We start from the raw sequence: 121,896 nt of genomic DNA, 5'->3' as shown, positions 1-121,896 counted from the left end.
CTTTCCAACCTGGTCGTTCCAGGCTTATTTTTGTCAGCTTCTCCGCCCACTTGGGCAACGCAGGGGAGCCGCACACTGCGCAGCCCCTACGAGCCCCTATCCCAGCCAGGAGCCCACAAGGGCTGCAGAGGCCCGGGTCTCCGGAGGGGGGGGGGGACAGGCGTCCGGCTGCCAGGGGGCGGGGTGAGGACAGGCTGGTTGTCACCAGTCTCGTCTGTCTGGGACAGGGTGCCGTTTGCAGGGGCCGCTTCTCCAGGGTTTCCAGACCCCGGGGCTGGGACCTTGGCGAGGAGCGAAGGTGCGGTTTCCGGGGGCGTGGGGCCCAGGTGCGGCCGCTGGCCGGGCGGCGGGGCGGGGCCGGGCGGGGCGGGCACATCCGTGTTAGCCTAGGCCGAGGGGCGGGCCGGGGCGGGCCTTGGCGCCCCCGGAGCTGCCCGAAGACTTTTCTCTGCGCTTGGCTGGGCGGGGAGCCCAGCCCTCCAGACGGCCTCTGGCGAGCGGAGCGGTTCTCGGGTCCCTCTGCTGTCCCCGAGCAGTTACAACTCCCCAGCAGGCGCAGAATGGGGCCGGGAGCCGTAGGGACCCCGCTGCGGCGGCTGGTGCTGCTGTTCGTTCAAGGTAAGCCGGGCTGCGCTCCGCAGGGGCGGCCGGAGGGTCGGGGACCGGGGCCGGGGCGCAAGCAGCGCGCGTCTCCGCTGCAGCTGCACGTGGAACCCGGCTCCCAGCCTCAGAGGCGAGGCGGGATGTGGAGACTTTCATCCACACCGCCCGGCCTGGTGTCCCCACCAAGGAGGGATTCACCGTCTGTTAAGCACCCTTCAGAGTCAAGTCCGTGCGAGCTCTGATTTTAGACACGCGCGCAGGCACACGCCTGTGCACAGACAGTGGGCGTGAGTGGGTGTCCGGAGGGCGAATCCGGCAGCCCGGTTGAGACAGGTGCCGCGCCCGGGGTTCCGTGTGGGTCCGGGACTCAGGTCCCAGCGGCAGCCTGCGGCTCCTGTGTCTTTTAGGAAACCCGGCGCCGCAGGTGCTGATTTTGCACCCCAAGTGCGTGCTGGGACCCCCACTTCTTCAGGACGCAGGCTGGTGTTTCTTGACACAGGGGGCAGAAAAACCAAGCGCCTCTTAGGTACTTGGCAGAGGGGACTTCTTCCTTCCCTCCTGCCTTCCTCTTATTGTTCTAACGTCGCCTGTTCAACGAATGTAAACCCGGGCCAGGAAAAGTTCTTTCCACTTTCTTGATCTTGGCGCCACAGCAGGAGAACTGAGGTCGCGCAACTGCAGGGCGGGGAGCGGGGCCTACGCCTCGCCGAACTCCTTTCCTCCTTTCGCCCTGTGCACGGGGAGTTGAGGCTGGGGGAGCCGGGCCGCGGCCCCACCGGTGCGCACCGGAGTGCTTTCCCCAGACCTTCTGCAGAGCCCAGGAGGAACCTGAATGATTTTACTTTACTTGCGGGGGAGGGTGGGGGGTCACATTTGTATTTTGGAGTTTAATCAGCCCTCAAGACAAATATATGGTCTCTGATTTTCAAATGTTTTTACAAAGAAGTTAACGTGAATATTTCCTGAACTGCCCTTCCCTGAGGCTCCTACGTAGTGGCTGTTCCTCACCGCGCAAGAAACCTAATGCCCGTGACCCTGGAACAGGTTCTGGGGCCGCAGAGAGAGGGCAGCATCGTTCCCACGGGCAGCAGACAGGCTCCGTCGGATTTCCCGTTTAACCCGAGTCTGGTGCGAGGGCTGTCGCTCCTGCCCCCACTCCCGGGGAGTGTTCGGAGGGGCCGGCAACCATGACCCGGGGGTCTGGGGGAAAGTCGGCTTCACGTGGGAAACCAGGCCCTGCAACAGGACAACCTTCCCAAGGGCTAATAGACACTTAATTCCAAGCTTTTCGTCCTCTCTAATTACCCATTATTAACCGGAGCTATGGAAACATAACATCGTTTTCTCATCTCCCGGAGGAGTCGAGGCTTGTCTCTGACAGAGCAGTGGAGAGAGGAATGTGTTGCTTCCAGGCGTGAAGGCAGGCACAGAGGTTTAACCCGGAGTTTGTTTGTTCCTTCGTGAGGACAGCTCCGTGCAAGCGAGCGGGAGAGGTGCACAGTGGCACCAGTAACACCTGGTGTGCCTGCCTCTTCCCTCGGCCCCAAGGAACAGGTGTGCTCCTCGTCCAGGATGGACGCGACAAAACTTCACCATCGTGACACCAGTGGAGGTTCCTGGGGAAGCAGCAACATTTTAGGGTCCCCCGGGCCCCCCGGGTATCTAAGATGAACGCAGATAACCAAAATCTCTAGGTCAGTGGTGGCCGAAATTGCGTGTGGCATTCTCCAATCTGCAAAAAATTGTTGAGGGTGCATCACTGCTGCACACGCCTGTGGTTGTTTACAAACTGCGTGTACAATCGTGTAACCTAAATACATCCCAGAGAGTGAAATGTTAATGACATATGTGTCTAAGTGTTCATGTATCTTGCCTTCTCTCCAGCATAGGTGCTAATCACTGGAGAAACATAAGACCCCAAAGTGTCATTTTTTAGCCCGGATTCAGGTTCACTTTCCATAACCCTTCTCCTCAGTATTTAGGAAAAGCAGTGCTCGTAGTTTGGTTTCCAAGTTCTCACCCTCTGCCGATCTGGCCCCCTCTAAGTGCTTGTACGGAGAGGGCAGTCGGCTGGTCAGGATGGACGAAAGACCGCAGAGGCCTAGACAGTCCCCAGTAGTAATGGGTGCAGAGGGACCAGGGAGCTGTCACTGTGAAACGAGAGGTCGTCCCCACCCTGTCTCCTCTGGGTCCCGGGTCTCTGGTGCCCACCGCAGACTCTTCTCCAACCCGCGCCCTCCCTTCTGCTCCAGCTACTCCCAGTGCTCTCCCCGTGAGCAAGGCCTTTCGATGCCTGGTTTGGCAGCGCTTTGCTCCTGAAAGCGCCCCCACCGCTGGCTCCTGTCCCCCCAGTTTTTCTCTGACCTTCCTGGCTGTTCCTTCTTAGTCTCCTCCGCTGGCCCTTGCGTTTGGCCCAGCCCTGGGTGCTGTTTGCAAGGCTCCGTCCTCGATCTTTCTCTCATCCGCTCACTCTCCCCTGGCCAGTCACAGTGCAAGCCAGCGTCCCGCCCAGGCTCCTGCGCTGACCTGCCCTCCACCCCCCCAGCAGCGTCTCTCTCTGCCCCAGCATCTCCCCCCGGAGGTTCTGTGAGAGGGTCAGACTCAACCTGCCCCCCTGCAGAAGTCAGCACCTGTCCTCTGGACCCCGCTCGTCTGTGTCTGCTGCTGCTTAGGGCAGCCTTCTGTGCAAACACTGAAGAGGGGCCTTTGCCTTGTTCTTGGCCTCGTGGCCCATCTCCAGCCTCCAAGTTCTGTCCCCTCTCCCCAGCCCGGGCGACCTGTGCTGTAGCATCCACGTCAGGCCCTGGGTGACTGTGCATGCGTGTGTGTGTGTGTGTGTGTGTGTGTGAACTACTGTAGTTTTACACTGGTTTTCCTGTTTGTCTCTTATCCCTCCGGCCCAGTCTCCTCACGGCCCAATGTTATCTTTCTAACATTGGTCTGTATCCAGTTGCTCTCTTGCTTCAGATGTTCGGTGGCGCCCCGTCTTGCGCAGGGTAAAGTCCGAATTTCTTGGCGACTTCAGAGAAAGCTCTCTGCCTTCTGGCCACAGTGAACCTGTTCCACCTCTCCTCTACCACACCCGCCCTGCTCACACACAGAGGCAGCCACACTACACGTGTGCACACACAGCACCCCCAAGGCCATAGGCGCACCCCTCATCTGCCGTCTGCAACCTGCCTGCAGCCGATCCTACCGTACTTAGTGTGAGCTCACTTTCCAGACTGTTCCCCGCCTTCCCTGCCTGGCGCCTCCTCCCTCTCCTCTCAGCCCTTTGCAACTCACCTTCCTCCTGTGTTAAAAGAAAGAGCCCCAAGCAAAATGATCAAATGCGGAAGTTTTTCTTTTATAACAAAAAGGAAAGTCTGAGGCCATCTCTCATTTCTGGGACTTGCCCCAAACCCCAGACCACCCTCTGATAAAGTCACCCCCTCCCCCATGGCCCCCCAGCTACCACTGCCCAAACCTGCTAAGCTTTGCTCTCTTAAACACTGGTTCACAAGCCTGTTTGATTTAAATTAATGGATTGGGGTGCAGGATTTAGTATTTAAAAACGATTACTCATATGTTTCTGATGTACAGCCAGGTGTGGAGGTAACTGCTGAAATATTAGCACTGTACCGCCTAGGTCCTAACCGACCGGAGTTCAGTGTTGCCTGTACCACCTCGTGTGAGGTGCCCACCGTGACAGGTAGATTTCAACACCAAGAGGCCGTGGGTGAGTCACCCTGAGCGAATTCCCTCCAAAGTGGGTGCTGACTGCCGCCGTCTCCCTGAGCTAGCTGCCCTGAGCAGGTCCAAAGGGGGACGTCAGTTACTGTAAAGAAATGAGCTTCTCACAACAGATTGGTAGACATTCCGCAAAATAAAGACACATTCTGTCAGTGTGTCAAAAATAAAGACTGTCAGCCCTGGCCGGGTAGCTCAGTTGGTTAGAGCACCGTCCCCACAGGCCAAGGTTGTGGGTTTGATCCCTGGTCAGGGCACATACAAGAAACAACCAATGAAGTGGAACCACCAATCGATGTCTCTCTCTGTGTCTCAAATCAATAAAAATAATTTTAAAAGAAAATTTTTCAAAAAATATTCAGTCCCCAAAGTGTCATCCTGACATTAGGTCAATGTCACCACTAAAGTTACCAGCTGCGGTCCTGGCCCTCAGCCCCGCTGGAGATACTGCTGGAAGGTTCAGCGCCAAAGAGGAAGAAGCACTGTGATCGTCACAGCGAAGATGTACAGGGTTCTGTGGTTTGCGTGTTTGTTCCTCTGCTATGGTGACTGATGGCTTACCCTGAGGAACGCACGGAAGAGCAACTCTCTGGAGAGCAGAACCTTAATGCCACACACCCCAGAGAACTGGAGGTGCTGGGGCGGAAGGGAGTCCTCCAGATGGTCCTCAGCCACTCCTCTGACCTGGCCACGTGGAACCCCAGCACCTGGGGTCGGAGCAGAATTTTACGCGGCGACTGCTTTCTGTCGGGCAGCGTGCTGGCCCAGAGTGGAACCGAAGCGACGTGGAACCCGGTCGCAGAGGCTTTAGTCCGCCGGAGAACAAGTGCAGACCTGGAGGGTGGGTCGGGTGGGGGGGTAGGGAGGACGCTGGCTCAGTCCCGATGGCACAGCATCCAGCCTGCGCAGCATCAAATCTCCTCCTTCCGGGAGTCCGGTTGTTGGGTTAGCCCCGCCCCCTCAGCCGGGTAATCAGGGGACGCTGCCCAGTGATTGGACAAGGCAGTCCTGGAGTCAGACCGTATAGGGTCTGATTTAGACAGGGCCTGGGCCTGTAATGCAGTTTGGGCCAATGAGACGTGGAGGGCGATCTGCGCCAGGACTTTGGGGGAAACTTTTCCGTTGCTAAGAGGCGCTTTTAGGAACCATATTGTCAGATCCAGACACGAAGCTCCCAGCAGCTACAGCGACCCTGCAGCCGTGGTGTCGGAGGGCCTGAGGACGAAGCCAGTCCACTGTCCTCGGGGAAGACAGAACGAATGCGGGTCTTTGGCCGTCTTTCCTGTTTCAGAATTCTTGAAATTTACAGCCATCTTCTCTCGTGGTGTCTTAAAAATCTTCTAATTTAAATTTTAGGTTTTTATTACGTTGTATTGTTTATGCGTAGCATAGAGGTATGTAAAGAGTTTGCATATCATAATAGGTGCCATAGGGTCACCTATAATTAATTGCCAGTGAGTGTTTCAAAACTAAACGTCAATTCGGAGGACGGAGAAAACTACTGGGATGCATCTGAGTGTGAAGTGTCCAGAGACGCCTTCATGGAGTGGAGAAAGAATCATTACACGTCCCGCCTGCTGCAAAGGACCTCGGGGGTCGCAGGGCCCGGCACCCCCTTTGGCCGGGGCTGGCGATGCTGGTGTGGTGCTGTCAGGTACAGAGCCTGTGAGCGCAAGCAGGACGCCTGTGTCCCAGTCCCTCAGCCAGGGGTTTGAGATGCTTGCCTAGGAAAGGGGAAGGTCCTTCCACCCAGGACACATGCCCGAGGTGTTCACGGAGGGTGGAGATAGAGAGGTGAGCAGGCACCGCCTCCACGGGCCTGTGGACCCCGCTAAGGAGCCTTGGCTTTATCCCGAGGATGGTGGCAAGGTTCTGAAGGGACACTATCAGATCGGCTCCTAAGGCAGATCCCCCTGCAGCAGGGAGGGTGGTGGGTTGCATGGAGAGGCCACGCTGAAGGCCCCAAGGCCACTGAGAGAAGAGTGGGTTCTCGTTTTAGTTTTGGTTGAGTGCACCCATTGAGGGGTGACGGTTACGGACATGCGGGTAATGGCCACAGCTGCAGCCGAGCCTTTGACGGGAGGCAGCGGAGGGCCGGGCTGTGAAGCAGAGAGGACGGCAGGGATGGCGAGAGGGTGGGCTCGGCCCAGGCCTGGGAGAGGGGACAGTGTGGGCAGCGCGGGCCAGGCACCTCCTGCTGTCCAGGGTGGCATCCGGTTGGGGCAGAGGCGCTGCTGCACACAGCATGTTTCCCAACACACCCACCCCCTGAAGCAGTTGTGATGAGTAAGTTCGGTGCTGCCAATGGGGTGTGTGACCTGTAAGTGTGTTCCGGTTCTGGCGGTGCAGTTCATGTCAGCGCTTTGATCACATTTCCCCAAAACCAAACGGTCTAGAGCTGTGCACTGACGTTTCTCCAGTTCATGTTTGATTCTTCACTTCTGTCTGGGACAGGAAAGATCCTCAGGATGTCGTGTTTAGAAATCATAGTCCCGCATGGCCCAGAGAATCGGTGCAGGCTTTGAAAGTTTCCACTAGTAAAAGAGTGAAGCCTTGTGTTCTGGGTGTAACTCGGTGGTGTTTTGAGATGTTTTCAACCACTTTCATTGATCATATACATTAGAAGAGAAATGAACATCTATTCGTGGTTTTGTTGAAGTTCTAACGAGTCCAAAGCACTTATCCTCGAGTGTTGTATCCACACCACGCCCCCTGACTCTTGCACGTGTGAATGGCGTTTACCAAGCAGCACGAACTGGAACTGCAGAGTTCGCTCATCTCTTCCAGCCGGTGGAATACTGGGGCTGTGAGTCAGGTTCAGGTGTGTTTTTCTTTGTTGGAGAGTCGTCTGTGCTGGTGCCCAACAGCTCGTAGGAACCACGCAGTTTTGCTCGTGGAAATGCCGGTGCCGTGGCCGACTCCACACCGCTTTCCCTGCAGAAGCCGCATGTCAGCCTGGTTGCCAGAAGGCTTCCCCGGTGCAGTCAGCGTTGGCACCGGGCAGCGGGGAGGACAGAGTGGCAGGCACTGTGTTGTCTGCGGGAGAGATTGCTCTGTGTCCTGCTTTGAAGAGCAGAGCAGAGTCACTGCGCCTGCCGGTGGCTTGGACCTGGGCGTCTGCCATCCCCTGATTCATTTGATGGTGGCCTTTGTCTGTCTCTGTGCAGGCGCGACCCCATTTCCATGGATACCATGGGGAAAAGCAGGCCAACACAGGCTGGCTTCTGGGCCGCTGATTCCAACGACTCTGTCCCCAGTTGTTTACGGTCCCCTCAGGTCCGCGTCCACGTAGCTTCCAGAACACTTGTTAGAACACTGTCAGGGCACTGAACTGAGCCTGCTGGATTGTATAACCTCTTCAGAACGACATTCTGAGTGCTGGTGCACAGAATTTCAGGATGATTGACACACTGCTCGGGTCTTTATTAGTGCTGTCCCCCGGTGGGGGGGGGGGACAGTATTAGAACTTAGCCCTGGAAATTGGGATCCTTGTATGTGAGCTTTGTGGGTTTCCTGTCATTGCAAAACTGATATACACAGCCCGGATAAAAAGGCAACTAAATAAGTAATTCATGCGGATGTTACAGTGTTTTAGTCCATTTGGACTGTTATAACAAATTACCGTAACTGGGTAGCTTATAAACACAGAAATTGGCTTCTCACAATTTGGGGTGCTGGGAAGTCCAAGATCAGGCTGCCTGTGTGGTCGTCTCCTGGTGAGAGCCCTCTTTCCCGGGGCATGGTCACTGGCACCCTTTTTCTCTGTCCTCACAGGGTGGAAGGGGCTGCGGGACCCTATGGACCCTCGTGTATAAGGCGCTAATAATCCCTTCCACGAGGGCAAAGCCGAAGCCCCGCCCACAGGCCCACTTCCTAATACCGTCATCCGTGGGGGCCACCACTTCCACGTAGGAAGTCTGGGCGGACACCAACATTCAGACCACAGCGTGTGGCAGCTAAGAAATCCCTGTATTATTGCAGTATTTAACTTTTGCCCCAAATAATCAGACTTCAGTATATTAGTGTCATTTTATCCTTGTTGTTCTGTTAATAACACTTCAAGAGTGGTACGACCCTCACCCCCTTTCAGGGTCCAGCACCACTGTCCCTCCCCTTGGCCCAAGTTCTCTCTGAAACACAGTCCAGCCCCCGCCCCCTACTCTGTCCTCACTCGGGTCCCAGTCTCATGGAGGCTCACACATCCAGCAAGGCTTCCCATCCCCGATCCCAGTTTAGGTGACCTGCTCACGTGGACTCTTTGGTGGCTCTTGTCCCCTTTGGTGTCAGCCGCCTGTGCCCCGGCTCTAACTCTTTCTGACGGCAGACTCAGAGACGACAGGGCCCAGGTCTCCTTCGCTTGTGCGGTGGCGCTTTTTGACTGAATGGGACTGTCCCCAGGCCACCGCTGCAGGGCAGGCTCTGTGCGTGAACGCCCAGCTGCAGTGAGCCCCACTTCCTCCAGGGGGGTGTGCAGACGCCGTTGGCAGGTTTACCTGAATTTGCTAAAACATTCTTCTAGTTGATTTTTTTCCACTTGACAGAGTTTGTTTGCTTTTGAAAAGTTTCTCCTTCGCCATGACATGTCTAACTCCGAGAGCAGGACGGACAGCTGACGAGGCCAGTGGAAGCGCAGGACAGGGCAGACCAGTTTCCCCTTTCCCGTTCGAAGCCTTTCCTGTTCTCAGAAAGAAGCGCCGTGACTCACCTGCAGCCTCTCTGTCCCACCGAGTCCTCTCTGCTGCTCCCCTGCTCTTCCCAGGACCTAGCGTACAGTAAGGCCCAGAGAATGACCGCTGAAAATATATTCAAATAAGAATCAACTAGCATTCAAATTTGAATTCTACCCCACAAAAACACTAAACTGGATGACTAATTTCAGTGTATAGGAACATTTCTTTGCAAAGCAGGGTATTTTAATATTTCATAGAAAAGAAATGGCACAGGCTAAATAGTCATCGTAACTGAAGAAATGTTTATATTTCTTTTCTTTGATACGCCAGTGTGTAAGTCATTTCTTCACATACTCACCATTTACATGAAAATACGTGCTTTGCTTGTCCCCACTTGCTGCCTTTGTGTGTGCTTTTCTTCAGGGGCTTCGGATTTGTGACTTTATATTTGCGCATCCTGCTATGTGTGGTCACTATTGTGTCCTGGTTTCCCCTGGGTCTTTTCCCCCTACTGTAAATAAGGCGGCTATAAATATCCCTGTACAAGAAGCCTTTTCTTTTCCTTCCTTTCTTTTCCTTTCCTTTCCTTTTGGGTGATTTCCAGAAGAGGCATTAGTGGGTCAGAGCTATGGGGTCCTTTTTGTTCCTGGAGCGTATTGAACGATGCGGTCATCAGTGGTATGCGGATTTACCAATTTCTCCAACATTAGACTTTAATTTACTGTTGGTAGCTCTAAAACACTTTTTATAGTTTGTTGGTTGTAAAGTGGTGCTTCATGTTTATTTTAAGTCTCCTTCCTATTCATCAGGGTACACGTTCTGTTACCATTTGAAAATGCCAATGTTTTGAAAACTCTTTGTAAATTAGGATGCTTTAGAATTTGAGCCTAGATGAATCCTCAGCAGATCACCTGGCGCAGGCCTCATTTTTGTAGTAACTGGCTCAGGAAATGACTCAAGGCCAGGGCTCCGCCTCACTGTCTGCGTCCTTGCAGGCCACCCTTGGGCACTTCTAACACTGTCTTTGACCGAAGTGGCCTGTCCCTTCTTCCCCATGCACTGCTCACAGTGAGTGCATAAGCCATGTTATTTTTTTAAAATCCCTGAACTGGGTACTCATTTGTTTCATCATCCTTCATTTCAGAGGGGCCTCCGGGGTGCCCAGCATATGGGGGGAGGAGAGTGTGAGACGCAGCTCAGGGTTCAGGGCGGCCCCTCGGAGCTCTGCTTCCTGTCCCTCACGTCACCTGTGGAGGAGAGGGGTGGCACCTTGGTCCTTCCTGACACTCAACAGAAAGACTTTAAAGACAAAGGGCATTTTCCTTTCTCAGTGAAAGCAAAGGGAAAGCCACCCCACTGCGTTCCTGCAGCATCGACAGCTGCGAGGGCCCTTCTGGGCTGTGGGGTTGCCCTGTTCTGTTAAGTACTGCAGCCAGCCTCCCAGAGCTCAGGTCTGGGCCCACCAGGTGGGTGGTCCTTCCCCAGGAGCCTGTTATTTCAAGGTCAGTGGCCTTTTTGTTTCTTCAGAGCAGCTTCCCTGCAGGAGGTCAGCAGGGCCGTCCTTCCGGCAGAGACAGTGCTCTGGGACAGGAGTTCCTGCGACCCCATGTGTGTCCCTGCGATGTGAGGCGGCCCGTGACTGGTTTCCGTGGCCATGCACATTCTGGGTAATGATTAGCTGCGCTGTGGAGTTTCAGGACTATTTTCTTAGTTTCCAAGTCGGGTTCTGAGTGACCCAGCTTCCTGCCGCTGTGGCTTCCTGGGGGGGTCTGTGGGCTGATAAAGTTTCCTTGCCTCCGTTGGTGTGCTGTGCGCAGGCGTGGCCAGGGCAGCAGCCCCTCTCTGCGGGCTCAGGGCTCTTGGACACCCGTGGAAATGGACGCTTGTCACGTGAGAGCTGAGGGCGCTGTGCCCTTCACTGTTTCCCAAGAAGCAGGCTGTCCTCGGAGCACGGTGACTGAGAGTGAGGGACAGAACAAAGAGTTTTCATGAGTGCCCATTGTTCGCTAGGCACTGGGCGGAGGCTTTTCCAGGCTTTGTCTGACCGCAGTGGGGTCGGCGACCCCACGGAGAGGTGTCCTGTGCGCAGAGCCGCCACAGGGGAAACGCTGACTGCAGTCCGCCTGTCGTTTCACACGGGTCTCGGGCGTGTGAGTCAGGTCTCGCTATTACTCAGCAAGGCAAGCAGCAGGCGCAGCCTCCTTCGGTGCCCAAATGCTGCTTTCTGCTCCGGGGGGCAGAACTGGGGAAGGAAGTGATACATGCAGGAGCTGCCGTCCCTTCGGGTCCTCCCAGGCCTCTGGGGCATGGGGACACCCTGCGTCTGCCAGGGAACTGCTCCCCGTCCAGCGTCCTGATCAAAAAGGAACCTGCAGAGTGGCCACGAGGTGCGGCGTTATGTAGCAGACGGGCTTCAGAAGCGGCTGCCGCGGCCTCCTGCCCTGGCCGTCGGTGGTGGCCTCAGATTGCTTGCCCTCGTGCCTTGGCCTCCGTGCCCTGGCCCTGCAGCCTGGATGCACTTGCTTCGTCACCAAAAAACCATTGCACACAGAACATACGCCTTCAGTGATGTGACTGGCGTTAGCCCACAGCTCTACCTTGTTCCACGTGCCGGCAGAATCCTCTCTGAAACTCAGAGCGGTGCGTTGAAATTCTCTGCCGTGATCTGATTGCTCCCCGTGTCATCTGCTGGAGCTGCCTGAACGAGACACCACGCAGCGCGTGGCGGCTTTGCCCACTGAAATCCATTTCTCACGGCCCTGGAAATGACAGTTCCGGAAAGGGGCCACTGGGTGGGTTCCTGGTGAGGTCTCTCATCCCGGCCTCTAGGCTGTGACCTCTTACTGTGCTCACGTGTCCTGTCCTGCTGTTACAGAACAAAAGGGGCCAAGGTTCATTCTATAGGAAAGATGTCTCTCAAGGCCAGAGATTTGGGAAAAGGAAAGGAAATGTTTATTTGATGCTATACAGACTTAAAGTAGGGACCCACCGTCTTCATTTAAAATAACAAAGTCCTTTAGGATATCCACAGATGCCCACAGCACTTCCTTCTCCCCCCGTTCTAATTCAGGGTAGGTGTCTCAGGAAGAGAAGCACACGTCTGTGTTTCAGGTCACTGTCACCGTCAGCTGTGTCACCATCCAGGCAGGATCTCTAATTACTCCAAAGTCATGTGGCACCTTCTCATGGTCCACTGGCAAGAGTTCTTTTACCTTCTTCCAGGCAAAGTCTCTCCTGCTTCCCAGGCCATGCGGCCAAAGGGGGCACCCCAAAGCCACGTGGTCCTCTTCTACCAGAGCTGCGGGGGTCTGCACTCTGGCCAAAACCACATGGTTCTTTCCTCCACCAGAGCTGTGGGGACAGGGGGGTCTCCACTCTGACAAAGCCGAGTGGCAATTCTCTGCTAAAGCCACATGGTGGTTCCCCCTACTAAAGCTGCAGGGGTCCCTGCTCTACCAGAAGCGTGGCTCTCTCTCACGTGGCGGGGGTCCGCACTTCAGTGAAACCACATGGACTCTCTCTCTCACGTGGCTGTGGGGGTCTACACTGCCAGAAGCACGTGTCTCTCTCCTCACTGCCACAGCCACATGGTCCTCTCTCACATGGCTGCCATGTCTGTGTTCAAATCCCCAAGCCATCTTCCTCTGCAGCCCCATTTCCAACTCCCCCCACAGTCGACTACACCTGCCAGGACTCCCGTATCCTCCCAGCTGTACTGGGCTGCCATAGCGACTCTGGGCAGGTGGGGCCCCATGGCACGGAGCCAATCTTCTCCAACCTCTCACACAGGCACTGTAACCTGGGACACCTGCCCCCAGTTACCTCTTGGGTGGAAGTCACTTCCATCCCCCTGGCTCCCAGCATGGCCACAGCTATTTAACATATCCATGCAGCCAGGTAAAGGCTATAGATGTGTTAAATGACCATGCCAGAGGTTAGCTGCAAAGCTGTTGCTGTACAAAACAGCTCTCAATGGCCCTGCTCCATGTGTCCCTCCCCCCAGCTCACATCTGTTGGGGGGCAGTGAGGACACCTTGTATGTCTTTCTAATATTTCCTGGACACCTCGAGTTCTGGACCCCATTCCAAACCCTGTCTGGGCCCCCCTCTCGGCTGCACCCCGTTACACTGCACTGCATTGCCGCTCCCGCTTCGCACTCAGACGCCCACGCTCTCAGGTGAGGGGCCCACCTGATGACCTTTTTTAACCTCCTTAAAGGTCCTGTCTTCAAACAGAGTCACATTAGGAGGTAGGGTCCCAACGTGTGCGTTTGGGAGGGATGCAATGTACCCCTAACACCCCCTCGGGCGTGATAATGTATAAATGGGTTTGTTTCTGGGCGTAGAAAGGGCGCACATATTTCTCAATATGAACACGGAGATTGTCGAGGCAATGGCACATGCAGGTGAAGAAAACAGTGGCAACAAATCCTCGAGCAGGAAATTATTACCTAGATGTCAGCTGGAGTCTCTCTGCTTCTTAAAACTGGGACGAGATTTGTTCAAGTCCCTATGCCAGCCTGGCAGGAGAATATAACGCCCTCCCGAGATTCCTCCAAGCTCCCAGGAAGTGTCCATGTTCACTGTCACCCAGTCCCCGGTGTGCAGACTGCAGAGAGTTTTGCTGTCCACCATCAGGTTTAGCCTTGGGTGTCCCCTGTGCACGAGCTCACACACGAGCCTGTCACCGCTTCGTGGATGTGAACAGACACGAGGCCCCTGAGTCAGTGACGAAGGGCTTTATGACTCAGATCGCAGTGGTCTGTCTGTTCCCTTTGTGCCCTCACAAGGGGGCTACGTACAGGGGTCCGTGTGGACGGGGGCCGGTTGCAGGAGAGGGGCATTGCACTTGGGGGGCCTGCTATTTCTGTCCCAGCAAGAAGTTGCAGCCTGTGCTTTGTCCTGGAGGGCGGGGCTGTCGTCCCCGGAGGCCACGGGCTGCAAACACACTCTGAGGAGTGCGGGTCGGATGGCGCTTCCCCTGAAAGATAGCTCTATGTCCTGGCCCCCCAAATCTGTGAATGTTGCCTCTTTGGAGAGAGGGTCTCTGGAGCTCTCCCCTGGAGACTGTCGGGAGACACGTGGATGCTGAAGGTGCCTCCGGGCAGGTTCAGAGCTGCGTGCAGACTGCGTTGTTGGAAACTGGAGGAGAGGGGTCCTCCCTGCAACATGGCAGAACCTGTGGCCTCACTGCGTCCCCCAGACGCGTGGGAAGGGGAGCTTTCAAGCAATGAACTTAGATATTTGGCAGATTTCCAAGCAAAATATTCACATTTTTTCTTGCCGAATGTAGTAAAACGCAGGAGGAGATAAAAGATGGTAGTTAATGACTAGAGAAATGTCAACCTATCCGAATTACAAAAAAATTCTCAAAGCACATATAAAAAGACTCGCGTTGGGCAGCTGTGTGCCAAGGAGGCCGGGTGTGCGTGGACAGCGTTTTGCTGCTCAGCCTGGGCCTGGCGTTCCTGGGGTGCGAGGCCCCGTCTCAGCGAAGCCAGAAGGGGATGTGGCATCACGTCCAGGGGAAGCCTGGGGAGACCTTTCCAGTCTAGCGGCACAGACCCCACCACACACCCAGCAGACCCACAGGGTGTCCAGGATTGTGTTCTCCACAAAAATGCGGCCGCCTTGGGCTGAAGGGTCAGGCCTTGACTCCTCAAGGCATCTGACCGCAGAGTTTATACTATACGTGTGTTAGATTATATACATACACGGGTACATATGTATATAGACATATATATACACACACTATATGCACACTTACATCATAACATAAAATTTAACCGCCAGACAGTACAATGAACTCCATCATGATTTCGTGTTACTACCGAGTCCACCAGGGTCTAATTAACGGGGGGGAATGATGTCGTCATACAGTCACGTGGTCTATCAGCACTAGACATTACGAAGTGGGGGAGCGGTTCGACATCATCTCCCCAAGCTTTACCAGTGCTAGATGACTGGGTAGCACATTTCAGTAGCACTTTTGAGTCTGCAAAATGGGGGGATGTCCAACTGCTCATTGGAAATGCCAGTTTTCTGAATGTGTGGTTTAGTTCTTTGCTTAACTGGCTACTGTATTTGCTTATTTTATTCTTTGCATTTTCTTTCCTCAAAAGTAAAAATGATCACTCTGGGTTGGTAGTTGGTGAGAGTGTCGTCCTGATACACCAAGGTTGTGGGTTCCATCTCCAGTCACGGAGATGTATACAGGAAGCAACCCATAAATGCACGAGTAATGGAACGGCCAGTCGGTGTCTGTCTCAGAAACCTCAGAGTGAGCAGTGGTGCGTCGGAGCAGCGGGTGGCGGGGAGAGAGTTTGCAAATGGAGCCCCGTGTGGGTTTTGCCACTGGGTATTTCAGAAGTGTCTTTTGTTCTCCTCCCGGGAGCTTCTAAACACAAATGGGCTGTGCCCTCTGGAGGGAACAGATCCCGGGTAGAATGAATGACTTGGGCACCTAGAGAGGGAACTCCTCTGCACCCCCAAAGCGTCTTCAGTGGCACCGGTGCCCGCGCTGCTTCTTCAGAGCCCTGGACAGCGCTGGCTCCAGAGGGCAGCACAGCGGAGGGCGGCCCTGTGCCCTGTGCTTTCTGTGCCCGACTCATGGACTCAGGGCCCAGCGTGCTCGCCTGGTGCTGGCCAGAGAGCGGGCTGCTCCCTTGTGAAAACACATGCGGATGTGACTTTGATGTTAGGTTTTAAGGAGTTCACTCTGCCTTCGGTGTCTACAAAGCTAAACAATGACCCCAGTGGCAGGAAGCAGAGTCCTGTCTTGACAGAACATCAAGATCCAGGCACCCTTCTTTTTCCTGATGAAGGACAAGGTGAAGGGCAGGGTGGAGGGCAGCCAGCATTAATGGTCTTGGTACAGAGGGAGCCAGAATCACTGGACTCTCTCTCCCCTCCTTCTTTTTCCATAGAAACACGTTTTTTTCAAGAACGTCTATCAAGGCTGTACCCTTCTTGGTCTTTGTTTTTCAAAATGATCATGTCTAGAACGTTCAGAAAGAAGCGTCCAAAACACAACCACTTCCGACAGTTCCCACTGGTGCCGAAGGGCAGTGTCCACTCTCCCTGCACTGTCCCCTCCAACAATGATCCCTGCTGCAAGGAAGTCACGCGGCCGTCCAGGCAAGGGGACTCCGCTCCCTTCTCTGACAGGGTCAGCTGCACTCATTCAACAGACATTTCACAGTGGCCACGCCAGGGTCTTCCAAAGACTCAGCAGAGATAGAAGTCGCCCCCAGATCCTCCCCTCCGGAGGCTCACAGTCTTTTCCTGTCAGAAAGGACCAATAGGACTGAAGCTGCTTAAAAATCCCTTGAAGTGATAAGGGGGTTGAAAAGTTCAAGCTCTTGAAAACCAGACAGCCTGTGCTCAAATCCTCTTGTCGCTCTTATCACTCTCTCTCCGCTTTTGAGGCCTGCTTTCCCCAGGGACCTCAGGCTTCTCTGGGAGGCAGTTGAGACATTAGCAGGCACTTCTTAGAGCTGCTCCTGAGGGTGATGAGACCATGAGTCACACATGTCAAGTAGGAAGAGACTGGAGCAGGAGGAAGCATGGTGCCGGCCCCAAATAAGTGCCCCAAAGCCGTAGTTACTATTTCTTGGTAAACTGATAAGAACGGTGGTGTCAGATAAAAGTGGGCATTGAGAATTATATTCAGAATGTACATTCCCACATTGTAAATATGGGCTGTGTTTTAATTTTTCTTACCAGGCATTTTAAACTGCTGTACAGCCTACAACGTCGGTCTCCCGGGAGCGAAGATATTCTCCGGTCCTTCGAGCGAACAGTTCGGTTACACGGTGCAGCAGTTTATCAACCCGACGGGCAGCTGGTAAGGGTGTTCTCTTCTCCGTTGTTGCAATGAAAACACTACGTGTGTTTAATATTGGACTGCAATCGCTTGTTGAAATGGGAACATGAATATATTATTGATGAGTAGGCCACAGATATTTTTAAATGGAGGATTTTTCTTTGAGAGTTGATAGATGGATAATTCATGGGATGGCGTAGTCCTACTTTCTAAAAACCTGAATAGAAAAGTTTCTCTAAATAGTCCATAGCCAACTTCATAACCCCAGTTCTGACCATGCAATAGATGGTAGATGTATCTCTATTTCCTTGTCTGTGAACTGGCAACTTCTGAGCTTCACGAGTGTTCAGCTGGCCGGTGGTGCCACTGGGCCATGTCTAAGTGACAGAATTGCTCTCTAAGTTTTCTCCTCCCACACGGCTCCGTCTGCTGGTTTCATTCTAAGTCAGCCTTCCCTGCCTCCCGCGGTGAAGGTCCTCCCAGACACGTATGCAGAGGTCGCAGGGTACCTCTCTCCGTGTATTCGACATCTTTCAGTTTTTTCCCAGAAGTGCCCTATGTTTTTCAGGGCTGAGTAGTGGCCACATTTATAAACCATGGTTACAGCGCATTTATAGGGGCTGGGCAACTGAGGTGTATAGTTGTGCGTGTGCAAAACAGTTTACTCTTGCATTATTATTTATTAGTTGTTGTGTTACTTCCCATGTGAAAAATCTAAACCTCCTCCTGCGTTGCCCCATACACAACCGGCTTCATGGGTATGGAAATACACGCTCCCATTGCTGGTTTATTTCGCATGAATTATGACAATAAACCCAGATTGCTCTGAAAGGTGTCAGTGGGCAGGAAGGCTACAGGTCCTCTTCTGCCAGAGCGGGTGCCCCCTGGTGGACAGGACCCTGCCAGTGCAGCCTCACCCCCTGTAGCAGGGGCAGCTCCAGACTTACCTGGACCTTCAAATCCTGGGTCCTCTACCGCTCTTGGCAGTGACTGAGTGGGCTTGTCAAGTAAGGGCTGTAATGTATAGCCTGTGTTTCCCTAGGTGAACTTATGTTTGATGTTCTAACAAAATAAATTCAAAGAAACAGAATACAGATTATCCCCATTTCAGAGCATGGCTGTCTGTGATGGGGGACCAAAGGCACACTGTTACCCTTGGAGAGGGCAGTGTGTGTGAAGGGCATTTGTCAGTCGTCCCGAAGGACGAGAGCAGTTGGGATGTGATCATTTGGGATGTGAGACAAAGAGAAAGAGAATCTCACCAGCTGATGAGACTGAAGACCCTTGACTCCCCCCTTCCTCTCCTCTCCCCCGTGTCCCATCCAGGAGCCAGTCCCGTCGACCCGACCACCAAAATAAATAGGATAGCAGCAGGTTTGTCACTGAGAGCCTTGCAAGTACCGTGGTGGCAGCTTCTCAACCCCCTCCTGCCACCCTTCTAACCCCTCTTTACTCTCTTCTCCGTAGCCAGGGCAAACTCTTTAAGGCGATCCCAATATTGTTGCTCCCTAGATTAAACCCCTCCCGGTGGCTGTCCACAGCAAGTGGAATGAGCTCACATTCCTTAAAGGACGCTTCTCGGGCTGGTCTCCATTGGCCACTCCTGTCTCCTGTTTGACACCTTCGCCCTTGTTCCTGGAGCTCCCAGAATGCTGGCTCTTGTCCTGAGCACACCAAGGTCATTCCTGCTCGAAGCTTCTGCACGTGTTTCTGTCCTGGAAGGAAGGGTCTGCCCAAGGCATCCCCGAGGCTGGCCGGTTCGTGTCTTGGTCTCAGCCCCGGGGTCTCCTGTCCATGTGAACAAGCGCTCACCACCCCCCTCGTCACTCTGCAGCGCTTTACGCCGATGGAATTTCTGTAGAGCCGTCGCCACTCCCTGAAACAGTCTTTACGTCCTTAGCTGCTCCTGATGTCTCTTCTTCCCAGCCTCTGGGTAGAGGGACACTGTCTTGTTCACTCTTGTGTCCTCCAAACCGCACCCACAGTGCCATCTGGCGTAGAGTGGGGGACCAATAATCATTTGTTGAGTGACCGAGGGGAAGTCCCATTTCCAAATGATTCACCTGAGGAACACTACCAAGTGCGCTCCGGAGAGAGGCAGGTGCAGGAGCTGAACTAGACCTTCAGACGCACCGTGATGGTCTGCTCGCTGGGCGCGGCCTGGCCGGGGACAGCCTGCCACTGCTCGAGGCTATTCTTCGTAAGAAACGGTTTTCCCGGGACAGGCTCGGATTAGAGGTGGTGAGCCTGTCAAGGATGCCAGGAAGCAACCGCGGGCCACATTGCACGTGGGAAGTTAGGTGAGACCAGAAGGGACGACAAGGTGACGGGGAGCCAGCAGGCAGAGGCCTGGGAAGAGTGAGAGGCACCCCACCCCCTTGCTGTCTTCGGGGTTCCCTCAATCATGCAGAACTTTGTTCAAAGGCCATTGCATTAGTGGTTTGTGGCGAGATTCCGGTGTGCGTGAGGTCAAGTCCAGGGACACTAGACATTCCTAAGTCGCACGTTGGCCTCGTCAGGACATCCCTGAGAGTCGTGTAAATATAAGACAGTGGCGGTCAGGAACCGAGGCACCACGGTTAAGTGACTGGCGGGCTCCTGCTTGCACCCCCAGGGCAGAGCTTTCTGGCAGGGTGCAGAGTGGGGCTTGCCATGACCTTCCTCCCTAAAGCCTGGGCTCGGCCACCAGCCGGGGTGAGCTCCCCCACCCCACGAGAGGGAGGGGAAGGCGAGTCCCTGTCTGACCCGAGGGCGAGGCCCTTTGGGGGTGTCAGCGGGCAGGAAAGAACAAGCGCTGTTCCTCTCTGACCACTCATTTGGGAGCTGCTGTTTCGGTGGCATTTCCCTCCACGCGCTCTGACCGGCCTCACACTGTGTTCTTTGGGGCGCAGCTCCATCTCCCGGCCCTTGTGTCTCCCAACAGCTGGCCTCCCGCTCCGGTCTGCGTTCTCTAAAATTCACACTTCGCTCTCTTTCAAGTGCCACTGTAGCTGTTTCACACGGCCCCTGTTTCCGAGAATGTATAGGCACATTCGACGTTGGTACCCACAACACGTTAGCAAAATGTGTTACTGGTTTTGTGTACTGTACTTTTTTTACCCGGAGGAATTTGCTCTGAAAATAGTGGCAGTGAGGCTCTGAGAATTCTGGGGCCTTCTGAAGGGTCCCCGACAAGTTCCAAAGCAGGTTCCCTCCCAAGCAGAGCGCCAGTGCACCCCTTGGTCCGTAGGTGCCGCTGTGGTCTGCTCCCCCCGGCCGTGTGGCCTAAGGGTCGTGGGGCCATCTGCCCGGGAGTCGCCCCTCATTTCACACACAGACTGTTCCAGGCAGACGATGCAATCCTCATCACACACACGGCACAGGGGGTGGGCGTGTGTGCAGCCCTTGCCCGGAAGCTGGTGGGGCGCACGCTGGGTCTGTTCGTCTTACCCGGAGGCCTGTCCCAGGGCCACGCCAAGCTCATCTCATGACTCAAGTACACGAGAACGTCATAGTCACTTGTGTGACGAGGGTTGTCTGGGAACAAGGGGGGTATTTCCAGTGGCAGAATTGTGGGTTTTTGTTCCAGTGACAACCATAAGGTCTATATTTAGAGCTTATTCACAGAGCTAAATTCATAGATTGTCTGTAAGAGAATTGTGGGTAGATGATAAAGAAGAAACATTCATTTCCATTCCAGACCTTAGAGATTGTCCTGCAGTGTGCTGGTAAAAACAATACCTGGAATTTATCGAGTATTTATTCTTCACCAAACACGTAATACTCATAGTCCTTCTGAGAGCTTCGTAAAGTCATTACCCTGTTTGCAAACAAGGGGACTGAGACTTAAACAGTTTGTCTAAGATTACAGAGCTAGTAAACAATAAATCTAGGGCAGCTTAATGCAAAACAGATAAAATGTGCTAAGTGTACACTGTTTTTATTAGTATCCAAGGAGGAGAGTGACTGGATGTAATTGGCATGTATAAATAATGTTTAAATATAGTTTTCATATCGACTTCATGAAGTCAGATCGATGTCAGTATTTTGAATTGAAAGTTCTGTCGCAGAAAGCGTGACCCGGCCTGGGCACAGGTGAGAGTTAGCATCTGTCTTCTCGTTCTCTCCTGGAGAGAGGTTTGTCCTCTAAGTCTCAGGCCGGAGCATGAGGGTTTACCCTCAGCTTCACCAGGAAGAGCCAAGGGACTCCGGCAAAGTCACAGCACCTCCCTGGGGCACAGCGTCCCCCCTACCAAACCGGAGAGTTTGGGGTGCCTTGGGAGAGGATAAAAGCAAAGCACTCCGGAGGTGGTGCCCAGGCGAGGTGTTCTCTGAGAGCCAGGCACTAGCAACGCGGGAGAACGCCAGGATTCCCCGTAACTGGCTCTGCCCTGCATGTCCCCGCTCCGCTCCCCCAGTCTCTCATCTGACCTGGATGAGCTTCGGTTCGCTTCTTCTTGTCCTTGGCCATGAACTCTATTCCAGTCCCTTTTCTGCAGCAGCCATGCCGTTGTCTTTGAAATATCAGCCAGAATCCTCTGTTATGTTTCTTTGTAAATGTGACATCTTCTTGACATTCGGTTGTCAGGCGGGGCCACATTTCACATGCTTGCTGCGCTTATTACAGGGTTTGCATGCATTTTAAATCCTGGACATATGAATTCCATTTTGCTCTTTCATTTCACTTTAGCTGTTGTCCCTAACTTTTAACTTAGTCCAATGTTTTTATCATGTAAAAGTATTAGAAATCTGGCTGCAAGATATTGCCATGGAATGAATAGGTGTGTCTTCCACCAACAGCAACTTTCCCTGGTCCAGCAGCAGGGGCAGGATAAGTGGAACCAGGAGCCTTCCTGCCCCCGCGGACCACCGCGGTGTTGACTCAGCTACATCCGTCACATCGTAGTTGTCTTTTTTCCCACTAAGTGAAAATAGTCTTTGTGGTTACATTGTTTCCAGGGCTTGTGTTGTTCCTCATCACTAAAAGTCCGCAGTAGAAAGGGCACGTTACACGTTCCCTGCTCTGCCCCGCTTCTCCGGGCCCCCACCTGGGCACAAATTTGTGAGGCACCTGGGAACACACACGCGCCTTCTCCTGTGACCCGTGTGGGAGAGAGCTGCTGCCCTGCAGGTCTGAGGGGAGACCTTCATCGACCTTCAGGCTCCTCCTTGCCTCACTCACTTGTCTTACCACACTGAGCTTCACTCCCTGTTAACACCTGGATGTCCGTCTCTGGAATAAAATTCATGTACAAAGTGAAACGGGTCCCCCCATCTTCCTGGTGGCCAAGTGTCTGAGCTGTTTCCATCCTACCTGGGGACTGCCGTGTGGCCCCCCTGGAACCATCGGCCCCTTTGTTCCTGGTCCACGTGGTGGGAAGACTGAGCCCCCCTCCCTGGGAGAGGCCTGAGTGCAGCCAGTGCAAAAGGCAGACTCGGGGATTCGGAGCAGAAGCGCTCAGGTTCAGGGCTCGGCTCTATTGCCAGTCGGACCAGTTGATGCAGCTTCGTTGTGGGAGGACCGGGCTAGGGACAGCTCCTGACCTCGCAGAGCGTCTGCGCGGGTCTGAGGAGCTAATGCCCATGAACCGTGTTGATGAACAGGTAGCAGTTTGTAAACCCTGTGGCTCCCCCAGTTCGTGTCCTTGATAAAACAACCATCTGCCAAAGCACCTGGTTGAAAGGTACTGCTCATGGGCTTTGATTTATAAAAACATGGTCCCTTCAAAGTCATTTCTTCTCTCCCCACCGGGGCCCAAGAATGTTGAATTGATACCGCCACAGGCTTTAAACTGAGTATTTCGGCTTTTGGCTTTCACTCCAGGAAAACTGCCTGTAACAGAGTCTGCTTTTATCGATTCCTTTGCTTCCAGCACAAAAGCTCATCCCGAGAGACAGCAGCGAGCCTCCCAGGAGCAGCTGCAATGGGGCTCAGGCTCCGCAGCTGGGAGGGGGGCCGGGGGTGGGCAGCTGTCCCGCTGCTGAGGGAGGGAGCCAGCCGGGCACCAGAGAGGCCTCGGGCGGTGCCACGAGGCTGAGATACGCAAAGTGCCCTGCAGGGAGCACCAAGGACCTTAGGTATCACATCTGTGACAGCGATGTTTCCCAACCCAGCGCTGGAAATGACCTCGCTGTACCTGCCTCCCTCCTTCCCGGGGACTCGGAGTCCTCCCTGGTGAACTCTGCTCCGAAAGTCCCTTTCAGGTGACAGTCGGGAGGCCGGTCACCCTGGGGAACCCGCCAGTCCTTCCTGTTGTCAAGGGCTTGGAACTCCGCTGTCCGAGAAACGATGCCCATGTGCTATAGGCTCTGATATCCGTGTGGGTGTTGTGAACAACAGGGCTCTAACCCCGCGTAAATACCCCCTGGGCGGCTGACCGCCCCTCCCCCGAGGCCCTCTGACTTCGATGCTGCACCTCAGGTGGCTGGCTCCCTCCTTACCTGATGTCCGCTACTTTCCTTGGCTCATTGTTTTTTTCTTAAAATTCAAACCCTAAGCTCCTGGTGGCCTTACCTTCAAAATACACCTAAAATAAGGACAGTCTCCCCTTATTTTAAGGAGCCACCCCACCTCCCACCACCCCCCCGCCCAGGTTATTGAGTGTCTGACCTGTGCTCCGATGTAGTCATCCTCAGGAGAGCAGCCTTCACGTCCTTCTAGAATGAGTCCGATCCCATCGCCACTGTGCCCCAACCCCTCCTAGGGCCTTCTCGTCCCTCAGAGGGAAGCGGAGTCCTCGCCCCACCTCCCACCTGACTTCATCCCCCGCCCCCGCGTCCCCCAGCCCACATGCCGGCCCAGCCACAGCCTGGTCCGCTCTTCCTCCAGCACCTGTGGGTTAGTCCTCGAGCTCCTCCGAATCTTTGCCTGAATGTCACCTTCTCCGTGAGACCGTCCTTGACCATTCTCATAGGAATTCCAGTGCCCCGCACTCCTAACTCCATCCTGCTCAGTTTTCCACGGAGCGCCGATCACCATCACCCCGTGCGTCACTCACACATTAAATTTGTTCTCTCTCTCCCCCCCGCTGGAACGTAATTAGCTCCACGAGGCTGGAGAGCTCTGACCCACTCGTTACCCCCAGGGCTTTGACTCCGGTCTGGAACCCTCCCAGGCTGTACCCTGCCCACGGCCAGGACTTGCCATTTTTGTGGGAAGGGTGCCCCCTGGAGTTGTGCAGAACGCCAGCCCGTAGGATCTCTGCAAGCGTTTGCTGAATCAAAGAAGACGTGTTTTGCCCTACTCTTGATGTCTGTCAGTAATCAATCCTCAGAAAAATCGCCAATATTGAAGGAATGCTTGCCGAGCTCGGAGGCTCACAGACCGAAGGCAGGCATTTGTAACCGCCCCTGCATGGTGGGTTGGAAGCAGCCTGGGCCACCATAAGTACTGTTTACCAACCGAAGAAGGAATTTTGGATTCCAGTGGAGGTGGGCAAATTGGCTCTGTTTGGGAACTCTACCTAACCACTATTTTGCCACGGGATAATTGGATGGTGAGTTATTTAAATCGGTCTTGGAGGAGCTCCCACTTTCACTGTGGGAGGAGAGGCGTTCATACCTCGGGATCCTGTGTCGTCAGAGACTTGGCACACACAGTTACAAGGTGGGGTCCGTGGCTCAGGAGAGACCCTGACTCATTTCGCAGGGTTTGCCCACTCCCTCGCCACCTTCGTCACCTCCTCCCCGAACGTGGCTTCTCCTGCTACAGTTGACCACAATATTTGTGGAAAGTATACCAGCCTCCCTGCTCCACCTGTCTGATTAGTTTAAGAATGTCACAGTTCCGTCGGACTGGTCACTGCTGATGTCAGGCCCCCTCGTGGAAGTGACGAGGGGAGGCTGCTGGGGACAGCGCCAGTGAAGGAGGGGGCGGTGGTTCGGGGGACTTCCTCTGTGGTCGCTGGCTTGACCCGCAGGCTGCTGACCGGTGTGGGTCCCGATATTTGAAGGCTGTGCCCCACGTGACGAGGACCCCTTGTTGTTCTTCGCTGGCCACCAAAGTGGTCTGGTTGTCCACTGTTTCCTAGTGTCCGTGTTGAGAGTTTAAATGGCATAATACAGCCCTGACCGGTGTGGCTCAGTGGGTTGGCTGTCGTCCCGCAAATCAAAAGGTCACGGGTTCCATTCCTGGTCAGGGCATGTGCCTGGGTTGCAGGTTTGGTCCCCAGTGAGCACACGTATGAGAGGGAGCCAGTCGATGTTTCCGGCTCACATCAGTGTTTCCCTCTGTCCCCTCCCTCTCCTCCCCTCTCTCTAAAACAATGAAAATAATAAAAGTAAAAGCAAATGGCATACTGCTGGCAGATCTACATGGTTCTTTGAGAGAATGTTGAGGCCTTTCGAATCTCGCCATGATGTGGCACACGCTGAGCGGTGCCTGGGGGCCACGCCCTCAGGGCCTGCAGAGAGGTCGGCAGCCCGACTCCCCCACAAGGTGCAGGGGACGGGGGTGCCCAGGAGATGCCTAGTCGGCGGGAAGCAGCAGGTGGCCTTGGAGCGTAGTCGGCGAGAGAACAGGTAGCCAGTGGTGTGGCTTCCCTGCCGAAAGCTCTGAGGGGCACGTGGGTAAGTTTTAGATGAGAAACGCAACCTTCGCCCCTGGGTGGCTCCTCTGGGCTGTGGGAGGTGGAAGGGGAACAGCCCGACCGCACCGGTCTGTCGGACATCGCCTGCTCTTCCGTGCGTGTGGCCAGCACAGCCTGCCCCCACCCAGGGTGGACGGGGCCCGCAGGATAAACTGGGCCGCTGTGTCTCCCGGAGCACGCGGCCGCGGCTCTGTGGTTCAACTCCTAGAAGGTTCTGGAACGCTGCCCAGCCGTTCACATAGTTTTCGCAGTCTGGGCCCAGGCCAGGCCCCGTAGCCCCGGGGAGGAAGGGGGAATGACAGAGGGCGAAGAGTTTGGGCTTTGGAAGCGGTTCCACGTGGCTCTCACCAGCTGCGTGCACATGAAATCGGATCCTGCTAGGAAGGCCTCACGCCCGGTGCCCGGTTTCCTAAGACTTGCTGGAGTTGACACCCACTCCTGGCAGGCCCGGGGCGGGGCAGCCCTTCCCCCTGCTGCTTCTTGCTGGGATGGGCCATTTGTCCCCTGCAGACTCCCCCCCAGCCCCGCGCTGCAGAGCCGACACGTGGAGCTCGTGGGGGGCAGCCAGCGGGGCAGCCACTGGGGGGCGCACTTTCCTGTCAGCTCGGTTGGGTTTACCTCTAATTTCTTTTAACTTTAACTTCAACGGTGAGAAGAGAATGAAAGTTTTCATTTAAAACAAAAATTTTTTTAAAGCTAAAAGCCCTGGCTGGTATGGCTTGGCTGCTTGGAGTATTCTTCCACAACCGAGAAGTTGCAGGTTCGATTGCTGGTCAGGGCACTTCTGATTCCAGGTCCGGTGTATACAGGAGGCGGCTAATCAGTGTTTCTCTCTCATCCTTGCCCTCTCTATCAAAGCAATGAAGAAGTGTTCTCAGGTGAGGATAAATACATACATAATGCCAAAAATATTTTTTTCTACTAAACGTTTCCTCAGCCAGCAGAGTCCTTTTAAATACCAGCGTAGCGGCGTCCGCTCCTTTCCGCATTCATTTGCTTGGTCGTTCATTTGTCCACTGGCAGCTCCTCGACGTCACTGCCCAGGCCCGGTCTCGCCCCCACCCTCCCTCACCCGAACAGGGTCGGCAGGCAGGCAGGGACCACAGGGCCAGCGGTGCACGTGGGGACACTGCCCCCGTGTGGAAGCCCCCGCGAGGCCCCCTTGCCCACAGGCAGAAGAGCCGGGGGGGCGTCCTGGAGGCCGTGGTGCCTAATGGCAGACTTAACAAAACTGTCGGATCTCACCAGGCAGGACGCGGGCTGCGTGGAGGTTTGGAAGCCAGAGAGCTTCTGAGTGGGCGGAGGAGCTGCGTTGAACGTGCCTGAGTTGAAGGCGGCATTTCGGGGAGGTGCGTGGGAGGCGAGTGTTGGGGGGGCGCTTCTATCTCCCTGTGTCTTTCTCGTGCTTGAGATGTGTCCAACCCTCAAAAATCACAGAGGTCGTGGTGGCAGGTCCCCCTGTGGGAAGAAGGCCAAGTGCTTGAGCAGACGACGCTGAAGGATGGTTTCACAGCACAGAGGTCTCCTCCGAAGTTCCCTCCCCTCCGAGGCCTGGTGCGTGGGAGGGACATGCGCTGGCGTGAATCGCACTTCCGGGCCAGCCGCTCCCTTCACGCCAGCAAATGCTGAGTCCCACCGACAGCCAGCATTTAGATTTCTTTGTCAAAACCTCACCCATGTGCCTGGTGTCATTGTGATCCTGTCTACAGTTAACGTTTCAACAGGTAAGTCGTGCTAAGTGCTATGCTCATGAGAAGAAAGCTCTTCCAACTCTAACCTTAATCAGCGTAAATCGAATTAAAGTATTCAAGTGCGCTCTATGAAATAGTAGAGAATAATTCTATAAGATGAAAAAGCAGAGAAAGGTATTCCTGAGCCATGAGCTGTCTCTCAGAATGATCTGTGTCCCCCGTCCCCTTGGCTAAGAATGCTGACACCCACCCTTATCCTGTGACCATTTTCACATCTTTTCATTCGCTTGTATAATTACTGTTTGCGTTGCCGAGTGTTTTAAACAGAATCACTATGTTTCCTAAACAGAAGTGTGCCTGCGCGCTCTCCGATCCACTCCAACACGTAGCCTGGGGCTCTTGTTTCACTGATAAGGACAGAGTATTTATACACAGGGAGCCTGAAGGAATGTAAGCATCATGGCTACACAATCTAATCCTTCCCAACTGTGACAGAGGAAAAAATGCTGAATTAAAGGCTCTTCTTGGCAACTGGAGCTGCCAAGTAACTCCCCTGCTCTAGTTTCTAGAAATTAGATGGTCACCTGGACTCTTCCGGTCCTTGCTGCTGTGGGGGGTGCTCGGTGCGCGGTCCAGCAGGGAAGCTGTGGGCTCTGGTTGGTGACGCTCGGAGGGAAGTGAAACCAGCCCGAGGGCGAGTGTGAGCGCCAGCTGCAGACCCCGTATCCTGTGTTCTGGCTGTAAACATGGCTGTTCTGTTTTTTGTTTTGTTTTTTTGCTAAGGATCCACTTACAGAAACAATCCACACAAAGCCATTTCCATAACTCATCTCCATAAATACCATGAAAGTTCTTAGGGCGCAGAGAGCACCTGACAAACAGGAGTTTTTGCTTTTGGATTTAACACCGATTCCTTCTTTAGGGTGGGACTGTCTGCAAGACAGCCACTAGCTACTAGCACCCAAAATGTTCCCTGTCTCTACGGATGCGTGCGCTGAGTACGAAGTGCACCGTGAATTTCGGAGACTTTCTGTGGAACAACTCAAATGTCAAGTAACTCGTCAATAATGCTAGTTTGGGTATACTGGGTTAAAGTATATTATTTGATGTCATGTGTGGCTTTTTAGTTTATTAACGTAGCTACTAGACAACTCACAAATGACATTCTTGGCTGACGTAGGTGGCGTGCGCCGGGCTTCCCTTGGTCAGCTCCATGTTGGAGAGACCTCCCAGGAGGCTGGGGCCAGACAGCCTCGAGGTCAGCCAAGAGGTTGGGGTTGGGGTTAGGGAAACGGGTCCAGTTATAGCTGAACACAGAAGAGCTGTCCACTAAGCACACACGGAAATTGCGGTGAATGTGTTTTCCCACGGTTTTGTGGTCAGTTTTCCCCTGAAGAAACATTAGCTACCATTTCAGCTCTAATGAAAAAAAAATCCTGTGTTTAGGTTGCTGGTCGGGTCCCCTTGGGGCGGCTTCCCTGAGAACCGGATGGGAGACGTGTACCGATGTCCTGTCGGTCAGCCCGCTGCGACCTGTGAAAAGCTCAATTTGCAAAGTAAGTTCTCATGAGCAACGCGATTTTTTTACAGATAACAAAAGCTGTCTTGTGACAGACACGATTGAAAAATAATAGATCCAATCGTAGTTCTGTCTGAAAGAAATACAGGTGGCTTTTTTTGGCCTGTATTTCTTTTTTTTTTTTTTTAAGGATTTTATATATTTATTTATTTTTAGAGAGAGGGGAAGGGAGAGAGAAACATGGATATGTAAGGGAACATGGATCGGTTGCCTCTGTGCGCACCCCAGCCAGGGACCTGGTCTGTAACCCAGGCCTGTGCCCGGACTGGGAAATGAAACTAGGGACCTTTTGGTTTGGGGGACAACGCCCAACCCACTGAGTGGCACCAGGCAGGACCGCCTGTATTTCTCTTTTTCCAGTTATATGGGGCCCGGTTGCATCCAAATTTCCAACATGCTTTGAAGTCCTGATCTGATACAATGTGTGGGAGACCCACAGCCCCCGGACCCTCCATCTCCCCCCCCCCCAGAGTGCGAACCAATTCCCCCCGATATTTAGGGTTATTTTGCTGATTATTGACAGACATCTGAGGCTGCGCACACCTCTCTCTCCTCAAACAAACCTCAAAGTGTAGCGATGTCAGTCCTAGGACTGACCTCGGAGGGGCTGTGTCCACATGATGTCATTCTAGTCAAAATGTTCACGGCTGGGAATTACCTGTAACCTTTGGGATTACCGTTTACCGCTCACATCTCAGATGCTTTCTATTAATGCAAAAAGTTCCCCAAAGTGACTGAAAACCTACATGAGTCACGCTTCTACCCTGCACTTCCTGATGCAAGTGAAAATTACTCAGTTTGGTCATTTTCACCGATCAGAAGACTCGGCAGAGGGGAGTTGGAGCCGTGCAGAACCGAGGTGCGGGTCAGGGAGACGCAGCGCTGTGGGGATCTTTTAGGGGAAGGAGAGATTCGAAGCCAGGAGAGACCGGGACTTGGGCACAGGCAGGGGAGCTCTGACACCCCTCTGTCTACGCAGTGCCCTGCACAGTGTCTGGCAGGCCGCGGGGACTCAGTAAGCCCATTTTCAGTGAAGTGGATAAGTGTCACTGGTGTCAAACGCTGGAGGTGGAGGGCACGACCACCGAATGCAGATGGTCATCTTATTTAAGCCGCGTGTTGGGGATCATGGCCAGGGCTCTGCGGGCATTTTCAACACTCACCGTGGTGAAAACACATATGACGTGTGTAGGTACTAAAAACATGTACCAGACATGGGTGCTCAAGGGTCTTATTCTCTTACCCCTCATGTTGCATGTTACCTCTAACTTTTGAACACTTTGTATATAATTGTTTTTAATTATATACATGTCCTGGCACATTATCTTCCTAAATAAAAGTGCTGAATTTAAAAGAATAAAAATGTACACATAGAAGCTGTATTATTTCTCCTCCTGCATTCCATATCGTCATATTTTGCATCTTGTCTGGAGGACAAGCTGACAGGGTTGACGGGGAACGCAGGTGAGGAAGTGTGGAGGGGCAGGTATGTGGCGAACAGGGGTGAGGAGTGAGGGTGGACTTCGGTTTGCACAAGCTGAGTGGTGAGGAGAGTTAGGAAAACAGTCCGATGGGGTTAAGCGGGGTTAAGAAAAGATCTTTTTAATGAAAAGATGATCCTGTTTGTCAGGACAGGGGAAGGAGGCGGGAAGAAGGGGGTGACCATGAGTGGAGAGCAGAGTAACTGGGCGGAGCTAAGGCGCTGGGTAGTGAACCCTAGACAGACCGCTCCCCTCTCCAGAAACCAAGCAAAGTGGGGCCCTGGAGCGACCCTTCAGTGAACAGGGAGGAGTTTGCAGTTCAAGTGTGATCATCTTTTCTGCAGGGGACACGTGCACAGACAGGGATGGGACTTGGGCTGAGTTCGGAGGCTTGAGCAGGACAGTCGAGTTTTAAATCAGTCGCCCTGGGGCGTGAGGGCTGAGGGACCGTGGCACGCATCAGGGATGATGGGGAGGAGAGCTGCAGGGTCCCATAAGAGCAGATGAGCCCAGGGAGGGGGCCGGCACTGGTTGGATGTCAGGGCGGGGCTTGGAGAGACGTGTTTATTATTCGACAGGGCCGGCCTCAGGGTTTCCTTTTCAGAATCTCACGCTGTTGCTGTGAGCCAGAGTCTCCTGCAGAGCAGGATCTCACAGCACTTCACGGGTGTTTTTCCTGATCCAGGATGAAGCATTAGATAGAGTCATCGTGACCTTGAAAAGAGTAGGGGTGGCAAACTGGAGGCCAAACCGTGTCCTGGGCCGTGTTTTGTTTGGCCGGCACTTCACCAACGTTAAATTTAAACGCCAATCCATTTTGCCCGCTCCAGCCCCCACCCCTGGTAACAGACACCTGTACACACCTCCTGTGGGCAGGTGAGCAGCGGTCTCCAAAGGCCTCTGGTTTCTCCGCCCTTGACCTTCTACCTGAGCGTCTGGCTCTGTGACCCTAAATTCAACCCTACAAATACACCTGAGTGGGCTTGGATGTTTTTAAAAAATAACTTTCAATAAGTACGGAAATAGTCACTATTTACTTTTTTCCCCTTCGATAGCTTCCATAAGCATCCCCAATGTCACCGAGATGAAAACCAACATGAGCCTCGGCCTGACGCTCACCAGGAACGTGGGCACCGGAGGATTTCTCGTGAGTGTTTCCTGTGCAGATGCACTGCTTCTCTGGGAGGGACAAAGTCGGCGTCTCTCACCGCCCCGCCGGTCACAGAGAGCTTGGGGTTCAGGAGCGTGCTTGCCGATCGGTCATGCCACCCGGCTGTCCTCTGTGAAGTGGCAGCCTGTGGATGGGGAGTCTCCTCAACACACTCAGCAAAGTTCCAGCCACAGAACGTCGTGGAAAGGGGGAGCGGGAGGAACCCGGATTCTTTGCCCTTGGAAAGGGCGTCCGGCCTTTGTCGATAGCATCGGAGCTCTAGGCTGCAGGCAGACCTCCCTCCCAGGAGCACTCGAGCTGGTGCTGATTCCAGTGGGAGGGCTCGAAGCTAAGGGCACTATTGTGTTTAAGCATTGCCTGTAAGCTTTGGCTGATCTGATATTAATGAAGGCTCGCCTCATTTTATCTCATGTTAGTGTTTACTCTCATGTGCTTTCCAGAATGTTGAGAAAAGACATCGCAGATCAGTGAGACAGAATGCCTTACTTAGCAGGTGGCCTGGGCCAGTCAGGTGGTTAATGACCTGCACCTCCAAATCCACCTCCACATGAATTAAAGAGTGGATGTGTACCAGTAGAAGAAAGTGGGGATTTTCTGAAAGAGAGGAGAATTTCTGGGCTTAGAACTAACAAAGAAACGATACAGAAAATTGTTGAAAAGATTTGACTGTATAAAAAAAAAAAAACCATTGTACACTGGTGAAAGAAAGTTTAAGGGCAAGTAAAAGTCCGGTTGTGCTTCCTGTTCCCATCAGCTCTTACAGGCCCAGTTGTACCGTGGTGTTAATGCAGCCTGAGAAAGCTTGACTTTACGTTCACTGTATCTGTGACAGGCTAACCTGAAAGCCTATGTGTATAACTGCACTCTCCTGAAAATAGCTTCGGTTTTGAGCGATGTCCTTCTACTTTCTCCAGCAGATGTTAGCATTCAGACAGACTTTGTACCACCAGGTGAATCAGGTGTGGCTTACATCACGCGCGTCGCATCAGTTCGTAGATGAAGGTAGTGATGAATCTTCATGCTCTGCTCTCCCAGGGTCCGTATCATAGGGTGGCCTTCATCTTTTTTTTGGTTTGTTTGTTTATCTTTAAAATTGAATACATTCAGGAGGAGAAATATATGGAGACATAAGGATTTCACATAGAATGTGCTTCAAAACTTTTAACCTGTAACTTCAGATAAAGTAAAATTGCAAGAGAATTAGAGAGATTAATTTAATCATGCAGCAAGCAGAGAGGAAGGGAGGGCGGGCAGGAGAGACAGGTGTGTGGGAGAGAAAGAAAAAAAGGAGAAAGAAAAAATCCAGTTTTCTTTATATACCTAAGAAATCAAAAATCTTAAGATACTCTTAAGAATTATGTGGAAAACACCGACAATCATCACATTTTTTTTGAACCTGCTTAAATTCTGGGCTTACGGCAGGAATGTCGTTCTGGCATTAACAATTGGCACAGTCTGATTTCAACTTCTTAATGCTGTTTTCCATTGCTTTAAAAAAATTTTTTTTTGAATACTTCATGAGTTATTTTTTTCAAGGTGATTAGAACCATCAGCTCGGGGGCGAGGGTATAGGAATCAATAATCGGTATCTGTGACTTGGTGAACAGCCAAACACATCAGTTATGACCTTCCCCTAATTGGCAGGATGAGCCAGTTCTGCAGGGAAAGCCTGGCCTTCTTTGCTCCCTGAGCATGAAAAATGACTGCAGCTGTTGCCTTCTCTTTCACGCTACCAGCAATTAAACCGGGCCCAGTAAATTTCCTTTTGCTCTTCCAATTGCCTTTTGCAAGCCCACACTCTGCTGTTCAGTTTTCATAATTAGTCCACAGCTCAACAGTGAACTTTGTAGCTGCTTTTTAAGATCCTGACTGAACTTCTCTTACTGGTTTTTTCCTTTTCCATCTAATGACTTTCATATTAACCTGATATTTCCCGTGGGACGGCACCAGGAGTCCTTGGCATGGGAGGAGCGCGGAGCAGGGCTGGCTGGGGACCGGGCGGGTGGACACACTCAGCATCGGAGTCTCTCCACGCGGTCCACGGGGTCCTCGGAGAAATACTCTCTAGCAGAGTTTCAAACTGGCCGTTCACGAACCCCATCTGTGTTTGCTTAGCACGGAGTGTTGTTTTTTTTTTAAACAGTGAACTTTCAGACACAATTTGTCCCCTCGGACTCTCCTTGAGGATTCAGGGGATCTGGCGGCCCCTGAGCGGGGCCAGGGGCCTGATTCCTCACTCCCCTTGCCGTCCATACCTGCCCCCCAGTGCTCTTCCAGGTCTCCTGCCTGGCCCTTGGGATGTAGGAGTTTATGGCTTCTGCTGAATAGACCCCATGGAAGGGTGTTCATGAATAACATCGACAGTGGTGCTGGCTGACAGTTCCGTGTGACTTGCTGTTTACCCAGCACCGTTTTGGGTGTTTTATACCTACAGACCCATTTACTCTTCACAGCCTCCTTAAACAAATGGGAGGCATACTGATGTTCATTTTTCACGGGAAGCACCCGAGACACAGTCAACCAAGTGACAGAAAGTGAATGTTGCTCTTCCTCTCCTCCTGGGTGTCCCCTGGAACAGAAGCACCCCTTTTCCCCAGCGTGCTGGGTGACCTGTGGGCTCCCCCTACGCTGACCCCCATCCCTGAGGTCCCAGAGCCCCGCTTCCCCAAGCCTGCCATCCGGCCCAGCACACCCGTCACCCGCCCTCACTTCCGTCTGCCGGGCGCGCTGTCACTCAGAGGCGTTGGTGACCTGTTCATTTCAAGGGATGACGGCCCCTAGGGTGCAGAAGAACGGAGGCGATGGCTGGGTTTCTGGGGCGGAGCCGTCTCCCACGCTCTGTCCTTGCTCCCCTTCTTTTGAAGACGTGCGGCCCCCTGTTTGCGCAGCAGTGCGGGAGCCAGTATTACACAACAGGCGTGTGCTCCGACATCAGCCCCGACTTCCAGCACTTGGCCAGCTTCTCCCCGGCCGTGCAGAGTAAGTGAAGGAGGTGCAGAGGGTCTGGGCAATGCCTTGCGCCAAAGTGGGTGGGGGGCGTTTATCAGCGTGTCGCTCGGGTGTCTCTCACCTCCGTGTTGCTCGGTCGCGTGTGCACATGGTGCGGATTCTGACTCGGTTCCCTCCATCTCTCCTGGCAGCCTGCACATCCTACATAGATGTCGTGGTGGTGTGTGACGAGTCGAACAGCATCTACCCCTGGGAGGCGGTGAAGAACTTCCTGGAAAAGTTCGTGCAGGGCCTGGACATAGGTCCCACAAAGACGCAGGTGTGGACACAGCGCAAATGCATAGATTAACCCAGCCTTACCCCGAGGTAACGGGTCGGAGATGAGACCTTAGCATTTGCATTTGCCACCTCCCCGTGATTGAATGGTGATCCTGAGAGTTAAACAGAGCCTGTCCTCGGGTTATTCTGTCTGTGACTTTGGCCAGTACTGGTCTTTGAACTTGGACTTCTAGTTCTGGCACAGGCATCAGATAAGGGATAGAACATTTTAATCCTCTTTAATCCTCTTCTGTGGTTTGTTTTTTCATCCCCTAACTCATGAATTTATACTATGTTTTAAAATCCAATATGATTTTTTTATACCCGCTGGACTAATAATAAATTTCTTTCCTTTATTCCTTGCTGCTAAACAGTTTTCCTTGAGTTCTGGTATTTTTACAAATCAGTCTGTGCACAGCATAATTCTGCTATTTATTTTGTAGTCTTTTACTCTAGTCTACCCTCCTTTTTATACAGTCAGGTCTCTTCAGTAATGTTGAGCGTTTCTCCATGTTGTAAGGAGTCTTTGCTTTTCTGTCCTTTGAGATGGACAGCCGGAACTCGAGAACAGAAGCTTCACGCTTCTATTAAACTGAGTCACGTTTGGTTTTGGGGTTTTTTGTAGCCTCGCCGGCTCTGCCACTCCAGGGGTCGTCCTCCTTGTGGCAGCGCATTGACCCGCTCTCCACAGGAGCCAGTTCCCAGTGTCACCGTGCGTGTCCTTGGGCTGCCACCAATGCTCTGGTGTCCCGCAGTGACTGACAAGTATTGGGATGTTTTCCAATAAATGCCTTTCAGTCGTCTGTATTGAAGTTTGTTTTTCAGCCTTTTTATGCAGTGTTATAAAAAGTTGTGCCCTGGCTGGTGTGGTTCAGTGGATTGAGCGCAGGCTGTGAACCAAAGGGTCCCTGGTTCAATTCCCAGTCAGGGCACATGCCTGGGTTGCAGGCCAGGTCCCCAGTAGGGGGCGTGCAAGAGGCAACCACACATTGATGTTTCTCTCCCTCTCTTTTTCCCACCCTCCCCCCTCTCTAAAAGTAAACAAATAAAGTTTTTCAAAAAATTGTTAGACTTTTCCCCATTGACCTTGCTTCTCCATGCCAGGAAGAGATTATACCCCCAAAACGGTGAGGGTTTCACTGTGGGCTTTTAGCAGAAACTCCTGTGAAGTAAGACGATGCGTGGCCCTGGTTTCTGGGGAGCGGTTCCGTTCACGCCCTTGAAAGGGAAGCTTCCCCACGCATCTGCTGTCTTCTCCGTCTCTGAGTGGATGACCCCGTAACGCGGCCTGTTTGATGTACAAGTCACTCGAATGGAGTCCATGGCCTTTCTCGTCTTCCCGCCCCGATGCCTCTTCTCCTCTCCAGAGATGGTTTTACCCTTCTTATCACCCAAATGTGACTCTTCTGCAAGTCCTGCTGCACGGCCTCTCCTCACATCCTGTGTCGGCCTTCCCTGTTCCCACACGACGTTCTGGGGCCATTCATGGGACATGCCACCATCTACTCCCCCGTTAGACTTCGAAAGCCTCAGCGTTCTTTTCGGTCTTTCCCTCCCTCTTAAGCCTTACAACGTCCCCTGCAGAGAGGGGTCCGGTAGTATCATGTTTTCGCCATCGTTTGGGAGGAGCCGATGGGCCTCGGAGATCCCGGCTCTGCCCTCCACCTTCCTTCACCCTGTGACCCTGACCCGTCACTGCCACTCCCAGCACTGGGAGCCCCACTCCTCGGCATAGGGGTGCTGCCAGGGCTGAGAGCAGGACAGCAGCGGGAGGGTTTGGCCCTCTTGAGGTAAAGGGTCAGGGTTATGTGCCCGGGCGTCGGGTCCAGACGTTCTTCCACCTCTCCGCCCTCTCCGATCAGACTCTCTCAAACGGCATTCGTCCCGGGTGCAAAGGCAGCGTCTTTGCTTCTCGCGTGTGTGATGAGAGGAAATCCAGTAAATGCATCCAGATTGAGCGTATTGCTTATTAGCCATAACCGATTGTCTTGAACTCTCATTCTCTGCTTGCCATATATTCTCCTGAATTGGTGTATCATCTTCCATATATGGATGCTCGTGTTTACACCCATTGTTAATTAGAAAATTTATATCACTTTTTCCTGTTATTCACTTTATTGTAACATTTATCTATATTGTAATATTATAGGGCAGTGCTTAAAATTTTACAACTGTCGCTCTCGAGAACCAGATCACACACAGCAGCACCTCAGCCCACTCGTCCGCGAGCGCTGCTCGCCACTCACAGCCTCTAACAAAGAACTTACTTCACTGGAAGAAAAATGACTGTTCTTACAAACAGGGCTGAAAATAATTCCCTTAAGCCATCAGCTTTGTCTAAATGCACTTTCTATTTTTTCTAATTTTATTTATTTATTTTAGATAGAGGAAGGGAGGGAGAGAAACATCAATGTGTGGTTACCTCTCACGTGCCCCCCACACACACACTGGGGGACTTGGCCTGCAACCCAGGCATGTGTCCTGACTGGGAATCAAACTGGCGACCCTTTGGTTCACAGCCCACACTTAATCCACTGAGCTACACCAGCCAGGGCTCAATTTTTATGATATTGATCAAATAGGAATGATTTATAACTTAGTTCGCAACCTTTAATGAACTTCTGCTCCCTTGCAGGTGGCGCTAATTCAGTATGCCAACAAGCCAAGAGTCGTGTTTAACCTGAACACTTTTAAATCCAAAGCCAAAATGATAGCAGCAACATCGCAGACGTTCCAGAATGGTGGGGACCTCACAAATACCTTCAAAGCAATTAAATATGCAAGGTGAGTCATGAGGCCGGCAGGCCAGGATTCTGATGAAGTAGAAGTGTTTGTGCCTGAGGAAAAGAAAAGGCAAAAGTAGAATACCTGGGACCCACACCTAAATCAGAAATAGTGAAGAAGAAAGTTTAAATATCCTGTAACTGAAACGCTTTGAAAAGACAGTAGGAAATGATGTTTAAAAATCCTGATTTCTAGGACTTTTTTAGAAGGTAGTTCACATGGCATAATGTAATGAAACGAAAAGACCTTATGTTAAAGCAGTAGGTAGCGGAGCAATCTCAAATTATCAAAGCCACAGGCAACCGGAGCCCAGGGAGGGCTTGATGCAGATGAAGGGGGGCCCAGGGTCTTCAGCGTTAACCACCTAAGACGCGGACCCAGTGGAAGGGACTCGGACGCTCCTCACCCTCCGGGCTGTGTGGCTTCACCTCTGGGCAGCATCCTCACTCTCAGCTCAGAGTCTGTTTTCTCAGCACCACGGAGCTTCGTCGTCACTCTGTTTCGATCAGACACCTTTACAAAAATGCCAGATGCTGCCCTACTGTTAAAAAATAAATGAGAACAATGCACTCACCTTCCTTTAAACCCACTTTCCACCCTGTGCCTCTTATGCATTCTTTCCTCCATCACTATTCATTTCTCAAGTGTCTGGACTTCCTCCCTCGACCTCCGTGAAGCACATGGCTCTGCCCCCAGGCAGGGAGATGGAAGGTGCCCTTCGCCACCCGTCCACACACCGGCCCTGCCTCGAACCTCGTCCTTTCACTTCCCCGGACATTTGACAACAATGAGAACCCACTGCTTCCTGTCCTGTTGCCAGGTCCCCACAAATGTCTAGAATCCCCGCCAACTTTTTGTCGACGGTTTTGCCTCTACACTGTGGCTCCTTGTCCTGTGTTTCCTGCACTTGACAGAGCCCTCTGTTTCCCCAGCGCTTTTCTCTGAGGCACTGTGTCCATTCCCGTGACCCGGCCCTGTGTGGGTCACCGCGTGGCTGCGCGGTCAGCTCAGCACCCTCCCGGAGCGCACAAAGCAGCCAGCTGATGCTGCTTCACTTTATCCACAGTGTAGGGTGCTTTTCAAATCCGGGCCTCCTGAACTACTGGCCTGATTCTGTCTCTGACCCCTGCTCATAGCTTCTGTCATTGGCATTCTTGGCCACGCCCCTTCCTCCAGGCCTGGAGACGGAGAATTCAATGATGCGTCTGTCCCTTCTGTGCCGCTGTAGGCCACGCATCCCGTCAGTCACTGCATCCCCGCGTTTCTGTTCCGATTTTCTCATCTCCGCTCCTTCTTTTTCCTGCGTGTTCACTACACTGTAGTTACTGCTTCTGTCAACTGGTGACTCTCCATGGGCCTCAAAGGCCTGCAGAAGACCGTGGGTGACTTGAAAAGGGGCCAAGAGTTAAGAAGTTCTTTTGAAATACTGTGTCAGACATAAAAAAGCCACTAAAAAGTTAATGGCCTTGATTATATCAAAATATAAGATTTCTGTGCAGAATTCAAAAGATCAATAAGTTGAAATTACTTACAATATATATGACAAAGAATAATTTTCTTTATTAACAAAATATCTTACTAGTCACTAAGAAACTGATGAACACACCAAAAAATGTGGACAGATATAAAAAATATAGAGTTCCTAGAGAAAAATACAAATGGATAATAAACATATAAAATTCTCATTATTTCTTCATAAAAATACGTATTAAAACTATAACTATGAATTATTTGTCACTTCTCAGAATGCCCCAAATTTAAAGGTTTAACAGTCTTCATTGTTCCAGTCGGGGCACATGCCTGGGTTGCAGGCCAGCTCCCAGCAGGGGACTCATGAGAGGCAACCATACGTTGATGTTTCTCTCCCTCTCTCCTTCCCTTCCCCTCTAAAGATAAATAAATAAAATCTTTAAAAAATAAAAGTAAATAAACAATCTTCATTTTTAAGGAAAGGAGGCAGGGAAATGTATTGTCATACGTTCATGATAATATAAATCACTTGAAAGTTTTGAAGGTCCATTTGGAACTACCTGTCAAAATTGGAAATGTATATACGCCTTGTTCCAGTTATTTAATTGTACATGTACGTTTGAAAAAGCAAACCCAGATACACAAGGGCGTTTATTACAGCGTTAGTGGAGAAGTTCAAAGTGGCCTAAACGCCCGGAAACCGGGAATCGGCTCCACAGCTGGAACACCTCCCAACGCTGCAACGTCCGGCAGGCGAAGGAGAAGGAGTGAGGGTGTCCCTCCTGCTGACGGAGGGAAAGGACTCTGTCACCAAGGCTCCCCTCCCGACCACGCCCTGTGCAGGGGAGTCCCACCTGCGGCCTGTGGGCCACAGGCAGCCCAACACAAAACCGTCAATTTATGTAAAACACAATGAGACTTTGTGTGACTGTGTGTCCCACTGTATTAAATGTGGCCCGGGACACCCCTTCCTCCTCCAGCGCAGCACAGAGACACCAGGAGGTTGGACAACCCTGGTTTCGGGGGTGGACAGCCCATATCCATGGAGACAGAACATTTTCTGGGACACACGACAGGAAACTAGCGAGCACTTTCAGGATGGGAGCTCCGTGTCAGGTCTTCATTGTATGTCTTTCCAAATGCTTTTTTACTGCATACACCTGCTTTAGAAAAAATCGCATTGAAAAAGTAAATTCCGATTCGATGAGTAAAATTTGACAACTTCGAGTATTTTTGATGTTGATTAGTATTAATGAATTTAATTTTATCAGAAGGTAATTCTAAGGGTTCCTGATGTAAGTACACGTGTGCACACACGTAACACACACCATGGAACCCATGGAAATTCCTTCTGTGGCCTAGCAAGAGTTCCATGTTTATGTTCCTCTACAAGCTGCCAGCCCTCAGCAGGTCTCCAGGCTGACGTGGAGGGAAGACCTCAGTCACGATGGGCTGGGCTCAGAGTGGTTTTGTGTGTCTGTTCCCAAGAAGAGGCCCCCGTTTTAACGTCTTGTGCTGGTGGTGAGTCTTTAATTCTGTCTGCCCCAGGGACTTCGCTTACACGCCGGAGGCAGGGGGACGGCCAGGCGCGACCAGGGTCATGGTGGTCGTGACCGACGGGGAGTCGCATGACGGCTCCATGTTGAAAGACGTCATCGAGCAGTGTAACGAGTACAACATCCTGAGGTTCGGCATAGCAGTAAGTGCCTTTCTGTGCCTCCTCCCCGGGGGGGCATGCTCACTGACTTTAGAGAGAGGGGGAGGGAGCGGGAGAGAGAAACCTGTTGAGGTGAGAGACAAACACCGATTGGGTGCCCCCCGTGTATACCCTGACTGGGGATTGAACCCGCATCCCAGGCCTGTTCCCCGACTGGGAATTGAACTGGCGACCTTTTGGTTTGTGGGACAACGTCCAGCCAACTGAGCCACACCAGCCAGGGCTAAGTGCTTTCTTTTAGTTATCCTTCCATGGATGGGTACATGTTCCTTTGTAACATCACTTCCCAAGACTGCCTTTCTCATCGGTTCGCAAAGCTTGATGTAAAAGAATTTTTTTACCCTGTTTCTGCTTCTTGCTGGTGGCAGTCCTGTCAATCAGGGGGGTGGGGTTCCCTCGTCCAGAGGGTCGGTGATGGTCAGGAATTGCCCAGAGACCGCTGCGGGTCACACTGAAGCACGGTGACAATGGCCATTCCCCCTTCTCCCTCTCTTTTCAAGGTTCTAGGGTACCTAAACAGAAATGCCCTTGATACGAAAAACTTAATAAAAGAAATTAAAGCCATTGCCAGCATTCCAACTGAAAGATACTTCTTCAATGTGTCCGACGAGGCAGGCCTACTGGAGAAGGCCGCAACGATAGGAGAGCACATTTTCAGCATCGAAGGTAAAAGGAGTCCTCGCAGCTGCCTGCTTCCAAACACCCCTTCCAAGAACTCGCAGTTCTGGCCGCATGCTTGCTCTGTGAGTGGTCACGTGTGTGCCTCGTACGAGAAGAACTCTTACAAGTCAGTAAGCAAAGTAGGCAGATATTGTGAATAAGCGTCTTACACAAGATGAGATACAAATGGCCAAGAAACATAAGAACATCTTCCCAATTATTTAAAAGCATAAATTAAATCCCTGTGACTTGGTGTGTAAAAGATAACAGAGATTAGTCATGTTTAATTTTGGACTGACTATGGGGAAGCAAGAAGCTCAGACTTGATGACGTTATAAATTCTATAACATTTGGGAAGAACTTACCTTTTGGCGCTGGTGTTTTTATAATTGTAAGAAGTTTTACTTTTTAACACTGTGTTACCTAATTTCACAAATTTTGGGATTTGTTTATAAACATGTATCCTTTTAAAATTAGAAAAATGCGGTGAAAATTGTCAGTAGTTAGGGCTTCAAGGAGGCATCTGTCCAATCGACAACAGCACACTGACGGCCCCAGAAGGTCCAGCCAGTGCAGAGATGGCCCGTGTTCCAGATGTCACTTGTAGACACGACTGGGACACAAACTCCAGTTGGGAAAAAGGCCCATATGACCCCAGACCTGGCTCCTTACGGTGAACCCAAATAACTACTGGCAGTAAATAGCATATTTTATTGAGCACCTACTATATAATGAGTACTGCTTCTGAAACCAGGTCCAAGGGAGTTGGATCAACTCAGTATTCATTCCTAAGTCACATCTTAGTCTCCTAATTGTCCACTGGAAAGTCCTATCCAAAAAGTCATATTGCTTCTTAAATGTCCCATGGGGCTCCAGAATTGTTTAGATCATTGTCAAAATCTCACATGCCCTGGAATGAAGTTATTTGGCTGCCTATTGTCATAATTTTGTTCTTCTGTGGTGGCATGAGTGTGAACAACCTTGATGCCGTCTGAAAGCTCCCTACAAATGAGCGTGTGTGTTACCTGCCAGGACGAGGTTGGGGGCAGCTCTGCGGCACTGTAGTGAGAATGATCCCTACTCATGCCGCGTCAATGATCACATCCTCTAAACAAGCTACTGAGTCGCGGGGTACAGTTGGTCTCCTCGCTGTAAAAATGGCGCTCCAAGAATTCAGCTCTATGTTTGCCAGGATTAATGAGACCCATTGTGACCACGATGTGTGGAAACGATGCTAATTGAGTCTCCTGGGGCTGAGTTGGAGGCACCGCATGTGCTGAACTGGGTCAAACTCCCCGGGGAAGGGGGCTCATTCCTGCTCAGCCTTGACTGCTGGTCCCTGCAGGCTGACCCCCGCACCTGTCAGTATCGTGGGCACCGCACATCACCTGCCACCTGAGATGGGCGCACACTTATTAGTTCCGACATTTAAAAGCTAAATGTTAGTACCAATATTTAAAGCTGAAAGTGCAGAGAATTTCTTAGCTAGTAATGATAGGCTATTTTCGAAAAGGCCATCGGCTCAGTTTTCATCTCCCCCATCCCCTAAATTGAGTGTCCTTTGCCATCTGAAACTTCATGTCAATAAGCGTGTTCCTACGTAATCAAGAGTAATGACAACGTGAAGCTCTGCTGAGGAAATAGTGAGGATTTCCACGTCTGCTGGGATACTTCCTTAGTGATCTCTCCGACCTGCCAGCTCTGTATTTGTGAGCAAACCTCAGAACCTCAGGAGTGTGTGTGTGTGAGTGTGTGTGTGTGTGTGTGTGTGTGTGTGTGATTGAAGAATCGACTCAGAATTGATGACTGCCATCTAATTCTGGAAACTGCCACTTCCCAGGCACTGTTCAAGGAGGAGATAAGTTCCAGATGGAAATGTCACAAGTGGGATTCAGCGCAGACTACGCTCCTGAAAACGTGTGTATATCATGTGTGACTTCCTGCTGTGGTGTCATTAGACCCAACCCTTGTGGGCGTGGTAGCTGTGCCCCTCCCCTGGGAAACACAGCCACCTGGTGACCTACAGTTATGACTCCCAGTCAGAGTCATAACTACTTGTGCTGCTGACTTGCCACCTAAACACGAAGGGTTAATCATGCCTTCCCTTCCCGATTTCACAGGGATTTTGTATGCAAAAAAAAAGATGATCATGTACAAGGAAGCCTTTGAGTGCTCAGAATGGGCACGACGTTAATTCGGGGTATTATCATTGCAGGAATTTCCTTTGGACTAACTAACTAGCCACTGATCAAAGCCACTGATCTTTGTCCCCAGCGTCCTTGCTGAGTCGTCACGTCTCCCTCTGAGAGTGGAGACAGGAAACAGTTGAAAAGGGAAGGAGTTAGGAAAGCGTGATGAGGCGGGACGTCTTCTTAGCTCAGGGAAGGCTGTTCTCCGGAACAGCCGTCTCCCAGGCCTCCGAGTCCAGGTCTGCCCGGGGTTGTGAGGGAGCCGCAGCAGGAGGAGGGGACACCTCGAAATACTCAGGGGCAGCGTGCACTCAGCAGAGTGCATCAGAAACACGGACCATTTTCTCCCTGGAGGTAAAGGTGCTGACGCTTCCTGGGTTACCAGTCTTCAGAGATACTTGTACAAGTCATGGGTCTTCCCCCGACAGAACTCTTAACACAAGCTTCTGAAGGCTTTGGAGTCTCCCTGAGGCCCCTTGCCATTCCCTAGATTCTGAATCCTGGATTTACGATGGTCACTCACATGGTTACATGGTCTCCTGCTCTCAAATCCAGCATTGCCCAATTTGCTATTTTTTAATGGCTCATATTTTTCAGTTCAAAATTTTTCCTGATGTGTAAGATCAAAAATTTAGAAATAATAAATCCCATCTCCATCACCCCTGTGTTCTTCAAAAACTCGCAGGTTTGACTATTCAGGTCAGGGTACAGTCCGGCCACACTAGCTGGCGTCCTCCGCCCGCCCCCACCGGGGCTGGCCCGTGGCAGTTCCCTGACATTAGATGGGCTATCACACCCATCTAATGGGCACCCTGTTTAAAAAAGATTTTATTTGTTAGTTTTTAGAGAGAGAGGAAGTGAGGGGGAAAGAAAGGGAGGGAAACGTTGATGTGAGAGAGAAATGCTGATGAGTCACCTCTTGTACGAGGCCAGACCGAAGAGCAAACCCACAGCCCGGGCATGCGCCCTGACCAGGAGTCCCAGCGGCCACTTTTCGGTTTATGGGATGATGCTGCAACCAACTGAACCACACTGGTCAGGACCAATGTAGCAGGACCAATGTGGCTTGTGTAGCTGTGCTGTTTTCAAGTAGAGGGGACAGGAGAGAGATGATGGGGGCGCATTTCCTGTTTCTCGAGCTGCCTTGCACCCCACTGGGCGCTTCTCTGCGAGTCCCTGAGACTGGAGGCTCCTGGTGACTCCTCCCCAAAGGCTCGCAACTTCGGACTTCGCCAACGGGCGGCTTCCAGTGGAGGTCTGAGTTTGGCCGTACGCCCCTCTGATTATCGCTCATTATAGAGCTTTGTCTATGTGGTGCATGATAGCAAATAAAGCCACGGGAGTGTGACTGCGGGAAGGCTCATTTCCCAGCACAACAGCAATTCTGTAATAGATCACAGACATTTGTGTGATATCACCTCATCGTGCTTAGGTTTTTCTTAGACAAGGCAGCTGATTTCAGCGTTCTGCCTGTGCTGAGTTCTTATGTTTAAAGGAGATTTGTTGCCCTCTTCGTTTTTCCATTGTTCCAGGATGTTCTGATGCTGGGTGCCGTCGGCGCCTACGACTGGAGCGGAACCGTGGTTCAGCAGATGCCTCACAGGCGTCTGATCTTCCCCAAGGAAGCCTTCGAGGAGATTCTGCAGGATAGAAACCACAGCTCCTACCTAGGTGAGGCACGCAGCACCGGGCTCCGAAACCTGACGCCCCTTCCTGTCAACGAGCCGCTGCCGGGTCTCAGGGTCAACTCAGCAGGGCCTTAACTGTCATCTACTTATTCGTTTATTATACAGTCTTTGTGTCTCCAACCAGACCTCAGCCCATAACCCCTTAACGAAACCTGTGTTACACTCGCTGATCTCCTCTGGCTCTCTGGGTGGTGATGGTCCTGGGTTTCTCCAAAGTGGAAATGGTTTCTAAAAGCCAACACAGCGAGCGATGGTCGTGCATAAATTCAGAGTCCTCGGTCTTCTGTTCCCAGGACAGGCCGCCTCTGGTTTTGCACACTTACTCTGGGGCAGCGCCTGAGCTGTCAACAGACATTTACATGAACATTGAGACCCTTCCAGTGGCCCTTGGAGGGGGGCCCTGAGAGGGGGGATCTCATCGTCCCCATTGTGCCTCTGAGAGCCAGCGAGCCTAATAATTGCCTCGAGGTGAGAGATCCAGCGTCGGGGGGCGGGGGGGACTGTCCGACTCCCAGGCCTGTGTTCTCCCCACTCTGCACCTCTCCCTTTTTACCCATTTGGTGACTCGTTAGAGAAACAGTCGTGGCAGGCCGGGTACATGAGTGGCTGGTGGGAGGGACAACCCAGAACCTGGAGTCCGATGTGCTGCCTGCGCAGGGCAGGGCCGTGGGTCAAAGTGCAGGTGCAGCTCATCCCAGAAACAGCTGGATGTGCCCTGGGTGGCAGGCTCGGGACACGGAGCTGCGCCTCGCAGCTCTTGCGAGGGGCCTCTGGCCGCCTCTGCCAGGGGAGCCCGTCCGGGCCACCTACTAGTCCGTGACCCCGTCTCTCCTAGGTTACTCTGTGGCCGCCATCTCTACTGGAAAGGGGGTCCGCTTTGTCGCGGGTGCTCCTCGGGCAAATTACACCGGCCAGATAGTGCTGTACCGTGTCAGCGAGAGCGGCAACGTCACCGTTGTTCAGGCTCACAGAGGCGACCAGGTAAAGAGCCCGTCATTTAGCAGGTGACACTGACTGCAGGCAGAGCTGGGGCAGGCGGGCAGGCGGGGGGAGACCGGCGCTCCCTCAGGGCCTGCCCTGTGACTCAGCCATCTGCGTTTGCTCCAATGTCCCCGAAGTCTTCCCAGCAGCGAGGGGACCTGCCGCTTCCTCCTGCCAGGCTCCGCAGAGGTCGACTAGCGTCCCAGGTCACGTCGCTTTCACGGGTGGACCTGCCGTCCAAACCCAGTCCCAGCTGGCCTCATAGCCTGTGACGTTTGTCCACTCGCTACTCCACACTTTCAACTCCCGGGTTGAGAACTCGGGGCATCATTTAGCCGCAACGATGAACACCCAGCCACTGGTCAGTGGGCAAGCCCCTGCCAGGAGCCGAGGGTTTGGAGGAGAAATAATGAGAAGGGAGTGGGGTCCCGTCGCTCAGAAAGGGACTCTCCTCTCGGCCACTTTCCCCTGAGGTGTGACAGTTTCATAGTAAATGGCTCCAACTGTCTTGGGCGCGGCCCTTGGGAGCAAAGGTGAGCAGACAGATAGACTCTATCTGAGCAGCTTGGACCCGTGGCCCAGGCACCTATGAGTGATGAGCATTATGGGTCTCCAACGGCCCCCCAAAATTTTCTCCCCGTGTTGGAGAAAGCGACCTGCGCAGATTTCTCTTCTGTGGGAGTGACTCCAATCCCACGGTCTCTGGGTTTTCCAGGACTAGGAAGACCTGAGTCTTCAACTTTCTTCACCACAGACCAGTTGTGGTCACATACTTTTCCCTCCTCTTTAATATTTTGTAAAAGGGTGCTTTGATTTTGAAGGAAAAAAAAACAATGAAAGTGTTGCAGAAGAAATCATTTCTTACTCGTTTCCAAACGCTTCAGAGGTATTCCCGGGGCGTGCGCCGAACACGCCCGAATGGGACGAGCATTCGGATTCCTCGCTTGTCTCCTTTCACTTCCTTTCCCTCTAACTGCCCCACCCCAACCTGTCCAGGGATGACCCTCCTGTCCCCGATCAGGCCAGGGACACCGACCTCACCCACGTTGTCTGCCCCTCTCCACTCGGAACACTCCTTGGCGTCTTTAAGGATGCCATGCCTGCAATACTCGATCTTCCGAAGCCTTCCTGACTCCCTGCGACCCGGCCACACGATACTTGGTCCTCTCCTCTATTAGAACACCTTTTTCCACGGAAACACGGCATTTCTTCCCCCTTTCTCTCCTCTTCCCCCTTTTCTCTGGAACACACCTGCTGTGGCTGCCAAGTGTGGCCTTTGACCCACCAGCATCAGAAACACCCAGAGGGTTTATAAAAATACTGCTTTCGGGACCTTATCCCAGGCATTGCCTCAGAATCCCTAGAAGTGGGTCTCAGGAATCAGTATTTTTACAGGTATTTTCTTGGTGGTCTGTGTGTACCCTGCGGTTTAAGAGCTGAGTATGTGACGATGATGCAGCCTGAGAGAAGGGGATGTTTTCCATCTGTAGGTTTCTAGCACCTTCCCAGGAGTAAGCACCCACTTTGCTTTTGTCGAATGAGGAAGCACAAGGTCAGTGTGATAGCAGGACGGTGCGGGTCCCAGGAATCCTGAGGTGGCTGTGCTGTCTCGCTCCAGATCGGCTCCTACTTCGGCAGCGTGCTGTGTGCGGTCGACGTGGATGGAGACGGCGTGACGGATGTGCTCCTGGTGGGGGCGCCCACGTACATGAACGACCTGAAGAAGGAGGAAGGGCGGGTCTACCTGTTTACCATCACGAAGGTAACAAAACCGCTGCGCCAGCTTTATCAGTGTTAGTTTTGGTAAATAAGAGTTAATCTGCACTTTTGCATTTACTTAAAGAGAATCTATTATCACTGAATAATGATTTTCATGTATAGTATGGATCGTATGTCTTCATTTTAAGGATGTCACCATTTAGTTGTAATTTTTAAAATTACATGAATCTAGAACTTAATGTATTACGCACGAACATTTTCCACAAGAGGTCTTTAATATGTATTCTCTTACACAAATAAAGTCGTTGTGAGTGCATATCATTTTTAAGTACACGCACATGCACGCACACAAACATCTGTGTACTCTCCAAGTACCTTACCCAATTATTCTTCTTTGCTGTAAAGAAATAATGATAACAGCTCAAAGTAATCTTACTAACCTGTCACCTGAAATGGGCAGATTGTGCCAGGCACTTTGGAAACCTCCGTATAATCCTAGACGCTTTCTGTATTCATTTAGTCAGGAAATTCCATTGCTTAGTGTAACATTTAGGTACATGTTCAACTGTTGAACTTTCCAGTCCTTGCACATAGAACTCAGCATTCTCTAACACAGAAGAACAGTTTTTCCAACTCAAAGACAAAGCTCTCTACATCCATCCACATAAGGACCGTGATGTGGAAATTTGATGACCACAGAGAAGAGGGAGGGAGAAGAGGAGCTGCTGTTGATACAGTAAATACTGTGTTATTGATGTGGTGTTTTGCCCTGACTTACTTATTTAAATTAATGTGAAATTACCTTGAGCAGAAGCAATTAAAACCATTCTAAAGACTATAGAGAATGTATAGTTGAGCATCTAATAAGGAAAGGGCGTACCTATTTGGTTGAAAAGGTACCAGATCTCAGTTTCTTAAATAGTTCTTGCTTGTCAGCTGTTCTGAATTATCACTAACTGCAGAAGGTGAGAAGATCCAGTACCTTCTCAAACTTGGCAGCAAACCAATTCCAGAGGGTGATTGTGGAGGAGAAAGGATCAGCACTGATCCAGTTCCATGGTGACCAGTGTTGCTTTTCTTGTGAAGTCATGACGTATTTCCATTCGTCATTTCAAAACCTGTCGCAACATCTGTGTCTTTCACAAGGAAATGGATTTCCTTTGGGTGGGATTATTTAGTGTTTCTTATAATGTATATTAACAGTCTCTTTGTTCACTTCCTATACCATTATAATGATGCCATTGTATAGTAAGTTTTATATAAAGGTCTAAAATTAAGGTATTATATTTTATTTTGCCTGTACATTAATTGTATCCAGAACATTCAATTTTCACCAGAAAAATTTTAAATCGAGAGGTTTAGAAACAGTTAAAGATGTTCATCCTGAGGGGGAAAGGAAATAAAGGAATGGATATTTTAGGTAGTTTGTGTCACTAAGGAGAATTCCCTCCTTTCACCTTGACTTATGACCCCACGTCCTATGACCTCACTTACAAAAGTTATTACTTGAAATTCTTATCAGGTTTGGAGAATTTTGAGTTCGAGGTTTACAGCTCTAGGCACATTTACCAGTTTGCAAATCGGCTCGGCCATCATTTGCTGTAAATTTTCATTGCAAACACGGTCAGGTTGGCTCTAATCCTGCCCTTTTCCCTTTGCAAGGGTGTTTTGAATTGGCACCAGCTTCTGGAAGGCCCCGAGGGCGTTGAAAATGCTCGGTTCGGCTCGGCCATCGCGGCTCTCTCGGATGTCAACATGGACGGCCTTAACGATGTGATTGTCGGGGCGCCCCTGGAAAACCACAACTCCGGGGCCGTGTACATCTACAATGGCCACGAGGGCACCATCCGCACGAAGTGCTCCCAGGTGAGGCGTGGGTTTCATGGCGGCGTGTTCACGCTTTGGTATCATGTGCCAGAGCAACAGGCAATTACCCGGACCCTCCGCTCCACGCTTCTCATCTTACAGCTGTATCCCCTCATTCCACGTATTCCCTCATTCCACGTATCCCCTCTCATCATATCTCATCTCCACGTATCCCCTCATTCGGTCACTGCTCAGCGAGCTCCTACCAACGGCCAGGACTGTCCTAGGCTTTGCGGACGCTGCAGAGACCCGGGCGAACGTCTGCTCTTCTCGGATCTTACTGATCCGCTCTTGTGGACCAGACAGAGGAAAAATAAGATAAATAAGATAAAGAGTTCCAGATAGTAATAAATGAGAAGGAATACTTTCAATGAAACAGGGAATAAGCTTTTGGGGATGGGAGGTATCAGGTGTTTCAGAGGGGGAGGGGAAGCACCTTGGAGTAGAGACCTAAAGGAAGGGAAGCCAGATTGGACTCGGACTTGAACTTGATCAGCTCCTTCCCAAGCTGCTGCTCCTCCACTGCAACTGCTGGTTTGTGATTTTATGTTAAAAGATTCGTGCTGTTTCTCTGATGAAAACGTGGCTTCAAGAATGAAAAAAAGATCAGATAAGGAGAGCCTGAAAAATCAGTGGGGTTTTACGGAGACCGAGGCCCCCTGGGCGTGGCCGTGTAGAGAAGGTGAGGGGCTGTCCGTCTCAGTTGCTGCGCCCCGTAATTTCATGTCACGCGTGTCCTTTCAGAAAATCCTGGGATCCGACAGAGCCTTCCGGAGCCCTCTGCAGTTCTTCGGCAGGTCCTTGGACGGCCACGGAGATCTCAATGGGGACTCCATCACCGACGTGTCCGTGGGCGCCTTCGGGCGCGTGGTTCAGCTCTGGTGAGTCGGGGAGAGCCAGGCACGGGGCAGCGGGAGACGCCAGGCCTGAGAAGCAGGTAGACCGCTGTGCCGGTCACGCAGGAACACCACATGCTCTGCGCTGTCGGAGACGCTGGGACACCAAGGTGTCTTGGTCGGCATAGAAGGAGCGCATTTCCCCCGGTAGGGGATAGAAACCACTTGCTCCACATCAGCTTCCGGGGCCTCTTCTCTCTGTGCACGTGGAGGCGAGCAGGGCACAGACAAAGCCCAGGAAGCGGTACCCAGGGACCTGAGATCCCCAAGCAGCCTGACCTCACTCCGCCCAGGGCCTCCGGGCAGCCTGTGGGGAGTGGCCTAGACACTCCGAGCGCTCAGACCACGCGAGGGGGGTGCTGCTCCTCGTGTGGTTAACAGGCACCTTTCAGAATTATTAGTCACCAGCAAGAAGCTGTTATGTAGGTCTAGTGACCTCCCCGTGAACCCCGGAGGAGCTGAGGAGCAGGGACCGTTAGGGATTCGGGGGCCATGTGGTTCAAGGACGAAAATAAGCACGCAGGGCCGGTGCGGAAAGGGAATCAGAGAGAAACCGAGAGCTCGATCAGGAGTCCCCGGGGGTCGCTCACTGTTGCTGTTGAAAAACGTGCTTTCGGTGTCCAAGTGCCTGAGGAACAAAAAGCCCACAGGATGTCGTTTCTCAGTGCGGTGATTCTGTTTAGAGGGTCTCACTTGTGGTTTTAAAGCACAAAATGCATTGTTTTAATGAAATCTTTGTGTGGAAAAATGAAACCCGAGGGTCAGGTTTAAGACTTTAAAAACAAGGAAGCGTTTACTGAATAAAATCAGTTAAATCAGTGAAGAGTCGCACCCCATTGGAAAGTGCAGGGTGTAATGACGTGACATGTGACTGACGTCAAGCAATAGGACTCCCACCTCCAGTGGACGTCACCGTGGCCACCAGGGTGGGCTCCCGTCCCGCTGCTCCTGTAGCCAGCGGTGGCCGAGCCTTTCTCCTGGAAGGCGACTTTGATACTTTAAAACAGTCAAGACACATGAAGTCAGTTTATTGAAGTTCAGTCAAGCTGGGTCAAGGGCATGTTGTGGTCTCATTCTTAGAAGGTGCCGAGACAGGTTTTTCTGGGTGACTTCCTGAGAATAATGTTTACTTTTTTAAAGATTTTATTTATTTATCTTTAGAGGGGAAGGGAAGGAGAGAGGGAGAGAAATATCAATGTATGGTTGCCTCTTGTGTGTCTCCCGCTGGGCCTGCAACCAAGGCATGTGCCCTGACTGGGAATCAAACCGCGATTGTTTGGTTCACAGGCCCACGCTCAATCCACTGAGCTACACCAGCCAGGGCCTGAGAATAATTTTTTAAAGACAAGACAAAGTAATTGCCATTCCTACTGGGACAAGTGCTGGGATCCCAGGACCTGATGACAAGACCCCCCCCAGACACTGCAGACTGAGTGGGTGTGTGGGCAGGCTGCGTCGCTCACGAGACGCTTTCTGGCTGCTTTTCGGGGGCCTGGTAGATGCTTGAGAAACTATCAAAATAACTTTTCAACAGACTCACACCCTGAAATTAAAAGGAAATGTTTTTTCTGTCTTCTTGGAGTCCGTTTAGGAACAGGGAAATTATCGATGTCTGCTTGCTGCTTTGTAAATCACTGAAGGGGTGTACAAGGGGTCGCCTGGTGAAGGACAAATCCCACCGGGCATGCGATGAAGGCGCCGTGGGCTCTCACAGCTCACGTGCCACTATTTCCTGCTACCTGTCACTCAGTGAAGTTGCACACGTCTTCGTGTCTCAGACTCTCCTCTGCTGAGTGGCCGCGACGTCTGTCCTGCCTGTTGCATGGGCGTGTTGTAGAAGCAATGGGGCCACGTGTATAGAGAGCCCTTCAGAGAGCTCACAGGTGGAGCACCTTGCCCAGGTGGCCCTGGCCGGTGTGGCTAAGTGGGTTGGAGCATCACCCCGTGCACCAAAAGGTTGCGGGTTCAGTTCCTAGTCAGGGCACTTACCTAGGTTATGGGTTTGATCCATAGTTGGGGGTGTAGACAGGAGGTAGTCAATCGATGTTTCTCGCATAGCTCAATCTCTCTCTCTCTCCTGCCCCTCTGTCTCCCCCACTCCTACTCTCCCCACCCGCAACCTTCCCCTGTCTCTGAAAGTGTCCTTGGGTGAGGATAAAAACAAACAAAACAAAAAACATGACCCCTCCACCATCTTAGAGCTTTCCGATATAAAATACTGCTGGAGTGCCGAGACAGTGGTGGAGAGCATAACTGGAAACGGTGGCCCTGGTCCCCTGTGTGGCCCCCAGCAGCGCGGCCATCGACCTGTTTCCACTGCATCTTTCAGGTCGCAGAGTATCGCTGATGTGTCTATAGATGCCTCATTCACACCAGAGAAAATCTCCTTGTCCAACAAGAACGCCGAGGTGCACCTGGGGCTCTGCTTCAGCGCCAAGTTCAGGCCCCCTGAGCAGGACAGCCAAGTGGGTGAGTGGACTCGCAATAACCCGTGTGGAGGCAGGTTTGCTTGAAGGCCTTCAGTCCTGAATGCAGCTTGCGCTTTGGGTTTGCAACCAAAAGAAATGAGGGTTTTACTTGCAGACACTTCGATTGCCACATATGCGCTGTGCCTGGGAAGGGCTCACCGGGCGGGGAGCTTTCTGGGCGTGTCCAACCCGCAGCCCGTGGGCCGTATGCAGCCCGGGATGGCTATGAAGGTGGCCCAACACAAAATCGTAAATCTACTTAAAACCTTTTGTTTTCTGGCCCCTCAGTTTTTGTTAGTGTTTGTGTGTTTAATGTGTGGCCCAAGAGGCCAGAAGGTTGGACACCCCGAGTGGCCTTCCTCCGTCATCCCCACAGGGGACAATCTGCTGCACGGAGCTGCAGCCTCTATGCCATAGTCACGGGGCCACCCAACTGTACCCCTCGGGTGTCTCTGCCCCCCAGGCCCCTCCGTGAAACCTGGGCTGGCCCCACTTCCCCTTCCTGCGCCCCCGTGGGCCTCTGTGCCGTGGCCGGGTAGAGGTGTCGGTGTGAGTACCAGACATCAGCCCTGCTCTTCGGGACTCAGTGAGCACGAGATGGTGACAGCCACACAAAAGGACACATAATTCTCGCCCTGTGTCTTTCGTTTTCTAAAACCACAGAATTGAGTAGAAGCCTGAGATGTGTTCTCAGCCGGGGACAGGGAGGAAACCCGTGGGCCCTTGTCAGCAGGAATTGGTGTTGTCTCTCGGACTGGCCCGGGCATCTCGGGGCCTGGCTGGGGTCCGCCTCCTCTCTCACGTCTTTCCTCATCGCCACACTGCCCCCTCATCCCACCCCGCCCGCCATGGTGCCTGCCACGCGCAGCAGTCGGCTTCACATTCGGTTGGTGACCTTCTTTGCTGCTGCCCTGTGGGTTCTGTCCCCTCTGCATCCGTCTCGGGCCCTAAACTTTAGGCGCCGGTAGCTCCTCCAGGTGTTTCACTCCGCAGTAAACAAACAAACTCGTGTGAAGACTGAAAACAGAGAAGCAGGCTGTTTGTCAGCGTGGAGGCTGAGCACGTGAAGCAGCGGTCCGGGTCACTTCTTGGCACACTGTCCGTACTGCCCCATTTTCACACCTGTCTGGCACATTCCTTTCGCACTCAAACGCCGACCCAGCTCTGCCTGCACACCCACCTGCGCAACTGTGGGCACGCTGAGTGGCCCAAAGTAACAGATAACCTGGCGACTGTCCTCAGCAGTACTGTAGTCATTGTCTGGGGGACAATTCCCACAGAAAATAAAGTCGTGACTGCGAGGTGATGGGTGCGTTGTGGGTACCTTACGGTGACTACCAATTTGCAACATACATGGATACGGAGTCACTACTTTTTACACCTTAAACGTATACGGTGTTTCTCACAAGTCAGTGATATCTCAATACAGGAGGAAGAGTCCGTCTCAAAGATTAGTTTGGAAAATATGTCGGGTGGCGGAAATGGCCGACGGGTCCCCTGTCCTGGCGGGAGGAGGGTCCCTGCCCTCAGAGGATTTCCTCTCTTCTGCGCACAGTCTGGCATCTCTGGGTGCCTCCCTGTTTATTGGGCACCTTTGCCCTTCCCTGATAACGCCAGTGCACACAGACATGCAGTATGTACGATGTGACTCCCGTGTTCATGGCCTTAACGTGTGGATCTGTGAAGTGTGGGGTCTCCATTATCTGTTGCATTGGGTTCACACTGCAGGTTCAAGGTTAATGAAATAAAAAGTTACTGCCTCCGAGACTCCGTGCCGCCTTCCCCAAGTTGCTAGGGACAGAAACGGAACAGTGGCATCGTGTGTGCTAACTGGGTCCTGGCCACGATCACCGCCTCATCGTCGCTTTTCCTTTGCCTTATTTTTACTACATGTTTTTAGTTCACTTGACTCTCTTATGTTTTATCCTTCTTTGCTGATCTCCTTAAGTCATTGGAGCAAGAAAAATCATACAACATTTCTGTAGATATTCTAAAGGTAACATCTGCAGTTAACATTTTCAGAAGTCTACTCAACCTTTAAAATACTGACCGTAATAAAATGAGATCGAGTTACCCAGTTGGTGCTACGAATGGTGCCGGATCTTGCTCGATTTTAGCTTGCGGTCAGCAGACTTCAGCTGGTGAGAGTTTAGACATTGGTTTCTTTTTGAAAACAATATATTTATTTATTTTCAGAGAGGCGAAGGGAGGGAGAAAGAGACTGAGAGAAACATCAGTGTGTGGTTGCCTCTTGTGCGCCTCTCACTGGGGACCTGGCCCAGAACCCAGGCATGTGCCCCAACTAGGAATCGAACCAGCAACCCTTTGGTTCTCAGGCTGGTGCTCAATTCACCGAGCCACACCAGCCAGGGCTAGACATTGGCTTCGGACGTCAGTTTTTATCATATTGGTTTTTCCATTTCCTCTTCCCTGGGTTGGTGTCGTTATCTGTTCTATTGATGAGTCAGTGGAGGTTCAAAGAGGTTGAACACACTGCCTGCACTCACACCGCTTGTAAAAGCAGAATGAGGACGCCAACAGCGTCTGATCAGAACCTCGTCGCTGCCAGGCTGCGTGCCTTTCCCCAGGAAAGCGCCTGGACACGCCCGGCCCCACGCATGCTCCCCTGCGGCACTCAGCTCCCCCTGGAGTACAGTGAACCCTCGCACCTGCGGAGACGGCAGGAGCATGGGCTCTGGCCTCCGAATCACCCGATTTTGTATCGGCTCTTGCCCTCACTGTGTGAACTGAGGTGAATTATTGGCCTCTTTCATTCTGTTCATTGTCCGAAAACTAGGGTACCGATGCCCTCTTTCCCAGAGAGCTGTGGAACTCGAGTCAGGTAACGTGGAAGAATGTGTTCCGTGGTGGGCGCTCAGTAATTGTTTCTTCCTTTTCGTGCCGTCGTGTTCCGAATGACACTTGGAAGCCAGAGTGTGAGGGGCTGACTCCACCAGCGTCACCAGCAGCTGGTGGCTGTTCTGCTGGACTTCACCCCACTCCAGCCACGTCTCTTTGAGTCACACTTCTTTGTATCCATAGTCACATACGTCACCAGAGCTAGAATCGCTGTTTTTATATTTCCTTGTCTTTCACCCAAGAAGACACGATTAAAACTGGGATGCTTTTTCCTTTGAAAAAGTCTGTAAGGACGTCTTTTATGATTTTTACCATAGTCATTACGTATAACGTCACAATTGACGCAGACCTGTACTCGTCCAGAGTCACCTCCAGGGGCTTGTTCAAGGAAAACAATGAGAGGACCCTGCAGAAGAACGTGGTCATCCGTCAAGCACAGACTTGCTCCACCTTCATCATCAACATACAGGTGAGGCCTCAGTGTCTTCCCTCCCTCTCACTTCTCCCATCTGATCCCCCGGACCAGCTGCAGTGGAAATGAGGAGTCAGGAAAGGCCTGTTTTTCTAATGAAAGCTTTTCTGTTCTAGGAGCGGGGTCCATATTTCCTTTGCTTGTATCATGGTCACACTCCATTATTAATCAGTCAGTGGCACTAAATTTCATCTGGGAGGCTAAACAGGGCTAAATACAAGGTTCTTAAAGACATCAGGACAGAGTGCTTTATTAGATATTTAACAGGCAGGTTTGGTTGACCATAAGTTTTATTTTGACATTTTTTCCTATCTCAGAAAAATTGTCTTCATTTTTAAGGTGCTGACAAGAACGATTTCAACTGTTTTTCCATGATTGGATTTCATTAACAAAGGTGACAGATGGTAGAGTTTCGGGGCCAAATGATTGGCTCTAATCTCGGGCCAGTTCCTCTCACTCAAATGGATTTAGAAAATCTCCCAAATAGGAAAATGCTTTTGCAAGAGGAGAAAACTTCCAACAGGAAATTTACTTTATGAATTATATACATAGTTCCCCCTGGAAACCACATAATTGTTTGAGAGTGTAATTTACTCAGGAAACCATCTTTGAAAGAGCCGTTTAAGGACTTTTCTACAATGTGGTTGTCAGAGAGTGTGAGATGCACAGGAATTGCCAAGGAGACTTTTATACAGTGGGTATTCTGGGCCCTCCCCCCAGAAATGTGGGGGTTGAAGGTCAAGGAGTATGCAGGCTTTGGGGGCACCCCCAGCTATTTCCAGGGTAGATGGGTCATGCACAGGCCACATCACAGGAGATGCCAACTGGGTACAGAAGCTAGAAGCATAGCCAGCGGATGCCTCAAGCTCAGCTGTGCGTTTTTCCAGTTAGAGGTTTCTTGTCTGCGGAGGTCTGGACCTTTCTGTCATTCAGGGGCCAGCTGTATCCGTCACTTAAAGGGAAACAGGCTGGTTTCCATTCTCTGCCCTCCCTGAGCTGACGGGTGGCTCTGATGAAACGTGTCACCTATAGTCGGGGAACGAGAGGGCCCAGTCGTTCACACGAGACTCCATTCCTTCTCGTGTGAGAAGCTTTCAGAAGTTGCAGGCTGTTTCTGTTGCTAGGAGATAGTGTTTCAGCTGTCACCATATTTGATACCAATACGAGGTCCGTCATTCGTGCCAGTCCTGAGTCAGGTGAGGAAGTGTTTCCTTGGAGCCGGGCCTCCAAAGGGCTGGGGACAGGAGCAGTCCCTGCCATCAGCGGAGCTGGTAACAAGCGCTTACCACTCCGGAAAAGGCGAAGTCAGGTCTCGGTCTGCCCCATCGGTGCCTGGTTCTCTCCTGACCAGGACGGGGAGGGTGTTTGCTCGGGGATTGCTGGACGGCACTCGCAGCCCCATTTGGACATTTTTACATTTTTCGTTGGGCAGGGTGCCTCAGAAACCAAAGTCCCGAGAAACACAGCCAGCCCCACCCCCTACACTGAAGACCAGGTGCAGAGGGTGTACCGGGTGGCCTTGGTTCCGTGACTACCGGCCAAGGCGTGCAGCATCTTACCTGTGCAAGGGGAGAGCAGCTCCTAACAGTCGGCTGGAGCTGAAAGCTGGGGGGCTTGGTTCCTGGTATGGGCACCCCCCAGATCGGGCCTTGTAGAGCAGAGTTAGGTTCTGACTGAGGAAGGGAACCTTCTCCATCACCCTGAGCACCGTCCCTGTGAGGCCATGGTTTTCCTTTCCTGAGGTTTGCTCAGGACCCCTGGGGACACCCAGGCCTTGGCCATGGGAGTGGAAAGGCCAGAGCCAATGACCTGAGAGACAGACACTGACACAGGGGTCTTCTGAGCATTAAAACTGGACGTACCCTCTAAGTATCTATGATCCCCTCTGCACATGTGATGAGATTACTGAGGATTAGCCAAGAATCGCTGCTTCTCATTTTTACGGAACCCGAGTCTTTAGGTTTCTTAGTAGTGGGGAGGTGGAGAACGGAATTAGGGCAGAAGGGAAGAAGCCAGAGTCTTGAAAATTCGCAACAAGACTGTGGCCATTTTCTTGTTCTAAAGTAGAGGATGTCCAACCTGTGGCCCACAGGTCACCTGCAGCCCAGGATGGCTGTGAATGAGGCCCGACACAAAACCATAAATTTACCTAAAATGTTATGAGATTCTTTTGTGATGACATGTCATTGTGTATTTCACGTGTGGCCCGAGACAACTGTTCTTCCTCCAGTGTGGCCCAGAGACACCAAAAGGTCGGACACCCCTGTTTTAAAGCTTCTGTGTGCTAATCCCCTGACCCTGTGTTTGTGTGCACACGCGCGTGTGTTTAGGAGCCCTCGGACATCATCAGCCCCTTGGACCTGTGCGTGAACATCAGCCTGGCAGCCCCGGGCTCCAGCCCCGCCCTCGAAGCCTACTCCGAGACCGCCAAGGTCTTCAGCGTAAGTGCCGCCGCCCGGCCTCAAGTTCACTCCCACTGAGCTTCTCGAAGCTCGAGGCTGCTTGACACATGCTTAGGGCATAGCCTTTACATTGTTAACCTTCTGAATGAAATGCAGTTGGTTGTGTGTACAGCATGTGACTTCCACGGAGGCCGAGATTTTTGTCCTCCTTGGTCTCTGCCCCATTCCCCCCGAGCCTGGTGAGCCTTGCCTGGCCCACCGAAGGGGGTCCGTAGACACGCATTGGAGAAATACGGAGCAATAACGCAAACACCTTAGAAAGTGAAACGTTACCAGCAGCTGTGAAGTTCCCTGCAGGGCCCCCCACCCCCGGCAAACCTGCATCCCCCTGGGGAGTCATCTCCTTGAATGTGGCACTGATCATTGCTTTTCTTTCCCATGTTGCTAAACGCGTACAGATCCTCCCTAAGACTCTGTTCGGTTTGGTGTGGTTCTGAGCCTCGCGTGAATGGCATGATGCCGTGTGTGCTGTGCCGCGCTGCGTGTCCTCACGTGTATGTGTCTGGGACTGTTCCCCCTTGCAGGTCCCTTTCTATAAGGACTGCGGAGAGGACGGACTGTGCATCTCCGACCTAGTGCTCACGGTCCAACAGGTGCCAGCTGCTCAGTAAGTCTTCCTTTAAAGCCCGGTGCAGCCCTGGCCGATGTGGCTCAGTGGGTTGGGCGTGGTCCCTGAACCACAAGGTCGCTGGTTCAATTCCAGGCCGGAGGACATGCCTGGGTTGTGGGCCAGGTCCTTGGTTGGGAGCGTGTGAGAGGCGACTAATGGGTGTCTCTCTCCCTCTTCCTCCCTCCTTTCCCCTCTCTTTAAAAGTAAGTAAATGGAATCTTAAAAAAAGTAAAGTTCAGTGTAAAATGTAGAAATAAAGGACACATTCATTTGCGTTATTCAAGTGAATGTTTATGGAGATTTTTTTACGAAAGAAATATTCAAAACCTTTAAAACCTAAATCTCAATTTCTACCATTATGTAGCTGTAAGGCAACAAGAGGCATTAAACCGTCCATACTCAGGTGGTTCCTTTTCCTGCAGCATCATTAAAGGCAGCGAAGCAGAAAGCCCCATAGCACCTTATTTATTGTCAGCATCGTTTTGCGATGAAATAGTTTATCATTAAGCAATTTTCTCAGTATTCAAAATAAATGGGAAGAGTTTGTTTGGGAAGTGAACGAAGTGTGTGAATACCAGCCCCCTCTTCCCCGCGGTGACTTTCCCCCTTTCTCCCCTTTTTAACAGAGGACAACCCTTCATTGTCAGCAACCAAAACAGAAGGCTGACCTTCTCGGTGATGCTGAAGAACGAGAAGGAGAGCGCCTACAACACCAGGCTGGCGGTGGACTTCTCAGAGAACTTGTTCTTTGCGTCCATGTCCATGCCGGTAGGTGGTGGCGTCCGTGTTCCCGGGGTCCCTTGCCAGTCCCGACTGGGTGGCTCCTGGTGAGTTAAACCCCAGGAGGACCGGCCGGCTCTGTGTCTAGGCCCGTTCCCTCTGCCCCGAGACTCGCCGTGTGGCTGCAGTCCCGGCGTAACCCCCGGCCACCTGCGTGGCACGGCCGCTGGGTGGGGCTGCACTCGCTCCAGGCAGTTGGAGTCCCACAGCCCAGCCATGGTGCTGTGGCTGCCAGGACGACACATTCCTGCCAGGTCACCTAATCGGGTCAGCCTGATCGCTATTCCAGGAGTGCACTTGACCACGAATGCTCCCCGGGCCCTCCCAGGCCACCGAGCTTTGAAAGGGAGAAGAGAGAAAAGCTAAGATTTTCCAAATTAGCCACCTGCTTGACAAAGGAATTCTGAAAGCATCTCATCCAGTTTAAAGTCAGTGTGGACTTAATGGATCCAGGGTCCTCAACCTGTTCTGACTTCGGCGTTTAAGTTTCCTATGCAAAATGACAGCTTTTTACTGTAAAGAGAAAAGGAAAGGAAGCTAAAAAAAGAGTCTTTAGATTATTTAAAATATAAACAAACACCAGCATATGATCTTGTTTTTTTTCTCGTGAAACTACCAAGTTCAAACCTATTAGGAGAAAAGTATACATTAAAGACAGCCTTTCTGATATTGGATTCAAGTTCCTATGTGCTTAGGAAATATAAGAGCTTTCCTTCTGGGGAAAGTAAATCCTGTGGCTCATGGGTGTTCTGCTTAGCCGTGAAACAGCCTCTTAGCCACCTGGACGATGCCTGTGTCCTGGGGGACAGAAGCTTACTCCGGTATGAACCCATCTTGCCGCTGCAATGCCCAGGTGGCCCGCACACACGCGTCACCCACTAATGACTCGTTGTCTCCTGCTCTCCTGCAGGGGGATGGGACAGAAGTCACGTGCCAGGTTGCGTCCTCTCAGAAGTCTGTGGCCTGCGACGTAGGCTACCCTGCGTTGAAGCGGGACCAGCAGGTACAGCTTGCGTTTCCTCCTCGAACCCATGCCAGCCCCTCCTTGGCACAAGCGCTGACACCCCAACATGCCGTCCTCCTTGGGAGGGGCCACCATTTTATAGGCATCACGACATAACCGGTGACGTATTTAGAGGAAGAGTTTAAAATCTGAAAGTTTTCTTTAAGTTACTAAAGAAAGCGAGGTTCTCCCTAGGCAGTTCCTTCCAAACACACAGCACAGGGGAAGGTCTTTCTCGATGGGCACGTTGACCAGCATTGGTCCCAGTGCCGCCCCCCGGGGCCCAGTGGTCCTTTGCTGACCCCTGATGAGCAGATTTCACATCCACACAAAAGCTTCCGAATTCGGACACGTGGACGTACATGCCCGAGATGGGAGCCCTGGTCCGTGTCAACTGAAAGCTCAGCCCTTGCAAGCCTGCAAGTGAGGCATGAAGCGAGGTGGACAGGTACTTACCCCTGCTACCAATTCAGAAGCTTGCGGTAGATGAAATTCTGAATTAAACCGGGGAGGGGGGGAGCTCGACTTCCGTGGGAGACTTGTTTCTCATGTTGGCCCGAGTCCGGAGCATCACTCATGGATGAGTTTTACTTTCATGTGCAGGTGACATTTACTGTCAACTTTGACTTCAATCTGCAAAACCTTCAGAATCAGGCGGCCGTCAGTTTCGAAGCCTTAAGGTAAAGCATAAGGAAGTGTTCAGTGGGTGGCTTTTCTGATACTTCTCTCTGAGTAATTAATTCCCTGATGCTTGTTTCCGTAGCGAAAGCGACGAGGCAAACGCGGCGGACAATTCAGTCGGCTTCCAAATCCCTCTGCTGTACGATGCCGACATTCACATAACGAGGTAGGGGCCGCCACGGGCAGCCTGCGACCACTGGGGCCACGCCGGCACCGACACGTCTGGCTCCGGGACTCCACGGGTCCTCTGGGGCCTGTTTCCTAGCTGGAGAAGGGGGTTGAAATGCTTTTCCCTCGTCAACTCAGACAGAAGTCCAGGGACATCCTGACCCCTAGGGGAGCCCAGAGCCACCCCAGGGTTTTGACCAGAATGACGCCAGAAAGGCAGGGGACGACCCTTCTGGTGCAGGCCGGGGAAACCCTCCTGGTCCCCAGACGGGCTGCAAACTGCCCCGATGTCAAAGCGGAGCTCGGGCCGAGAGTTCCGGCCGCGCTGTCCAGGCCCCTCTCCTGTCCACACGAGGACCCCAGCGGTGTCCCCATCCCCGGGTGCTGAAGCCCTGAGCACAGTGCTGTGCACATAGTCGGTCCACAAATACTGACTCTAGTCACAGAAATAAGTAATTTCTGGGTAGAAAACTGCCGACCTAACGGACCAAGGGTTTCTTCCAACCAAGAGGAAACGGGGCCTTTCCCGAAGGAGGTCACCCGTGAGGAGACGCCCTGCGCCCCTTTCTCGCCGGCCCCAAGCGGGAGAACTCGGAGAGCGCGGAGCAGAATGGGGTCGGTGTTCCTGCTCTTCATGAATCATTCAGGGGGATAGGTGTCTTGAGACATGAGTGACACATAAACACCACCGGAGCTAGCAGGTTGACGTTGTCACCTTCACTCCTGCTTAGAAGCGAGGCGGTTTCTGGAGGCAGACATTCTGGGGGCACAGCTGTGCAGGGACAAGGGCCACAGGGGACGCCCATCTCCTGGCCTTGGGACCCGGGTTCTCTTCCTGGCGAGGCTGCCTCCCAGCATAGATCGGTGACTGTGGATGGCATGCAGCAGCATGTGCCCGAAAAGCCAGGCTGCCAAGTGTCCGGGGACAGGAATTCTCCAACTCCCACGTCACCGCAGCCCCTGAATGTGGTGGGGGAAGGGTCTCCTGCAGATCCCGGAGCAAAAACAGTGAGGAAAGTATGCTTAAGCCCGAGACGCATGAGCAAAGGGGAAAAGAATGCTTCTGCACCAGGCGAGTCTCGAGCATAAAAGCAGAAGCAAAGTGCAGTCCAAGTCGCCGGCCCTGAGAAATTAATCAGCGGCCACGGGCTCCGGCGCCCCTCGGCTGCTGGAGGAGGAACTGAGGACACCAGCGGCCGGGGTGATGGATGGGACACATTACTCGAAGTTTTCTTTCCTCCCTAGATACTGTTTCTGTTTCTTTTTTAATCTTCACCCGAGGATACAGTTATTGATACTAGAGAAAGAGGGAGGGAGAGAGAGAGCAACATTGGGGTGAGGGAGAAACGTCAATCAGTGGCTTCTTGTATGCCCTGACCAGGAATCGAACCCACGACCTGAGCTCCCAGGCCAGGGCCTAAATGCTTTTTCTTAATGCAGTCTTCGTATTACAGACTACACTCTCCACCATGAGCAGTTTTTCAGGTATTTTACCACGGAATAAGTATAAGATTCGAGTGGTGCTTCTTTGTCTCAGTTTTGTATTTTTTGTGATGGTAACTTGGACTCTAAGATGTTCTGATCTTTAAAAAGTATCACACAGTTTAAAAAACTAATAGGAAGAATTACGAAGACTAAAGCTAATGTGGCTTCTTGATCATACCACCCAGACAATTCCTGTTTGTTTAAAAGAAAGACATTAAATGCACACGGATGGAAAACCCAAACCTTCGAGAAAGCCACGCAACAGAAAATGAAATCATTCCTCCCGCCCGCCTCCACCACCCCGCAGGTGACTGACTCACCCGTGTGAGAACACCTCCCAGATGCGGGTTTGTTCTGCTGCCGGGACCTGAGCATCTCACACACACCCATGTTGTTTACCCAGGTCGAACGACAGAGCTTTTCTGGGCCTTGCTCTTATATCACCCTAGAGAAATCTGTATCAGCACACACAGCTCCAACTCATCCTGTTCCTGGCTAGATTGTAACTTATGTAACCAATTTAATGTTAATGAGATACTTCGACTTTTGCATTTTTATTTTGTTTCATCATCACAAGCAATGCTGGAGGGAAGAAAAACATTTTTAAACAAATATCTGTGCAAGCTTTTTGAAAAAAAGCCCTTCCCCATTGTTGAGGGTAACCTTTAACAACCACTTTGGTACCGTATAAACGTGAAGCTCTGTTGTGCAAATGTGATGGTTGGGAACGGGATGGTGGTAGAATTATTTCTGAAACGGAATCCCCTGGATTTAGTTAACTGCTATTGTAAATACATTGACCAACACTTAAGTGACTTAAGGAAAACCTACGTAACTGATGGGCAAATGTTAGATCTCTTCAAAATGCAAAAGCAAAGCTATTAATCAACCTAGAAATGGGTGTCCTTGGGGCCCCACAAAGACCTCGGTCAGGGGGGTGTCCTGCCCCGGCAGCCAGTTTCCTGCTTCACTGCCCCAGCAGTGCCCCCAACCCAACGGAAGGCTGGAGGGTCTTTGTTCCTCTCACACACGGGACCATCACAAATACCGCATTTACTTAGGACTCCCTAAGCTGTGTTTTCCTTTTGAGAATTTGGAAAAGTGTTTTTTTCTAAAGGGCATTTAAAGAAGAAAAAGGCAGTGTTTTCAGAAAACAAATCCAACATCTCTGTCTCAGAAACCGTCCTAATTTTTTTTAGGGAATATAATCTATTCTATAATTAGGATAGATTATGTGGTGGGAATAAATACTGCTTCTCAGCCTCTTCCCCAGCTCCCCGACCCCTCCCCCACAAAGCCGCCTCGGAATCCAGCCTCACAGCCCCAGAAGTGACTGGTCCTGTGGGGTCCCCGGGCCGGGTCATCACTGCAGCTGGCAGCCCCCCAGCAGAGAGGTCAGGTCTGTCCGGGGCCTCTAGGTCTCGTCTCATAAAACCTCTGGGCGGGCCATTGAAGGGTGGTCTCTGTGCTGACGGAATCAGACCGGCTGATCCAACTCGGCCGAGAAGCACTGGCGTTGTTCTGGAACTGGAGAAGGAGGGGAAGGAGGACCAGTGAGAAGGAGTCATTCCTGTGTCACGGGCGTCCAGGAAGAGGAGTGCCAGAGCGCCAGCCAGTGCTCTGCCGCCGTGTCCCCACCGCACCCAGTGGGGGATCCTCTGCTGGGAAATCCACTCATCCGCTCCGTGGGGACCAGCTGTCTACCCCATGAACACCCTGGTCTGGGTAACGGCCATCGAGAGAAGAGTCCCCATCAGTCCCAAAGCAACGACGGCTGTGTTTACTTGGGAGGCCACACAACTGACAAGTGCACAGCACAGACACCCCCAGCAGGCAGCCCAGGAAGGGGCTTTGAGAAGAGTGTGGTTTAGCCTCAGACGGGCGCTGGGCCACGAGCGCTTAATAAGCATGTGTCTCCATTTCACGTTTCTGTGCCTAAATGTAAACTGTTTTGCTTGTAACATGTGCTAGAGACAGTTAAGTGACAGAAGTACTAAGTTTCGAGAAGAACAACAAAACTAAAATATCTGGCTTCACAACAGGTCGACCAACATAAATTTTTATGAAGTGTCGCCAGATGGGAACGTCCCCTCCGTGGTGCGCAGGTTTGAAGATATCGGCCCCAGCTTCAACTTCTCCATTAAGGTTGGTGCACCCGTCATGGGGATGGGAAGTCGGGAGGAGGGGAAAGAATAGACTCAGGCCAGGAAGAGAAGGAAGGAAAAAGAAGTTGAAACAAACTGGGGGTCCCTGACTTGAGCACACGTGACATTGCAGGGGGGGGGACTTGCCCAAGTGCGGGTCCCTGGGCTCCGTCCTCAGAGCGTCCCAGGTGCGATGGGCCTAAATGGTGCGTTTGTGACAAGTTCCAGCAACCCTGATGGTGGGCCCAGCGGCCACACTCGGAGAGTCCCTGAGATGGACCACAGATGTGAGGTTCCAGGCTCAGCGAGAGGTCATGGATGTGTTATGAAAGAAAACGTTCAACGTTACCCCACGGAATGTTGGTGCGATGGCATTAGTGTGGGTGGAAGCGTCCAGAATAGGATCAGTGCGCCGGGGGCCTTTGGGGCCGCTGCCATTCGATAGCTTACGGTTTGTGTGCAGCTGTGCGTTTTGTAGTCAGCTCAGTGGTGTCTAATAATATCGTAAAATCTATTTGATTGTCTATTAGTATATGCAGTCATTAGTCTAAAGATTATTATCAACTATGTACAGAGCAATTAATATCTAAAAGGAACTATTTTATAATATAAATCACAGAAACTTTGGAAAGTAAAAAGAAAGTTCATCTACCCCCCTGAGTCTGTACAATTTCCTTTTGTACATTTCTTACTCGTCTGTTAAATGATTGCAACCCTGCAGTTTGGTGACTTAAGAAAAAAAAACCTTTAAGCGAGTCTTGATTTGCGATCCGGGTACTGGAATGTACATGCGTGGCGTGGGCACCTGCCTCTGTAAGGAACCCGTCAGTCCGTCGGCAGCGACCGTGAGGCAGCGGTCAGGGGTGTAACACGCACCAGTCTCTGTGTCCGGAGCTTTGCCCGCATTGGCCCACGTGACCCCGCATGGGGAGGAGGTCGGTTAAGGTTACTGTTCCCCTGCGTGTCACCCATGGACAGCAGTGCGGTGCCTGTGGGGGAGGAGGGCATAAGGGGACTAAATGGCGACGGAAAAAAATACATTACGATTAAATTTTAAAAATAAGTAAAGTGCTTAACAACCAGTAGGACACAAGCACCGGCCAGAGCGGACAGACTGCCCACCAGTGAGAGCGGGCGTTCTACCTGTGTCCTACCTGAGGTGCTGATCGTGTTTATTTCCGGGGACCAGGGAGGTGCTCGGAGGCCCTGCCCGGGCCACTCCGGCATCGGGAGCTGCCTCGTGCTCCGGCAGCCCAACACCGCAGATGGCGGATGTTTTTAACCATCTCCTAAGTCACAAAGTATTCACCGGTTCAGATCGTAGAAGTGAAGATTTTTCCAATAAGAAACAGTTTCCTTCCGTACTTTGCAGGTGGCCACGGGAAGCATTCCGGTAAGCATGGCGTCCGTCACCATCCACATCCCCCAGCTCACCCAAGCAAAGAACCCGCTGCTGTACCTGACGGGCATCCACACCGATCAGGTAAGGGCCACAAGTGGCCTGTAACCATGCACTCCTTCAACCTGGGAGCTCCCACGGCGGGGGGCAGTTTGCCATCTCGGCCAAGCACCGTAGACAGAAAGGAGGAAGGTGACCCGTGCACCCTGGGTGCCGGTTCACGAAACAGTTGCTGGAAGGAGGATGTCAGTGTAAGAAAACAGACACCTGAGTCTAGATGGTCCAAGTGGTTCCTGAAGCCCCGCCTTGGCCAGGTGGGGACCCACCTCCGTCACAGCCCGGGGACAGCTTTGTCATCCGGGAGGTGACAGGCTAAACCTGCGTAGGGGACATGTCGTCTCCTGGCCACCATTAGTAGCTGGAGTTTCCAGCTGACGTCCTCAGCCTGGCTGCTCAAGTCCATCACCGAGGTCACTTTTCGGACACCAGTGATGCCCAGGGCCCCCACCTGCAGCCAACCTGGCGTCTCTCTGGCTACGGCTCCAGCACCTGTGTCTGTGTTTAGAGCCCCCCAGGGGGCTGTGACCTGCTCTGACATGGCCCCCACCGTCCTCAGGCACTTACTGAGCTGGTTCTCGTGTCAAAATCCTAAACCACTGGAGGGAACCCTGAGTTAAGGCACTCTCAGTCATTGTCGCTGCAAGTCTGTCTCAGCACCAGTGAGATCCAGCAGCACCCAGTGAGTCAGGTCCGCAGCATCTGAATGCGTCCCCGTCTGCACAAGCGATGACAGAAGTGTGGCCAGCTCTGCAGCGAAGCTAGCCCAAGGGTCCCCCGTGTGACAATGGGACTGTCATGTGACAGTAGGACTTCCTCCCAGGTAGAAAGGAACCTCATACACTGTTTTGCTTCCTGAGACCAACTGGATGTCCTTTCTCGTAGGTTGGCGACATCAGCTGTGATGCCAAAGTAAATCCACTGAAAATAGGACGGACATCTTCTCCTGTGTCTTTCAAGAGTGAAAATTTCCGGCACGTAAAAGAATTGGTGAGGACCACTTAACACAGTGACAGCTTCCCTCGGGTGTCATGGCTCAGTGTGCCTGGACACAGGCAGCCCCGCCCCCAATTCAGAGATTCCTGTTCGGCCTGTGGGGGGCCAGCGTGCATCAAGGTTAGAGACACACCCAAGGCTGATTAAAGTGTTTTATTTCATGGCGGGTGGAGGAAGCAGGAAACGAGGAGGGTGAAATAGTTTCCTTTTAAAGTAATTACAGTGCAATGACCATAAATGCAATTGAAATCTAATGTGTCAAGATTCCCAGTAGAAACTCATCTCAGCATTTTCCTTATTCTTGTGAAAATGCTGTGATTTCGTAACAGTGTCAGCTGCTAAGTGGAAACAGCACAAACCAAACATGACAACAGAAAGGACCACAAACTGAAGTTTTGGGAAACGTAACGGCTGCCCGCTGGACAGTTCACGAACACGCACGTGTCAGTACCGCTGCACAAATGGACGATGCTACCTTTTTATAGGCCAATATGCCAGTCTGAAACAGACTATTTTTTACAGCAGTTGTAGCAGAACTGAGTGGAAAATACAGAAATTCCCCACCTTCCCCTCCCCCCACACAGGCACAGCCTCCTGCTATCCAACCCCCCCCCCACCAGACGGTGCATTTCTCCCCATTGGTGGGCCCACATCTGAGACGTTGTAATTGCCCAAAGTCCAGAGCTGACCCTGGGTTCCCTCGGGTCGTGGACTCGATTGGTATGGTGACCTGTCTCCAGCACGAGAGCATCACGCACAGTCATTTCACTGCCCGAAAAGTCCTCGCGCTGCGTGCCTCCCTCCCCTGATCCGTGGCAGCTGCCGATTCTTTTACTGTCGCCTTCCTTGAAATCCGAGGAAGGCGTCTTTGTCAGTTACGTTCAGTGACTGAGTTGTGTTGCCTTTCATGGTATCTGTGTCCTCAGTAACTTGCTCACTTAGTACATTGTTGATAAGCACGGATTACTTGTTGTTGTTCGTCGTCAGCAGCAGTCACTAAGCAGGGGTGGTGGACGTCCCTCCACAGGGCCACAGCTGTCGCCTGAGGCCTTCCGTGCAGATGGGGACGGCTGGGCAGAGGGTGGGGACTGGTCCAGTTGGGGGCAGAGCGAAGAGCTTTAACCACAGATCACTCACGGGATTGCCTGCTTCCCTGTGTCCACCCTGTCCTTCTCTGAAACTGTGACTCTTCTTTTTCGAAGCTGCCACTGACCCTCTCTGCTTCCCCCCCGCGACCCCACCCTTAAGAACTGCAGGACCGCCTCCTGTCAGAACGTCACCTGCTGGCTGAGGGACCCGCAGGTCAAGGCCGAGTACTTCCTGAACGTGTCCACCAGGATCTGGAACGGGACTTTCGCTGCAGTGAGTTTTGGTTTTCTTCACTGGGCGGGTCGCTAAGTCCTCAGGCTTCATTGTCGAGAAGTTCCCGTCCCTGGCCAATGTCAGCAGGGCCCACGGAGGCCAGAGCAGCTTCACCCTGAAGCCCAGTGCTGCCTCTCCTTCCAGAGCTTGTCCGGTCTGGCCGGGCCTGGAGTCCCCGCAGTGCCTGCGGGGCACCCCCTCTCAGACTGCACAGCAGCCCTGCACACCTCGGGGTGCCGTGCAGAGGCGCCTTCTGCTGCCCCCCGGGTGTGTGGGGGGCCCTGCCTAGTCTCCCTCCCAGTGCTCCTGACACGTCTGCCTTCCTCCCTTCCTCCGCCGCACCCCCGTCCAAGTGCACAGGACTCTGCCCTCTTCCTGGAACACCAGCCCACCCAGTGGGTGAGCCTGACAAAGGGAAGGACCCCTCTCTCTGCGCTGGAGCAGGCGCCGCCTGCTTCTCCTGATCCACCCTCCTCTGGAGGAAGCCCAGGGCGCACAGGAGTTTTTAGGTCATTTCAGTTTCACGGAAGATTTGAAGGAAGTGCCAAAACAACGTCAGTGTGTTTTCCACTTGGCAGGAGGAGCCCTGGTGCTATCTGCTTTCAGCAGAGGTCTGGGGGCCAGAAGCTGAGTCCGGGACAAAAACTAGAAGGCAGACAGGCTCCTGGAGTCAGACTGCAGCAGTGCCTCTGATGGAGGCTGCAAACCAGAAATTAGGCTGAGGCCTCCGGGGGGCCTGTGGCTCTTGGCAGATTTCTTTTTATGAACAAATCAGTCCTGAAGGCGCTTACCCACCAGACTTTACTCCCCATTTTCTAACCGTTTCATGGTCTCTCCAACAAACCCCCTGCCCTGGTGTGCAGTTTTGCGTCTGATTAGAGAACTACACGCCCAAAACACTTGTCCCTGGAACCAAAATATAAGCAACATTCTTGGATAAAGATATAATAGGAAGAGGAATCGGGAAAAGTGAGGGCGGTGGAGTGAGAAGTCAGGCTTCCTCTCGCTTCCTTCCCTTTATTTCGCTTTCTTGTTAGTTTGCATCTGCTCCCAAGCCTCGGGGGCCCCCAAATCCTGCCGGTGCCAAGCCCGCCCTTCCTCATACCACCGTCCCAGCTGCTGCAGGTCGGTGCTGGGTTTCGCCGCCTGGCTCCGGGCTCCCTGGACGGAGGAGCCGGCGTTCCATCCCAGCGCACTGGCCAGCTGGGAAGGCACCCGGCTGCTGCAAGTCAAAGCAGCCACGCCGACTCTGTAAAAACCATCGGGTTTTTGTTGAGTTTATCTAAAGCAACGTCATTTTAACTGTCAGACTTTTCAAAGTATCTGTGCAAAGGTTTTCAGAAAAAAAAAGGTTTTATTTCTGAGAGCAACGCTCCGGAGAAGTGTGATACTGAGGCTTTTTCAGCGTGGTTACTGTGATGGTTAAACCGAGAAATGACCCTGAGACTTGTCGTCCTGGGTGCATCTCCACCGTGTCTGCAGCCCTTTCCGAGGCCAAGGGGCTGCTCTGGGTGTGAACATGGTCCTCATTTCCTAAATCAGGACCGTTACTGTGCCCCCCCCCTTCTGATGTGCTGCAAATCAAGGCAATGTGACAAGGAGTCTCCTCACCCAGTGACCAAGCAGTCCTCCGAACCGGTGGCGCCGTCGACCGCCATGTGGACGCAAACCCTTGCTGAACGCTGGTCTGGGGCGTGCGTGGGATGTGCCCCTGGCCCAGCTCGCTAGCCCTGCAGACGTCCTGGTGCTGGTGCGGCAGGCCCAGCTCGGGAGAGCAGGTTATCATTCTTGTAAGGGAATTCTTTCCTTCTTAGTCTGTAGGGACTATGAAACCAGCATTCACTTAACCGTTTTTTTTAATTAAACCATTATCAATACCCTTTTTAAAATTGATTTTTGAGAGAGAGAGAGTCATTGATCCATTGTTCCACTTACTGATGCATTCATTGTTTTTTTCTTGTATGTGCCCTGACTGGAGATCGAACCCGCCACCTTGGCTTATCGGGCTGTTGCTCCATGAACCAAGCTCCCCGGCCGGGGCATCCATACCCTTCATGTTCCCCCAGTGAGATTTGTTCCAGAGACGGGATCAGAGTTACTTTCTGATGCAATCTTCCATGTGCAGAAAATGAGGAAGACGAATCAGACTGAGCTAGTGGAAAGGAAATGTGTTGCTCACTTTCTGGACGTGCACTCTCTTCTCCTGGCTCCCGGAGAGAGTTCAGCAAGCTGCCTCTCGGACCACATTGGGTCCCGGGCCCTAGGAACCGGGAAAACCGGGTCCTCAGAGCCAGGGCACGTGGTGGGGCTTTCAAGCCGGGGCACCGCGTTCTACTTCAGAGTAAGCCTCGGGCCCATATTTCCTCACAGAGCAAAGACTATTCACACCGATGATGTAGCCGGTGGAAAACAGATTTATTTTTCTACCACAGATCCAGGGGGGCATGCTGACTTAGTTTACATTAGGTTACTGGAAACATCAGCATAAAGTATATGTGCTTTCTACAGGCCCGCCCTGAGTCCTGTGTTTTTTGGTAGCGACGTTCAGATTAGGAAATCTGAAATGAGGAGCCCTGTTAACATACAGGACAAGCTCAGGGCTCTGCTGCGGACGTGCCTGGTCGAGTTCCAGTGTCCCGTGGAGCAGCGTTGGTTTACACACGTGCACACATAAAGAACAATTCTGTTTCTTTTTAATCTGATCTCCCACGCCGTCATATCCCTTACTGAAGGGAATAGGTTAAAAAAAATCGAGTGTGCTTTGTTTCACTTTTCCAGTCTCGGTTGACACGCAGTATTACTTGGTGTCATTCCAGGTGCACAGCACAGTGGGGAGATAATTGTGTACTTTGCAAAGGGGCTCCCTGATCCTTCCATCCCCACCAGGCGTCACATAGAGTGATGACAATAGTTTTGACGGTGCCCCCTGCCCTGTACGTCTCATCTTCGCACCTGATCTGTAACTGCCGCTTGGCAGTTTTTAGTCCCCTTTTCACCCAGTCTCCCCACCCCTCCCCTCCGGCAGCCATTTGTCCTCTGTCTGTATGAGTCTGTCTCTATAAAAACACTGGTTTGTGATTTCCCCTCATGTTGCCAACCTAAGTTTTTCCCGTGTTAAAAACTTCACTTGTTGTGCAGCCCCGTTTGAAGTCGCCATTGCTGGGAGAGATGTGTGGCCTTGACCTGGGGAGTCTGGGGTTCATTTGCTATGCAGACCCACCACCCACACGTGGAAGTCCCGGGGCGCTCGCCATGTGGCCTGTCCCCTGTCACCGGTTCCAGACACTGAGTGTCTCCAGTCTTCATGTTGGCCTTTGCTCCTGTTCCATGGGGAGATTAATAAATTGTAAATGTGATGAGCTTCATGCCTGAACCTCTGCTGGGATGACACGTGTCCTCTGCTCTGTGTTGCAGTCGGCTTTCCAGACCATACAGCTGACGGCCTCTGCGGAAATCGACACCTACAACCCTCAGGTGTACGTGATCGAGGACAACGCTGTCACGGTGAGCGCTTCCACCCCTCCCGAGGGCTGCAGGGCCCGCTTCTGAGAACTCAGAGTAGGGCTGCTTCTCACCTGCAGGTGCGCAGCGTCGGCTACCGAGACGCTGACCACCTGATGTTTATTACGTTGAGCTTTGGGCAAGGTGTCTGCTCCTTGCCCACCTCCCTGCCCCCACGTGGGCAGCGCTGGGTCAGACGAAGTGTCCCGTGCAAGGCACAGCCCACGGGCCCCCAGCTGCTGTGGCTGCGTTCTCCCCACCTGGACCAGCACCCCTGGGCCTCCCTCCTCCTCCCACTCACACAGAAGGGTCCAGATCTTTGCCCCTAAAATCCAAGTCTTGCTTCTCTGAAGCATCTCGTAGAGTACTTTTAGAGAGAAGTGCTGAAGTATGCTTCATCAATAAGGCATTAAGTAGTAGAGGGCTTCTTTTTCTCTTTTAGCAGTATGCCTCCTTACTGCCACTGCGTGAAATGTCCATTCATGAGGACTGACAGTCTAGAAAACTCTAAATGCTCCCCTTGATTAACAAAAGTTTCACAAAGAAATGTACTTTTGGAGGAAACAAAGGCTCCCTGTTCGGAGAGCTGGCCGGGTCACATCCCCCTCACCCTGGAACTCCGACTAGAAGATTCCGTGTTCGGAGACAGCGGGGGTGCCCTGCCGGCTCTCTGCTGGCACAGCCCCGAGCATTTTCCTCCCAGAGCTTTTGTTAGAAATTGGAAGGCAGTTCCAGACTCTCCCCCAAGACCGGCTTGGCGTCGGTCCCCTACTGCAGCCTGTGAACTTGAGGACAGAGCCAGTGTCCTGTGAGCCCTGGGCCTCTCACTGCCTGAGAGTGGGGGTCACAGCAGGCGTGTCCCACGCTCAGGACAGGGAGAGGGAGTCCACGCCTCAGAGACCGCTCTTCTGTCCCCGGATCCCCCCACCGCGGACCGCGCCCTCTCTGCAGCATGGGGGGGGGGTGGAAAATCAGAAATAGAACCAAAGGAAATGTCACCGTCAAGTTCACAGTGCTATGAACTTAGACTGGGGGGAAAATCACTATAGAGATTTTTAAAGTTCATTTTAGAAAAATGTGGTGTCCAGATAATGCCTGGGCCTTTGCCGAAGTTTTCTTTTTTTTTTCTTTTCTTTCTCTTTTTTTTTTGAAAGCAGTTCTAAATAAATGTATCAAGTGAAACTTCAAATTAACAATGTTAAGGAACTCTGTGAAAAATTTTTCTTTCCCTGGTTTTCTCTGAGAAATACTGATAAATAACAGGGGCTGGCTGCTACATTGTTGTGTCTATGAAAACAGTCTTTGCATCCAAGTAAAAATTAGATAAATTTTAAAAATAATATTTGGAACCCAAACAATAAATTGACCTATCCCTATAGGTTAGTATGTGACTCTTAAATTTGGATGAATCCCAGGCCCAAAATCTGATACAAATCTGATACACGCCCAGGGACCCCTGTAGCTCCGCGGACCCCAGGCTGCGGGGTTCTGGGGCAGAGAGCGGTGGAGCCGTGACTGCCAGAAACCAACGGGCGCGTGCGTGCGTGCGTGCATGCGTGCGTGCGTGACTGCTGCATCCTCGAATTTACAAAGCCTTAGTTCAGCCCTTGAAGGTACAAGGGAAGAGAGACACGGCCACCAAAAGGCCAGACTGAGAGCCCAACTCATCGGCTCTGCGCTGCAAGGCAGCTCTCTGCCCTTGTAATTAGGGCGTAAGCAAGTAAATAAATTAGGCTTTGTCCCCTTGTAGCTCTTTGAGAATATGTTGGGTTGGCCAAAAGTGTCATTTGGTTTTATCTGTATGACGGCTCTAGTAGCACTCGGTTGTCTTTAACTTCATTTGAAACAATTTTGTTAGACTGTATCGTGACAGCTGTCATATTTAGTGTGCATTTAAAAAACTTATCAAGATTGGTGCATTTTTATGTGGCCATTTTTTTTAAGGTTTCATTTATTTATTGTTAGAGAGGGGAAGGAAGGGAGAGAAATGTCAATCAGTTGGCTCTCACACGCCCCCAACTGGGGACCTGGCCCAAAACCCAGGCATGTGCCCTGACTGGGATTCGAACCAGTGACCCTTCGGTTCTCCAGCTGGCACTCAGTCCACTGAGCCACACCAGCCAGGGCATGTGAAGCCATTTTAATATTGAAGATGAAAGAAGATAAGCAACCTTTTCAGCATTTAGACTTTATTATTTCAAGAAAGGTAAAAACACAACTGAAATACAAAAAGATGAATGCGGTATATGGAAAAGGGGCTGTGACTGATCAAATATGTCAAAAGTGATTTGTGTGGTTTTGTGCGAGAGATTTCTCGCTGACAGTGCTTCGCGGTCGGTAGACCAGTTGGCGTTGACACCGATCAAAGCAAGACACTGAGAACAATCAATGTTACACCACACAGGAGACAGCTGACATACTCAAAATATCCAAATCAATAAAGTTTTTGGTGAAAATGAAAAATGTGTCTTTTATTTTATGGGAAAAACCATACAGACTTTTTGGCCAACCCAATACTTTGTGGAGGAAGTGGTTGTGATTCTTTCTACAATTAAAAAAAAACCGACTACACAGTTTTACCATTAAAAGTGAAAGAAAGGGTAGTCATTCCATTACAAAGTCACAGAGACTGCCAGGAAGTGGACGTGAAGAATCAGAGGTCGCCTCAAGGGCAGTCTCATCTCCGTAAAGCACAACCCGAGCCCTGAGATAGCCCTTCTATTTTTAACCGTGTGCGTACCACCCGGTCAGCGTGAGTGGGAGGTCAATGACATCAGCATTTTGGGAGCCCACTTCCAAGGGGCTGTTTCTGCGGTTTGGTCACAGGCCTTTGACTCCCTCCCAGGACCTGGTGCTTTCACCTGATGGTAAAACCGTGTGCAAGATGCTGAAATTCTGTTTCATAAATAATGAATGTGTCCGATGTCATCAGGGGTGGCGCATCTGCTAATACACGTGCAGTTAAAAGAGGGAAACCGGAAAGCGTCCGTTCCTCACCTGCGCTTTGCAGGGGCATTTGGTCTAGAAGTCGTTCTGCACCGTGTAATCGAAGAACAGTCCTGCGCAAGTCGTGTGACCGCCGTGTACGGAACTGGGGAATTGGCGAAGCCGTCTTTCTGGGGGCTAGCACTGGTTAACTCAGCTGTTGTGTGTGTGTTTGCAGATTCCCGTTACGATCATGAAACCCCATGAGAAAGCCGAAGTACCGACTGGAGTTATAGTAGGAAGTGTAATTGCTGGAATCCTGTTGCTATTAGCTCTGGTTGCAATTTTATGGAAGGTAAGAAAGGGTTCTTATTTTAAAAATATGGGGCCCCTGCCCTGGCTGTTGTGGCTCAGTGGACTGAGTGCCGACCTGCAAACCAAAGGGTCACAGGTTCGATTCCCGGTCAGGGCACATGCCTGGGGCTAAGGTCCCCAGTGAGGGGTGCAGAAGACACACTGATGTCCCTCTCCCTCTTTTTCCCTTCCCCTCTCTTTAAAATAAATAAATAAAATCTTTAACAAATATACAGGCCCCTCCCCATCACAAGGAAAAGGCTGTGCTGGCTGTGTGCAGAGTCTTCCTCCCGCCCTTGAAAGCAGCAAGGAAGGGTGTCATCTCCTTGGGCCTGTCCACACCTTTCCCCCACCTCCCCTTCTCCCACCTGAAGGTCTTGTTCAACCACAGACAAATACAGCCTGAAACACTGGAGTTGACGCAGTTCAGCTCAGCTCGGGAGTGAATTTCCTCCCTGAAGGGCTGACACCTGGGTAGTCCGTGCATACCACCCCGTCCAGAGCCCCAGCGGTCCCCACTTCAGGGCAAGTGGCAGCCAAGGGAGGCTCAGGCCCCGCCCAGAACGAGCCAGAGATGGTAACACTGTTATACATTGTCCCACAGCTCGGCTTCTTCAAAAGAAAATACGAAAAAATGGCCAAAAACCCCGATGAGGTTGACGAGACGACAGAACTCAACAGCTGATCCCCCGTGAACCTGCCGTGGCCAGGCAGCCTCCCAGCCGGGTCTGCTGTTGGCGCGGATTTAAAACAAAATCCCAGTGTTTTGTAAAGCAGTAGGTGAACTGGCCTGACATTTTATTTTAAGAAAACTGCAGGTCAGTTTGGAAACAAGGAACTGGGGGTGCGGGTGGGGGTTATTTTATACGGAAAGTGATCTTTATCTGGCTGGTCCAGAGCTTACGTTCTAATGTGTGTTGTATCAGAAAGGTGAAATGCTCTCAAACCCGACGTGTCTTAAAGAAAAATGTAACCTTTCTTAGACTTTGGGGGGAAGAGGGGAAAAACTCAACTGTGTAAAATGATTGTTTTTAAGCAGCAACAAAAAAGGTCGATTTGGTATAGAGAGATAATTGCTCGGATATTGATGTTTGGGGGGGGGGAACCCAACAGTCTTGAACCTGCGCTGCTTAATCAAAGTTGTCGCAGAGTTTGTGGGAAAATTTTGTTGACGAACTAGGTAAAATTTGCTATCTTCACACCCCCACCCCTCCCCCCTGGCTTTCCTGCTGTGATGGACTTAGGAAAACCTGGAACAGCTGGAGCAAGCCTCCAGCAGGGGGCGTCTCCGGTTCAGTGGGCCCAGGGAGTTGAGAGGCCAAAGCACAGGAAGTTGTGGCAACATTTATGGTCCGTAGGAGAGCAGCCCGTACCAGGGGAAGCGGCAGGAGACTTCCTTCCTCCTTTTGGGTTCACACTGGCTGCCCTGGCTGGCTGGCTGGTAGGGACCTTCTGAATTTTTCAAAGGGGTCACATCTCTGGCATGTCACCACCTTCCACACCGAACCCCAGGAGCCCCGTCTTCTAGCAGCTCCCCAGCCTGCCTCCTCTCCAGGGGTCCGCGGTGGCCCACCTTCCTCTACCTGTGTCCAAATAGCCATCTCCTTGGGCAGTGGCTCTGCATCGGGGGTGAGGAGGAAGCACCGTCGGTTCGACTCACACACCCGGTGAACTTGGGGGAGCTCTTTTCAGTGAGTGCTAAACAAGCAGGAGCCACAGCTGCAGTGAATTTCTAGCGGCTGGAATGGCGGGCGGCATGAAGAACGCCGGCTGGGCACTTTGCCAGGAGGTACAGAGACAGGTCGGCGCCCCTGAACTAGCCAGAGCGCCTCTGTGCTGTCCCCTTCTGGGGACCTGAACCTCCACAGTGGCGGCTGTCACTTGGGCACGTTTGCTCACAAGCTAGATTCTCTGCCCCCAGGCCTGAGATCTTTCTTACTTGGTTGGGTGGGGACGAGGCCCAGGAGCCCCTGGTTGGAGAAGCCCCCATCGATGCAGACAAGCGGACCTCCTCGAGGCCACCCCACTCCTCCTCTGCACCTTCTTTCCTGGTTCTGAGCGCACCTGTTCTTGTAGGGCGGGGCTGGGGAGGAGGGCGTGGGCAAAGCACTGGGGGAGGTGCCGGGGTTGGGGCCCAACAGGGACGCTCTTGGCTCTAGAAGTCCGGGGTCTCCCCCAAGGTCTGGCTTCCGAAAGAAGTCGGGGGGCGGCAGGTGCTTCCCTGTGTGCACCGGGCCCCGATGCCCTCCTGGTCCGGTCCCCGCCACTCGCAGCTGTGTACGGTTTAATCATTTCTTTGTATTTGCTGAAACACAGAAGAACAGCCACAAGAGGCCAGGGTTTGTAGCCCGCCCGCCATGGTGCTCTCTAGGGAACCGGAGCCCAGTTTTCCTGACAGCAGTTTGGATGAAACCTGTTTCACTGCAATACAACTTTTATTTACCAAATGTGAGGGGAGAAACTGGTCATTAAGCTGATAAAAATGTTTAATAAACTGTGTAACTTCTGTATGTATATACACGTGCTGGACAAAGACTCGGTGGCTTCGGCCTCGCCCCCTGGTGTAAGCACTGGGCCGAGGTCGGTCACGTGTGCCCAGTGGCCGGAGCTCGGGCCAGGCCCGCTGGGGGAGCTGTGCTTGTGGCACGGTTTCCACGAAGCAGCGTGACTCCCGTAAACGGAGTGAAGGAGCCGCTTGTCTGCACCATCTCACACAAGGTCCCGCCTCTCGGGGGGAGGTGCTACTGAGGCGTGGGTGGAGCCGAGTAGCCCTTTCCCGTGGACTGCCCTGCAGGTCTCCGGACATTCAGCGCCGTTTCAGGCCTCTCCCCACCACACGCTGGGACCACCAAGAACCGTCTCCAGGCGTGGTGTCCACCTCCCAGGAGGCAGAATCACCCCGACCGTGACTCGCTGTGACCCGCTGCACCGGCGACGCACAGCCTAAGCGCACAGCCTCTGCCCAGAGCAACGGCCGAGGCTGCCGCTCTCTGCACAGGAGTGTTGCTCGGGCGCTTGGAGGCAGAAGTGACGCTTCATCGGAGAAATATTTCAATTGCTGAAAAAGAAGTTTGTGTTGCTATTTAGCCACATTGCCATCTTGAAACTAAGCAGAGTGCGGGGCTTGAAAGACGCCCTTTTCGAGGGTGCGTTTGGTAAATGGCCTTCAGGCCGGATTTTCCCACCACCTCGAGCTCCTCCCTTTGAAAGCAGTTTGGGAAGGATGCGGAGAGGCGACCCTCGTGTTGTCCATTTCGGCAGGGAAACGAGAACTTCCGGCAGAGATTTTCTTCCAGCTGGCACTGCTGTTTTTATAAAATAGTCAAAATTACTTGTGAACTGTGAAGAGTGAAGAAAACGAAAACCAAAGTATCCTAATCACACAAGTGATTATACTAAACGTTATTACAAGAGGTATAATTTTATACTGTATTTATTCCGACACACAGCAATAAATTCGTGTAGGAAAATCTCATAAATTAAGACGTTATTCAACAGACACCAGGATTCCTGGAAGGAATCTCCTTGTCCGTCTGTGCTGTTTCCGTTTGCACACACAAGATACTTGTACACACGACAGGTGAGGATGATGGCCTTCACGGACCCGCTGTAATCGATCTGAAACACTGACCTTCCAGAGGTAAATGCAAACATAGGGTGAAGTTTGAAACACATAAAAATGTAAACTACTTGGAAACTGAAAGAATGAAAATGTAGCCATTATGTAAATATAAAAATATGATTTTATATGTGCCTGATTCATTTTGGAAAAGTCTATATAAATGTATATATTGCACAACTATATTAGAATTGTATATTTTTAAAAGACACACTGTCTTGGGTACGTTCCTTCAGACATAATGTGTAAACCTGTGGTAAGATGTAATAAGTATATTGTTTTTGATTGACTAGTTTTTGTTTTTTCTCCCCACCAAAAATATGAAAACGAATGTATGTGTGTTTGTACATGAAGTTGTGGAGTTCACTTGATTTCTGAGAAATAAAAATCGAACAGGAGGAGCGATCAGCAAGAATGACTTAAGGGCCTTTCTCCTGCTCAGGTGTGGGGCTCAGGCAGAAAAGCATTACTTAATTGTGCACCACCCTTTCCACACCAAGTTCCTGGATAGCCTTAAAGTGGTTCTGAAAATGATGCTACTGACCTGGGATTTGGAATTTTACGGCTTATGTACTTCACTCTATTGGTCTTACCTACTCAGCGCACATTCTCCACTCAGCAGAAGGGAGGGGCTGGGTCTCCCCCCACACTTTGGGCAGGGACGCCAGGTGTTCCGTGGGGACCTTGAGCCGTCCGCAGAGCTTAGCCTCCAGGTGCCCAGCCTTGGTCCTCAGGTTGCTAGTTACAAAGGGCAGTCTCAGGTGCCGCCCAGAACTATTGTATGCTAACCGGAAGTTTAACAAGATCCCTGATAACTTGGATAATTCCTATTTCACTCAAGTAAATCCTATTACGATCAAGTTCGAGAAGCACCACTCGGAAGCACAGCTTGTCTCTGGACAACGTGGGCTTGGAATAAAGTCGAGAGGAAAAAAAAGGCAGCCAAACAGCCTCGACATGCAAGGACAGCCATCTGCATGGTTGTGTTTTCTAGTTTCAGGAGGAGGCAGGGGGGCTTCAACTTCATTTTTCAGGGTTGGAGGTGCTGGCTGTCACACAAGATGCACCTCAGGCTCACAGACTGGCCGTCGTCAGGATGATGAGTCACCATCTACATCCAGGCACGGACGTCTGGTGTGCAGCGGCCTCTCGCACCCCTCCCCCGCCCCTGCTGAGGCACGCAGTCCCTGGGGCGACCTACTGTGCACCCCACCAGGGCCGTGTCTGGTGTGTGCCGTGCGTGAACACATGACTCCGGACCAAAGGGAGATTAGTTTCTGGTGGTTCTGCCACAGAGAAGGTCTGAGGGGCCGTGAATGCCTTGCATTAAAGTGCCCACTCTGTCCACTTGGAGAACAACCTGATATTTATCCATTTTTCTAAAATTAATTCCTTGTCTTATTCCACATCGTTTTTAAAACTACAAGGAGCATTTTTAAAAGCTCATTGCACCATAACCCTTTAACATTCTAAGTTAGGATACCAATCAAAGATTGAAAACCATCTTATTCAAAATCAGGGACTAATTTCCACTGACAGCTCACTGCAACCTAACTTTAAAAATAAATGGCTATGAACCAAACTGCACTTTTTGGCCTTGTGCAAAATAGAAGTAACCGACTAAAATCTGACTTGCTTTGCTCTTACTGTAGCCCAGGCTCTACTGCCCCCTGCTGGGAGAGCTACCTAACTACATCACACAAATCACCACTGCCTGAACCCAGGTACCATCTGTGACTATACAATATATTCCCTGTGCTGTACTTTACATCCCGTATGTGACATACACAGCTGGGAATCATAGACCAAATCCAGTTTCACCCACCCCTAACCACTGTCCGCTCTGGTAACCACTAGTTTGTTTCCTGCATCTATGAGTGTTTTTAGATTCCATGTGTGAGATCCCACTGTATTTCTCTTTCGCTGACTTGTTTCATTTAGGGAAAATCATACATCTAGTAGGAGGTTACTATCCAAAATAGGTAAGGAGTTTACACATCTTAATATCAAAAACAAAACACGATTAAAAAATGGACAGGGGACTTACCATTTTTCCAAAGAGGATGGACAGATGGCCAACAGGTCTGTGAAAAGATGCTCAGCATCACTACTCACCAGAGAGATGCAAATTAAACCACAGTGAGATAACACCGCACACCTGGCAGAATGGCTTCCGTCAATAAATCAACAAACAAGTGCTGGTGAGGACGTGGAGGAAGGGGACCCTTGTGCACTGTGGGTGGGGTGCAGTCTGGGGCGGCCGCCGTGGAAACCAGTGTGGAGGGGCCTCAATAACTTGCAATGAAACTGCCCTACGACCCAGCAATCCCATTTCTGGGTATTTCTCCAAAGACAGTGAAACACCAACTCGGAAGCTGCTTGCAGCCCGCGCTCTGGGGCCTGGGGCACAGCAGCCGGGGTGTGAAACAACCCAGGGCCCGCCCACCGGGAGGGCTGTCTGGTGCCCGGTGCTCAGTGACTGGGAGCTGCCACCACAGGGCGGGAGCAGGGTGGGGTGGACGAGAAAGGCTGCACCCGCCCACCTGTTCATTTGGCCAGGGCCAGGGGTGTACCTGGAAAGGGTGCTACTGCACAAGCCTTGGGCGTGGCATTTGGGGCACATCAGCAGTGCCTTCTGTTTTTTAGAGGCTTTATTTATTTCACTTTATATTGAGAGAAGGGAGGGACACATCAATTGGTTGCCTCTCACACAACACCCCAACCAGGGACCAGGCCCCAGGCCCCAACCCAGGTATGTGTCCTGACTGGGAATCGAACTGGCGACCTTTTGCTTTTCCAGACGATGCCCAACCCACTGAGCCGCACAGGTTAGGGCTCAACAGTGCTTTGGAGACCATGTGTTGACTGGACACTCTGGTGGCCGAGGCAGAAGTCCCGACCTCCGGAGTTGCTGGAGCCGCGTGATGGAGAGGAACTAACAGAGGAAGCTCACCCTCAGGCAGCGGGAGGCGCCAGGAGAAAAGATAAAGCAGAGTAAGGCCGCAGGACTCCGGAGGAGGCCCTCCAGGGAGCTGACAGGCAATCAGGGACTGAAATGACATGCAGAGCCGACTGGGAGGGCGTTCTCCGAGGACAGGTGGAGGTCCTGTAACAGGGCGCAGCCAAGAGGGGGGGCCCCCCAAAAAGGGATTTGGAATGGGGTCCAGAGCTCAAGGTGTCCAAGAAATGTTAGAAAGACATATAATATGTCCTCTCCCCTTCCCCCTCCAAACAGGTGTCAGCAATTGGCGGAAGGGACACATGGAGCAGGGCCATTGAGAGCTGTTTTGTTTGCACAGCAACAGTTTTGCAGCTAACCCCTTGAATGGTCATTTAACACATCTATAACCTTTAACTGGTTTCATGGATATGTTAAATAGCTGTGGCCATGTTTTGAGCCAAGGAGAAGGGAGTGACTTCCACCCAGGATGTAATTGGGAGGCAATACCCCCTGCTTACAGCACCTGCGTGAGAGCTTGGAGTTGATTGGCTCTACACCATGGGGCCACACCTGCCCAGACTGAATACGGCAGCCCAGTAAAGCTGGGAGGATACAGGGAATCCTGGCAGGTGTAGCCAATTGTGGGAAAAGTTGGAAATGGGGCTGCAAAGGAGGACTGGCGTGGGGATTTAAAACGCAGATGCAGCAGCCATTGGAGGAGGATCACGCACTTCTGCCAGAGTGGGGACGTTCGTAGCCATGTGAGAAGAGAAGAACCATGCGGTTTTGGCCAGAGTGGGTACCCCGCAGCTCTGGTAGAAGAGGACCACACGGCCTTGGGGTGCTCCCTTTTGCCATGTGGCCTGGGAAGCAGCAGAGACTTTGCCTGGAAGAAGGTGAAAGAACTCTTGCCAGTGGACCATGAGAAGGTGCCACATGGCTTTGGATTAATCGGAGATCCTGCCCGGATGGCGACACAGCTGACGGTACCAGCGGCATGAAACACGATGTGTGCTTCTTTTCCTGAGATACGGTACCCGGAGTTAGGATGGGGGAGAGGGAAGTGCTGTGGGTGTGTGTCTGTGGTTATCCTAAAGGACTTTGATATCTTAATGGGGACGTTGGGTCACTGCTTTAAGTCTGTGTATAGCTTTAAATAAACCTTTCCTTTCCTTTTCACAAATCTCTGGCATCGAGAGATGTTTTTCCTCTGGCAATGGACAGACGAGCCCAGTAGGCATTAGTATACTGTCCTCGGGAGGGGCCCCTGTTGCTCTGTAGCAGTTTTTAGCATCCCTGGGTGGGCCAAATATTGCCCCCTCCTTGGACCTCTGTCTGTAACAATCCTACGGCAGAAGCAGCCTCCAGGTACCAGCTGGGATCCTGAGTCAGAGGAGGTCAGAGGGGAGTAGGGTGCAGTGGGCCGGTGGGCTGGAGGCCAGGTGAGGACTCAGTCCCAGGATCTGATTGGCTACCAGGAGGTCCCTAGGATATGAAATGACCTACGTGGGAGACAGAGCAGGGGACAGGTCAGCTGGCCGCAGTGACATTCCAGAGCGAAGCGGCGGTGCCCTGGACAGCAGTGGCCGAACTCAAAAGTGTCCCTGAGTCCGTTTTGTGATTCTCCGGGAGCTTCAGGCAGGATTCTGGGACCGAGACCCAAGCTACTGGCTGCTCACAACTTACTGGGAATGCACCTCAGCAGCCCACCTAAGGGACAACGATTCCCGCAAACTCAGAAAATACACCTGCTGTTACCGTCAAAGAGGATAATGTTACCTTCCTTTTTCTACCTATTGAAAGGTACTTAGAATGTAAGTGATTTCAATTTCCCTCTTCTTAAGGGAGCTCACCTGGCTATGATACCCGGCCACAGTTCCAGGAGGACTTTGAAACCCCACAGGCAACCTGCTTAGAGGGTTTTGTTTTTTTTAACTGCTCTTCTACTAATTACTCCAGCAGTTAAGCTGCAGACGGGAGAGCCGTGTCAGGACGCCTCCAGCCCCTCAGTGTCTCAACCACCAGTGAGCTCCGCCCTCCTGAGAAATCGGGATCAGTGGAGACCCCCTCTGGCCCAGGGCGAGCGCCCAGCGCTCCAGCACACCCCCCACTGCACTCCTGAATGGCGCTGGAGACTGAGGAGCAGAACAGTGTGTCCCAGACACAGAGGACAGCCCCCTTCGTGAAGGCCGCAGTGTTTAAAAACACGTTTGAAGAGTGTTTTGTTTCTTAAAAAGATAATTACCTCCAATAAAGAGGTATGTGAGAAGGAAACGTGGGAATGGAAAAGCCCAAAATCCACATACACCTGATGTTCACGTCTGTGACATAATAACCACATTAACGACAGGGTACAGAATCCTGGGAATAGCTACAGCCGGCCAGGAGGGCCACGGTAATGTGCCTTTAGAAGTTAGAACTGTCTCTGTTCTCAGGCTGGGGCGGGTGGGCTGGAGTTCGGTGGAAGGGAGGAAGCAGCACTGATTCAGTGGCTGGGGCCAGGCTGGGCCACTCCCTGGGGAAGGGAGTGGTCGGTGGGCTGTGTCTGCCTGTGGCTCTTCCAGCTCCGCCTCTGGACAGGCGGAGGAAGGGGTCCGGTTCACCGGGGGCCGCTGGTGCCAGCGTGGCTGTCCTGTGTCTCCCGGGTCAAGACGAGGTGCAGACCTTCCCCGTGGTGAGTGGGGTTGGTGGACAAGGACCCCTAGGGGATGCCCGGCAGCCGACAGGCCTTTGGCGTGAGCTGAAAAAAATGGATTCCCATGTAAAAAATGTCTCACTGGAGGTAACAAATGATGTTGGCAAAAGTACCGCCAACCTAAGTGTCGGAAAGGACAGCCTCTATTCCCGACGCACATGATGCCATCTTTGAGGTGGTGTCAGCTGCCGGAAGTGACGTCAGTGCCTGATGACTAAGGCCTACAGCACACGGAGCTGTGAGGCCAGCACAGGCGACCCAGCAGAGGCTGGGCCTTTGCTTCGTATAAAGATCTTGCAGAAGGTTGTTTGTCCACAATGTAGCTGATGACCGTGCTCACAGGCAGCCAGAGGGAGCACTGCCTGCAGGTGCTGTAATTAACCACCACGTGACTCCGTTTGAACCGGTTGGGGGTCGAGTCGGAAGCATCAGCCAACATAACACAAAGGAACCTGGTGCTCGGCAGTGTGCCCGGAGTTACAGCACTTTCATGCTGATTTGTGTATTGATACAAAGTAACAATGAAGATATGATAAGTAATGGTAAAGTGACAGATTCTGAAATACTACAGATTTCATTATTATAAAATGCATGTTTTAAGCATTATCAACTTAATTTAAAATTTTTTAATTATTTATTTTTAGAGAGGAGACAGGCAAGGAGAGGGAAACATCAGTGTGTGGCTGCCTCTTGTGCGCCCCCTACTGGGGACCTGGCCTGTAACCCAGGCATGGGACCTGACTGGGAGTCAAACCGGCGACTCTCTAGTTCGAAGGCTGGCACTCAATCCATTGAGCTACACCAGCCAGAGCTTATTACTTAATTTTAAAAAAGAGAAAAATACTGCTTTTAAACGTTGTTAATCATGTGTTTATTTGGTTTATTTTTTAAATATAGAAATTCTAAAAATACAAGGAGACTCTCAGATAATGACTCTGTACACCCTGCAGTCCTGCCACCACTCCCGTGACACTTCCTGTAACAGTGACGTCACAGGCTGGGAGGGGGGTGGGGTGAGTTCCGGGACAAGCTCAGTGGGAAGGGGCCACAGGGCAGTGAGTCCAGCAACAAGGAGAACATAGCCACGGAATGATCCGTCTGCCACGGATGCCTTCCCTTGCGTTGAAGTCATTCTTCCACCCCCCCGAAGCCGGTCCTGTCTCTAGTTCCGGCACAGAACCTCATCCTAAACTCGCTTGACTTCTGCAGAAGAGAACTGGAAACAGGATCGGAGATGAGTTTACCCAATGTAAGCGTTAGCGCTCTAAACACGGACGCCAGTCACTCGCTGGTGGCCCAGAAGCATTCTTTGTTTCTCTTCCAGGACGATGATGACTCCTCATACATTTCCTAAAACAGAAGCAAAACAGGTGTTCAAAACAAAGCATTTAAATAAGCACAGACGCATCTGCACAATGAAGGCAAATGCGTATCACAGCTACTCACACCCGCTCCTCCTGCAGCAACGCAGCGGGCGTTTAGGTGAGGACTGAGCGCAGCGAAAGGAGGAACATGTTCCCGCTCACGGACGCCCAGCCCAGCAGGAGAAACGGCAGGTGAGAAGCCTTAACAAGGCAAGGGGTGACCGCCGGGCAGAACAGACCTTGAGTTCCCCTGGCAACAGCACAGGGGACAGTCTGGGCAAGGTCACACAGAGAGAGTGGGTGGGGGTTGGTTGTAAACACTTTTTCTTTCCACACACTCATCCCACTCCCACATTTTCTGAACACGCTGCTCCAAGGGCGGAAGGGGTGGCTCCGCCAGCTGGGAAGTCGGGGCCACCTGCAGAAGGTCCCCAACGGGGCGGGCTGCTCCAGAAGCGGGTGCCCTCCCTCCTGCCCCTCCCCTGCTGCTCTCCAGGCCTGGGCCACGACTGGAACCAGACAAGCACTGAGGCAGTTTCTAGAAGGCAGAGGAGTAAGAAGCACTTTCTCATCTTACTCTCCAGTCGGTTCCTGTTCTGCAGGAAGGAACCCAAATCGGTCCTTCTCTGAAACCTGCACCCAAATAACGGGGGGCTGCCCCTCTCATCGGCTCTCTGTGGGCTGGTGGTCCCTCTGCCCCTGCCCCCAGGCTTGCAACTTGTTCTGGGACGCTTTCTGGCCCTGCTCTCTGTTGGGAACCGCTCTGCCTGGTTTCAGGAGTTGTAACTGCCCCCCATGGCTAAGGCTGAGTGAGCAACCTCCGGAATGTGAGCCACTATGGAGACAAAGCTTGTCTCTGGTAGCAAACGCTGCCTCTGCTCCACGCCCCCCCCAGCCCCCAAAGCATGGTCCACGTCCATGACGGGTACCCCTCACAGAGGGGCAACCTAAGTCAGACTCGATCACCTGGAGGCCATCATGGAAGGACTCAGGGGGCTGCAGCAAAGAGCAATGGACTCTCGCCCCCCCCCCCACCCGGCTATGTGACATAGCCCAAGTCCCCATTTCCATCTGGGAGAAGCGCTTCCTCGCTCTAATCCACTTAAGCCTAAAAACCTGTGATGGGAAAGGCGGTGCAGCCCTGTGCTGGAAAGGGCGGGTTCTCCGGGTGATCAGGCCTAAGGAAGAATATGTAAAATCCTGTGAAACCTGCTTTGTTTAGAATGCTCTCATTTAAATGATTAGGGTCCAAGCAAGAAGTTTGTTCCTCAGAGTTTTATGGCTTTTTAGCCATCTGACTGAGAATAAGCCCTCATAGTTCTTTAAATGCTGTCTATTGTTTGATCCTTACCTGTATTCTTGTGCAAACGAACCCAATAAAAGCCCCTTGAGGAAGGGGCTCTTGGCCCTTCTCCTTTGAGGGATCGGCCACCTTTCCTCCCCAAGCAGATCACGTCTTGGTAGTTTCACTTTCAACCGTGGTGGATGGGGGAGACTTTGCAGGCAAAGTTGCCCCCACAGCTCTCTCCAGGGACCCGTGACAACTCTATGGGCACCGGGGAGCCCGGCACACAGCAGCCTAGGCCAAGCTGCCCTGAGACAGTGTCCCTCCATACGTCACGTCTGCTAACCCCCCGCTGACCCTTATGGCAATGAGCCGAGGTTTTGTTGCAGGAAGCAGGACCACCAAACCCCACAGACCCCGACTCGGGGTCCAGCTGGCCTCCCCACAGGCTCTGTCCCTCCGGTCCCCGCTCTGCCAAGCAGCTCACACACTCCAAGCTTTGTGACAGCTTCATGGCCGCGGGCAAGCCGACCGCCTGGACACACAGCACAGCCCCACTGTCCCTGTCACCGCAAGCGGGGCAGAGATGAGGCAGCCTCCCATGTCCCCTGGGGGCTCTGCTGACCCAGAGGACTGTCGGCGCTCACGGGTGGGCTGGACGTGCAGACGGAAAACACGGCACGGCGTCCTAGATGACGCATCTCTGAATGCGCTCACTGCGCATTTTCTCCGAGGAGGCCACACCCCACCCTTTCCTGTCCAGGGGGTGAAGCTCTAGGACGTTCTTCTGCCTCGAGGAATCTGTTTTAGCCTCAGTAGCTACATGTTATCCCACTCTCCAAAGAGAAGACCCCTGCATTCCAGAGGGTCCTCATCCAGAGCAATAGTCCGGGTGAGGCATTTCCCCCTGTGGGGGCCGACGCTGGGCCACGCACTTGGGGGGTATACTTTTCAGGCCTAAACCACCCTGGAAAAAAGCTGTTACGCAAACACCCTATTTCACAGATAAAGAAAACGAGATTTTACAGAGTCAGGAAGACCCACGAGTACACACACGATGTGAATGTGCTCTTACCCCACCCTCAAAAATCCCAGGGAAAAACCACACATAAAACGGACACCTTCCCAACGCACCTTCTTCCATATGGGCACCCTGGCTTTCAAAGCGTTGATGGCGTAGCTCAGGGCCTCGAGGGACGCAGCCCTGTGGGCCGAGGACACGGCGATGATGACGCTGGCTTCCGACACGGGCACTAGGCTGTGGCGAGACACAGGGGGCGGTCACCACCTTCTCTGAAGCGGCAAGTTAAAGACTCCACTGCACGTAAAAAATATCCAGAGACACACTCTTGGAACTAACACCCACTGCTCCTGTACCCGAACACCCAGCCCCATCGGAAAATGGACGGAGCACAGAACTTACCCCGCGGCACTGAGCGGAGGGGCCGCTGAGGCTGCGGCTGCGCTGTGAGCACCCGCCCACCCGCCAGACCCGAGCGACAGCAGCGGGAGGAAAGGGGCCCTGCACTGACTCGGCGCGTCTCTGCTCAGATGAGGTGCAGGGTGAGCTGGAGAAGCGGTCACCTAGTGCCGAGTGCAGCACGGACTTTCAGATATTGAATAGTGACAGTACATAATGGAATCGCTAACATTAATTATTCATGAAATCAGTCATCGATAACACAGTAGTAACTGACTGACTATGACACACACGGTCTTGATCGCTGGGCTCTTTTTAAAGCCCCAAACTCCACTCTTCTTAGTGGTACATAAAGGGAAACTAATTTAATGACTTCAGAGGCATTTACATTAGAAATTGTTTTTCTTAATAGGCTGTTGTTATATAAAGAATCCAGATGACAAAAACGGTTGTTAAAAGGCCTCAGGACCTGGGCACATGAGCACCAGCTATTTATTCAGCTCGGGGCCCCAGGGTCCCACACGCCTGGGCACTGTCGCAGCACCAGGAGCTCCCCACGTGTCCCCACGTGTCCCCATGTGTCCCAAGGGACACGGCCGGCACAGGGGCAGGCGGCAGCAGCGACGACGCGCAGCCCCTCGGCTGGCGAGGTGGCCTCACCCGAGTCTGTGGAGCACGGCCACGTGCCTGACGGGCCACCTCCGCCGCAGGTCCCTGCAGAGTCTGCGGACTTCGTTCTCCGCCATCGGCACGTAGGCTTCGTACTCTAAGCTAACAACTCTTTTACCTTCGAAGTTGTTTCTTGTGGTCCCTAAAGAAAAAAAAAATTAAACTAAGGTTTCTCCTTATAATAAAAATTGCACATTCATAGAACAAAAAAGGGTTATTTTTGATTAGACAAGGAGCATACCAATTTGTCTAAAAATTACTTTGAAACATTCTAAAAATGAAAATGATGAGAAAAACAAAAGCTAATTTTCACAAAGATAAGAAATTAAAATGCACCGACCAAGCAAGCCAATGGAGACATGTACAAACCGGGACGTATTTCTTTCCCGGCAGCATTTGGTACCTCAGAGGAAAATATTATGGCTCTGGCTGGCGAGGCTCGGCTGGTGGGGCATCGTCCTGCACACCAAAAGGTTGCGGGTTCGATCCCCAGAAGGGGAGCTTGTGAGAGGCAACCAATCAATGTTCCCCCCACCCCCTCTCTCCCTTCATCTCTCTAAAAGCAATGAAAAAAACGTCCTCAAGTGAGGATTAAAAAAAGGGGAGAAAAACATTATGGTCCCGGGATTATCCTGAAGTTATTACCATCACCGTGTTTCCCTCAGTGTTTGGAAAATACAGAATTTTCTCTGCTAATAATGACTCCTACCCTGCTCTGATTATGCCTGTAACGTGTTAATCTAAAGATTACTAAAACTGAACAGGAGCTGAACCCCTTTCTACCCACGGGTCACCACGGCTCACTGCTCCGTCTCTGAAAATCCTGCAAGAACCCCGCGTTTCTGGAAGCTCCTGCGGCCTCTGCTGCCTCAGCCATCAGCAACTCAGGGACGTCCCCCGAACTCACCCACAAACAGGGACACTGCACCGCAGCAGGGGGAGGTCACCAACCGCGAGGCATCTTCGACAGACAGCTTCTCAGTGGTGAATTTTACTATATCTTTACATTTCTCTTCAGCTGCGTTCATGTCTTTCCTAGGAATGAGACAGTAATAAACCTTAACAGTGGTAACAGGGGCAAAACGCCAACTTACAGACTGCGTTTCAACGCACAGTTTCCTACATGAGCTGAGTTAGGAGGCACGGTTCGATCTGCGTGATAAAAATCAGTGTAGGGTTTTGGCGAAGCGGTACTATTTATCAATATCCCAAATGAATCAAGTGTGAAAGAAATGAGAATTTACCTTTAACACGATCACTTAAGACGTGATCTCGTTCACATGCCAATTTCTCCGCAGTTCTGGAACTGCCACTCTGTCTCCCATCAGGGCGCCGTCCCGACCTCGACACCCTCATCCACAGGCGCCTCCCCCATAACCACTCTCCACCCGCAGCACCCCTAGAACTGCAGTGGGGGGGGAGCGCACACATGGCCCCCCACAGGGACTCAGCGAAGCCACCCAGGAAATACAAGGAGAACTGCAGGCCCTTCACCAGCTCTCCTCTCTTCACTCATTCAGCATTTGGTGCACGCTCGCTCCCGATACAGCCAGGACAAAGACTTGGTCCCCACACTCGGGGGGGCCCCCTGCAGAATGAGGGAAACCAAGAGATGGGCAGCATTACGAGTAAGGCTCAGAGAGGGCCGGGGGCCGGGCCGGGTTCTTTAAGGTGAGAGGACACAGGGAGGCCTCTCTCTAGAGCTGATGCTTACAGTCCACACCTGCCCGCGCCACCGACCAGCAGAGACAGAGGGAATGACAAAGGCCAGGCTCTGGGACAGGAAAGAGCATGGTGTGCCCCAGAAACTACGGGGAGGCTCGTAGCCCCGTGAACAAGGGGCAGGATGGACAGACGGGCGGAGGCCGGGCAGGCAGGTGGAAGCGCACGGGCCACCGGCAGCCTGGATGGAACCCTACATCCCAAGAGCAGGCTGGCAGGAGCCGAGGGTGCACTCACGCTGGCTCCAACCAGGGCACCTCACTAAACCCGCCGCACTGCTCCCCCATCTGCACGGCTCTGGAAGAGGGACCAGCGAGCACCCCGGCACCACGGATGCCCGACGCTCCACTCCTGCACACGCCGCCTGGCCCCCTCCGCCCCCTCTGGCAGTGAGATGCAGGTAACCCGAACACAGTCTGAGAACTTCACACGGCACCATGTTCCCACAGCGCGACTCCATGAGGACACAGTTTCCAAAACGACACACCTCCAGGCCCCTCAGACCCCCTCCAACAACCCACCGGGGGGCTGAGTAAACTTCCTAATCCTTCCAAAGAGCAGCTCCAATCACACACTGGCAACTTCAAGAGCGGCCCATCGTTTTCTGAATAAATTCCAAAGCCCCCCAAATAGCATTTTTCTAAAATTGTGCAGGTGATAAGGTGACCACAGCTCCCGAATAAGACAGACACCTGTCCAACAAGGAATTCTTCTCGTATTTCTACACAGTACGACTCAGAAGGCTCCAGTCTCACGGACACGCTGGGCATTTGCTTCCCAGTCTTTATTCACTTTGCAGGCACCGCGCTCCAGCAGGGGGCGGGGAGAAGAGGGAGGAAAAATACTCAGGTGCCCTCGGCTTGCTCCTTCCTTTAATGAAACCAAGGTTGTACCACTGAGGATGATATTTACTCCTGATTCTGGAGAAAAACCCTAACAAATTCAAACAGTTTTCCTTCACTCCTAACCTAGCCAAGTTTCTCACTGGGCACGACTGCTCATTTCTACAGTATTTACTCTGTGGCCAACAGTAAAGACAGCTCATTCTGTCTGTCTGGACTGTCCCAACAGATGCCCTCACATGTCACCCAACTCAGACGTGGCCTGCGCTGCCTGGGAAGACAGAGACACGGCAGAGTCCTGGGGCCACCTGCAACGCAGCTGTGAAAATACAGCTGTTCTTCACTTGGACACAAAGGCCCTGGACATGGATGTAGGCGCAGCGACCCTGTTCCTTCCTGGTTCTGCAATTTTTCCCCATTTCTGCCCAGGAGCGCTGTTACCTAGACCGATAAACACATTCGTGAAAAAGTACACAGAGAGTCCAATAGTCTGAGCTCTCTGTTGGCTCTGCCACTTACTAGCTCCGTGATTACTGACGAGTTTTGCAGTTTCTCTAAGTCTCGGTTTTCCCCCCTGAAAAATAGGGACCTTAGTGCTCCGGCACCCGACACAGTGCCTGGCACACAGTGAAAGGTTGACAAGCCACGTTAAGTGAACAGGATGAACACATCCAACCGGCATCAACCGCCTACAGGGAGCTGATGTCAGCACGACACCTGGGCATGTGAGAGTCCGCGGGCACCGACGGAGGGCTGCGCTTTAACCGGGAGCTGCCGCAGACAGACTCACAGAGACCATGCGGCAAAAGTGAACTGCACGCAGGTCCCACCGCCTGCTGACCCCTCTCCTGAAGACCAGGGCAGAAAACCGGGTCTCACATACTCGGTGGGCTCCAGAGCGCTACCCTCCACTGATGGGGGGGATGACGGCGACTTCGTCTCCTGGCTGAAGCAGGAGGAGCTGATCTCCCAGCTCGACATACTCTTGACGGACAGCCAGGATCACCTGGTTTCTGACATCAGCCAACCTGGAAGGAAGCAGGCGTGACAAGAGGTGTCAGTGCCGCGTCAGACGGCAAATGCCTTGGCTGCCATGAAAGATACTACAAAACATCACTTCCTGAAGCGGTGCCTGCGGAGGTGCTCGTGGAGGTAACACCTGCTACAGAGAAAGGACAGTCCCCTGAAGAACATGTATTTTCACTACAAAAAACACACTAAACTGCTAACAACCCCTTACTGGATGATGTGTGTCTTGGGAAATTAAACAAACAAAAAAACTAGACTGAAGACAACATTCAGACCCAGTCCAAAAAAAAAAAAAGAAAACGGAAAAATTCCTCATTCGGGACCCTTCTGAGTATACAAGTATCCTAAGTGCACCCTGGAAGTGCCCCCTACGCCAGCCATCTCCCAGCAGGTTAGAGGTTACAGGTAAAGTGGGACAAAGGTCCCACCATGTGTCATTGATTATTAGGGCACTTTAAGAGCAACTTAAAATTAAAAATAAGTATTTTTCCTCTTCCTTAAAATATTTTATTTCTTTTTAGAGAGGGGAAGGAGAAAGAGAGGGAAAGAAACATCAATGTGTAGTTGTCTCTCAGGCGCCCCCAACTGGGAGCCTGGCCTGCAACCCAGGCATGTGCCCTGACTGGGAATTGAACCAGTGACCCTTTGGTTCGTAGGCTGGCACTCAATTTACTGAGCCACACCAGCCAGGGCAGTTTTTTCTTTTGAACAAACATTATGGAGTATCTTTTACATGTTAAACATTTATATGGACTTTTGTGACGCTACTAATATTCCTAACACCTTCAAATAGGCCACTTTTATCATTTGTTCCAAAAAAGAACTTGCGGTAGGAACAATAGCAGTAAAATTACCAGGAATTTCAATACCAGGAAAAACCAACTATTGCAAAACACAAATTCAGCAGTGGCTAGGGTTTACCTCTCATTTTTCTTTTAATCTTAGACATTTCTATTTTGACTTCAAGTTTAAAGCACATATTTTTAACAGGATTTGTAACAAGTTCACTTAACATTATAAAAATGCAAAATCTACATTTCCAATAGTTTGCAAATTACAAAAGCGAATATAATCATGTCCCTTTGGGAGTATCTCAGCTGTTTTTTTTTTTTTTTTTTCAGTAAAATACCTTTAAATGTCCTTAAGGAGTAGTGCATTTTTAAATACTAGAATTTTCATTTTCAGTGTAGTTCCAGAGAAATAGAACTAATGACCCTTCTGACGTTAAGAAAATCAAAATTGTTTTTTAACTTTATCATTTATTCATTTACACATTTTTTAAATATTACAAACGGTTAATCTCTGTCTTCGTTTAACTACCCTGGGTGTCGAGCCTCTATTGCTTCCCACAGCTGCAACGCCTTTATTTCCTGTGGCACAGAAATGGTCTCCGAGCGAATCCCCGTGATTTCAGCACTCCTTGCGAAGTACAGCACTTCCACCTGCAAGGGAGAGAATGCTCTTCATGGCGCCTCACAGTCCTTCCCGGGCTGCCGGCGCTGAGCTTTGTTTTCCAAATGCAGTGGTTTTTATCCAAGACAAATTTTGTAAGTTAGAGAAAATTAAGTCGCCCATAAAAATGTCAGTGTATCTCCAAGTTCCAATTGTGAAAAATGTTTGTGTGTGAAGCACAATTCACACTAATTTTGGAATTCTCTTTAGTTTTACAGACGTCATCATGCTGAAGCTAAAGCCCTAACGCTAGAGTCAGTGCAGCGAGATGGGTCTTCAGCTGACATGAAATTCTAGCAGTGAACACGTGTCAAAGTGAAGAGATGAATTACTCAAGTAAATTACAAAAAAAAAAAAAAGTGAAAAACATGTCTATCAGGCTGTCACCTGACCTTTGAATCCAGTCTGTGCCGCACTGAGCCCAGCTGGCTAGGGCCAAGTTATGCAACTGACCCACCCCCGACATTTATATCAAAGATGGTGCGTCTGAGATACAGGTTAAACCGGCATTTCCTGCCGGAACGAATCTGCCGTGGCCAGTCTGGTATCTAAGGGATTGCCGGGTGATAGGGCCCACCTGACCTCGGTGCGCGCTATTCTCTACCAAACAATCGGAGGTTTGCAAATGCACAGAGAGAACCCGTCACAAGAATGCCAAAAGGGCGTATCTTTCGCGGGGATCAGCTTGTAAAGTTGATCAGGGGTCCCAAGCCCGCGGCCGCGAGCAAACTTACCTGAGCCCCACCTCTTGTGTCCTTTGCCCGCTCCCCCTCCCCACCCGCGTCTTCCACAAAACCGGTCCCTGGTGCCAAAAAGGCTGGGGACCGCTAAAGGAGATGACTGTCTGACCACTACCTACAGACCTGAACCTAACGCAAAGTAACTTGGAATGTAAACTGCAATTGAAAAATAAAATTAAGTGACCTAGGTACACACTCTCTGAAACAAAAGAAAGAAAGAAAAGAGAGAGAATGAGTGTCTTTTAAAATAAAACTTGTCTTCGTCCAGACGAATACCCTCAAACAGGGGCAAAGGTCAAGGGTGCCTGACGGATCCGGGCGCCGGGAACTGGGTGGGACCTGCGCTGGGGCCCAGACTCCGAGGTCGGGAAGGATCGCAGCCGCCCGGTGCTCGAAGGGGAGGGTGCCGGGGTTGGAGAGGGACGGAGTGGAGCGCCCCTGTCCAGGAGGGGCTCTCACCCTTACCTGACACTGCCGCACCATCCCGCCTGAGGTCCCGGGTCCGGGACCCTGACCGCGGAGGCGGAGACGCAGGTTCGCCAACCGCGCAGGCGCACCTGAGGCTCCGCCCGTCCGTCCGCCCGCCACAGGCGTGCGCACAACTAGCCCCGCCCCTCCTGGGCACAACTAGCTCCGCCCCCGGCCCGAGCAGTTCCGGCAGCCGGATCCGCGGGATAGTTTTGCTTCCACTCGCTAGTGGGTTGCGAAGGCAACGCGAGCTAAAGGTGTCCGGAGATGGGACCGGGAGTGATCGTGTGCGCGCGCCTCGGCAGACAAGATGCGAGGCGTGGGACAGCGGACGGGGCTCTCCTGGATATTTAGCACCTGCGTTAGGAAGCTCCCTCCAGCTCACTTGCAGGCTTCTCTTTAATAACGCTTTTTTTCCACCTGCCGGCTGCTGTTCCTTAAAGACTTAGAGCGCTCAGCCGATCAGTTTACACTTTCCTTGTTTACTGACCGCCCCATAATTTGCCCGCACCCATCCATCCGACCAGCGAGAACTCTGGGTTTTATTGCTGGTCAGTCGTGTGCTTATGAAAGGAGCGTCCTTCCCCTAGTGGCTCAGTGTCCGGGGTGTGAGACTGTCGCACAGCATTAGTGCTAACTCGGAACCAGGTGTCATGCAAGGGATACTGTTGCATGGCATGGAAGTGGCTGCTCACCTGAACTCCCCTGAGGACTGGGCTGGAGAAAGTGTTCACTCAGGAGAGGCTGGACCTAAAGTTGCTGGAATGAGCAGCAGCACATTGGAGGGCGGGGGTGTGGGGGGAGGAGGTAGCAGCATGGTAAGGCCACAGAAGGGAGACTACTTGCTAAGGCTGGGTGACCCCTGCAAGGGAGGCGTGGGGATACTGTAACCCAGGGCAACAAAAGTTGACAAGGACGGAGTAACACCAGCATCTAAGCTGGTAACGTTTGTAAACATCAAGGATAAAGAATCCCATTCACATTCAGACAGAAGAATGGGACTGATGACAATGGCCTCGGACTTACCTGTGACATGCAATGTCAGACCATGGCAGTGTGCAATACCTACATAAGGCTGAGAACAAAAGCACCAGCCAAATATTACAGCCGGGCTGGTGCTGATAAAGGTCAAGCCTGATGAGCCTCAACTGGAAAAAAAAATAGCTGAAAGCCCTTATGAAAAGGTCTCCTTCTGCAAAGATCCAGTCAATCAAGAGCCTATGCAAAGTAAAAACTTGGTAATAAAGAAGTTAATGGGAAAAATAAATAATGAAAAGAGATTTTAATTTACTTACATATAAAACAGAAACATCAGTTGCGGGGTTTCAGTTACGGGATAGAATGTGATGGATGTCAGGATATTTGTAAAAACAATAGACACGGCCTCCAATCGGAACATGTAGTTACAAAACTGATTCAAGCCTCTATATTTTTCACAATGTTTCTTAGTTTTAGAAAGCTCTACTAGGCGCAACTAAAAAACCATGTCTTCTGAATAAAAATGTGATGGTTTTGAATTTCTTCAGTTTCATTTCAGGTATTTTGTTGTTAAATTCAAGTACAAATACATTAAAATCGAAAAAGTGACAAACAGTGTATAGTGTCATTGCATTTTTTAAAAACCGTATCTGTGTGACCTCCATGTCCAGAGGCAAGGCGCGGAGCAGCACTGCTGAAATGGGAACAGTGACCGCATATGGGGAGTGGCATCGCAGAGGATTTAAAAAATACTTTTGCTTTCCTCTGAACAAATTTCTGTGTTGCTTGATTTTTAAAGCAATTTGCTTATCCTGTAAATATTTATTGTTATTTAAGCACCGAGGGTACATCTGTGAACTATAAAAATAAGGTCCTTGCCTTGTGGAGCTTACATTCGTTAGGAAGACAGATGGGTCTGTCCTCTCTGCTAGACAAGGAATGAGGGCAGTGTGTGATTGATGGGTGCTGAGGACGGAGTGAGTCGGGGCGGGGAGGGGGGAGCAGGTGCACCTGTCGTAGAGTCAGGGAAGGCTGAGCAGGGCCTGGCCTGAGCAAACACCTGAGGGGTGACAGAGCCACCTAGTGCAGAGTGGGGGCGGAGCGTCTGGAGAGAAGTGACTTGGCTCGGAGAGGCCAGTGTGGCTGAGATGTAAGACAAAGGGAGCGAGGCTGGGAGGCTATTTTGAAGAGATGACAGGAAACCTGAACATACAGATCCCGGAGGGCCCTGAAAGCCAGTTTGGATGCTGTTGTACAATACTTTCAGTGGGAAGACACGTGCATCCCCCACATGCCTTTTAAACACAGAATTCTGCATCAGCTCTGAGCCCGTTTCAGGATCCTGAGCACAAGCAGGGAAAGAGAGGAAACGAAGCTTGATCTGTGGACTTTTCAACTATGTGAGGTAATAAATTCCTTATTTTCCCCAAATATTTGTCGCCACAATTTTCAGCTCTTAAGTAGTATTTAGTCCTAGGTTTCTGGTCCTGTGCTTCGGCTTGTTATCAGGTATTCCTCCGCAGCTTCAGCGGCTTCCCTGAAGCAACTGGAAGCCTGTGCTCCTATGCCATGCCAGAAGGTAGCTGAAGTTGGATTTCAGATCTCAGTCCACGTGACCCCTGGACTGCCGTGCGGCAGAATTTGCTGCCAGTGAAGACATCGCTGCCTGAGGAAGTTTGAACGGTCTGGTGTGAGACCCGAAGACATTTAACATGTCTTTGCTGGTATTTGCATTCCTCCTTGAAAACTAGATGCGGTCGTTATTTCTTGAAAGCCTGGTTCAACATGAGCCCATTTGGAATTAGTTGTTTGAAGACATCACCCAGAATTCCCAGCCCTTTTCTATACAACTGGCCTGTAAAGACATGGGGTGTAGTGTGAACTAATACACATCCTTCAGGGGTGCCTGGCTTCTTGCAGGTGTACAAAATATTGTTGACTCACCTTTGTGACTGAATGAAATTATTTACAAAATATCACATTCTTCTTATGTAATTTTATTCACTGGTCATCTTGAACAAAAAGAAAAAAAAAGCATAAACTATGTATGCTTCTTAGTTTATTTGAAGAAAATAGGAGGAAATACTCCCTCTTGTGGTCCGTCACTGTAATTGCAAATCCTTCACCTCACAAGAGGAAAGGAAATACAAGGGCTTTTTGTAAACATGCTCTTTACTGACCGTGTTCTACAGCCAATACGTCATCTTCCAGTGTCAGCTGGCAGAGGAAAGCTAGACCTCAGAATTTCATTTCTGCAAAATCTAAAATATGCACAACAAGTTAGTTACCAAAAAAAAAAAAAAGAAAGATAAATACACCACCCAAGGTGTTATCCAGTGAGAACCAAAGCTCTTTTAGGGAGCTCCTAGTGCCCATATCCTCATACCACTAAGAAAGAGAGAGCTGAGAAAACAAAAAGCTGGGAAGTCATACCAAAGGGTCATTGGTGAAGCAGAAGTCTTTATAGATCTAGAAAGCCCAGCCCTCAGAAATAAACAATTGACCGGGGGGCAGGTGCAGGGAGAGACAGCTGCCCGCCAAGGCCTCCTCATCTTAAAGGGGCTCAGCCCACCTTCCACCCTCGGCCAGGCTACAGGTCCTGTCTCCCTCCCCGTAGCTCAGGGTGGGGCCGGCCTTTCTGCGAAAGGCCACATGGTACATATTTAGATGTCCCAAGCCATGTGACCTCTGTCACAGCCGCCCGGCTTGGCTGGTGCCTCCTGAAAGCAGCCGTGACAACCTACCCATGAGGGAGTGTGGCTGTGTCCGTAAAATCTCTTATGAAAATAGCAGACGGGCCAAGGTGTGCCGTGAGCCATGTTTGCTGACCTTGGCCGTGCTGCTCAGCAGGACAGAAGGTGGACATGTCCCCAAAGAAGCTCTCAGTCACGTGATAACCAGCATGAATTGGCCTGGAGAAATCTTTCTGTGTTCAGTAACAGTAAAACAGGAAACAAAATATACGCAAACAAGAGAACATGTATTTCAGCGAAAATTAAATAAAACTAATATGAAAAAATGTAGTATGCAAATGACAGAGGGAGCCATGTGACTAGAGAACGCTAACCCCCTACCAAAGGGAACACTTTCAGAGTGCGCACTCTGGGAGAAGTCACAAGGACACAAATTTGCATAAAACTTCAAGGATATGATAAAGGATACAAAACAGAAATAAAGGTTCTCAGGAAATAGGGAGGACTAATGTGTGACCAGTAAGGAAGAAAGCGATAAATGTACGTGAAGGAGACCAAGTACAACCAGGGGTGGGGACGGGCTGGCCGGGAGCGGGCCTGAGCGAGGGACTGGCACCAGGACTGGGGTGACAGAGCGGCCACCGTGCCCACCGGACGCTCAGCATGTGGTTAGTGCAATCAAGAAACTGAAGTTTGCATTAAACAATTTTAATTAGCTGGGGTTTAAATAGCCACACATGGCTAGTGGCTGCGTATGGAACTGGCAGTATGGACTGGAGGAGACTCTGGGGACAATTAGAGTGAGCCCAGATAAAGAGCAATTACAGAGGACGTGGTAAACACAGAGTCGCTGTAACAACCGAAGAGCACAAAGATCGTCTGTGTCGCTGGGAGAGAAATCTAAACACATGGAACAGGGCGTGCCTTTCAAACCAAAACAGAAGATAATTTTCCCAAATAAAGGAGTTTACATGACCGAGTCCGAGGGTGCAGTGTATTCCAATAAAATCCCGAGCCATCGTAAGGGACAGTGAAATACTCCCTGGTTTTTGTTGAATTTTAAGGGTAAAATTTCTTCAGGTGTCCATGGAGGATAAAAACGTGACTTAAAAATTGAGCTACTTTTTTAGTTCCTCGCAGTAGTTCTTAGCATCCGGGGATAGTGGTCAAGGTCTTCGGAAGGCTAAGGGAAAGAGAGGAACCTAAAACGCCCCGCATCCCAACACACTGGCAGTCGGTGGTGAAGGCCACAGGCAGAGGGGAAGGCACGCGGCACGTAGAGTACGTGACAGGCCCTTCTCACAACGAAATCCAGTGGGACAGACAGTGTCATCAAAGCCAGTGTAGAGAGACTGGTGGAAAACACGGACTCCATTTAACCAAGCTTCAGTAGTCACGAAAACTATGGTTAGAGAGTCTGAATACGTTTTAACCTAAGATGCAGTTATCGCCGTACAATTATCCCAGACCCGGGTCCCCAGGAGCACGGCCTGAAATGAGAAGTCACGTCCAGGTGACTCGCGAAGGAAACTGGGTCAGGAAGTCCGGGGGTACACAGGCCACTTTGGGGGAAGCTCCGGCAGAGCAGGGAGGAGGATTCTGACCAAACAGGGCAGGTAAGTTTACTTCTTCTCTCCCTGAAAAATGATGGTGCAAGGAGCAAAAAGGCCTAAACAGGATGAGAAACCTGGGAGAGACAGCGATGACAGGAAGGGCTCGGGGACGTGAGTGTAGAGAGCCCAATTTCGGTGCTGGTGTCGATGCAGCGGCTGCACCCAGTCTGACCTGCTCAGAGAGTGGCGATGCCAGAGGACAGCAGGGCTCAGGGCCCAGGGAGCAGGAGGTCACAGGCAGCGAGCCCCCTCTTCCTTCCAGCTTCTTCTTCGAGGGCATTTCGCAAACCCTGGCACAAACGGGAATTCAGGAGGAGAGTGAGCAGATCAAAAGGAAAGGAGTGGGGAAAAGACACTCGGAGGAAACAATGAAAGCACACACTACTCGTTAAGACAGAAGGACTGTTGTAAGAGATGAAGAATGATATTACAGCCCAATAAAGGGTCAATTCAAGAGATACAATCCCCAGTTAGTAGGTACCAATCAACATGGCTTCGAAATACAGAAAGCAAATACCAACAGAACTAAAAGCAAAGGTGGGTAAATCCACAATCACAGGTGGAGATCTTAACACATGTCTGTCGGTAACAGATGGACAAACTGTTACAGAACAGACGGGGGCGGGTGCTGACCCCCCTTTGTCTCCGGGGGTTCCTGCCCACCCACTGGGTTTGTTTTGCCCGCCACCTGAGGACAGACGTCTCTTAATACCAGAGATCAGTGCAAAGGAAAGGAATTTACTATTTATTTGAAATAATACAAACTAAAGTTCTCCACAAACTCACACAGTCCTCCCGGCCCCCTCCACCTGGCAAAAGAGAGCGCTTCCAAAGCAGTCCTCACTCTAACTCAAGCCACGCGGACCTAAACAGACACGTGGTTCCCAAAAGAGAGACGCCCAATGGCTGCCCCACCTCGTTTAAATCCCAGCGCCCATCTTGCTCTGCAGCCCCATTTCCGGCTCCTTCCACAACTGGCCACAGCTACCAGCATCCCCGGCAGGTGCGGCCCTGTGGTGTGGAGCTGATCGTCTCCAAGCTCTTCTGGACCCGGTTACAAATCGCCATCTGGGGCTCCCCTCTTAGCTGTACCCTGTTACAAAATGAGCAGACTGAAGCAGGAGGCGTAGAGAAGATTTGGATACAATTAATGGACTTGGTCTGACTGACACATGGGACACTGCAACTGCGGTTAAGTCATATTCCACAGTTTTGTTGGAGGGACCGGGGAGCCGATGCCTGTGCTGACTGGTGAAGACGTGAGTCCTGGCCTGGGTCTCCAATGGAGGACCCTGACACTGCCACCCCCCGGGTCTCACCCGGAAGCCAGATGGAGCCGGGACAGCCTGGAGCCAGACCTTCCCGCCTGGTCTTTCTCAGTTAAGCGGGACGGTGTCCCTCCTCACCGACAGAGCCATCTCGGGTCGAGTGCTCTGTCTGTCACTTGGTCCCAGAGGTGCACTCGATGACTCAGCAGCTGGCTCCATGGCAGCACGGTGGCGGCGCACCGAGCAGGCCTGTCCCAGACTTGGCACTGAGGCTCAGCACAGAGAGCAACACTTGTGAACGCGTGCTGTCCCCGTCCTCTGAAGACAGCGGCCAAGGACGAGCGGACGCCCCCACGGCGTGCGGAGAGCCCACAGCACCGAGCTGTCGGGCCAAGGGCTGGGGAGAGGACAGGACGAGAAGGCTCCTTGTCTTGGAGGAAACTGCAGGGTTTAGACAAGAAGCGATCCACTCTCTCTCCCGGGAAAGGGGGAGGATTCTGCCGTCACAGGAGGCGAGCAAAAGGGACTCTCCAGAGAAGAGGTCGGAGCCGGGCCGAGGCCGCGCAGCCTTGGTGGGACAGAGCCCTGGAGAGGAGGGGTCTGCTGGGCAGTGAGCTGGCCGCTTTGCCACTGTGCCCTGGGGGTGGGACAGAAAGTGTCTAAAGAGAGACCGCGGGGTGAGAGGGCAAAAGCTCCTTACCCCCATTTGGGGATGGCCACGTTGACTGTGGGTGCAGTGGGGACCACAGAACGCTGCCAGGGGTGGGCAGCCTGCCCCGCCCACAGTAGCCGCCTCCTCCGAGGGGAGCCCAGGAGCAGGAGGCTGTGGGGTGGTGGCCCGTCAAATGCGAGGTGCAGGGTCTGGGAAATGTGCAGTGAGGGGCCCTCGGGAAGACTCGCCCCTAAGCCACACAAGGATGGCCGAGGGGCAGGGAAAGGACTTAGATCGAAAGCGCGACTGATACAGTAAAGTAACTGAGTTTCCATCGCTCGAGGTGACGGAAAATTTGGGGGATCAAGCGCAGGTCGTAGTAAGAGACAGGAAGGGGGGAGTGAGCGAGGTGGCTGAAGGCACTGGCTGGAAAAAATACCCCCTCTACCTGTTCACGGCCCACTGACCGGAGGCCGCTCAGCGCTCCGTGGGGCGTGGGAGAATCCCTCCTTCACCACACAGGCCTCTGAAGACAGAAAGGGAGGCAGCAGGGACCCTGGCATTGGGTCTGAAGTGGCAACAGCAAGTCCAGCGCCAGCACCTCCGTCCACAGTTGTATCGAGTTGTTGGTCTTGCTACAAACCCTGTTTCAGGAGGTCGTGCTACCACAGACTGGGGCGGGGAAGGGCCAGACCAAGGGGAAGGTCAAGGTGTGTTTAGCCAGCAGTTACCCAGATTGCAGTAAACTAGACAACTGGCTAAAATCAGCTTCGCGTCTTGTTTTGAAAAGATCTAAGAGACTGGTCACTCTTTCTTAAGTGAAAGTTATGCCTCACTTTTTTTCTATTCGTTGGGAGACAGTGTTGTTTTTACCTTAAGGTACAATTTTAAAAGATTAGTCTCATCTTTAAAAACTCTTCAGGGGCATTGGGGCCCTCCAGAACATTTTGGAAAGGCTAATGGGGTAGAAAAATAGAAGGAGAGTGGAAACCATAGATTTCGTACTCAAATGTCGGGCAGCCCGGGCCAGCAGGGGCCCCAGCCAGGCCGGGCCAGGGAAGCAGGGCCCTGGCCCCCGCCCCCTGGGGCTGCCACTGAGCTCCAGCTCCTCGTTACCACGTGAGCCTGCGTGCCTGCCCAGTGGACATGTTTCCAGAGAAATGAAAAATTCAGATTTTCATATAAAGCTCATCATTTTAAGTGCTGGCGACTGTTCAACATTCTTCCACAGTGCTGTGCGGGCCAAACGAAACATCTGCAAGCTGAGACGGCGGGTGAGCGGCCAGCGACCTCTGGCACAGGTAACGGGAGAAGGTGGGCGGAACTGGAACCCGGCACGCAGGCTTGGGGCCTGTCCATCCCTGCCGCTCCCAGAATGAGTTCTGGGCCAGGAGCGTCTCTCCGACTGGAAAGGGGAACTTTGTAGGCGGTCTGAGGGGTAGAGGCCGCAGGGGAAATTCTGCTCAAAGTCAAGAATGTGGCCCTGGAGACCCCAGGGTGATGCCCTGTGCCGCACACACCAGCTACAGAAGGACCCTTCAGTGAGAAGAGGGTCGGGGCCGGGGGACAGTGAGCGCCACCGGAAGCCGGACCGGCCTTGGTGACCACACAAGGGAGTGTGCCCCAGGTGAGGCCTAGAAGAGTTTAAAAATAGAGCAAGGGGTGGAAGAGAACGTCTCCAACCCGGAGTATCAGGGGCACCATGGAGGAGAAGGAAGACGCAAGCACAGGGCTCCTGCCGACTCATCTGAAGCCCAGAGGAAGAATCTTGGGGAGTGGAAGGGCCGACGCTGGCCTCCCCGGGACGGCATCACAAAAGCCGACTTGGAGGAGGCGGGTTGGGGACATGCTGGTGCAGGTACAGAAACGAGGTCAGAGCCCTGGTGGATGTGGCTCAGGGACTGGAGCGTCATCCTGCGAACCGAGGGGTCGCCGGGTCGATTCAGGGCATGAGTCTGGGTTGCAGACCAAGCCCCCTTTACGGGAAGGGCGGCGGTGAGAGAGGCAGCCCGTTGCGTTTCTCCCCCACATCAGCGTTTCTCTCCTTCTCCTTCTCCCTCCCTTCCTCCTCTCTAACAATAAATAAATAAATCTTTAAAAAATATATTTTTAAGAAATGTGATCAGAATTGGTTATGAATAGCTCCGAGATGACGTTACACCCAAGAGCTGGCCCCGAGGTGAACATCACGATGACGCACGTAACCCCGGCGACGAGTCTGGAGGGATGGGTTTCTAGACAGGCGCTCACCTGGCGTTTGAGGTGTGACTGCAGCCTCCTCGCTGGGTCCCTGCTCGGGCTCCCGCCCCTACCGTCTGTGCTCGGGTAGCGACCAGGCCAAGGTGATCCTGAGGCTTACACACCTTCTCTCTCTGCTCTCCTACCGAAAATCACCATAGTCCATGGTTTCCCATCTTATTTGGAGTAAACACCAGGAGCCTTACTACGAACAAACCAGGGCCTGATCTGGCTTTCGGTGTCTCATGTAATGTTGTCACCTCGAACCCCAGCATCACAGGGGCTGCTCCAACGGCACTAGCACCCTGCCCTTCTCCAACGCTCCAGGGGTCGGGGGGCCCTTCACACTTGCTGCTTCCTCGGCCTGAGGGCTCTCCCAGATGTCTGCACGGTGCACCCCACCTCTGCTCAGTGACAGCGTGCGAGCAGCCTTTGCTGATCACCCCCAGTGCAAACAGTAACCCCCCAAAAAAACCCTCTGCTTATCGTTTCCGTGTCAGTTATCACTTCCGGGCACACTGCTTTTGTTTGCTTGTTTGTAACCATCCCTCCCCACTAGAATGCAAACTCCACTACAGCGCTGCCCTCTGGTGTATCCCCTAAGTCTAGAATGGGGCCTGGCATGTAGGAGGTACTTGGTCAATATCTGCTAATCAAAGTGAATGGACGAATGAGCGAAGTACGGAAACTTCCCATCACAGGAGAAAACCCACAGTCACAGGCTGCTCAGTGGGGAGCTGCTGAGACAAGTTTGAAAGAAGCTGCCACAATTTGAAAGACTGTGACTACCCTCCTCTGTCCCTCTCTCTGATGAGTAATGCCAGTGACATGAAGCTCAAAGGCTGAGTGTTTGCTTTCTGGAAAGAAGGAAGGCTGACTCGGTGAGAACTGCTGCAAAATCAGAAAGGAGCCGCTCGGGGCCCAGGCCTGCGTGAAGAAATTTGCTCTGAACTCGGCCAGCAAAGGGCCCGTGTGTGGGTTTACAAACGAGAGGAGGACATTATGTCTAAAAACTGTTACTGAGACTGGGCCAGAGTCTGTAATCAGGACTGTGACTTTTCTGGATTTCTTAACTTTTCAAAAAAAGTCCATAATTTAGATCTGTTTCTTCGGAGAGCTGGCGATCAAGGCCAAGTAGTGACAGCAGTCCTCAGGGGATGTTGGCGGGCTTTCCTTATTTGCTGAGCCTTCTTTCCTTCTGTTAACGCATTATTTACAAATGTGGGGGGATTATTTATTTACTCCCTCCCAAAGGTTTCTTCCCTCCTTCTCTCTTTAAGGCCGCAGATGCGTCTGTTGGTGCGCAAGTGTGAGGTTCCTTCCTTCCCCTCCCAGAGCTGTTCGTCCCCCGCCACCCCTTGCCGCCTAAGTGGACAGGAAGGAGCTACGCGCAGGACCAGTAATTTAATTCATTACCTCGCATGAGGCATCTGACATCGCATTAATCAGAGGGCTTCCCCTGGAAAAGACCAAGGGGCAAAGCTGATTCCCATGTTGCAGCCATAAATTGCTGTATTTGAGATGGGCAAGTCCTTAACATTTTTAAGGCTTGTATTTGCTTAATGTTTTGAATTGTAACTCTCTTTAGTTTCAAAAGGTTTTCAACTAAAACACGGAGCTTTGTTTTTTAGAATAATTGATTTTAATTCAAGTTTAATAAACTCAAGATGGGGAAATGACTCAAAAACAATGAAATGTGTTTTCCTAAGCAAGTATATTAGGTTATAATACAGAGAAAACATGCAAATAAAACCACAAAGAATTCAATTTATAATTAGACTAGTTCATGGGCCCAGTTTTGCCTGTAGAATATATAGAATTACGTGCCTAATTCCTACAACATGTAACAAAAATTATGCACAAAAGCACAACAGCTCAGCCGTAAAAATGTGACTGGAGACCAAAGACATTCGTCTTTTCTTGCAGTGGGACCAGAACTTGCTTCGGTTTGCCTGTGATTGATGGGACCCTGCGGGGTCCCTTCACGGTGACAGAACTCTGCTCGTCGACTCGATTGAGGGGGCCTCTGCATTTCACCAGCTCTCCAATTCTGTTACTCGAAACCCACTTCACGTATCGGACACTTGGGATCCAATCCCTCTGCTCATTGGGGGAAGACTGAATGGGCCACCCAAGTATAACCTCTCCCAAGAAAAAATAATGACAAAAGTAAAGAGTCCGGTTTGAGTCAAGGGTCACCCTCCGGCAGAGGAGATGGTGGGTACATAAGTAGTCCCCTTCGGGGGCTCGGTGTGGGCTTCGCTGTGCAGAGCCAGGCTCCCCAGGAATTCAGAGGAGGACAATATCACCTTCAGAAGGACGCGGGCAAGACCGAGGACGTCACGTGTGAGCTGGGCCTCCAGACTGGAGAGCAAGGCTAGAGACACACACCGAAGGGAGGCGGCTGTTGTCGGAATTCTGTGCGGGGGAAGCAGCCAGGGTTCGGCCACTGACGCAGGAATGGCCGGGAAGTGCTCGGGAGATGGAAACTGGTGACAATTTTCTGAAACCCAGGGCTCAGGTACCCAAGAAAAGGGGTAGGTGTGTACGGAGGAACAACTTCAAATCAGACAGTGTAGGTGTTTGAACGCCAAGCCGAATCAACAAGAATGTCATGTGCAAGAAACAGAAACCCTGATGAAAACAGAGACGATTCTTGTCTCATTAACAAGAAATCAAAAAATAAGCACCTTGGGGGCATGTCAGCAGCTCGACCGAAGCCTCGTGGGCCTGGATCTTTCTACTTCTCTGCCCTTCTTAGAGATTGTGTATCCTTATAGCTGTGTCCTCATGGCCACGAGATGGATGCAGAAGCTCCAGGCATTATATCTACCTTCAAGACAAGGAATGGGGAGAAAGAACAGTAAAAACCGCATATGTTCTTTTTATCAGAAAGGCAAAGTCTTTCTTAGGGTCCCCAGGAGTCACGTATCTCATTGTCAGAAGATGCGCCAGTGGCCACTTGCAGCCGAAAGAGGCAGAGCAGAAAAGTTTCCATTTTCCAGCCTCTTCAGTGGAGGTGGCCGTGGCCTTAGCCAGCCAACCTGCCTGCGCGAGGGTGGCTCGTGGCCCTTCCAGGCAACAGAGAATCATTCCAGACTTTTCAGAAGAGAAACAACACGGAGCGAAGCTTTACTCGATAGGGTCGATCTGGTGGTGATGTGAAAAATACCTCAGACCTGAGAGATGGAGGGAGAAAATGGAGAACACGTCCAGTCCGCAACGAGTTGTTCTGAGATCTTATCTATACATCATTTTGTTAGCCCCTCGTGGGGTGGAGTTTGACCGTGGACATGTGAACTGTTGTCAGGTTTTGTCTCCTGCCTTGGAGAGGGTTTCGACGCGCCCTTGGCCCACTGCGCTGTGCTGCAGGTGACGCACCACAAGCCAAAGCCGCTGATGCCCGTGCGCCTGTCTGCAGACGTCACCCCTGGGCACCCCTCCCCCACCTCCAATTTATCTCTTCCAACAAGAGATTCCAGTGGCCGCTGTGGCTTTGAAAAGGTGTGGCCACAGGCATGGTTCTGCGCTGTGGTGAGCCATTTCCCACTACTAGGAAGGAAGTTAGTATGGACTTTAGAGGAATATCAAGTGGACACAGGCGGCTTGAAGGCCACATGTGAGTGGGAAACGCACCGTTGGTGCCATCTACAGGGTAACGTGTTTGTCGTTCACAGCTCACACTGTGCTTACACACGGGGCAAAAGCTTGACATGGCCTTTATAGGTAAACATCACGAGAAGTGTATTACTCGTTCTGTTTTAAAAAGGGGCAATTCTGAAACAGTGTGTCAAAATGTGCATGTTGCCTTCTGAGTGTGGTTGGCAAACATGCCTGGAGGTGCTGAGTGTGCTTTCCCCGCCACCACAGCGCAGGCGTCAGAAAGATGGGTCAGGGGTGGGGGCAGCCAGGGTCCGCTCCAGCTCCTGGCTGTTCGCGCAGGCTATGTCTCAGCTGCCATGCGGTTCAGGTGCAAACCGAGGTCAGTACCTAGAGGAGGACCAGACGGGCCGAAAGAACGTAACAGGACCAAGACGTCGGCCTCCGGTGCAGAGGGGCTGGGGCCTGCCCCTGATTCGGGACCTGCCTCTGGCCGCGCACCCAGGAGGTCCTCTTCCTGCGCCCTGAGTGCCGGTGCCAAGGGGTGAGAAGGAAGGCTCAGGGGTCGGTCCGCAGGCCTGGGTTGGAATCCTGTGCCCGGCACGCCCTGGCAGTGGGACTGGGGAAGTTGGGGAACTTTGCTGCAACTCGGTGCCCTGGTCTATAGAGGGTTTCTCTGAGGATTCACTGAGGTATGCACACGGGAGCTCGTGGGTTGGGACCAGGAGCTCCGCTGCTGCTCTGCTCCTCTTCCTCCTGTTATTACCACTGCTACCGCTACTGTTCCACCGGTACTCACTACTGATCTACCACCAGTACTCTACTCCTCCCGCCACCACTACTCTGCTGCTCTTCCTCCTCCTCCTCCTCCCACTACTCTGCTACCCACCACCGCCAGCACCCTGCTGCCACTTTGCCGTCACTGCTCTATAACTACCGCCGCCTCTCTGGTACCACCTTGGTACTGCTGCACCCCCGTCACCACCACCGCCGCTGCACCAACACGACTATTGCACGGCTGCTGTGACTGCTGCTGTACCGCAATCACAGCAGCATCACTGCCCCAGTGCCCTGCCGTCTCGTCTCTCAGGGCGCTCCGGTTTCGATCCGGCGTCTCCCCACACCACTGCTTCTCCTTCTCAGCCCAGAGCGCCCGCGGCAGTAGTGCCAGTGTGAGCACCTCTGCACCAGCACCGGGGCTCCGTCCCCGGCGTTTCCCGGTGCTCTCTGCTCGTTCCTGAAGCGCCTGGTTCGGCACCACGGTTTGACGGTCAGCGGCGCCAAGGGACTCCCGCTGAGACCTTCGTCTCAAGCGTTAGCCTTGCTACCCAACCGCCCGCTTCGCATTCGTCCTCCGAGGTCTACAGGACATGGGAAACGGCATGGCCGGGATGGAGGTCCCACTCCTCTCTCGTCCCGTGTCCCTCACCCCATCTCCTCAGTTCCTGTGTACGACCCGTCATTCCAGTCTGGAGACTCATTGTCGACTCCTCACCGTCCTCCCCGCCCCCACCCCTGGCCTCGGAGCAACCCCAGCCTCACCTGGGAGGCAGACACATTCTGTGACCAGTTCCCCCCTCCACCGCTGCCACCTGCCCAAGCCTCCGTCCTCCCTTACCTGGCCGTCCAAAGCGGCCTGGGCGGTAGCCCATCCCCAAAACGTCGGCAGTGACTCCCCTTACTGCAGCCCACCCCTTCGAAATGCGGCTTGTAGCTTCTAAGCAAATGCTTAAACATTCATATCAAGTCGTGGAATCGACCCCTCAGCCCTCAGTCTGTGAAAACCCATGACTTCTGATTTGCCAGTCTATGCAGTGATGAGTGGGACAACGGTTCTTGTTTTCAGACCCTGAAATCGGGGCACGTGGGTGTTCGTTACACAGCAGCAGCTGTTGGGTCCGCCTTCCTGACACGGGTCGCTGGTGGCCTCTGAGGTCCGTCCTCGGGAAGAACTGTTTTAAAAAGTGTACATCGGCCTCACGTCAGTTTTGCCCAGCACTCTGCAGTGGCTCTCTTCCCAGTGGCCTTAGGGTGCTGGTCACTGGTCCCCTGAGGCCACTCTGCCCACATCCCCACGGCTCCGCCTCTGGCCACCGTAGTCCAGCTGCATGGGCTTCCTTCCACGTCCTTGAACACGCCGCCCTCCTGCCTTCGCTGGGCGCCAGTGTGTCGCTCTGCCCGAAGGGTCCTGTCTGCAGGAAGCCCCCCGTCTGGCTCTTCCAGGGTCTCCGGGCATGTTCTCGAGCCCCAGCTTCTTACTGAGGCCTCCTCCACTGAATAAAATAGCTGATTTCCATCCCCAGCCCCCTTTTCTGCTCTGCTTTTTCATTTTTTCTTTCATGTTAATCAGCTTCTAAAATACCATAGAACTTATTTAATGGTTACACTTCATATTTATTGTATGTATCTCTGTATTATTCAGGTTCTTCAGAAAAGCAAAGCCCATAAAATACGTGTGTGTGTGCTTGTGTGTCAGCACAGAGAGAGATTTATCCTAAGGATTTGGTCCACATGGTGGGAGAGGTGAGTGTGTTTGAGTTGGCAGGGTGGGCTGGCAGGCTGCGGGCCCAGAGAAAAGTTGGGGACAAGGCCCAGACCTGAGCACACTTGGGAGACAGAATCCTTTCTTTAGGACACCGCGGCGTTTTGCCTCTAAGGGCTTCAACTATGTGGTGGATCCACGCTAATCATGGGCTACTCTGCTTTACGCAAAGTCCGAGTCATCTCCCCTGAAAAACAGGCTTCGCAGAAATATCTAGACTAATGTTCAACCAAAGATCTGGGCGCCACAGCCAGAGCTGGGTAACATAAAATGCAACATCACCCTCTCTTTACTGAGCTATACGCTCTTTGAGAAAAGACATGTTTTGCCCAACAACACATTTCGAGTGCTAGAACCATACCCAGCAGAGAGTTGGCACCCATGTTCCATGAATCGATGAGTGAATGATTGAATCTAAAAAATAAAATGGCAACCCAGCAGAAATGGTGCGCGAGAGACTGGAGCCTGGTGGGTTGGTCCAGAAAGCTCCCCGAAGGCTGTGTGTTCTGCGCGTAGTTTTGGAAGGAGGCCGGATGCACTTTGGCAGGAGGAGAGAAGAACTCCAGGAAGTCGGAGTGTGTGTGTGTCGGCCCCGCGCAGGGAGAAGGCGAACAGGGTGTGCCTTCGGAGATAACCACGTCTTCTGTAAATAAGACGACATTTCTCAGTTATCCCTGAAAGAACTGAACACTTCCTTATTATCTCTGGAAGTTCCGGAGCTTCCTTTGTCTGTCTCTGAGAGTCGAAACCTGTGGGCTCCCAGACATTTGAACCTTCTCCAAGAGAAATACGGCATTTATATGAAGCAGATGCACCACCGTGCCTTTCGGTCGCGATTTTCCTGTGGCCCCCGCAACACCACGGTGTGGAGGCCGTGTTGCACGTACCCACCAAACCCGGGCAGCCCTCTGCACAGACAAGCCGACTCTCCAGTTCCCACCAGGGCCAAACCCACTCAGGGGCAAGATTCTCCTGGCCTGGCGCACTCATTAGAGCCTGGGAGGCCCAGGCACCTGCCATTTCTATTAACATGCTGAAGCTATGGATTGGGTGGAGGAGGTACTTTTAAAAGTAGTTGTTTCTCATTGCGGTGAATTTAATACTACCAAACGTGACCTCTGGAGACCTCTGTCCATCGGAAGTCTCTCCACCTGCCTGTCTACCCATCTTCCCCTCTACTCCATCAGGTCCCAGGGTTCCGCACACGACAGTGACTCACTGGCCTCCGAACTCTAACATAAACGCAAGCTGCCCTCTTGCCATTTGAGTCCGGGGCAGACTGGCAGCCTGCTGGATTGGAAGCCCGGTGGCCTGGCCCTCCGTGCGGCCTGCGGTTTGGCAAGTAGTCTTCATGTGTTTGTTTTGGGGAGATTGCAAAGGCTTGACCCATCCCTTGGGATAAACCGTCAGGATGGTGTGCAACCCAGGTGGACAAAAGTCTCCCAGGGTCAGGTCCAGGGAAGGGGGTGTGTTCTCAGAGTTGTCCGTGTTTTCTGTGAGGAGCCAAACAAAATATCGTGGCACATCCCATAGGAGATATAAATGGTTGTTCACTCCCCTACTCAGGAGATGTTTTTATGTAAACTATGCCTTTTCTTCAAAAGTTTAAACACCAGCACCTAAGGATATACTTGGACATGAATTTCGACCTTGGATGCTTAGATGGTCAATGGAAGGGAGTGACTAAGGACATATCAATCCCACGCAATATGCAAATGGAGTTAAAACATACATAGAGTGGATCGGTGTCATTTACCAATGATGAGCGAATACTTTATTGCTCGTTGAGGGACAGGAGTGTCCTGGAGCAAGCGGACACGTGAGGGGCTCCCTGGAGGGTTCTCCGCATTGTGCGCGGCACACACAGAAGCCAGTGCGTGTGAGCGGGGCACGCAAAGCGCCAGACGCCCGTAGCCGCAGCGCGATCCCAGTTTACCCCACAGCCCCTAGAATCCGTTTCCTGAGCCTCCGGGTGGTCTGAGCTGGAAAACACGCCCCTGTCCGGCTTTGGCCATTCACCCCACTGCTGGAGGGTGTTCCTCCTTTGACCACATGTCACCAGATTCATAAAACTGAGGTCTGGAAGGGAAATCACGTTGAAAGTATTCACTAAAAAGAAGAGGGGAAATGGTGGGTACTTTATTCACGCTTATGATAGTAAGTGTTCTTTTCTATTTTCTTTTTAATGGTAACTTGCTTGGATATCGGCTATCAACTCTGCTAATTCCCTGGCTGAAAATTTGTTCTATGGTCACCAAGAATATCATCGGTAATCTTAGAGAACAATTTACAGACCCCCAAACTCTCACCATGGTAGCCTTCCCACTCGATAGCAGCCCCTTTCATCGACTTTGTCTGGAAATCCACTGTGGAGGAGTTTAACTACTTCCAAACCAATTTAGGTTTAAATCAGTAGATGATCCCATCTGATGTCGGGTTGGTGCCTGGTGTTTTGTGTCTTTACTGGGCAGTTTTGGGGAGGCTAAATGTATTTTCAATAGAGTAGCTTGGACATCAGTGGAAGTGGTAGTATTTCTGAGAGCTTTGACCCTGCCAGGGAAATGGTGCACCAGAGAGAACCTGTTCTTCACCCCCTGGACCCACCTTGAGGGGCTGAAGAAGGAAGAGTGTCTATGACACCACAGAAGGCCCCTCAGTACAATGTGCCCTGCACTGGGCCTCTGGTTAAGAAAAGCAGAAAAGGGAAAGCTGTATTCTAAACTCGTCTGTACCCTGTAAAATACAAATGACTTGACTTCCCAGCAGAAACACAGGTAACGAACTGAGCTGCACCAGTTGTGGGCTGAACCGGTCAGCCAGAGGACGCCAACGTTTCCAGGGCTCTGAGAAATCCTTCGCTCTAGTCTCTTCGTTGTTCAGATGCTGAAGTCGAAAGCCAGAGGGCTGATATAATTCTCCCGAGTCCACAGAAAGTGAGCCGCAGGACTGAGGTTTCGAGGGGTAGTTATGAAGATCAATCTCTTCATCCATCATCACTTATTGATCTTTTACTTTGTACCTTGCACCGTCACAGGCAACAAATAGAGCAGTAGATCCAGATCACGTAGCATCGACTTTTGATTGTCATTTTAATTATAGTGCTCATCTTGTGCAAGTGAAAAACAATACAAGATAAAGTAAAACCAAAGTCTGTAAAGAACATTTTTAAAAAGTTTCTCAAAGTACTAACAAGAGCTGTCAACAAATAGAAAGCAAAGAGAATAGAGGCTGAAGTAACCTACTTGTAACACCCACCAAGCTGCCAAGGTAGAAGCCCAGGGCTCCTCGGTGCACCGGCCTCATTGGTCCTCTCATAAAAGGGAGGAAATGCTAACTATTACGATATAAGGATGCGGTTAGTGATGACTGTTGCTAGCCCAGGAAAGTGTCTGTGGAGTGGTAGATTTAAAATACAGAAATGTTCTTTGTTCAACACGATTATTAATCTTTAAAGACTCCAAAGGATAATCTACTAATCCATGGAGAGTTGGAAACATGAGTAATGGCATGTAGCCTTGATTCCAAAGGACTCTTTCTCCCAGGGGACAGTCAACACAGTTCTTCTCTGCGGGGGCCTTTCTTGTTTGTACATTCCACCTGTCAAGCTGTCTCGACAGGAACACACTCAGCACATGTTGGTTACTCGCCATCTGAAGGACGCCCAGGCACTGCCAACGAAGGAAGAGGGTGAGGCCACCCTCAGCCCCCGAGAGTGACAGTGCAGTGAGGAGAAATAAAAGATCAAAAGCACTCAGCTGGCGAACTAAGTCAGACAGGAAAGGTCAAGGACCATGTGATTTCCCCCACATGTGGGATACAAAACTGGGAGCAATAAATGAACAAAGAAGCAAAAACTCACAGACACAGACGACCCTGTGGTGGTTCCCAGAAGGAAAGCGGGGTGGGGGCAGTGAGGGGCGAAATGTAGGGGGTCAAGTGTATGGTGACGGAGGGAGATTTGACTTTGGGTGGTAAATAGACAATGCAATATATGAACAATGTATCATAGAAGTCTACATAATTTATTGTCATATATAACTGTACATAATTTTTGTATACAATTGTATATAGTTGTATTAACCAATGCCACCCTGATAAATTTAATTTTAGAAAAGGAAAAAATACCTAGCTGACTGTGATTCATGTCACCCGAAATTCTTTCCAGAGCAAGATGGATTATAAGCTACTTTGAATTCTAAGTTGTATCATTTCATATTTTAGCTCTATAAGTTAAAATAAAATAAAAGCACAAACATTGTACCATGAGCGTGTCCAAACGGCGCTGAAGAGATATCCTTGGTTTTGTTTTTAGGGTCCATGTCTCTCTGCTCCGTCCCCTGCCATTGCCCAAGGCCTGAACAAATCCAGAAAATAACACTCCATGGAGAGAAAAATAACGTGGAGGAGAAGATGACATTTGCATATAACCAAAGGTTAAATCTTTCTAAAGAAAGCTAGCCTTCCCGAATGATTCAGTGCCTGATGCAGATGTTTTGGTTTGCTGGGGGGTGGTTGCCTCATTGGACGGGGGTGGGATAGGGGGCTCGGGTTTGAAGCCAGAGCCGGGACAAAGCCAAGGCCTCTTGTGACACCTGTCACTTGAGCAAGTCTCTCAACTCCTGGGGGGTTAGTCCCCTTACCTCTCAGATCCGGGTGAGCCCCGTACGGTGCTGTCGGGACAGCCAGTCCACAGCAGGTGTTTAACAAACAGAACTTGTTCCATTCAACTTACTTCTACAAAACTCTCAACACAACACCTGGTGACGAAAGGGCTCTTGTATGGAAAAAACTGCGTTTAAAATATCTTTCCATCTTTGCACCCCCCCCCCCCACCTCACCAACCATGAGCGAATAACAATACCCCAGCATTAAAACCCTGCACCGGTCTACGGCCCCGGGGCTCACCGAGGTTCCTGAAGACACCACGTACTACTGCCAACGACACCATCCTATTCCCCTGGCTTTATGGAGGTGTGGTTGATAAGAAAAAATGGATACGTTTAAGATGTAGAGTGTGTTTCCATATGCATGTACACTGTAAAATGATTAGAGTGATCAAGCTAGTGAACACATCCATCACTGCACACAGCTAAGCTTGTGTGCCTTTGAGGTGGGAGTGCTTGAGGCCTACTCACTGGCACTGCCAGCGCACAGTAGGTTAGCTGTGGCCACCGCGCCCAGAATGCACTCATCTCATAACTAGAACCTCCCACCAGCACCTGCCCGTTTCCCCGCCCCCAGGCCCTGGTTCGTGCTATGGGTTGATTGACGTCTTCAGGATTCCACGTGGGAGAGCGCGCAGTGTGTGTCTGTCTGGATCTGGATCACCTCCCTCGGCAAAACGTCCTCGCCCACGTGGCAGCAGAGAGCAGGGTTGCTTCATTTCAAGGCTCAGTGGTGCTCGGTGACACCCTTACACCCCGCGTTCTCTTCACCCACCCTCCCCTGACCAGCGCCTACCTCCACGTCTCCGCCATTGTAAATGATGCCGCCGGGGGCGGAAGAGTTCGGTATCTCCGGTACCGATTGGGTCCCTTTGCAGAAACACCCCACGGTAGGGTTGCTGGGTAAGACGGTGGTTCTATTTTTAATGCGTGCAGGAACGCCTGTGCTACTTTCTGTAACGGCCGTATTAACACATATTCTCACTAACGGTGTACGCGGGTCCCTTTCTACCACATCCTCACCGACACTTACGTTTAAATATTCTGATCAGGACGACCCTCAGAGCTGTGAGGTAGTATTTCACCGCGTCTTCATTTGCACTTCCCTCCTGATTAGTGATGTGGAGCATCTTTTCAGAGGATCGTTGGCTGTTAGTGTGTCTTTTTCAGTAAATATATATATATATATATATATATATATATATATATATATTCAAGTGGTTTGCTCATTTTAAAATCAGATTCTGAGTTTTGGGGCTTTTTCGTTTGTTTTTTGTTTTGCTCTAGAGTTGTATGAGTTCCCCGTTCCTTGTGTAGTTTGGACATGAACCCATCACTGGATCTATGGTTTGCCTTTTCTCCCTTTCATCCGTGGGCTCCCGCTTCCTTTGTTGACGGCTTCCTTCCATCATCATTAAGGGGCTCCCTTCCATACCACCTGCACACACTTTCCTCCTAGTCCTCCCTTCTCCCTGCAGCTCTTCCAACGGCTCCTGTTGGTACCCAGTGAGCCAGCCACTTGGGGGTTAAAAGTTTGCCGATGTTGGCAGAAATCTCAAGATCTTCTGAGTCCACAGCGCACAGATGCTCTTAAGCACGAAGCTGGTCAATCACTAGAGTGGGCTGGCCATCCCCCCCGGCCTCTGGTCACCTTTCCCAGGTCAGACAAGGCCACCCTGCCCTTCGGTCGTCCCTGCAGCCCTCCTGAGGGTGCCCCTGGGACACAGGATACTACTACAGTTCCATGGGCTGCACCTTTCTTTAGTCACAGCGTCCCCTTTTGTAAAAGGAAAGGACATTCCTTTCCTTTTACAAAAAAAATAGAAAAAGATCAGAAATACTGTCCTGTTGAATCGACTGCCCCAGAATCCACAAGCTATTCAGGGGCGATCTGCAAACCCCGGGCTCCAGAGTTCAGAATGGCAAGGAGCCGAGCTTGAGCCCTGGCTCTCCCGGAGCAAGAGGCCCAAGCGCGACCTGACGTGAGAAGCACCGTTAGTCTTTAATTCTCTCTAAGCAGGCCTTCCACGACACTTCGATGTCCTCCTTGTGTTCCTTCCATATGCATTAAACTTACAAACACAAAGGCCCACGGAGGAGGCCCTTTGTTGCCCTATTAGCTGGAAGAGAGGAGCCGAGTGACTTAGGAAGGCAGGGTGTGTTTAGCTGGAATAACAAGACAAACGGTCAGAGCTGAAATTGTTTAATTTTTTCTTGCCGAGTAACTGCAGAATTACAGATGTCTCTTGATGCAATATATTAATTTCATCATGCTTGTTTATTTGTACACATGTTGCCAAAGTAAAGGCCTAATCCAAAAATTAATGACTTGAGAATCCCCCGGGGCTTCTCCTGGACCCCGTTCCACTATTTTTCCCACGTGAACACAGACAACCTCTCCTTCAGGACAACACGTAGCCTGTGGAGTGGAAGATCCGGCGGCTGATGCACAGTGAGGCGAGCTCGCGTGCCCAGCGCCGAGCCGAGGCGCAGCCTAGCCACTCAACTCCAGTCCATCTTTGAATGTAATGAAGTCTCCCGGGCTCCAGTGAGGTGGAACCAGACACTAGAAAAGAGTTGGGCTGGTCCATGAAAATAACAACTGGTTATTATAATCCACAGACAAAAGTAATGAAAGTATTCAAGGGAAGAAACGTTTTGTTAAAAAGAATCAGATGTCACTGTTATTGACTTTTTAAAAAAGGAAAACAAACTGTTTCATAGTTTGCCAAAGAGTATCCACCTACGCAAGTTAATAAAAGTAGCAGTGATTGGTTTGGGGGGAATCTGATGAGGATTAGATGCACTTGGCCAAGCGTCATGTCTTCTCTGCAACGTGGCTTCCTTTCCGGGCCGATCCCGTCCGATCCAGAGGAGGGGACCCAGCGTGCTGCAGACTGCATCCAGGACTGCTGCGGCCGCACCTGGTCTCAGACCGTCGCCTCGGCTGTAGAACAGAAATACATTGTGGCAGCTTCTTTGCCCCTCTGCCAGTTCCTCTAAGGCTAGTACCTGCTGTTACCGGATGTAGTGAAGTTCTCTTGCCCCGAACGCCATTTTTTTTTAATCACACCAGCAGCAGCATCCTCCCCTGCCTGCTCCTCTCCTGCCTGCAGGCTCCACCCGGGAACAGGGGAGAGGCTGCCCGGTACAGCCCCGTCTTAGGAACAAAAAGGTTTCAGATTCTTTGCCCTCCAGTCACTGGCTGGCTAGGGTGGTGACTAATAAAGGCTCTGTGTCACTGTATCTCTTCCCTCAAGGTGGACATTTACTTTTATATCAATCCTTAGGCCAAGCCAATGGCATTCTGGCTCTCCCCCCCCACCCGTGCCCGCCAGCCCAAGGTTGTGGACTTGAGCCTCCGCCTGCCTTCAGCCCTACTTCCTGCACACGGTTGGCCTTCCTCCTCATTTTGCCATAGAGCGATTTCAGATCTTCACCACTTCCTCCCCAGGTTCCGCTTTCTCGGTTCTTCCCCCACACTGGCGAGGCTTTCAAACTCAGCTCACTCACACTCATTGTGTTCCTTCCAACTCCCGAATGCATTTCAGCTCCCCTGGGCTCCAGCTTGCTTGGAAATTGCGCTGGCCAAACTGGTTAATTGCCCTCTTTGTTACTTAATCTGTTTGTACCCTTTTCTTTACGAAGCTCTCCTCCCTTGGCTCTTGGTTTTCTTCTCACCGCCCACTGCTCCTTCTCAGCCTCCCTCTGAAGTTGTTCTTCCTGGACCCATTCTTTAGCGACTCCTGGTCCTCACCACACCCTCGCTTCTTGCTCACAGCCCGTAACACACTGACCCTGTGCCAGCGAGTGCTGGTAGGAGGAACAAACGTCCCTCTTCCCTCAAGGTTCTTCTGGCTGGTCTGGTCCTCAAACAGACATGAGACAGATGAGCAGGGGAAAACAACCAAAGTGAATACCTGCCCATGAAGGGAACCCGCGTCCATGAGTCAGAGACCCCACCTGCAGGAGAGGGTCGGAGACAGTAGGCAACTGGGCACAGGAGACGTTCTGAGCTAGGGATGAGGTCGTGCACCTTGGGGACTTCAAAGGGCCATTGCAGGGCGATAAGAAAAGCCAATGTTTAGCACAACAAATGTTTGCCCTGCCAGTCGGGGGGCTGAAAAGGTTATCACTGATAATCTCTCGGGGGCAAGGACTCCAAACTCATCCAGGCAATGAAGGGCAGGGGGCAGAAGTATCCCCTGAACCTGCAGGTAAAGCTGCCTGTGGGTTAGAACAATGTGCACACCCAGAGGCCCACCTCGGGGCGCTCGTTCTGGGCCCCCCCGCACCAGAGCTGTTCCACCAGCCCACCCTTCTTTCCCAGTTCCAGGCCCACCCATCCAGCAGTCCCTTGGGGATCCAGCATGGGTCTTTGCTGTAACCGGAGTGGTCAGATCAGCCTTCCGACCCCATTATTGGGCCTGTGCACAGCTTCCATCCCTGCCACCACCGTGTCCCTCATGACAGCCTTGGGGGCCACGGCGGGGTCTGGCTCAGGTGTCCTGCTGCCTCAGGGCGAGCCCCTGATGGCTTCACGCCCCTTCTGTGAGATCTGCTCCCCAGGGGACAGGAAACGTGCGATAACAGAGATGCTCACACTTCCTGTGCACGCATCTCCAGCTTGAAACTTCCTCGTGCCCGAGTTCCTGGGAGACAGAGCCGACCCCGCAGCACTGCCAGGGAGCCTGTGTGTCCCGCCTGCATCCGCACCTCGGGTGACTTCACTTTCTGAGTGAGGGGGCAGCCCTGTCCGTTCTGATGACCTCCCCTGACCCCCAAGGTCGAGGCCACGGCCGGGCAAGGCTCAGGGCACTTCTGTCCACTGTCGGCTGGCACTCACATCCCTAACCGGCTCTACCCGGGGACCGAGTGTGGGGTTTCCTCCTACATGTCCTGGTCCTAGGGGACTCCCCCCAGAGGTGTGAGCCCAGTGAGGCGCAGCGCAGCAGGGACAGGTGACACGGGGGTCCCAGCCGGCCTCTCCTCTGCTGGGCGCCCCCTGCTTTCTGTTGCGGGCATTGCCTCCCCCCGGAGGGACCGATGTTGGGCTGACTTCCCTTCGGGACGTGGTAGATTTGACAGTCATCATGAGAGTACTTCCGGTGACGTGGGCCTTTG

General features: G+C 51.9%; 2 protein-coding genes across 4 annotated transcripts; one reads left to right on the top strand and one right to left on the bottom strand.

Moving 5' to 3' along the window:
• The first annotated feature begins 431 nt into the window (after positions 1-431).
• On the top strand, positions 432-80,295 carry ITGA2 (integrin subunit alpha 2). The gene is made up of 30 exons (XM_037145114.2): positions 432-618; positions 16,727-16,847; positions 28,531-28,640; positions 31,200-31,291; positions 34,180-34,294; positions 34,456-34,583; positions 37,218-37,366; positions 40,385-40,535; positions 41,054-41,219; positions 43,054-43,130; positions 44,935-45,073; positions 45,926-46,071; positions 47,690-47,833; positions 49,453-49,656; positions 50,401-50,537; positions 52,882-53,021; positions 56,197-56,348; positions 58,682-58,792; positions 59,338-59,420; positions 60,050-60,191; positions 61,114-61,206; positions 61,810-61,886; positions 61,970-62,053; positions 65,583-65,685; positions 67,057-67,167; positions 68,026-68,130; positions 69,385-69,498; positions 72,913-73,002; positions 76,163-76,279; positions 76,883-80,295. Exons 1-30 carry the CDS (start codon positions 561-563, stop codon positions 76,961-76,963), a joined length of 3,540 nt encoding a protein of 1,179 aa, XP_037001009.2. The 5' UTR covers positions 432-560; the 3' UTR covers positions 76,964-80,295.
• A 6,180-nt stretch (positions 80,296-86,475) lies between these two features.
• On the bottom strand, positions 86,476-96,618 carry MOCS2 (molybdenum cofactor synthesis 2). Of its 3 annotated transcripts, none has more exons than XM_053657407.1 (6): positions 96,522-96,618; positions 95,185-95,306; positions 91,179-91,306; positions 90,263-90,413; positions 89,317-89,440; positions 86,476-86,883 (listed from the first exon to the last, which is right to left on the bottom strand). In XM_053657407.1, exons 1-6 carry the CDS (start codon positions 96,537-96,539, stop codon positions 86,815-86,817), a joined length of 612 nt encoding a protein of 203 aa, XP_053513382.1. In that variant the 5' UTR covers positions 96,540-96,618; the 3' UTR covers positions 86,476-86,814. The 3 variants fall into 3 exon arrangements, with proteins under 3 accessions (XP_053513382.1, XP_053513383.1, XP_053513384.1); XM_053657408.1 differs by lacking the exon at positions 96,522-96,618 and adding an exon at positions 93,719-93,863 and having other exon boundaries at positions 95,185-95,271; XM_053657409.1 differs by lacking the exons at positions 86,476-86,883; positions 89,317-89,440; positions 90,263-90,413 and adding an exon at positions 93,719-93,863 and having other exon boundaries at positions 91,215-91,306.
• Between the last annotated feature and the right edge of the window lie 25,278 nt (positions 96,619-121,896).

Source organism: Artibeus jamaicensis, unplaced genomic scaffold, assembly GCF_021234435.1.
Source record: "Artibeus jamaicensis isolate MK-2021 breed Jamaican fruit bat unplaced genomic scaffold, CSHL_Jam_final scaffold_369, whole genome shotgun sequence".
NCBI classification, from domain to species: domain Eukaryota; kingdom Metazoa; phylum Chordata; class Mammalia; order Chiroptera; family Phyllostomidae; genus Artibeus; species Artibeus jamaicensis.
The sequence above is the reverse complement of the archived record's forward strand: the minus strand, read 5'-3'. Positions and strand labels throughout refer to the sequence as shown.

What these genes read in the sequence shown, in the direction of transcription:
- ITGA2 (XM_037145114.2), top strand. Translation starts at nt 561, where the DNA reads ATGGGGCCGGGAGCCGTAGGGACCCCGCTGCGGCGGCTGGTGCTGCTG. An exon ending in AAAGCAATTAAATATGCAAG is followed by an intron (nt 37,367 to 40,384) that starts GTGAGTCATGAG and finishes TGTCTGCCCCAG; the next exon opens with GGACTTCGCTTACACGCCGG. An exon ending in GGAACGGGACTTTCGCTGCA is followed by an intron (nt 69,499 to 72,912) that starts GTGAGTTTTGGT and finishes TCTGTGTTGCAG; the next exon opens with TCGGCTTTCCAGACCATACA.
- MOCS2 (XM_053657407.1), bottom strand. An exon ending in TGCAGTGTCCCTGTTTGTGG is followed by an intron (nt 90,414 to 91,178) that starts GTGAGTTCGGGG and finishes TTTTTTCTTTAG; the next exon opens with GGACCACAAGAAACAACTTC. An exon ending in GCCGTGCTCCACAGACTCGG is followed by an intron (nt 89,441 to 90,262) that starts GTGAGGCCACCT and finishes GTCTCGCCACAG; the next exon opens with CCTAGTGCCCGTGTCGGAAG.